The 141,948-nt window shown below is 43.9% G+C and overlaps 9 protein-coding genes, 1 long non-coding RNA gene, 2 other non-coding genes and 3 pseudogenes across 20 annotated transcripts; 9 read left to right on the top strand and 6 right to left on the bottom strand.

Moving 5' to 3' along the window:
- Positions 1-15,000: 15,000 nt before the first annotated feature.
- Positions 15,001-16,507, bottom strand: LOC112896260. 5 transcript variants are annotated; one of them, XM_025964182.1, is made up of 3 exons: positions 16,280-16,507; positions 15,695-16,177; positions 15,001-15,613 (listed from the first exon to the last, which is right to left on the bottom strand). In XM_025964182.1, exons 1-3 carry the CDS (start codon positions 16,342-16,344, stop codon positions 15,157-15,159), a joined length of 1,005 nt encoding a protein of 334 aa, XP_025819967.1. In that variant the 5' UTR covers positions 16,345-16,507; the 3' UTR covers positions 15,001-15,156. The 5 variants fall into 5 exon arrangements, with proteins under 5 accessions (XP_025819967.1, XP_025819965.1, XP_025819966.1 ...); XM_025964180.1 differs by having other exon boundaries at positions 15,001-15,909; positions 16,037-16,177; XM_025964181.1 differs by having other exon boundaries at positions 15,001-15,909; positions 16,037-16,153.
- Positions 16,508-21,358: 4,851 nt separating this feature from the next.
- TRNAS-GGA lies at positions 21,359-21,445 on the top strand. The gene has a single exon. It is a non-coding gene; the product is annotated as a tRNA-Ser (tRNA).
- Positions 21,446-22,649: 1,204 nt separating this feature from the next.
- Positions 22,650-22,722, bottom strand: TRNAT-UGU. Its single transcript has one exon. It is a non-coding gene; the product is annotated as a tRNA-Thr (tRNA).
- Positions 22,723-32,427: 9,705 nt separating this feature from the next.
- On the bottom strand, positions 32,428-37,184 carry LOC112897673. Of its 3 annotated transcripts, none has more exons than XM_025966026.1 (6): positions 36,784-37,184; positions 35,523-35,636; positions 34,305-34,421; positions 33,764-33,868; positions 32,863-33,598; positions 32,428-32,777 (listed from the first exon to the last, which is right to left on the bottom strand). In XM_025966026.1, the coding sequence occupies exons 1-5, from the start codon at positions 37,006-37,008 to the stop codon at positions 32,882-32,884; spliced, it is 1,278 nt and encodes a 425-aa protein (XP_025821811.1). In that variant the 5' UTR covers positions 37,009-37,184; the 3' UTR covers positions 32,428-32,777; positions 32,863-32,881. The 3 variants fall into 3 exon arrangements, with proteins under 3 accessions (XP_025821811.1, XP_025821810.1, XP_025821809.1); XM_025966025.1 differs by having other exon boundaries at positions 33,764-33,874; positions 35,523-35,630; positions 36,784-37,183; XM_025966024.1 differs by having other exon boundaries at positions 32,562-32,777; positions 33,764-33,874; positions 36,784-37,180.
- A 7,070-nt stretch (positions 37,185-44,254) lies between these two features.
- LOC112898045 (F-box protein At5g03100-like) lies at positions 44,255-45,302 on the top strand. The gene is made up of 3 exons (XM_025966460.1): positions 44,255-44,695; positions 45,029-45,161; positions 45,241-45,302. Exons 1-3 carry the CDS (start codon positions 44,255-44,257, stop codon positions 45,300-45,302), a joined length of 636 nt encoding a protein of 211 aa, XP_025822245.1.
- Positions 45,303-45,310: 8 nt separating this feature from the next.
- Positions 45,311-47,389, top strand: LOC112896923. Its single transcript, XM_025965044.1, has 3 exons — positions 45,311-45,727; positions 46,728-46,883; positions 46,976-47,389. The coding sequence occupies exons 1-3, from the start codon at positions 45,311-45,313 to the stop codon at positions 47,243-47,245; spliced, it is 843 nt and encodes a 280-aa protein (XP_025820829.1). The 3' UTR covers positions 47,246-47,389.
- A 3,279-nt stretch (positions 47,390-50,668) lies between these two features.
- LOC112896922 lies at positions 50,669-55,177 on the top strand (annotated as a pseudogene).
- Positions 55,178-59,374: 4,197 nt separating this feature from the next.
- LOC112896921 lies at positions 59,375-65,227 on the top strand (annotated as a pseudogene).
- A 1,867-nt stretch (positions 65,228-67,094) lies between these two features.
- LOC112897778 (putative F-box/LRR-repeat protein At3g59170) lies at positions 67,095-68,711 on the top strand. The gene is given in 3 exon segments (XM_025966175.1): positions 67,095-67,322; positions 67,511-67,889; positions 67,891-68,711. Coding segments are annotated over 2 exon segments (1,059 nt in total). The 5' UTR covers positions 67,095-67,322; positions 67,511-67,587; the 3' UTR covers positions 68,648-68,711.
- Positions 68,712-74,416: 5,705 nt separating this feature from the next.
- On the bottom strand, positions 74,417-78,993 carry LOC112898523. Of its 2 annotated transcripts, XR_003229845.1 has the most exons (5): positions 78,510-78,993; positions 77,013-77,112; positions 75,027-75,484; positions 74,805-74,884; positions 74,417-74,666 (listed from the first exon to the last, which is right to left on the bottom strand). It is a non-coding gene; the product is annotated as an uncharacterized LOC112898523 (long non-coding RNA). The 2 variants fall into 2 exon arrangements; XR_003229844.1 differs by having other exon boundaries at positions 74,417-74,884; positions 78,510-78,992.
- Positions 78,994-91,566: 12,573 nt separating this feature from the next.
- Positions 91,567-94,955, top strand: LOC112896920. The gene is made up of 5 exons (XM_025965043.1): positions 91,567-91,611; positions 92,960-93,092; positions 93,201-93,304; positions 93,386-93,662; positions 93,832-94,955. The coding sequence occupies exons 1-5, from the start codon at positions 91,567-91,569 to the stop codon at positions 94,953-94,955; spliced, it is 1,683 nt and encodes a 560-aa protein (XP_025820828.1).
- A 619-nt stretch (positions 94,956-95,574) lies between these two features.
- On the top strand, positions 95,575-100,436 carry LOC112896195 (putative disease resistance protein RGA3). The gene is made up of 4 exons (XM_025964114.1): positions 95,575-96,000; positions 96,553-97,710; positions 98,259-99,715; positions 99,882-100,436. Exons 1-3 carry the CDS (start codon positions 95,713-95,715, stop codon positions 99,027-99,029), a joined length of 2,217 nt encoding a protein of 738 aa, XP_025819899.1. The 5' UTR covers positions 95,575-95,712; the 3' UTR covers positions 99,030-99,715; positions 99,882-100,436.
- Positions 100,437-114,719: 14,283 nt separating this feature from the next.
- On the bottom strand, positions 114,720-120,721 carry LOC112896919 (annotated as a pseudogene).
- A 5,747-nt stretch (positions 120,722-126,468) lies between these two features.
- On the top strand, positions 126,469-132,714 carry LOC112897188 (obg-like ATPase 1). Its single transcript, XM_025965431.1, has 12 exons — positions 126,469-126,683; positions 127,998-128,165; positions 128,283-128,406; positions 128,923-129,014; positions 129,102-129,200; positions 129,317-129,430; positions 130,046-130,110; positions 130,604-130,720; positions 131,241-131,316; positions 131,563-131,655; positions 132,149-132,199; positions 132,288-132,714. The coding sequence occupies exons 1-12, from the start codon at positions 126,600-126,602 to the stop codon at positions 132,384-132,386; spliced, it is 1,182 nt and encodes a 393-aa protein (XP_025821216.1). The 5' UTR covers positions 126,469-126,599; the 3' UTR covers positions 132,387-132,714.
- A 5,619-nt stretch (positions 132,715-138,333) lies between these two features.
- On the bottom strand, positions 138,334-140,140 carry LOC112897448 (acyl-[acyl-carrier-protein] desaturase 7, chloroplastic-like). Of its 2 annotated transcripts, none has more exons than XM_025965739.1 (2): positions 139,921-140,140; positions 138,334-139,737 (listed from the first exon to the last, which is right to left on the bottom strand). In XM_025965739.1, exons 1-2 carry the CDS (start codon positions 140,079-140,081, stop codon positions 138,606-138,608), a joined length of 1,293 nt encoding a protein of 430 aa, XP_025821524.1. In that variant the 5' UTR covers positions 140,082-140,140; the 3' UTR covers positions 138,334-138,605. The 2 variants fall into 2 exon arrangements, with proteins under 2 accessions (XP_025821524.1, XP_025821525.1); XM_025965740.1 differs by having other exon boundaries at positions 138,334-139,728.
- Between the last annotated feature and the right edge of the window lie 1,808 nt (positions 140,141-141,948).

Below are 141,948 nucleotides of genomic sequence, written 5' to 3'. Positions count from 1 at the left end.
CACCATCATCCCAGGGTGCAGGCACCAGCAGCAATTTCATCAACTTTGCCACGCGGCCGTCCTCGAATTCCGAGCTCGCCCCACTTCCGGAAAGCCTGCTAGCACCTCTGCTGCCGGAGAAGCAGAGTCCAATTGATGCCACAGGCGCACGCCATGATCCTGACTTCAAATCTTTCATCGACAATGATGGGTATGAGCTAGATCAGGACGACCCAACTGCCAGGGACATGAGCTGGGAGACCGCATTGAAGCCATCGGAGGATACCAGGATCACCAGGAGCAAACCTTTTCACCATGGAAGCTCGTCCATGGGCATCGAAAATTCCCGGTCTACGCCAAAGGTGTTGCAGTCGCTGCCACCGTCATCACTAAGGGCAGTTGCTAGCCGCAGCCGCAGCCCTGTCACAAGGGTCATTTACACTGATGCTGAGAAGGAGATCATCAGGAAGGACAAGAACTTGCAGGAGCTTGTGAACACAGACCCCAAGAGGGTGAAGAGGTAATTGGATTTTCAAACTTCTATTACTATATGCGGTTTCCAGAGAGAAGGTCATTAACCACAACTTGGCTGGGACTAATCGATCTGATTTCCTGTAAAAAACATTTTGCAGGTTGCTATCAAACCGGATATCTGCAGCAAAGAGAAAGGCGATCAATGATATCCACACCCTTGAGCTTGAACTGAAGGTTGAGGCACTACAGAGCAAGTACAACACTTCGTTTGCAGAATCGCAATTGCTGCAGGTTTGTTCTGCACTTTGCACAAGTCCCAACTGCAGGGGTGCATAATGAGCATTTCATTTTCTCAAGTGACAATGCCAGTAACTGTTTTTGTGTATATATTCGTATGACTGCAGGAGCAATGTGCTGAGCTCGATACACAGAACAAAGAGATGAGCATGGTGATCCAGGAGCTGAAGCGCCAGGCCATGCTCAAAGATGGTATGTTCAGTAGCTTTATGCCAGCATTAGTTTGTGCTTGGTTCTTGAAGGTGGTAATAGAAATTTATGGTGATGCATGATGCAATGTTAGGAAATAATGTTTGACATTTGTAATGCCATATATATATAGTGTAATAATGTTTGATGGTAAGGTGCAGCATGCAAACTGACTTTGCTTGATGAAAATAGTAAAAAATCTGTGAACATCAAGTTCACTTAGTATTGTTGGATAATGAAAATATGTGATGAATCTGCCATCCACATTGAATTCCTATATCAATAGATCAGGCTTTTCAATTTATTTATCATATTACATCATTAGATTGTTTTTACTTTGATTCATAGCAAGTTGTGCCAATGTATTTCTAACAATTGACTTGCCATGTGTACAGACAAATAAATGTTGACAATATGGCTTTAGCCTTTATCTCATGGACTTACAGGCTCTAATAAGATCCTAATATGGTGAATATTCTTTTATGAAATTAACGCTGAATATGTTGACTTGATGCCCTGTTTCATCCATGAGTGCAGTTACAATTTCTCTCCTTTATTGTCCTATCCGTGACTACTTTAACTTGAATCTCATTGTTTTACATGCAGCTGTGACTGAAACACTGCAAGCCAAGATCCAGGCCCTGAACGTTATGAAGCTCAATGCAGCGCAAATGAGATCCAAAAAGAACAAATGTCCGGGGTGCTCATGTTTGACCCCAACAAAATAGGACACAAATAACTCATGTGAGTGGCTCACACATGAATGCTCTACACCGACAGATGAGCCCAGATATTGTTCAATTGCAGCAGTTACAAATAAAAGAGCAGCCATCAACATCAGCAAGTCCCAGCACAACAGCTTCATTGGTGAACAACCGCACCCAGACTTCTGGATTTGTTTCTCAAACATTAGACCTCAGAAAATAAACACCATGTCGTGATTGAATTATGGATATTTACTTCCAATGTTATCTTGTTAAATGTTGCTACATATACTTTCATAGAGTTTTAAATTTCATTCGATGCTTGTTTCTACTACAACGGCAATTATTATGGTACATCTGTATTTGCTTTAAGTTGATATCCCTTATTTCATTTTATTGTTTTTGCACCAGTTTTTTTTTTTGCAATCATCTGATTCCCCTAGATTTTTGTTGCAATGCCTAGATTTAAATAAGTTACCTTGATATATTTTTTTCCAAAATTAAGAAGTACTTCTCAGTTGTATTGCCCGTTTAAATTTCCAACCACAACTTGCCGAGCTACTTCCTCACTACACAAGGCCAACATCCATCCTTACGTTCGTCCACCTTGTTCATCAAGCCCCATGCAGGCCAATTCTATCTTCACTTTGCCCAAAACTCACCTAACAATTGTGCTCTCAACTTTAAAATGTGTGGCGTCTCCCTATGTGTCTCTGGCTCACCAGTACTTTTCAAAAAGTACCTTGCAGCGCAAGAGAGGAAGGCGTGACATGGGTTAACTTATACAATGTTATGTATCGAGAATGAAACTTTTCTAAGTAAAGAGAGATGCGAGATCACAAATCATATTACAAGTGTTATGGTACATATCAGGCAAAATAGCTGAATTCATCCCTGGAAAACATCCAATTCAGTCCCTGAACTATTCAAATTAGCCCAACTTCATCCATTTGCTGACGTGGCACGCCATGTTTGCTGAACTATCCAAATTCAGATGCTGCTGGTCTGTTCAAAACGAGGACAGAGGTAAAATGGTCATTTCAATACGAGTTGAAATCCTAAGCTGGCTGGACAGTGACGAGGCGAGCCAACGTGGCATGCCACTTCAGCAAATAGACGAAGTTGGGCTAATTTGGATAGTTCAGGGATTGAATTGGACGTTTTCATAGTTGAGGGATGAAATTGAGCCAAGCACGATAGTTCAGGGATGAATTCGGCTATTTTGCCTATATATCACTGTAAAAGATGGAATTACTAATATTTTTATTGGAGGAGAACCCACCAAACATATAGTATCCCCACTTGCTAGGGTGTTTTTTATGTTAGCAGATGAAACCAAAGCTTATGGACTTGTCAATATTAGGGTACGGAATGATTGATTGACGGGCACTATGATATTTATTCAGTGTGGTTTCCGTAAATGTTTAAGGATTGGTAGTGGCTCAATTTCTTGTAAATTTAATTGAAACCTGAATCGTGTTTTATGTTATTCTATAGAAAGTAAAAATACTTCATGATAATGAATCTTCAGATTAAGATTGATCGAACCAATCCATTTTCTCTATATGCATAGGACATAAGGATAAACCGTGCCCCCAGCTCTTAAAAGAAATCAATGAAATGATGTACCAACCTAGTATCTCGTTGACCACATACAGCTTATATCCTCCTTGAACGTGATTATGTTGTGATCCACCCCCGATAAAAAGGAAACACATTGCTTTGAACTTAGTATAGCTAACTGATCATCCAGGATGACCAAAGACACATCTCCACCAGGACCCATCTTTGATTTTTTTTCTGAACGACAATAAGAGATGTGCCAAAGAAATTTTATTAGAAGAAGAGAAAGCAAATACAAATATAACAAAAAAAAAGATTCAATAACTTGGCGCAAAACTAACACCATGGCTCCAACTATATGGGCCCACAAAATAAAAATAGACCCATCAGCCAACACCAATTAGGGAAACAAGCGCTGAAAGGAAACCAAAGAAACAGCCAAAAAGAGGCCCTAAACCAACTAGAGACAGCAAAGGAATAAAAGAACAACTAAAAAGAGGCTTCCGTGGCAAGCTGGTATTGCATGCAAGACATCATCTCAGATTAGGTGGACGACTTCAGGTGGGGTCTTCTCCACATTTTGGATCCATCTGAGATTAGTCAGCCTATTTCTCGATGCTAGTACTTACTACAACAAAGTATTCATCTTTCACCCGATCTTCCACCTTGCAAACATCATCTTTTTGGCCGACATACTGAAATGCTTGGACTTAGAGACACGATCAGATCGATCGGAGACTCAAACCAGCTAGGCAGCAATGCAAGCTGCCTAGTACTCTAGTAGACCGATGATCGATCTAGCCGCACATAGGGATCCGCGCGACGAGACCAGCGGCGTCGATGAAGACGCGGACGCGCTCGAGGTTCAGCTCCGGCATGAGCGGCGCGCCGGGCGGGAGGACCTCCACAGCGACGTCGGGCCTGTCCTGCTGTATCTTCGTCACCGCCGCCGTCGCCGGGGTGCGCAGAAGCTCCGGCCACCACCACTTCATCGACCTCTGCTCGATCTATTGGTTGAGCTGTCGTGCTTAATTAGTTGACCTGCGAGTGCTCGAGCTCGTAGTAATAAGCTCTGATTAAGGGCAAAGCATTTGTAGGAGGCGCCCACCGCCCAGGTAAGCCATGACGCTGGCCATTGTTACTATCGTTGATTAATGTTTTCTTGTATTGTATACCGATAGATCCTGCCAGCAGGCTACTATAGTTTAATGGTTTTACTCTCATCTCCTTTGTGTGTGCTCCAGAAAATGGGCATAGCGAGTAACCATCACGTATAGGCATTAGCCAACGGATATGCGCACGTAAGCGACTGTATGTAAACGTCTATCTTGCTGTATTATGTTGCCTGAGCAAGGTGAAACATTTGTTGTTGCTAAACTTTTGGACGTATTCACAACTGTGCATGTTGATAGGTTGAATTCATTAGCTCGGTCAGTCCCCTTGTTTTTTCCGACAAATCCCAATAGCGGTGATGATGGAGCTCACATAAAGATTTTCGATTAATTCAACTAATAAAGGCAATCGTTTACTGTTAATAGGCATCCGAGTTTGTGAAGTACTAGCACGACCACGCATGTGTTGTATGAACGATGTAGGTAATCATAGGGACAGGGCTATGGTTATAAGTAAATTATAGTTTTCTACGCATGTCTGCTGTATTTTTTAATAGAAACGAAGCTGGCAAGTTAACTGCGTGTCTATGTACTGACGGAAAAAGGAGTAAAATAGAAAACAAACAAACAACTATACGGAAAACAGCCACAAACCTGGCAATAACCAACACGGCTACGGTCACAAAAACCCCAACAAAACCACGCCCAGCAACAGAAACCTGAGAAACTCAATGCCCTACAACAAGCCACACCAATAGGGGTACACCAAAGCGAAGCCTCCAGTGAGGGAAGTGACATCCACGGATGCCAACACAAATCGGAAAACCAGTATTGTACAAGGTTTTTCAATAGGAGAAATTAAAACTTAGGAGGCTGGACAAAGGCCTCACGATAATGACTCTTGCTGGGAAATAGACCTATGAAGAGGTCCATTTTAGAAATTTCAAATCAAAAGTGCATGACATTCAATAGTCCCATACTAGAAACCCTCGGGTGGTGTGTTGCCGCGCCCAGCAGCTTGATTGGAGACACTTTACTTTGACATCTATTTGGATAGCATGAAAGCCTACAACCCGCTGTGCTGAGTTGCAAAGAGAACTTTTGCAAAAGAGTTTGCCCTTATACATCACGGAAAAACCAATTATCTCCCCGACGTTTCTTCATGGCTAGAGAGATTTATGTATTAGTCTTAATTTTCTTTATTTCCTTTTTTTATTGATTGTACTCTTTTGTCTAGACATCTTTTCCTATTTTTAATATAAATATATGAACAGTAGGAGGCAAACCCCTCCGGAATCATAAAGAATACATGTATTATCGTTTGCAGACACTTTATTTAGCCTCCTAGTTTGAAGTTACGTAATACCAATTGTCTAATACATTTGACATGCATATCTGTCGACGAGTTTTACATGTTAGTCTATCTGTGTGTTGAGGAAATTTGAAAGGAAACGGAAGACTAATAAAAGGGGTAGTTAACCTGGACTGGTGACCGATCTCTCTATTCTCCATTGAACTCTGTTCTTTGTTTTGTCACGCTTATCTGCATACCGAATAATTGTTCTTTGTTTTGTCACGCTTATCTGCATGCTGAATAGTTCTTGACAGCGCCGCGTGGTCAGCAGCTGGCACCGAGCTCCACTCGTTATCTTTCTCTCTCTTACTCCCCACATGTACCTCCATTCATCTCTGTTGTTTATTCTCTTATTCTCCATCAATGTAGCAGCTGTTTTACACCGCATGATGATCTGCTTTTTGAGAGCCTACATTGGTCTATTGATCCAAAATTAGTGAGGTGTTATTTGCTGCACCAATCCGGAATGCATGGAAAACGCGAGTAGCGTATGAGCTTTACCTTTTTTGAGCCTGGGTGCTTTTCCCGGTTGAGGCTAGTTTTTTCTCTCTTAGTTAGTCGTTTCCTCCTTTTGTATAGTTTTTTGGCCTGTCATGGCTCTTCCTCTACTCAATATAACGGGCAGTCCTTCTGCCGGTTTGTTTCGAAAATAAAAAATCCGGAATGGAAAAGGAGGCAAGCCTGAGGGAGCCGAATAAATTGGAGCCCGAAGTCACTGGTATAATTTCAGACTCTGAAAGGAGAACATAACTAAAATATGATGAGGTCAGAGAGTTGTTAGGAGAGCAACAACCCTTACTGTATTTTGACAGTCTGTAGCAGGATATGAACACAAGAAAATTGTAACTGAACAATTTGTAAGCTTAAGAAATTTTTTTCTTTCTTTTTGCATGAATGTTTGACAAAAAAAATTATCCGTACAAAGGCTCAAGGGGTAATCTCCAGGCTGAAGAAGGTAGAGATATATGATTTTGATGTGTTTGATGTTCACAATCAAGATAAAAAGTATTTGGCAAACACTTTACTTGGCTCTGTACATGATCAATCAATAATTATATATGGTGTGTATGTTCATTTATATTACGGTATTACCTCGCCAAATTGATAATTACTGCAGCACCACAGACCAATGAGTACGAGGCCGCTGATTATCAATTTAAGCAGCTGCCTGGATCAAATTGTGGTTCTGGCGTGCTGCAGTAATTATCGGCCACCGACCAATCTGTGTAAGCGGCAGCCATGGAGCTCTGCGAATCCTTGCTTCAGAGGAGGCTTTGGCTTGCTTCAGAGGAGGAGGCTTTGGCTCTGCTTCCCGTTTGAGCCTGAGTCAGACCGAGGAGATCAGCGAAGTAGCTAGACTTCTCTTTGTTTCTTGCCTCTCAGAGAGTAGTCTTGCTCACGGGCCTCGCCGCCCTCCAGTGGAGCACCCCCGCGGCAGTACCACCGTCGGTCCATCGCCATCCAAGGCATTCACGTTGGCGACGTTAATGACATCTCCCACACTGGAGCGCTTCCTCGGCGTTCGGCACGCCGGAGGGAGGTGGGGCCGTGTCGGTATTTTCTCCTCGCCGAGCTCTTCCTTGATGTTGATGTTGATGTCGCGTGGATCTGCAGCTTTCTGCCAGCTGCGGACGAGCAGCAGCTCCGTTTCATGTGCGAGATGAGGCTGGCCGCTGGCATGATGGAGGCAGCCGCGGCGGCAGTGATGGAGTTGCTCTGAAGAATAGTCTGGACTCTTGGACGGACGACCCGATTGAACTAAACATGCTAACGAGCGGACAAGATTTGTCCATGACGTGGTTCAATAAGATTTCGAGGATGGCCCGAACCCAGGGTCAGGTTTTGTCTATTAGAGATTGCTTCTTTGAGTTGGTGCTAGCCAACTTAAATAGGAGAGCTCACTCCCATGGTTAAATACACAGCAAAGGAAAGAATGGGACTGGTTTACACAACGCACGTGCGTGTATATGCGCATATATTTTCGCGTGATGAACTGCGGGCAGCCAAGTCAACTTGGTGTAAACTGAGTTATTTGGGCGGTTAATGAGCGCCTCGTACTCAGCCACATTATTTGAAGTAGGAAAATGGACACGGACAACATACCTCATGCGCACGCTGAGGGAGAGACAAAAACGAAACCCAAGCCGGCTCCTTCCTTCATCAACGATCCGACAAAGTACATTGTCCAGTATTCTTCATTGACAGTTGCCAGGGGCATTTGAGTCTCGGTCCACTCTGCGATGAAATCAGCAAGCACTTGGGACTTGACGACTGTTCGGGGGGGGGGGGGGGGGGGCGTATGAGATCCCCTGACCCATCAACTCGAGGGCCTATTTCGCAATCATTCCGGTGGTGTCCGGGTTGCGAACAACCTCTCTGAGAGGGAAAGACGTGACCACCGTCACTGGATGCAACTCGAAGTAGTGGCGCAACTTCCTTTCGGCGATCAGGATGGCGTACTGGAGTTTTTGGACCTGGGGGTAGCGAGTCTTGGCATCGGCCAATATTTCGCTTACAAAGTATATGGGGCGTTGCACCTTGAGGGCGTGCCCCTCCTCCTCCTGCTCCATAACCAGAGCGGCGCTGACCACTTGCATTGTCGCCACAATGTAGAGTAGGACTGGATCCCCATCGGTCGGCGGGACCAAGATCGGGGCTTTCGTCAGGAGGGCTTTAAGCTTGTCGAGCGCCTCCTGAGCCTCGACGGTCCACGCAAAATGGTCGGTCTTCCTCAGAAGCCGGTAAAGGGGGAGGCCTCATTCGCCAAGACGCGAGATGAAATGACTAAGTGCCACGAGGCACTCCGTGACACGCTGAACCCCTTTGAGGTTCTAAATTGGGCCCATCTTTGTGATGACCGCAATCTTCTCCGGGTTGGCCTTGATGCCACGCTCGGAAACGAAGAAACCGAGCAGCATTCCCCTTGGAACCCCAAAAACATATTTCTTGGGGTTGAGCCTAACGTCGTTCACCCGGAGTCTAGCGAAGGTTTGTTCTAGATCAGCCACCAACTGGTCGGCCTGTTTGGACTTGACTACGATGTCGTCCACATTAGCCTCGACGGTTCACCTGATGAGGTCCCCAAAACATCGGAGCATGCATCGTTGGTACGTGGCCCTTGCGTTCTTCAGGCCGAATGGCATGCTGACGTAGCAGTACGACCCGAAGGGGTGATGAAAGAAGTCGCGAGCTGGTCAAACTCCTTCATTGCGATCTGATGGTACCCGGAGTACGCATCAAGGAAGCCAAGGGTTTCGCACCCCGAGGTCGAGTCGACTACTTGGTCTATGTGAGGCAAATGAAATGGATCCTTTGGGCACGCCTTGTTGAGACTCGTGTAGTCAACACATCTTCTCCATTTTCCACTTTTTTCATACAAGAACAGGATTGGCTAACCGCTCGGGGTGATACACTTTCTTGATGAATCCGGCTGCCAAAAGTCTTGCAATCTCCTTACTGATGGCCCTGTGCTTCTCCTCGTCGAAGCGGCGCAGGCGTTGCTTGACCGGTCTGGAGCCTGGCCTGATCTTCAAGGCATGCTCGGCGACTTCTCTCGGTATGCCCGGCATATCTAAGGGTTTCCACGTAAAGATATCCTTATTGGCGTGGAGGAAGCCAACGAGTGCGCTTTCCTATTTGGAGGAGAGCGTAGTGCCGATTCGCACCTTCTTATCCGCAAAGTTCTCAGGCTCGATGAGAACCTCCTTCATGCCCTCCGCGGGCTCAAAGGATCCGGTAGCCCGATTGGAGTCAGGTGCCTCCTCCACGGTTTCCTCCCTAATGGCCGCAAGTTCCTTGGAGGTGATGGCAGCCGAGGCGAGCTTGCAGCTCTCCACCTCGCACTGGTAGGCGCGCTGGAAGGAGGAGCCGACGGTGATGACCCCGTGCGGACCCACCATCTTGAGCTTTAGATAAGTATAATTGGGGATGGCCATGAACTTTGCGTAGCATGGTCACCCCAAGATGGCATGGTAGGATCCGTGAAACCTGACCACTTCGAAGGTGAGGATCTCCATCCTATAGTTGGTCGGATCCCTGAACGGTACGGGCAGGTCGATTTGCCAGAGCGGTATCACCTGCTTTCTCGACACGATGCCGTGGAACGGCGCCTCGGACGGCCGAATGGGTGACCGTCGATGCACATGGCATCCAGGGTCTCCATGTACATGATGTGGAGGCCACTGCCCCCGTCCATCAATACCTTGGTGAGGCGGGCACCTCCCTGGTTGCGGGACGCTGCTTGGATGGTTTGATTGGTCGAAGGTGATGGCTAACTCCAACCACCGGAGAAACGCAGGCATCGCTGGTTCGGTTGCATAGACCTCCCGACATGTGAGCTTCTGGCGGCGCCTGGACTCGTAGGCGGCTGGGCCTCCGAAAAATCATGAGGCAGCCATTGGTATCAAGGAAGCCGTCGTCCTTCCCCTCGGCGTCGCCATCACTCGCGTCGGGCTTCTTCTTCTGCTCCCCCTTCCTGGAACCTCCTAACAGGTACTTCTTCAGGAGGGTGCAGTCCTTGTACAAGTGCTTGATGGGAAGGCGTGGTTTGGGCATGGCTTCTCGAGCATCTTCTCGAAGTGGTCGGGGGTTTCCCCAGCAGCCGCCTTGCCTCCCTTGCGGTCTGCAGTGGCCACGAGCGAGTCCCCCGTTGTTCTTCTTGTTCTTCTTCTTCCCTAGGCGGTTTGAGCCATCCTTGCCGGTGCTCTCATCACGCTTCGCCTTGCCCTTGGCACGGTCAAAGATCACCCCGACCACCTCCTCACCTGAGCGTGGTTCATCATGATGTCAAGGAGCTCCTTGGTGGTTCGCGGGCTCTTGCACCCCAGTTTGTGAACCAGGGACTCGCAGGTGGTCCCGGTTAGGAATGCCCCAATCACATCGGTGTTAGAGACATTGGGCAGCGCATTGCGCTCCTTGGAGAAGTGCGGATGTACTCGTGGAGAGTCTCCCCCGGCTTCTGCCGGCAGTTCTTGAGATCCCATGGGTTCTCGGGGTGTTCTTAAGTGCCCTGAAAGTTTCCCACGAAGATTTCCCTCAGGTCCGAAGTGAATTCGGTCGACAGGCAGGTGCTCGAGCCATGTCCGTGCCGAGTCGGCCATGGACAAGGGAAAGTTGCAGATGATGAAGTCATCATTGACCGCTCCTCCTCACCGGCAAACGAGATGGTAGTCCTCGAGCCACAAGGCGGGGTTCGTCTCCCCTGCGTACCTTGTGATGTTTGCCGGAGGGTGGTACCGTGGCGGGAACAGCGTGCTGCGGATGCACGCACAGAAGACCTTGAGACTCGGCGGGGCGTCCACCGCGATGAGGGTGATACCCTCGTCTCGCCGCCGCTTTCTCGTCCTCGTGCCCGCGCTTGCAGGAGTTGAGGGTGAGGCGCGCATCGCGATCGGCGCTGAGGCGTCCTCGAACGGGGGCGTTCGTGGGATCCTCTCCCTCGCATGAGGCTTGGTGGATGGACACGTCCTTGACACCCAGCCTCACAGGGGGGTGCTGGCTGGCGTTGCGTTCGTGTCGCTGAGACATCGAGCTCTCTGCCTATTGTCGTGTCGCGCGCTCAAAGAGCGTGCGCAGCTTGTGGTGGGTGCGACGCGCCTCAAGCGCCGTGGGTTCAGGGAGTCCCTCGAGCAGAGCCGCTACGGCAGCGATGTTTTGACTCGCCCGAGCGAAGAGTGGGGGACCCTCGTCGTCTTCAAGGATCCTCCGGTTTACGTCGCGGGCATTGGCACGTGCGTGCCCGCCGCCTTCGTGACGTCCGATCTCACGCTCAAGTTTGGCATGTTCTTGCTCTAGCTGGAGGCGTGCCTCCTTGAGCTCCTTTTGCCATTCCTATAGCTGCTCCAACCACATGCGCAATGGGGCTTGGTTTCTCTCCCGAGCTCCGCTTTCAACTCACCCTTTAGGAGAGTTCGCCATGAACATTGCATGGAGGGGTTATGGCTTCCCCTGCTACAATCAGAGTCAGAGATCGTCTCTGACTCCCCGGCGAGGAGGTCGTGGAAGGACTCCGAAACGTAGTCTGTCATTCCCATGAATTTGTCATCGGTGGGGGGCGAACCAGGGTGTAACGCCATGTGACGACGCACATCCTCAGCTGCATTGTGTAAACCGTAGGTAAACGTCGTTGAGGCATTCCCAGCCATGATTTTCGGGGAGAGTGATTCTCCTCCGGAGAGCTGTGCTGTGATGTTGGTGAGCGAAAAGAGAACCTGGCACAAATCCTCTTGGGTTGGTCGGGGACCTAGGAAGGCGCGGAGCTTGTGCCTCAGCCTCCTGCTATTGAAATCGAGGAGCCAGTCGCCCTCGGAGGCGCGACCCCCCAGGGTGTGGAGCCGCAGCCCTTCAAAACCTTCGACAACGGGGTCAAGGTTGGCGGTGCGGGTGGGGCGGACCAGAACATGAATCTGCTTGAGTCCCCCTCCCGTGGTGACGATGAAGTCCAAGCTCCCGAAATGCACGAGCTTAACATTGGGCTGTCGGCGCCCCCCTTCCCCTAGTGCGCCGTTTACAGCCATTTGACGGCCCAGCTAGCCCAAGCCGTGTACTTCGGGGGAGCTAATCTGTGATCAGCTTCCTAAAGAACATTCTTTAGAGAATCCGTGGTATTTTCCCCCGACAACATCTCTACTGACAATCTCTACGGTAGCCTAGATCTGGGGGCAGCTCCCCTAAGCCTGCAGTGTGGAGGGCTAGTTGCCGGCGGCGCTTGCAACATCTACGGCCACCTCCAATTCTAGGATGGACAGCCCGAACTCTCCATCTTCACCACCATGGACATCCTGCACACGACCAAGCACTACTACATAACGCTTCAATATATAGTCCCGGTTGGAAAATCTTAGTTGTCCCGATTTCCCAACCGGAACCGCGAACCTGAGAGTAGGGGTGCCATATTTGGAATCGCTTGAGTAAATGGCCGCATGATGCTCCACTCCACCTCCATCCATCAAGGCATATCAATGGGTTGTGGATGGCGGACGGGGACAGAACCGAGGGGAAAAGATCATACCACCACCTTCATTGCCGCCGTGCGGACCTCCACCCATGAGGGAGGTGGTTGGGGGGGGGGGGGAGTAGTCCCGTGGTCACCAGAATGATGTGGGTGCGGTTTTTTTTCAAATTTCAGAAATGGGCCGTGTACATGTCGCTCTACTTATATATGAATTAAACTGAAATGGGGCTGCAAGATTATTTTCAGGCGAGAATTTCTATCGTTATTTTATTTTTGGCAAAAAAATAAAATGATGAATGGGTAGAAAACTAAAATGGGGCTGCAAGATTATTTTCAGGCGAGAATTTCTACCCCGCATTTTTGGCAAAATCTTTCATAGAGCAAAGAGAAAGTGCTTCCCCTAAATTGATGAATGGGTAGAAAACTCTGTGTAATCCTTTTGTTTTTCTATGTTTCTTCCTTTGTTTCTTGATGTACTTCCCCCAAACTTAGAACTGTATGCATGGAAAAACTAAAGCAAGAAAAAAGAAGCGGCATCATAATTAACCAGCCTCATGAGTATGGCCATGTCTGTGACTCTGACAGTGCAGGCAGCGCCCGCCATCTTTTAGCTGAGGAGATCCAATGCAACTCCATTATTCGATAAGCATCGTCGTGTAGTCGTGTGACAATGTAGGTTCTAGACACAACACAACAAACTGCACACAGATACAGACAGGCTGAGAGGGGTGTAGCAGTGAGCTAGCCGATGATGGGCCCATCCTCGTGTCGATGAAGACGCGGACGCGCTTGCGGTTGAACCCCGGCGGGAGCACCTCCACGGCGACATCCGGCCGGTCCTGCAGTATCTTCATGACCGCCGGGGTCGCCGGGACGCCCACCAGCTCCGGCCACAGCACCTTGTCAGGATTCGGTCCGCCGCCGCCGCCGCTCATCGGACTTTCCGGCCGACCAGAGTCTAATTGGTCTTGCTTAATCGGTAGTGTTCCGTGGACAATGAACTAAATCCAAGTTGGCGACGATCATCATTCAGGTTGGCACAGTAGGTTCTTTTGTCGAATTTATAGGGAGCTGCTAGAAAATAAACATGCATACGGCATTCAGCTAGCGATGACGGCCCGCGTGACGCACGCCGGCCAGGCATTGCTAGTACTTTCCAGGTTGACCTACCTTTGGCAAGCATATACCCTCGCTCTGCTTGAGCACTTAGTTCACCGATAGCCAGGTCGAGCCATCGGGCTAGCTAATCCGAATATTGGTTCGACCTCATAGTTTTCGCACGACAGATGCTCCGTCTTAGGGTTGATCTAAAGATTCGGGACAGCTCGATTGGCTTCGTGTGCATTAGGCAACGTACACGCAGACGTCAGAAGTTGTCAGATCCATTGCATGCAAATATGTGATGATTTGGGAATATACTTTTTTTGAAAACTATGTTTGGGAATATACTTACATGTAGGTAGTGGAAGGTTGAGGCAAGAGGTATTGCCTTCAATTCAAAGCCTACGCACTGCATGCACTCATATTTCGTTCAAAAAATTGCCTTACCGGTTTCAAATATTTTCTTGATTTTTCTAAGCGTCTTTCTCTTTAGTTTAGTATGGTACTATAAAGGGTGTTTTTAGTACTAGGTAGGTTATATGTAACTAGTATTGATGACCGAAACTTTTAGACTCGGATTCGCGATACCAACGGTCAAGAATCCGGTACTACTGAGAGTTTGGAAGCTGATACTAAAAGCATATTTTTTTCAGTAGTAAGATTATTTATTAATTAGAAATTTTCTCCCTAAAATCGATTTGACGACCATGCACAGGAAGGTGGGGACCGCAACATTTGAGACGATGTGATGGAACGGGCAAAGAGACAGCACACTATTGACATCGATCCGTAGAAAACACAAAACAGACTTTGTTCGTAGTGGCAATGGTAGCTGGGTATGGCAGAGCAACATGCAAAATATCTTGGGTAAAATACTTCATCTTCCTCCTATGACAAGCGTAAGTCCATTTGTCTAAGTTCGATTATATCTTAAATAGTTATTTTATGTTATAGAAAATATTTTTACAAAGAATATACTAATATCATTTTTATTTCTTCAATCTATGTAAAGAACCACAACAAAATATCACAGTTACACCCAACCATAGAAAATTAACTATTCGGTGACCGCAGTGATTTCAATTTTAGGATGTACAGCCGCTCAGGGATAAAGTTCTTCGATAAACAGCATAGGAACATGGCAGGTCAAGAAACACATCAGACAGAAACACAGGTCAAGAACAGATTATTAACGCCCACACAGCACATACACGGTACACCCAATAGCAGATATCTGAGACCTTGTTCTTACTCCAGAAGTTGTAATATATGATACACGTAGTACTCCTCGTTTCAATTTTTCTAGGTAAATAATATTTATTGTACATCTAGATATACGCTATGTCTAGATAAATATATAGAAAAATAAAACGACCAATAATTTGGAAGGGTGGAGTAATAATTATGATAATCGATTGAAAAACTATTACTTTAAACATGTGAATCATTCCTTGAAAGCCATACTCCATGGATCAAGGTTGCGATAAGCGTGCAGACAAGCAAAATGTTCAGCAAGCAGGTGAGGTGCCCTACATAGGGAGTTAGCGCCACATTTTTTACAGTCGTTACCATCATCAGGTAAAGCCCCAGCACAACTGTGAAGAAGAACAAGAACCCGATGACGCTTGCTTCCTTGAGGTGGTTCGGCCCTACCATGTACATGTAGTGCCCCAAGATCATGCTGATGAGGCCGCCACAGTTGACGATACCTGCCGACCAATCAAAGATGTTCTCGAGATCTTGATCGGCGTCGTCATCCGTGTCAAGATCTTGATCACCGGAGTCGCTGGTGGTGTTTTGCTGCGTTACACTGGGGCGTAGTTTGCATTGAAGGAGAGCTGCCGCGAGGACCAGGAGAGGCACGAGGATGATGGCGTAGCAGTAGTCCCTGTGGAACGAGACGAGCAGGAGGTATGACAGCAGCACCAGAAGGAACCACGAGAGGTAGACCAAGCAGGCGCAGCCCCACTTTGGCGTCCTCGTTGCGGAGATGAGGTCAATGGAGATCGCGATGAAGAAGGCCGCCATGGCGATCCTGAAGGCCGTGTTTCCGGTGGAAGACGACGCTGATGATGAAGAACCAAGGTACGCCACGAACGTGGTGATCGCGAACAGGAGAGCTTTCTGCGAGTACTTGGAGCAACGTTTCTGCTGCTGCTTATCTTGTGGGGTCCCCTGAACGACCTGTATGTGCTTACTCCGGATCAGACAACAAATTAAACATAAGCAAAGCGGAGAACAAAGTAATAATAAAGGAAGATTATTAGGTAAAATAAGCTGAGTCTTATATATCTGAAGAGGAAGATCCCACCGCACGAAGTAGTTGGGGTAGGTGCTTGATCTGGTTGACAAGAACGCTTCTGGACAGCAAACGAGCAAGATCTTTTGGGGAAGGCTTGGCCGGACAGTTTTCTTCGAGATCTCTCTCCTGATCAGCACCCGTTTGATCAGACTTTGCAAAGAAGAACAACAAGAGCAAACTTCAGTTACGGTGAGATAAACGATAACTGAAGTCTTCGTGTTGGGGAAGGGAAGTGTGGTAATCCGTGCTCACATGAACCAGGCGATGGTCGACATTGGGCACTCCGGACCAAGGATATCTGAAGCGCCGGCCAGCATTCACAACAAAGGCGGTCTGGCGCCATCGCCTGAGAAGCTGTTGAGGCCTGCTGTTCGATGGCGGCTCGTCCATTTGCACGGCCAGGCAGACGCAGCAGCCCCTTGATCCTTCACTTTAGGAGCTTGGGCTAATGCCTAATGGTGGACTCGAGAGTCAACTCTTTAGCTGCACACGCGGACTTAGTCTATAGATGCCCACTTGCAACCAACTGGGATGGTCCCTATGATCGCAACATCTGAATGAAAAGGAGGTAGGACCAATGTTTTCAGAAATTTCTCCATCACTGCTGGTGCCTAAACTGCCAGATTTTCTTTTGCGAAGACTAAACAAACTGCCATATGCAGTCGTGTGGAGAGCAGGTAGCTGTGTCTTCGAAAAGATCAGTTCTACAGTTTTTTGGAATAGTCAACAGTTTTCCTACAAAAGCGACACATCGTCTCTCCAAAACCATTTCCTCTACTCTTGGTTTTAGAACTCCCTGGACCATATAGTTCTCCTGCAGCTACAGTAGTTACCTTGCTTCCCCTTAGTAGTAAACATTGTAAACACTCCAGGAGCACCAAAGAAATGCCACAAATAATTGCCGCATAACTACTGTAAACATTGTTAATGATCTGGGGATAGATACTGGCTCTGTTTCAGGCGACAGTTTAGGTTGCATGCAGTCCATATAACAAACCAGCCATCAGCCTATCTGCATACCCAGCTTGTCTCCTTTCAGAGATCATTCCAGTGCTACAGTATCGCATCCAGTTTTAGAAAGAAACCGAATTCCTTTTATATGTGCGTCAAGATCAAGTTCACACACATATGATAAACGATACAAGTGTATACCCGAAACTGTCACACCCGGTTTTGGAAATAAAACCGAATGCATATCATATGTGCGCCAGGATCAAGGTTATATATACATATACATATATATATATATATATATATATGAATATATGATAGATGATACAACCGTATACCCGAAAAAATATCATAACAAAAGATAGTATTAAAGTACTTTATTATATGACCGAAAATTTTAATCTTAAGCAAACATACAAACGTCTTTAACTAGTACCGAAACTTCATCTTCATAGGCAGATGATTGGGGGACATACGCCTAAAACTCCACGAACTCTTCAGGGAAATCTGGACAATTATTTTGTTCTGAGCAGCATTTATTTTAAAAAATCAAGCGTGAGTACACTAATATTTGGTACTCAGTAAGTGGAGTAAATTATATGACATGCAAGGCCAATTCCAAGGAATAACTGACATGGTTTGATTGCGTTAAATCAAATTTTATTTAGCAAGCATTAACTAAGTGTAAGTATATACCATTAACCCTTAAGTAAGTAAAAGAGATAAGTATCAACAACATAAATAAAGAACATCAATTTAGATCATCTTCAAGTTCAATAATCATGTGAGGGTCCAAGCCGCTATTAATCGTGAGCACGGCTAATATATCAGTTTAAACTCTGCACAGGTTGTACACTTTACCCACAACTCATGTTTCCCTTGATGTCCGGATTTGCAAAGCTCTTAAACACTTCCGAGGTGAGTGGCAAGGATTAACTACGAGACCTTTACAAAGATTCCCTAACTTATGACAATCCACTAAGGTTTCAAGTCAAACTGATCATAACTCTCCCTAATGAGGAAGACACTTTAATTAGGATCATATCATAACCTCAAGAGGACCGAGCTATACCCCGACGATGCAACTGTCGGTGTTTTACCGGCTGCCCACCGAGGGATATACCCAAGGTGGTAAGTTTTGGCTGAGGAGACAACAATTTTAACTTCTGGTTCCGGCGAACGAATAATCATTAAGTCCTCCTCTTTCCGGACAAGACATACAAAGAGACCCGCCAACTGTCTTTTTATTGAATCTTTGAAAGATAGATATTATGATTAGTCCTTTTCTTTACTATCTACCGTCCTTCTATTTTTTTTTAGTTATTCACTGGAGCAATTATATATTGAAGTCAATCCGAGGCAAGTGTTTGGATCTATTATGACATAAGGATTAGGTGCCTAACGGACATTGGTTCTTCTGGAAAATTATTTCCCGACGTAACAAAAAAATATTTTTCTTTACGTTTTAATTTAAGAAGCTACTGTATTTTTTTGAGGGTATAAGCCCCTATTTACATCTACTTTCCTTGAGTGAGCATAATATAGATTTTTTTATGCGATTCCAAATTCCAAGATAACTCATTAGAATTATTAATAAGACCGTCCTTATATATTAGGTAGGAATATTTAAATTGCCGCCTTTTATGTGCTTTATTACTTTTGTTCCAGAGCCTATCCCTCTTATTTATCCTTATGAAATATGATATAAAATCGAAGGCAGAAGAAAGGGATATAATGAAATTCTTGATTTGATCTTCTTACCTAAATTATTTGATTAATGGATCAACAACCAAACCACCCATTTTATGGAAATGGAGAGTGGTCTTATTCAAATTCAAAGCGCTTCGTAATCTTCAACCAGTTCTGTGCTTCAATATAATTTCCCGGAGTAAGCGCTATAGCTTGTTTCCAATACTCAGCAGCTTGATCAAACCAAGCTTCCGCAATTTCCGAATCGCCCTGTAAAATGGCCTGTTCTCCTCGGTCGGAATAGGCAGTTCCTTCCCCTAGAACCGTACTTGAGAGTTTCCTACCTCATACGGCTCAGAAATTGCTATCTGAATTTCCCCTATATTAACTGAATTCGATTTCTCAAAAATCAATCCAATTTCTTCTTGGGTTAAGCAGAAGAAGTTAATTACCTAAGTTTCAAACCCTAATTTTGATCAATAATCAGTTTGATCTTTTCTCCCACCTTCAGAAGAATGAAGCATAGATAGACCTATATCCTTCGTTCCAATTTTCTGAAAGGTAACTATCTCGGTTTCGTTTCTTTCATATATGAAATTTCTATAGAATCCTCGAAAAAGACTTTTTCCCATAGAAAAGAAAAAAGAACTTACTATCTTTGGGATCTGATACTACACCGCTGCTTAATCCCTTAGTGGATCGGCTTTATTACATAAGCGGATTCCTAAATTTTGTCCCATATCGTGGTATAATGAAGCAGTTTTTTTTAGTTGTATCGACCCAGTTGCTCACTAATTGATCTTTACGGTGTTTTCTCTATCAATTTCAGCTTTATCCATAGAGTAGTATAGGCTCTACTTTCTTCCTATTTTGATTCTCATGAAGTGTCCTTCCTTCCTACAGCTGATAGGGTAAAATCGTTGTTTTGACGATCCCTATGTAGAAAGCCCTTTTTTCTAGTATTTACTAGAAAATTTCCTCCTTTCTTTTTTTTCTTCTTTCTATAGTGGAGATAGTCGCACGTAATGACAGATCACGGCCATATTATTAAAAGCTTGCGGTAAGAAGGGGTTTCGTTCTAGCGCCCGGAAGTAATATTCCAAAGCCTTTGTATGCTCTCCATTGCTTGTGTGTATAAGGCCTATGTTATATAGTATATAACTTCGATCATAGGGATCAATTTCTAGTCGCGTAGCTTCATAATAATTCTGCAAAGCTTCCGCATAATTTCCTTCGGATTGAGCCAACATCCGTTACGGTCGTTCATTCTATTCAATTCAAAAAATCTCCGTTCCAAAACCGTACATGAGGTTTTCATCTCATACGGCTTCTCCCTTCTGTACATAGTACTAAGCGAAAAATCTATAGAATAAAAATAGAATTAGTCCCATCTCATTATGGACCGAAGGGGGCTGGTATTTTTCCAAGAAATCTCTAGCCAACCTTCCCCCAAGAGGTTTTTCTTAATACCAATGAATTCTATTAATGCTAGAGGAAAGCTCCAAGAATTTCTTTGTTCTCAACGCCTCCTATTTAGAGGAATTAGCCACTTCAACGACCTTTGATGGTTCTAAGGGTATCCAAAGTACAAACCTGATGGTTGTTTGCTATCCTAACCATTCTTCCCAACCCTGATACCAATCAGGAAAGGGCTAATTTCTAACAAAGTTTTTCTCTTGTTGATTCCTATTTCGAGGTGTAGTGCTTTTCTCCCCTATGCTGCCTATTGGTACTAGTAGAGTCAGATTGGCCTGTAATACAGAACCTATCCTGTAGGTGTAACCTTTCGCTCAATACTCCAATCTACAATTGAAGCATCTGAGGCCACATCAATCGAGGATACACGACGGAAGGAATTGTTAGTTCACCTCACCTTCCCCAAGCGTGGGTTTCCTTTACAAATTTTCTTCTCTCTATGCGAACCCCCTCTCTTTCTCGTAAGAATGAGATGTAGGTAGGGCTAAAAAAAAGAAAAAAAAGAGTCAAATCGCACCATCTCTATAATAAGTAAATGCCCTTTTTTCCCCGGAGGTTGTCGGAATTATTTGCAATAAAATATTGGCTACAATCGAGGAGGTCTTATCAATGAAATTTCCATTTATACGGGATCTAGGCATAATTCCCAACCATTCTATATAGAATTCTTTTCATTCTATCACAAAATAACATAAAAACAAAACATTCGATTCTTATAAATCGACATATGCTCTAAATGGATAAGAGAGGTATGGGTTTTCCGCTCCGCTCAAATTGTCTTCTTTTCCTTCTGTTTGGACAAGAAGAGATATGAAATATTTGACTAAGACTAGATTTCATTCCACTTTCCTATTTCTCAACAACAACTTCTCTCATCAGCTATTTTGCGTTTTCAAAGTCATTAATTGCCCCATACCCTTTTTTATATTTAGATTGTATGGCGTAACGTACCTTATGCAAATAGAATTCTAGGGTTCCTTTATTTTCTTATGGAATAAGAAGAATTCTTCCATTCTCTTTTTATTTTTGTTTTCCCCAAAGAAAAACTTTTCGAGGGAGCAGAATTCCTAGTAAAAAAAAATACTGGATCCTTCCACTTAGATGAAAAGGAATTTTTCCCATAGAGCCGTGGAATCCCCGAGCCGTTGTGGCTGTACTGCAGGAATACGAAAACTCGCTATTCACTCAGTTTATTTTCCATAATAAGATTATGGAGGAGAGATGGCCGAGCGGTTCAAGGCGTAGCATTGGAACTGCTATGTAGACTTTTGTTTACCGAGGGTTCGAATCCCTCTCTTTCCGTTTCTCTTAATTCATCAATGTTAGCAATCACAATGTATCAAATTAAATAACAATTTATTCCAGCAATAATACCTTTATTTAATAGAAATTCTCTATAGCAAATTACTGTGGTATGTAAAATAAACATCGAGGAAATAACAAAAAAGAAAAAAGGATCCTAGGTTTAATCTATTTCTGCTAGGTGAACAGGAAAATACGAATTAAGAGCCTTAGGTCAATTTAGTTCGGGGAAAGGGGAAGGGGAAAAAAATTCTATGAACCTTTCCTTTTTTTCGTTAAGTTCAAGTCTGGCGAGAGTAATATTCTACAACTAACAACTCATTTACTTTGAGACCGACCCACTTCCTATCTAGAATTTTTTTTACTAGTCCTTTATATTGCAATGTGTCAACCGTCAAATGCTTTGGCAATTTGCCCGGATCGGATGAAGCAATAGAATTTTGAACCAGACGTTTTGATCGTTGGTTATCCTTCGTAGTAATAATATCTCGGGGTTTGCAACGAAAACTTGGTATATCAACTATACGACCATTAACTAAAATATGTCTATGGTTAACTAATTGCCGGGCCCCAGGAATGGTTGAAGCCATACCCAATCGAAAAAGTATATTATCCAAACGCATTTCAAGTAATTGTAGTAAAACCTGACCTGTGGATCTTTTTGCTTTTCCAGCGATATGTACATATCTAAGTAATTGGCGTTCTGTCAGACCATAATGAAAACACAATTTCTGTTTTTCTTGAAGACGAATACGATATTGCTCTTTTTTCCCAGAATGGAATTTCTTTTTCTGATTACTTCCGGATTTAGGCGTTTTTCTAGTGAGTCCTGGTAAAGCTCCCAGACGGCGTATTTTTTTTAAACGAGGCCCTCGATAACGGGACATGAAGACTCCTTTTTTTTATTGAAATTTCATTTTACACAATAAATTTCATTCTATTTACATTACAAAATACATCGAAATTCAAACTGAATTAAACTAAAGGATAAGCAGAGTAAAATCTACTAAAAGTACCACAAAAAATGAAGTACCACAAAAAATGGAATTTCATCAACATCCGGATTTTTTGTATATATATTATTTATTTTTATGCTTTGTATCTAGCAAAATTGTAAGGTAGAACGACATAAAAGACCCTGGCTTCCCCATTTAATTTAGAGAAAAAGAAAAATTCTTGTTCATGGAACATCGATAGAGAAAAAAGCCGACTACCGGATTTGAACCGATGACCCTCGCATTACAAATGCGATGCTCTAACCTCTGAGCTAAGTGGGCTTACATAACAGAAATAGTGTAACAAATAGAAATATATATAGGGAATCTGTAAAATGTCAGATCTTAATTATTAATCTTAGTTATTAACTAGTTCGAAATTGGAAGTCCTACTTAGAATTAGTAAAAGAATTAGTAAAAAAAATACTAGAATTTCATAAAGAGAAAATTAGCTTGATATGCTTAACTAAATGATATTCTTAAATAGGATTCTAGAATTTATTGAACTTTCTTTTTATTTCTCTAATTCGCAAATGGATTTTTCTATTCTAATAGAATCTATTCCAAATTCTATATTGAATTTGATTTCAGATATTTTCAATTTGATATGGCTCGGACGAATAATCTAATACATATAAAAGAAGAATATATATGAATATTATAATAAAGAGAAAATGCCAAGAGATTAGCATTTTCATTCGATCATTATATACATTTTTGATTTGAGATATTTTGTTTTTTTATTTGTTAATAATTTAAGGATAAATAGTTCACTAAGGAGAAGATAGAATCATAACAAATGAAATTTCTAATTCAGATTAGAAAACAAAGAATGAATATCAAGCGTTATAGTATGATTTTGAATACTCTAAAAAAGGAAGGAGGAAGGCGGGAGAGAGAAAAACTTTTGGATATATTCATTCCGATTGAATTGCAAATATATCAACGATAGAATCAATTCAATTCTGAATTGCAATAAGCGAGCGGGCTCTCTCAAATAGAGATGAGCTGCTAGACTACGTCGAATAATCAATTCAATGATTCAAAAAAAACTAAGAGATGGATGAAATTATACAAGGAATCCTGGTTTCAAAGAAAAGGAAAATGGGGATATGGCGAAATCGGTAGACGCTACGGACTTGATTGTATTGAGCCTTGGTATGGAAACCTGCTAAGTGGTAACTTCCAAATTCAGAGAAACCCTGGAATGAAAAATGGGCAATCCTGAGCCAAATCCCTTTTTTGAAAAAACAAGTGGTTCTCAAACTAGAACCCAAAGGAAAAGGAACATAAAGCTTAGACAGGTTCGGGCCGCAAAGTGCGTAATACCCTACATCCTGTATGGTGGTTTGTATTGCCTTTGGTGTAGAATGATCTGGAGACCTTCTGTTTTGAGAGGGGTCCCTATCCTCCCTTATATATCCGAGAGACCAGGGTTACAAAAATACTAATCAACACCAGCTAAGGAACCGTACCAGAACATATCTCGAGTAGATTTCTTTTATATCGGTTAGCCTTATCTCCTATTTAAACGGGATAAATAAGAGATAAATAAGATAAATAAGAGATAAGACGGACTTAATCTCCTAAACCTCTTTAAACTACGTTATGCGCCCAGTCCCGTGGTTCCAGGTCTGACAAGCCCCCGAGCTCTTTGTAGCTGAGTACTGCAGACTTATTGAGTACTTTCGAAGCAGTCTTCGGCTTCTTTGAAGCTCCGTCTTGAAGTCCTTCTTCGAGTACCTGCTTGGCTGCATCGAAGCTATGAGGTGCTCATGCCCGAATTATATTTTTAATATGGTGTGCGATTGAAAAATCGCACTCCATATGGAGTAGCCCCCGAGCCTTAGGTTGAATCGAAGAATCAGGCTGAGGGTCAATTCAGACTTGAATCTTCCTTACTCACTCTTCAAATAAATTCGAAAATAAGTAGTCGATGCCATGTACCCCATAGCCCCCGAGTCTTGAATCCAAATCTCCCAGGTTTGAGAAAAAGGATCCAAGAATCGTGGCATTGGTGTTACTCTGAAATCCCAAGAAGAATTCTTCGCCTTCTGCATAGTGAAATTAAGCCTCCCGCTGGTTTATTTAACCGCGCAGTGACTTAGAGTTTCTTCTAAACTCTCAGTCTTCATATAAGTCGTCTTCGAGTAGTTTTGCGGTGTCCAGCCCCCGAGCTTACGAGCTAGGAGAGCCAAGGAGCCATGTCGAGTAGTGTGCATCGCCCAGCCCCCGAGCCTGGGAACTAGCGGTACTGTGATGGCACGCCGTGTTGCCTGGAGGGTTGTTGCTGAAGCTTGATCTGAAAAAAGATAATGCATACATTATGTAGCATAATACGAAGATACCGAGTAGTACTCAGTAATAATATGAAGGAACCAAAATTTATTCGGTGTAAAAATTTCGCGTCTTGCTCTTGCTAGGCCATGTAATTTCCCCGGGCAGTTAGCCTGTTATGTTTAAGCACCTGATCCCTGATGGCCGTAGACCATAGCGTAGGGAGCTTAGCCGCATGCATGCGTAGGAGCATAGGCTTACAGAAGAGTCGAGGTTTCACGAATTAAGGCGTGTGCTACCCGAGTACTTTAGCAACCGTTAAGAGAAGACAAAAAAAGTCATCATGTGACAAAGAGGATGTGCGGTGCGCATAAAGTAGTCGGCGATGTGTAGCTCTGGAGGGTTTCGTACCCATCGAGAGATGTACACGCATAAGTAGTCGGCGAGAGCGTGTGTGGCAACACGCAAAGATCTATACTTCCATAGGGTGTAGTCTCATGAAACCTCTAGCACTCAGAACACAACCTTGTGGCGTAGGCTCCATAGTCAGTGTCCTAAGACCATGGCAAAGCCGCCAGCACTCGGTGCATTAAGTCTGTGGCAGAGCCTCCAGTACTCGGTGCACCAAAACTGTGGCTGTCGGTCTAGCATCCCAGGAGTAGTCGATCACGGCGTAGCCCCCGAGGGTTTCATGCCCGTCGAGAGGCGTACCCAAAAAGGTAGCCAATCCTGTGAAGACAAGTCGGAAAATGTAAATCACTTAGCTTGATTCATGGACGAATATCGACGAAGCCGTGGAGCTCGTTGATGGAGCTGTGACGGTTTGTTGATGAAGCTCGACTAGTCGGAGTCGATTTCGACTAGTTTTCAAGTCGAGGAGAGTAGTTGATGTAGTCGTCGGCAGGCCGCCGATCATCCTCGCGAAGTTGAAGTAGTCGGACTCATCACTGCTGCGCGCGGATATTGCGGCACAAGCTGAAGTTGAACCGGGTCGTCGAGGTCGACAGCCGCGGTGCATCGACGTTGCAGCGCGAGGTGAAGTCGAGCCGAGTAGTTGAGGTCGATGTAGCCATTCGCTGAAGGATCCGATCTCGAACTCGATGAATTGATCCGCCGATGCTCATGCATGAAGGTAGCAATCCGCCACCTGGTGAACTAGAAAGATGCCATCGAGTTCGCCAGTAGATCTTCGATGCGCTCCCCTACCTGGCGCGCCAGCTGCCGGTGTTTTGGGTGAGGAGGCGCCGAGATCAGTAACTCGAAGGTGCAAGGAACAAAAAGTTTAGACAGGTTCGGGCCGCAAAGTGCGTAATACCCTACGTCCTGTATGGTGGTTTGTATTGCCTTTGGTGTAGAATGATCTGGAGACCTTCTGTTTTGAGAGGGGTCCCTGTCTTCCCTTATATATCCGAGAGATCAGGGTTACAAAAATACTAATCAACACCAGCTAAGGAACCGTACCAGAACATATCTCGAGTAGATTCCTTCTATATCGGTTAGCCTTATCTCCTATTTAAAAGCGATAAATAAGAGATAAATAAGATAAATAAGAGATAAGACGGACTTAATCTCCTAAATCTCTTTAAACTACGTTATGCGTCCAGTCCCGTGGCCCCGGGTCTGACAGCAACCCCTCTTGCCCTTTCGGTAAGATTATCATAAGCTAAATTTTCTAATTAATTAGCCAAGATCAGAGCCATGTAGTATTGTGGTTGCACTATTAGGTGGTTCTCCATGTTCCAATTAAAGCATATGATCTTATAGTTATCACCATAAAGTATTTCAGAACATGAAGTAAACAAGTATTGCATTTTTTTCAAGTTAGCCAACCATAGCCTAAGTGGATAAGCAACTAGCATAGCTACAACTAAAAGTAAACAATCCAGGTTTAATCAAGTAAGTACAGAAGAAAACTAGGCATGTCCTTAGTTTTGGGATCCATCATGTTATAGACACATGCATGCATATAAAGTAAATGTGTGTATATCAAAATTTATTAGGACCGCAATATGGCATTTGCCTTCCACAAAGACTGCTGCTGCTCAGGGGCATCTTCAAAGCCTTGGTCTTGCGGATCCTTGAACTGCCGCGCACCATCTATCGCATCACACACGTACATACAAGCAAGAAAGTACAATAAATAAGAAATAGTACACCGATAATGTAAATAGAATAAAAGACAAAGCTACTGTACGTGTCGCAAGGATCGCGTGAGCGCAAGAATCAATGACAACGGAGTTAAAACGGAGAAATTATGGATAAAAGATGGTTCCAGGGGCTTATTTTTAAAAGATTTGAAACTAAAAGAGCTCAGATGAAGAAACTGAGGGCTAAAACATAAATAAATCTAAAATCTAGGGTTTAGATTTGAAAAACAAAGAGATTTGAACAACGGATTAGATTTTAGAAAAGTCCAGTGGTCAAAATAGAAGAAAAAGGATCGTTTTGCAAATAATTTTGGACTAGCATGGACTGCGGGTTGATCTTCGTAAAACCAAGGGGCTCTGTTGCAAAAACTTCTAGGGTTGGTTGGTACTGGGCTGTTTGACCCCGGTCTAGATCTAATCTAGACTGTGGGATCTAGATCCGACAGCTGGTGGCGTGCAGGGCGGCTCGGGCTGTGGCGCAGGGCTGTCGGCGGTGGGTTTCGCGCCGGCATGCAACGGCAAGGTCGCCGGACTTGGCCGAAAATGGCTGCCCAGGGCTCGTTTCGAGCACGGATTGGACGGGAAGGACCAGGGGGGTGAGGGGGAACCCGATGGGGAGGTCGAGAGGGCGGTGTGGCGGCCGGGGAAGGGCGCACGGCGGCAGCGGTTGGCACTATTGTTCCAGCGAGCAATTGCCGTGGCGAGGGAGGGGAAAGAAGAGGGGAAAGAGGCCGATGAGGATCCTTACCCGAAGGCAAACCTCCGGCGGCAGCTCGCGGTGACAAAGGAGCGGCGAGGTGGTGGGTTCGAAGGCGCGGCCAAGCTCGAGCGGAGGTGGCAGCACTGCTTGGGCTTAGAGGCGAAAGGCGGCGGCTGCGGATCGATGGGGTCAAGGGCGCGGGGGCGATGCCTTAAATAGGGGCAACGGCCGGGGCCCTTTGCGTGCGCGCCCAGGTGGTGCGGGGAGGCGTGCCTCGGCCAGACTCGGGCTCAAGTCTTAGCGCGGCGCGAGGTGGGGAATGGGCCCGACGGCAGGTCCTACCTGGCGGCGAGAGAGGAAGGGGAGGAAAGGGGGCGTTGTCACACCCGATTTTAAGGATAAAACCAAATGCATAACTATATGTATATCAGGATCAAGTTCCATACATATAGAGACTTTATCAGTGAATAATCAGCAATAGTATCACGAAAAGAGAATTAAAAGACTATAAAAATTATCAGAGTTATATAGCTTATCCTGGAAACAAATACTCCAAACTTCACAGGCAATCGACCGGGGGTTGCGCAAGCCTAGAACTCAGCATCATGTTCAAAAGACTTCACATCACTTTCTACTCTGAGCAGCAATTATAACAAGTGTGAGTACACTTATGGTTGGTACTCAGCAAGTGTTGGAAATTATATGACATGAAGCCCAAAATCAAGGAAAGGCTAACTTGCTTACTGCGATAAGCAATTTTAGTTGGTCAAATTTTATTAGCACCTGATTACTAAGATATAAGTTCATACCAAAACATACATTAAAGAGATAGGAGAGATATAGTATAACCAACCATAACCATAAACATGGTCCACGATTTAATTCATCTTCAAATTCAATTATCATGTGATGGTCCAAGCCGCTCGTAACCGTGAGCACGGCTGATATATTAGTTTTCACTCTGCAGAGATTGTACACTTTACCCACAATTCGTGTCTCCCAATTTGCTCGAGGTTGCTAGCCTCTTAAACACTTCCGAGGTGAGTGGCAAGGGATTCACTACGAGGTATTTACAAAGATTCCCTAACTTATGACAATCCGCTAAGATTTCATGCCGCAGTGGTCATAACCCTCCCTAATAAGGTGGTACCTTAGCCAAGGACCATAAACAAAGCCTCCAAGAGGACCGGGCTATACCCCATCAGCGCACTCTCCTCTTGCCCTTTCGGTAAGATCATCACAAGCTAGAGTATCTAATTAATCAGCCAAGACCAGAGCTATATAGGATTATGGTTGCACTATTTTCCTGGGTGGTTCTCCATGTTCCGATTAAAATATATGATCTTGTGATTAACAGCACAAAGAGTATGAACATGGATAAAACAGGTGTAACTTCATCATTGCTGTCATCATGGTCATATATTATTCACAAACCAGAACCAGATATAGCAACTAAGTAATAGCTACCCAACATAAAGGTAAAACACAGGTTGACAAGGAATGATCATAAAGACTAGGCATATCCTTAATTAGGATTCATCAAAATTAGGACACATGCATGCATATAAAGAAAAAGTTATATTTATTGTGATTATTAGGATAAAAGCATGATCAAGGAAATACTTGCCTTTCTTTTAGAGAATACCTGCTCAGAGTCTTCAACTCTTGTTCTTGAAACTCTAAATCTTCAAAGCTCTTGGATCACGCTCCTTCTAACGTCACACAAGCATCGGGCCGAAATCATACAAGCAAATCATACAAGCAAGCAAACAAACAAGAACAACTAAGAACGGGTACACCAAACAAAAGGGAAGCTTTAAAAGAGCGTACTAAAGGATAGGGCTTGCTGCGACAATCATGAGAATGAAAGGAACGCTGAAAACGGAGCTAGAATTGAAAAGAAACAGCTATCGGAAGATTTATGTTAATAAAAAAAATAAAAGAACTATAGGCTTTCATTTATTTTAATTTAGAAAGCTAATATAAAAGATATAAAAGAGAAATATCCCTAATCATAATTAACTTATATTATATTTGCATTTATAAAAATGAAGTACAACTTGATCAAATTTTATATATAATTGTTAATGTACAAATCATCCTATTTAAACAATTAATTATAAAGGAAACTAGTGAGAGCATATAAACGCATAACTTCATATGATTTGTGTTGAACTAACAAATAAAATTACAAATATATTTAAGTTGATATTAATCAAAATAACATTAATTATGAAAACCGGAGTAAAGACTTAATTGGATTTTATTTCGGAAAACTAGATGAGAGGATATTATTCAAATTAAATTGATATCTAATTTTAAAAATAGGAATTACGGTACAACAACACTACTAAACGATAGCTTAGGGTTTTAGAAGACTAACGCAAAAGGAACGGATCGAAACGGATCTAAAACGCGGAAAGTATGAAACAATGCTGCAGGGACCTATATGTAATTAACTATAGACTTCGGGGGTTAGCAGGAAAGAATTACAAGACACAGGAAATAGTGCTTGCAAATTAGGAAAAGTTCAGGGTTAGATCTGAAAAATTCCATGGTGGGGCTGGATTGAGAAGATGTAATAGATCCAGGGGGTTTTCTGCAAATTTCGCAAGACGTAGAAAATTAAACGATAATTACAGAATTCTTCAAGGACTAAATTGCAAAAAGCTTGAAACAGGCAACAATGGTGACTGGCGGACACCGTTGTTCAAATTCCCGTCGTTCTAAGGTATGAGAGGTCGCAAGGAGCGGAGCAAATGAAAGAGGACGACGAAGGGATTCGATTCCATACCTTACTTACCGCGAGGATACATCGTGGTGGTCAAATTTCGTCGAAGAAGTGGGCGGCGGCGGTCTGTCCACGGTGGTTCTTGGGCAGCGGCTCTGGTCTCTGCTCCGGGCAACGGCGCTGGGCAGGGGGTGGCACAGGGGGCGAGCGCGGCTCACAGGGAAGGGCAAGGCGCGCACAGGGCAGGGGCGGCGACGTCCTGTGGTGCATGGGCTCGGGCCCGCAGGAGCTCGGACAGGGTGTTGGCGCACAGGGGGACGCAGGGCGCGACGCTGGGGAGGTTCTGGTGCGGCTGTATGGCAGAGACGGCTTGCTGGCTGCGTAGGGACGACGCGAGCAGGAGGAAGGCCAGGGGCGGCGGTAGGCAGGGGCTCAGGCAGAGGAGGGGCAGGAGGGGCACACGGCGTGCAGGAGGAGGAAGAGCACGCGTAGGGGGGTGACACGGGGAAGAAGGGCAGCGCACGGGGGGCTAGCGCTGGCGTCGTGGGCAGCAGGGACGCCATGCAGAGGCTACGGGGAAGGAAAGGTGCAGGCTACGTTTAAATAGGCCTGGACATATCCTGCTGGGCTCCAACTCGGACGAGGATAAGGACGCGGCGGCGCATCGGGTTGGGACTCGTTCTTGAGTCCGGATTGCCCACGGAAGACGAGATTGGGCTGACCAGCGGGTCCCACAATTTAACGAGCAAAGAGAGGATAGAAGAGGTAACGGAAAGAGGAAACGAGAATGGCCGAGTGAGTTCGGTTATGAGCCGAAACAGGTTCGAGTGAGGGCCCAATATGAAAACGAGCTGACAGTGCTGGTTGAACACGAACAGTTTATTCAGGAGCGCGAAAACAGAAGGAAAGGATCAGGCCGAATTATTGGGGCTAACGGTGATCGAACATCGTCGGAAAAACACTGAAGACGAGCCACGAGGCGTCGTTTTCAAGCGTGACTTGATCAGGGAGGAATGTTAGAGAATCAGGAGCTCGATGGGGCATCTTAAGAATTCGGAGAGGACAAGGTTAAAAGGATGTACAACAAGATACGGCTCGGTCCGACTACGATAAAAATCAAAATAGAAATATTTTCCAGAACATATTTTTAAGCTTAAAATAAATCTAGAAAAGTCCAGATAAATAGTTTAAACCACGAAAAATATATCCAGAAGAATCCTAAAAATTTTTGAGGAAACTCAGGAGGTAATTTGGGACACGAGGATTCCAAATAAAATATTTAGGACTCATGAAAAAGAATTTTAGAGCTTTTCAAATAAAAAAATGGATCTAGCTCTAGAATAAATGAGAATAATTGCTAGAAAATTCTGGGAAAACCCTAATTATAGATGAACACATTTTAAAAGATACTCACATCTTAAAATTAAATATTTTAGGGTGTGACAGGCGGGGCAGGCCGGAAGAGAGGGGGTTGGGCTGAGGGTTTGGGCCGTGCGGGAGACGGGAGAGAAGGGGAAAGGAAGGGAAGGGCAGAGCAGGCTGGATTGGGAGCGGCTGGGCCGGTTGGGCTGGGCCACGTGGGAGGAAAATTGAGAGGGTGAAAGAGAGAAAGAGCTGTGTCGCTGGGCCAAAAGAAGGAAGGGAGAGAGAGGTATTGGGCTGCTCGGCTTGGGAAGGAAAAGAGGGAAAAGAGAGAGGAGAAAGAGAAACGATTTTTGAAATAAGAAGATACAAGCAAAATTTATTTGAATTTAAATTTAAAAATTTAAATTCAATTGAACTCAAACAAATAAAATAATGCAATGCAGCATGAGAATATGAGAATGCACAATACTTGTTTTCGTTATAATTTTTTATGGCTATGTAAATTATTTTTAATTCGTGGTGAATGTTCTAAAATCAAAAGAACTTGGATAAATCCAAACCTTATGGTTCCTACGAAATCTAGCAAAAAGTTATTTAGACTCCTAAATTGACAATTAGGGTGTTACATAAGGTTCAATTCACTTCTTTGATTCTTCGGATTTGCATACACTTGGCAGAGTTTTGTGGAGATATGCTTCCAAAATACCACGAGGCCACACATGCATGGGAGCACGCAAACAGACATGTACACTCTGGAAGCCGATCAATACGGAACACAGTAGTTTTATTTGCAATGATTTATATCAAATAGGTAAAGGGGTCAGTGCCTCAGGGGCTATTGAATGAGATGAGTTTCATCAGCAGGTTAGCGAGCATTACTTCACGTTAGCGCCAACCACTCTTTGCAATGATTTATGTCGTCATATAGGGAAGGGGTCAGGGGCTATTTCTTTCCCTAGCACATGAGTGGGAGGTGCAACACATCAATATGCAGTAGCAAGGCACCAACAAATTGTTCATCACCATAGTACATGTACAATCTATGCACACCAAGTGGAATTTGTTTCCAAGACACCTCGACCTGGCTGCATAGGACTTTTTCATCCGGCTTCGGCCACTGTCAATAAAGAAAACATGAAATATAATCACACCAATAGTTGAGACTGAACAATAAAATAATAGAGATAAAGAGCGAGGCTCACCAGAATTTGATGCTCACTACTATTTCTTTTTAATAAACGTGATCAAGGCGGTGATTAGAGTGCTCACGAGCAAGCAGATAAGCAGGACATCGAGGTACTTCGCACGGAGATTTAGTGCCGCAGTTCTCACTGTTGTGATCAACATCAGATAGAGCCCTAGAATGATAGTGAGGAAGAACAAGAGCCCTACAGCGCTGAATGATATGTATTGGTTTTGCCCAGAAGGAATCAAGTCCCTGAATATGGCCATGATTGCGCTGATAAAGGTGCTCCAGTTGAGGATAAGAGCAGACAAGTCGAACATGCTGTCTAGGTCTTTACTGACTTTTTCATCGGTGCTTTGTCGATGCCCTTCAGGCCATATCTTTTGTTGGAGGAGGGAGGCACCAGCCACTAGAGGAAGGAAGATGATGGCGTAGGCGTAGTCCATGTTGAATGAGATGAATATGAGGTATATCATCAGCATCAGATGGAATGATGAGAGGTAGACCAAGACATTGCCCTGCTTCGCCTTCGTCTTCAACGAGAAGAGGTCAGTGCAGATGGCAACGAAGAAGGGTGCAATGGCGAGTTTGAAAGTCGCGTTGTCCTTCTTGCCATCGTTGCCGCCATTGCTGCTGGGTGATAGTGATACAGCACTTGCGTATCCGATGAGCGTGCAGATGGCAAACCCAAGGGCCTTCTGTGAGTATTTGAGGCAACGCCCCTGTTGCTCCTTTTTCATCTTATCAACCACCTGCTTATTCCAGAGGATAATAAATTAAATTAAGGTTAGCTGCGGAATGACGATAAAAAATTGCAAATATAAAGCACATGGAGAACAAAGACCAGAGCTAGCCATGTGATCCGTTCCATCTCTACTGGATAAAGAAGTAAGAACGTCGCAGGTTAGGAAACCAACCTGAGATGTTTCTGTTGGTCGTGGAAGGTTCGATGTAACATCTACTACAACCTCAGGGACTGAATTATTGGGAGATTTTGCAGCGTGCCGCGGAGATAGCCAAGACTGTACCTGCCATGAAAAGGGGCATCAAATGTCTAGTTAAACTTGTGATGATGTCCATTAAGTCGTTCCATGCAAGAAAAGTGTTATTGCATTGTAATCATAATTGTGCGCGACAAATCCCTCTCCAATCATGAATTTCCAACTCTATCATCTATTAGATGCTAAAGTTTGGATTCTCCGTGCATGCTCATTCGACAAAGCCGTATTTAATTTGCAATTTTAATCGGTTTGTAGACTGCATTGCTGCAGCTGTACAACATTGGTGAACAATTTTTTAATCGTACACTACAGCACAGCCCCAAAATGGCGATGAGCCAACTACCTACCCCAAAAATTTGCGAATAAAGCACTTGGAAAACAAGACTGGAGTTAGCCGTGTGATGCATTCGTCCACTGGATAATGGAAGTTTACAACGTTACGGGTCAGGAAACCAACCTGAGCTGTTTCTGTTGATCGTGGAAGGTTTGGTTCAACATCCATTATTACAACCTCCGGGACTGGATTATTGCTTCTTAACTTAGTCGTGTGTCGTGGAGATTGCAAATCTTGTACCTGCAATGAAAAGGCACACCAAATGTTTAGATAAATGTACATTTATTGCAATAATGTCCATTAAGTTGTTCCATACATGAAAAGTGTCATTGTAACCATAAGTGTATTCGACAATCGTGAAGTTCCCGCATAACAGCAACTACGGTCAACTAGTTGCTAAACTTTGGATTCGCAGCATATGTTCTTTCTATATGTAAAGCTTTATTTAGTCTGCAGTATTAATTAGTTCAAAGATTTTTAGGCCTAACTTTATTGCTACAACTTTACAACATTGGTGAACAAACTTGTAAACATATTTTTAGGCTAACCAATGTATTAATTACTTCTTTCAATCTAACATGGAACTCTAAACCAAAGCCATTCGAATAATTGAATTAACACATTCATTTCGATAAAAATGTTATAATCGGATTCCGTGTTGGATTATTGATGCTTATACATACCCTAACATCTAAAATACTTTATTTGATATAACCTGGTAGATAGATAAATATTTTCCTTTTTTCTCTGATTAATGGTGATTGTTTTAGAGGCAATATTAAAAAAAGCTAAGGTGAATGTGTGAGCAGAAGGTGCAAATATACGGCTCTAACAGTTAGAAGTAAAACTGAGGGGGTTGTATAGGACAAACGTAGATATTTCCTCTCCCTCCATACTTAATATTTTTTATCCTAGGATCTATGATCAATAGCTTGGATCTCTTGCCTTATTATTATCCCACCCCATCTCTATACCCTTCACGCCGACTGCTCCCCACGCACCGCCACCCTCTTCCATTGGGTTGCCAGCATGGCCCGCCCTCCATCCACCACCCCTCCCTACTCCGTTCAAGGAAAAATTCACGAGGAAATTTAGGCACAGGTGTGGTATATAAATTCTGATTCTAATACCCATAATTTATAATGCTTTCATGGGTTTTATTATAGTTATTTAATGTAGATGCAATTGTTGATGTTTGATTGTGGCGAGAGGGTATGTCTAAGTGGGTCTTTCCTATTGAAAAAATATATTGGTTTAATGTTTGCAAGAAAAAACACAGGCAGAAAGATCAAAACTATACAGGCTATGCTTGATCAAGAAACAACTGGACACGAAACTAACCTGAGCAGTCGTCGTTGGTTGTGGACGGTTCACCCCAAGATCTGTCTTAGCTGCCGCCAGTAAATGATCAGTCTGAGACTCCGTGGGCTGATGTGAAGGCTCTATTTGCTGCGACTAGAACACAGATGTAGACGCTTACATATATGTATGCACACTCACTTACAAACAGTTACATGCATATATCCTACCCTTATTAAATGCTGAAAATGTGTAGTTAAACATAGCAAATGCTCCAAGTACTAATACAGAAACCATTGAAGCATGAGATGTTGTAGTATTTAAATGCATCTTTTCCTTAGCTTTCTCTTATGTAAGTTTTTTTTTTGCAAATTCAGGTGGCACAGACCAAAATTTGTGTATAGAATGAACTTGATGATATAATATTGACAATTAAATTACTTTAAAGGTTTGATGATCAGTATCACAATGATGTTACTAAGTCTCCAAAAAATGATTTAGATAAATTATCAATAAAATTTGTTGTATACTAGATATATTGGTATATGGGAGAAATACAATGAACTACCACCAGCTATTGGATCTTCCTACTTATTAGATTCGCCACCCTTCCAACCATAATACAAAAATTGACTCATTCAACTCCCTGGACCTATTCCACTGTGCTGGGGGACCGATTTTGTCCAATTACTAGGTGGGAATTTCCTGCCGACCATTCTGTCCCTTTACACTAATTGGTAAATTCTAAATTATGAGTTGGCTTACATTTTAAACATCTGCCTAGTAGGATTGTTTTGAAATAAATTTATTAATACTTCATATTGTTGACACGAAATTCATATTTGAAAAATTGTTACTCATGTGGAATGGAAGTTAACAAAACTTTTTATGCATGTGAGGAACAAAACGTGTGTACACCTAGCCTACTTCACAAGAATTATTCAACTGGCATAGAAAAAACTAGTTCAAGGGTAACCAAACTATATATTTGGGGAACAAAGTTGCAAGATATAATCAAATTTTAATACGAAAGCACTCACAATAAGTATCGAAATATTTTTCTAACATAGTTTTGAAGTCATGTTTAATCCCACAAAATTGAGCTTAAAACCCTACTAATATGTGGGGGAAAAACACAAAAGTCAAATTCTATTATGGGCCGGGTGAGTTGGTCGAATTAGAATAGTTTGGGAGAAACAAGGCAAAAGGTTGTAATGAAGGAAGAAGTCAGTGGACAGATGACAGAAATGGAGCAAACCGATTAAAAAAAAAAGATGTGCGAAGGTGAAGGGACGTATCTTACCATCTTGTACGCCGGCCGGCCACTGAACACCACCATGGACACGGCTTTCAGCCACCGCCACCGCTTCACCAGAGACTCCCTTCTTTCCATAAGCAGGTCGTCACCTGCATCATGCTCCACCCGATCGTCCCATGTATCAGTTCTCTCTATCAAGAACTCGTTGCTCTCCGCCGCTCGCCGGAGTCGCTCCCAGCGCTGTGTAGAGCGCTGCTGATCCGTTTCCATAGACCCTATCTCCGTGAAGCTCAACCAACGATCTCTCTTCTCTATCCGGATCGGACGAGGACGAAGAAGATGGAGGAGAAAGAGATCGATCAGCTCGACGGAGGTGTTTCCTACCAAACGGGAGAATCCGGTGGTTATATTTTGAGATGGGGCCCCGGGTGGATCACCTACCTCTTTTATTTCTGAAAACGCCCGGCCGGGCCCGTAGCTAGCATTACTTGGTCTTAGCCACTACCGAGCACAGAAGAAGTTGGAACCACGTGCGCCATGGCTGCTCTCACTGATGACTCACTCCGCCTGGGCTATTACGTACGTCTCCCGAGTCGAACTCATCACGATGCCGACATGCAAGTTGTTCGATCATTTGTACGATCACAAGCAAATTAATATCTGGCCGACTGATGTCCCAGAGCCATTGCTCGATCTGCTAGTAATAAAATATATGCTCAGGCACGTTTAAAAACTTACAAGGAATCAGTCGATGCTGACTCATGCCGCAACTAGGGGAAATGAAAAATGATGTGCAAAGAGGACATATGGCCGATCGGCCTTGCTATGAGTCGGATGAACGTGGCGTTACTCCTGCCATCCGTCAGACCAACGCTGGGCTGGTGGGGCTAGGTATAACCACCGTGATAGTACGTGTAGATTAGAAAACCATAGATTTAGGCATCAAGAAAAGGACTCTTTCCGAAGCCGGCATATAAAAGTAGACAAGAAAAAGGACTCTTTCTGAACGAAGCCGATGCCGACCGTCGTCCTTTCTGGAAGACGGGAGTCACTACATATTATAAAGGACGAATTAATGTAGTAGCTACTAGCTTCAGAACCGTAAAGGGTAAATTAACATGGAGTTTACAAGAGACAAACTTATTGGAAACGGTGTGCACGTTTGGTTTCATCTAGATGAAACACCTTGCATTGCTCTGTTCAAAGTTCTTGCCATGTCATCACGACATTGCATTCTATTTAATGAAAATAGAACTCACACTTGAAGTGGCCTTACATATAAGAAGAGAGTATTAATGGCGCCCTAAGTCGAGTCTTTGTAGCACAAATTTCTACTATGAGAAAGCACAAAGAATACACAAGAAGGAAGACGATATACCAATTGGGAAGACACATGAAAGTTTTGGGGCACCAATGGCAGAAAGCCATCCTTTGGCGCGGATGAAGTACCTTCTGACTCACCCTGCTTCCTTCATTGTTTTTAACCTGACAAGAAGACCTTTTATATATGTATGTATATGTATGTATATATATATATGTATTTGATTACGAGATGGGTGGTGCCGACTGCCCGGCCGCGAGCTACCGCAAGGGTAAAATCGTAAAAACTGAAAAGCGCAGTGCATGTCTGCTGACGAGGGCATGTATCTGGTCTCGGCATGACAGATTGACAGGTACATGCAAATCATTCGAGAGTCTTGTGGCCAAACTAAATGCTCGCACATAGGATAAGATCCGGTCGATCGGCATCGAGTTCATGAAGATTGAAATGGATACGAACAAAGTTGATAATTATTTACTTCCGAGAGGCCTATACTACTCCATCTACAAGATTATTTTATTTGTTAGTTAGGATAAACGTTTGGCTAACGATTAATCTATTGGTCTATGATTTTTATGACACGAAATTGATGGTATTAGACTTATTAAAAATTATTCATTTTTTGTTATACTTTTACTCCCTCCGTCCTGTAATATAAGGCATTCTAGTAATTTTAAGATAAATTAAGCGAGAGAACAAAAGATGTATGTGCCCTCCAAGAGCTTTTCGTTTACCATATCATAATTAAAGTTGTTCCTATGATTGAACAGGGGAGGAAGGAATAGAAAAGGTAAGTATACAGCTAAGAGTCAAAAAAATTAAATGATTTTCTTTAATACTTATCCAAAAGTCCTAAGATGCTTTATATTTGGGCGTAAATTTTGAAACCTTCAATACCTTATATTTTAGAACCAAGAGTGTATGTTGTATAAATGTTGTATTGATAGAATAATTGTTGGTCAAAGTTTTGCCCTCGTATGTCTTATAACTTAGAGTAAATTGCACTTATAATACAATAAGTTGTGTGGTTGTATCACTTTAGTCCAATAAATTGCAAAATATGCAAACAGATTAATAAACTCATCGAATGTGTGCATGTACGGTCACATTTGCGCTCTTGAGGATATTTATGTTGCAAGGAAGGTGTTGTAGCATTGGACTTTTTTCAGATCCTCTATTAACCTTTTATGTACAAAATGTTATGCGGTGATAAATAAAACCCTCCTTTCTAGAAAGGAAAAGCTTGTTTATAAATTCCAAAGTGGCATTGTTTGTGCCTTTGAGAAGAAAACAAATTGTCAACTCTATTAATGACGTTAGTTGATCTAGAGCTTTCGTAGGGGTGTGACGACTGGGTGTTGGGAGGCTGTGGGCCTGTTTAGCCGCATGACCAATCTGCGTGTATGCAGGCACGGTAGCTGCGGCCTGGAGGGCTGAATTATTGAAGCCAGAAAACAACACCTACATTGAAGCTGCTTGCCAAGAAGCTGATGATAAGATGGTGAAGCTCTCTCAACATAACTCAAGACGCTCATCAAGATGCAAGACAAATAAATCTGCTAACAATGCAATGCAAGATCTATCTGTGGTAGACCGCATCGTTAGGTTCGACTTGTCGGCTGGCGTCGTCCAAGTCCACCTATATGCATGGACTATAAATATTGTGGCACTCTCGGCCCAAGACATGGTCTTCGCCGCGTTGGATGAGTCGATCAGTTCGCAAGTTAGGTCGGCTATGTCGATTCGGATGTGGCCACTCAAATTCAAGTTTCAAAATTTGATATGCTTTTGTATTGATTGATCGAGGAAATTATTTCGAACTCTAAGTGACTTTAACGGGGCTTTGCTCTTTAGTCCTTAATTAGTTAACCTACATTTATAGATCTGCAGATGGTTATTAGGTTCTTTGTTATAATTAGGCAGCCCAAACTTAATCTTTATTTGTACTGGTTATTTGCCATTATAATTTCTAAACAGCTGCTCTGATACTAGATAGCTAGAGTGAACCCAAATTTAACAAAAGCCAATAAAGTTTTATCGTGAACGTAGATTACATTTTTTTTCTAAACGCTTCAACATCTATCACAACATTTATCTAACTCAATCGAATTGATTGTATTAATTTGGAAAAAAAATTCAAATAAAACATAGAATGATGCATGGGCCTATTTCAACCAGTCGGCCGATTCCCATTTTGACCCTTCGATCGGCCCATTATTTTGACCTGTTCACTCTTTCTTAGTTGACCCCAACATCATCAGACTGATACGACAAAGGACTTAATTGACTGCCCAAACTTGATGAACTGATCAATTTGTTTTTGCTGAGCACAGCATGTAGAGGGATTTTTCTTCCTCCAAACAAACAGAGAGAAGAAGGGAGAAAGAGGGATGGAGGCTAAAAATGAGCCAGAGCAAGTAAAATAACAGTGATCAAGTAAGTCTCCTCCTCGTACCTCATAATTTATAGAGAAGGGAGGAGTGTGGTAATTTGCTCCTAAAACCCTTGTGGGTATTAATATTTGGAAAAAAAATCCCCAATACAATGCAGGTAGAGCTTTGTTCTATGACAAGATAAGATAATATGCGGGACCAACACATGAACTAGAAACAATGGTCTCCAACAAGTTATTCGTCACCATATATATATATATATATATGCAACAAGTTGCATTCTCTGTACAAAATACACTCATCTTGCAGTTGCAACTGGACGCAAACCAATTGCAAATCAGACCGAGCCGGTTGCACCTGGACGCGAACCAGTTGCAACTCAGACCGATCCGGTTGCAACTGGATGTGAACCAGTTGCAACTTAAACCGACCCGGTTGGAACTGAACACGAACCGGTTGCAACTGAGAGGGTGGATGCATTCCCTATACAAAACGCACCCAGGTGCATTATAACAAAATAATATATATATATATATATATAACAATGAACTGAGACATCATGACTTCTTGTAATTGATGATTAAAAACAGCAATTAATCTGGCTAGTATAACTATTTTTGATGAAGCACCGCAGTTCTCACCGTTGTGATGACCATCATCAGATATGCGCATACTATATGAAACATGGCTTTTGTGATTTTAGTGATTGTATAACAATATAATCAATGGAACTAACGAGTTTGTGAGCTTAAATTTGTAAAATTTCTAGATCCCATGCATGGAGTCCAATCCATATACAAGATACTTTAATTCGCTGTCAAGGTATCCAAATTGGAGTGACAGTGCAGAGATAGAATATATTTGAGGGGTCCAAATGACCACAGATAATTTGGACAAAGTTTAGAATAAATATATGCGACGGTTAAACTGACGGTCTAAGAATATAATGTGTCGGTGCATTGGTAGTTGCAATGATGCTCAAGTGAGGAAGAAGTCGGTTGCACCGGTTGAACCGACGGTGCATAAAGGGAGGTGTCAGTGCAATATGAAGAAAACATGGATATCAAGTGAAGAAATGCGAGAGGCACCGTTGAACTGATGCTATGGTACATAGCGTCGGTACAGTGGTTGTTTATTTGCCTGAGAGATTTTTTTGAAGTTGAATAGCAAAAAGTCTTCAGCACCGGTTGAACCGACGGTGCATCGGTGCAATAATGCAAGCAAGCTCAGGCATGGCAGGGAGACGTTCAACGGCTAGTATGCAGTTTCAGAGTGACCGGTTAAACCGACAGCTGTAACCGGTTTAACCGACGCTTTAAACTTTTTGGCAGAAAAGCAACTAACGGCTATAAGTGGATCTCTAGCCTATATAAGGCCTCACCCCAAGTCATCTGAGGCGGCTGGAGTTCGTGTGAAGCACCCATACTCTGAAGAAGTTCTCCAAGCCAACCAAAGAGCTCATTGATCGCATCCTTAGGTTTAGCACAAGCTTTGTAAGTGAGAGTGCTACCCTAGCTCTAGTTAGAATGAGATCGCAAGGTGTAGCTGCGTTGTGTACTGGTTCTTGAGTGAACCAAAGCTTGTATCTCTGTGTGCCGGCCCCTTGGAGTCTTGGTGGCTCGCTGGCAAGTCATCAACGCTCCGGCTTGGTGTGGAGCGGCGACGACAGCTTTGTGCATGGATATGGAGATCCCCTTCCTTCATGGAGAAGCTCTTTAGTGGAGACGGATCGAGGTGACCGGGGACTTGACGAGAGCCTTCGTGGCTAAGACTTGGTGGCGAGTCAAGAGAGTTCCGGAAGAGATTCGGTAACTGGGAAGCGATACTCTTAGCGAGTGCTTCAACAACGTGGACTAGGGGTGTGGCTTTGTGCCTACCAATACCACGGAATAAATCTTTGTGTCAAGAGTTTGCTTCCTCTCATCCCGTTGTTTTAAGCTTCCGCATTTCTTATTATAACTTGTCTACCTTTATATTCTTAGTGTAGTATCTTGCTAGGATTGACTATAGGTTGCAAAACTCTTTAGGATGAGATCTTCATACTAGTTGAACCCTAGTTGCACATCTAGATAATATGTTTTGCTCATATTTTGTGCTAACTAGTATGAGCCATAGGTTAAAGTTTTTAAAATTGCCTAATTCATCATCTCCCCCAGTTAGGCTATGAGCACCGATTTCTTTCACATGAAGCCCAAGCACAATTATGAAGAATTACAGGAACTCGACTGCGTTGACTGCTATGAATTACAAGATCGAATTTGATTGTGTTGGTGAAGTCAATGAGTTGGGCAGCTTGTTGCTGTCCCACTGTGTCAGTGAGTTGTTTAGCTTAGATTGTAAGTATTCTCAACGAAAGATAGTGGCAAAATTTGTGAGGCATTTTCCTATGGTGAGGTTTCAATTCAGTGTAGGTATGAGTCTGCAAGTGTTCATTGGTTGTATTGAAAGGGCCGACTGAAATTCAGAACGTACATTCACTTGGAACAAAAGTTTCAGATGTCCTCTGCTGAGGAGCAATGCTTACTGAATAAATCTGGTGACAGAATTTGACCTGAGTCTTCTTCATCCTTTTCATGACTGTAGCTGATTCTGTGTGACTATGAATGGTGAGTAAGGCTACAGGCAAAGGAATGAGTTTTCTTCATCCATTCCTCTCTCTCTCTCTCTCTCTCTCTCTCTCTCTCCACTGCTAAGAATTCTATTCTTTTTAGGAATGTATTCAGAATTTCTGATGCAATCCCAAAAGGGAAAATAAATTCTTGGGTGAGGATTTTGTACTGTGGCATTGTTATTTACCCTTTTGCACTCAAGAACACTAAATTCTTAGACTTGCAGAACTGTATCAACAATTGTGTGGCTAAATTTTACAATAAATATGGTGGCATTTCTAGAAGAGAAAAAAGGGGGATACGTTTGATGTACAACTTTAAAACTATTGAGTATCATCTAAACGCCACCTGAAAATATCCAATTTAATTTTTTGGTTATATTATGACCCTTCAAAAATAATTGTAATAAACCTTTTTTTAACAATTTAACATAATTTCTCGGGTCCCTTCCCCTTCTGACTCTAGCTGGAAGTGCCGGCAATTTAGAGGCAAAAAGGAGCTTCTACAATCTACAGTGTTTTAGTCGGTGTAGAAACCGTTGGCCTTTGGCCTTAATTTAACCAATCTTTCTAATTGGGAAAGAAAAAACGGCGCATAAATGAATAGTTGTTCCTGATCTTGGCTTGAACGGCCTGAGAAGACTCCAAACTGCATCAAATTTTCCCCTCTTTGCTAGCTTCCAATGGAAAAGAGGGTGGAATAGTTAAATTTAAACAAATTGTTGCTCTCTCAAAAATTATGTGGAAATTTTATTCAAATAAAAAGTTTTGCGGATCCCTGCCGCCTGCCGGCCTGCCCTTGTCATTGTACATATAAGGCCCACCGCTTACCGGCCCAGGCAACCACCCGTCCTCCCATTTTTGGGGATTAATTTCCCTTCCCTCCCTTCCCCAACGTAAACAGAGCAGAAGCTCTGCTCCGCTCGAGGCAGCAAGAACCCGCTCCGCTCCTCGAACCCATCGACCTCTCGGTTAGTTCTTCCTTCTTCCGCTCGACCGCTGCATCGCCTGCGAGATTCTCTTGCGGCCTCTTCTTCGTGTTCTTGGATGCGAATCTGCTTCGAGCCTTCGACCCAATGCCACGAGCCGCTCGCCTTTCTTGGTTTCTTGCCCGCTCTGCAGTTCTTGTTTCTTGTTGATCCCTTAGGTGTTCATCCCCGCCGCCGTGTCTGTGCAGGTAACCCGTTCGACGGAATGCCCCCGGAAGGCGCAGCAGCGCATGGGGCGCCCGGAGGCGGCGACCGCCTCAGCGGCCTCCCCGACCGGGTCCTCCTCCGGGTCCTGTCGCACCTCAAGGCGTGGGAGGCGGTGCGCACGTGCGTGCTCTCCAGGCGGTGGCGCAACCTGTGGGCTTCCGCGAGCGGCCTCGACATCCGCCAGCCGTGCGGCTGCCACGGCGCCGCAGCCGACGACATGCTCCAGCCGGAGGCGTTCGCCACGTTCGTCAAGAACCTGCTGCTCCGGCGGCGGCCTTTTGCACCGCTGGACTCGCTCCGCCTTTGCTGGAGCCACGAGGACCCCGACGGCGACGCCAACTTCTGGATCGCCTACGCCGTCAGGCACGGCGCGGAGGAGATCGAGCTCTCCGGGGAGCATCACCACGTGAACCCGACGCCGGAGTACACGAGCTTCATTGTTGACGGCGATGAATTCGTCAAGACTCGCCTCAAGATCTTGAAGCTTATCCATGTCCGGCTGGATGGCACCACCCTCACGCAGCTCTGCTCTAGGTGCGCTTGTTTGAAAGAACTGGAGCTCAAGAATTGTCTCATATCGCACGAGACGAGGATTCAGCCGATCTTGCTGGAGCGTTTGACCATGATCAGGTGCCAAGTCATCAAACACCTCTCTGTTTATGCTCCGAACCTTGTCGCGCTGGAGTTCAGCAGAAATTTTGGATTTGTTCCGTGGATCCAAAACTTGGGATTGCTAGCAGCATCCAATATCAAGCAACTGGCACCACGTAAGTACCCTGAGTGCTCCGGCCTTGGTTATTGCAACCTTAGGATCTTGAAGCTCTCGCGTGTCAAGATGGATGACACCACCCTCAGACAGCTCTGTTCTAGGTGCACTTCTTTGGAAGAGCTAGAGCTTAATGATTGTTCGGTAGAGGGCATGATTGGGTCCACCTCGCTGAAGTATCTGACTATGATCAGCTGCAAATTCGCTATTGGATTCAGGGTTCATGCTCCGAACTTGGTCTTGCTGCGCTGCATCGAACCTTTTCAGCATTTTCCTCTGATCCAGAAAATGGAGTTCCTAGTCACAGCGACCATTGTTCTTTATGACTATTGCTTGATTCCAGATTGCCAATGGCTACAGGAGAAAGATGACTCAGATGATAACAGCAGTGATAATTCTGCTAATGACTCTGGTGATAACAAACACAACGAATCTGATGATAGTAGTAGCTTCTATGATTCTGATCGGTCTGCACCTAGTCATGAGGAGGAGGATGACCGTATTGTGGGCTATGGTGAGATTTCAAGGGAGCATATACGTACAGCATACAAGTATTTGATTTATGGTCATAAATCCCGTGCGGGTGAACCTGTGGAAAGTTATGGAAATTATGGGAGCAATGTTTCTGGTAATTTTGGTGGTGTTGGTATGCTTTTGAGCCTCTCACATGTTAAAACAATGCAGCTGTTAGCTCATCCAGGAGAGGTACAGTTCACTCACCATGCTGATACTACTGCTCTTAATCTTTATGTGCTTTTGTGCCCTGTGGATGTTTATTTTCTCAACATTTAGTGATGGCTATGCATGGGAAGTATCTAAGAGAGTAATTAGATCATTCTCTTGTGATAAATTTATTTACAATAAAATTTGGATGTTTAAGTCGGTGACTAAATGATTAAATAAATATGCCTCAGTTCAGAAGTTTGGAACAATGGTAACCTTGCAGGTCTAAAATAATGTATTGGTCTCCAATCAATCAGAATCCTTTCAGTAAGTACCTATTGTAGTTTTATAATGGAAATGTTATGAAGTTCCCTACTGATAATTCAGTGGGCTATTGGATCTGTGCAGTTCATGTGAATACATCTAGCTACATCAACAAGTTTCTTCTCTTCTCTAATGCCTTCTACTCGTTTCAGTATCACCCATCGTATTTCCTATGTTTCCTATCCTACTGAAAAATCTAATAATGCACCTGTTCAATGTCAGGAAAATTTTTCAATCATTACAGTTACTGAACTTTGATCCTAACTTACAGTTTGATGTCCTAAAATATAAGCCCCACAGATTTTTTGTTGCGGCCAGAAGATGCTTTTTTTCATTTTCGTGATATAGCATCAGGCTAGCACAATTGTTACTTCAGCAGTGTAAAGGCAAAATCTCTTAAACATTGCAAAATTCACTTGAGGTAAAATAAAAGGATAACAACTTAACTATCTTTCATATCAAGAGAATTATATGTTGCCATTATGGAATGTTAGTTGTTATGTGTGAACTGAGTGTAAAGGGTTTGTAACTATCCATCCAGCAATTTGGTATCTGTGATGATTGCAATGCTGTGCCTTTTTAATTATCCTACGTTGAAGTACTGTCGTATAAAGTGTAATGTTGTAATTCATTTAGCTGGTGGTTGTCGTAGGAAAATCACATTGGATGATTGAATATTTATAATACAATGGACAATGCAATTGTGTACAATGTGCAGGTGCTGCTGACGAGGGAGTCGAAATCATGCACTGACTTCAAAAACCTGAAGACTCTGACTCTTGGTGAATGGTGTATAACTCCTGGATTTGATGTTTTAGCAGCCATGCTAGGGCACTCGCCAAACTTAGAGAACCTTTTTCTCCAGCTTGACATGGTATGTAAAAATTTGCATACCCAACGAATTCTGGAGTGTTTTCAGCACATGATCAATGCCTAAAGCAAGTTCATTATTTTTCTTTGCATTAGGCCTATAACAGCAGAGTGGGTTTCAATCCAAGGGCAAGTTCATTCAAGTGCACCAACCTTAAGATGGTGCACATCACCTGCTGTAAGCATGATCTAATGGTCCACAAATTGGCAGAATTCTTCAGTGAGAATAGCATACCCAATAACAAGATTTTTGTCCGTCGGTCTGCCTGCTCTGGATGTGTTGGAGGCACAAGCTCTCAGGCGAAGCGCAAGGTGCAAAGCGAAGCTTACACAATAGAATCAAAGCGGATGAAAGCAGGAAACTGAGGAAGACCCAGCTGATGAGGGTACGCTGATGTCATACAGCAATTGTGTTGAAGAAGACGTCAAGACGATTAGTTGAGGCAACTTTTTGTTATCTCACTGTCTCTGTGAATCGCTTACTTTGTATTGTATTCTGAGCAAAAAAGGTGGCAGAACTTGGATGCATGTTCTTTGGTGCATCAGCATTTCAGTATAGGTATAACTGTACATGTGTCCATTTGGTTGTATGGAAATGGTTGATAAAAAAATTCAGAATGTATAGTGATTTAGAACAAAAGCTTCAGATGTCCTCTGCTGAGGACCGAGGATATATACAAATCTGGGCTTGAAATTCCACCTGAGTTTTCTGCATAGTGCATACTGTTCATGATTCTAGCTGTATCTGTGTGATGAGTTGGGCTTTGATGCACATGAGCACAGTATGTTGTTTTCCATTTTCTACTCGACAGTTTCTCATTATTCTTGTTCTCTCTTTCCCCTTGGTAAAGATTTATGTTCTTTTTCAGGAATGTATTTTGACGCAATCTGAAAAAAGAAAAATGAATATTTCCATGAGTTCAATGCACTGCAAAAATTTATTTATACTTTCTAAAACCTGAAGATTTGCATCAACAAAGGTGCTAAATTTTACAGAAAGTACAGAACCATTTTAAGAGGAAAAAAGTTTTTTTTTTATCTGGCGTGCAGCTATAGTACCAACTACTGAGTATGCGTTTTGTAATTGTGAACTTAACTATAATGATTGTGACACCCTTAAGTGTCATCTAGAAAAACACCTGTAGTATCTAAATTATTCCATGGAGACATTAATGATGTTAAGATCAGCTAACTGGGCATGCCCACGTCGCGTTATAAACTCTTTTTCAGTACCTTGTAGAGCTATTTCAGCTTTAGCTGTAAATTGCAACATCATTTATGCAAGTTACGTGTAAGGCATCTGGCTGACAAAACAGCGTGATTTTGTCGCACAAAACTGTTGCCGACCTCTATCAAGGTGTCTCGTCAGTTCAATATCATTTAAGGAAAAGAACTCGGATTCAAGTACCTTGGGTAAATAAAATGTGGTTCAGTACCTTTTGTTAATCGTCAACACTGTTTTCTGCTCAACACTTCGTCGCTCAAGTTGGACTGTAATGGGCATCGATGTTGCATCTTTGCACGACGATGGACCTTACGGAGCAACTGAAGGCCGTGATGCTGGAATCTTTGCTCCCAAGTGCCAGGCTTCAAAGAACGGCTTGTTCTTGTTCCTATTCCTGTTCTTCTCATGAACTAGCTTTTTTGAACAACAACACTCGACGAGTGCATTTCTATTAATATAGCGGAAAAAATACAAGATTATATCTCTAGGAGGACATAACTAGGCAACAAAAAGTAAAAAAAAACACATGAAAAATAACACCGACGGGTTGGATTGGGGCATCAACGCGCGTCAAAAAGGACTCAACGCAAACCACACAGGCTGGTCGAATTGGGACATCGACGCAAGCCGCACAACGCATCTCCACGAGACAACTCTGCACGGTTGGATTAGGACATTGACACGGACCTCAACCACTCCGCCCCGTCGGACGCGGCACCCACCAACATTCACGCTCACGTAATCGCCAAAGCCGGCAGCGTAACCTTGCGTTGACAGGAGACCAACAGAAGCAGACTGCACCAAACCAAGAAGGCCACCGCTATGCGTGATCCTCCACCATAGTGCCACTGCAACACCACACTCCACCTGACAGAGTGAGACCACCAAAATACGAACCTCTCGCAGGCTGCTTTGCAGTCGCTACCACGAGAACACAACGCGCGGGGGCCTCGTCACATTCGCCGTTGGACCCCACCTCTCATCGACTCGAAGAATAACCGCATGCCGGGGCCTCACCACGCCCGCCTCAGCACTCCATGTCACGGATCAGTTTCAAAAGTCACCGTCAGGATGATGAGCAATGTTGCCCCCCTTCCCCAAAACTCCATCAATCAGCCAAGCCACCGTCACAAGGTCGACCTCACCTCCTTGCTTCACCCGCGCACAAAACCTCGCTGCCATGTCAGTGAACCAGAGTAGTCGCTTGCACCATCTTCCGACGATGTACTGCACCGAATAGCCCAACCCAGCTGAGCAACCCGCCACGGTCTGCTGCAAGCAGCCACAACCAACAAACATGCGACAATCTCCGGCCGCTACCATAACCACGAACGCCTCCCCGTGGGCTCAGCAACACCCATCTAGCTTGCCACGCGGCGGACTTGCCGTCGCTGGTTGTTGTTGTCCATGACCGAAGGACCAGCAATGCCAAAGCCGAGTTGGTTCTCTAGAAATGATGCCTCCACGAAGCGCGCGACGCCAAAGGTGCCGCCGTCACTCGTTCAAGAACTGGACAAGATTTTCATCCAGAGAACCCCGTGCAGCAGGGTTGTATCTCCGAAATAACACCCCCAATGCGGAAACGACGCCCTAGGGCACCGCCGTCATATCCACTGGAAAGAATGCCGGCGAGGGCTTTCGCACGGAGCATCCAACCCCCTGCACGCTCACGGCTCAGCACTCCCGGGCCACAGCCACAGTAGCCCCCTACGCAGCCGCCACCACGCCTCCACTCGCCACGCCGCCCAACATCAGAGCGGCCGCGACCGCTCCGAGGCCTCCACGACCCGCGCCGAGAATGCCGCCGCACTCGCCATCTGTCGGCACTGGACGCACCGCCGCACCTCACCATCCCACCGCGCCGCCGACACTTCGCGACATGCCAGGGGGGGGTCCGGATCCGGTTGTGCGAAGGCCGGATCCGTGCTGACCAAGCTCCGACACGCCACCCGGGCATGGCCCCCTTGTGCCGTCCAGCCCCAGCGCCCGAGCACCCCACCGACCGATTCGCCCCGTCGTCACCTTTCTCGCCGGCCGCCGGGCTTCCAGAGACCTGCTCGGGCGACGGCGAGGGAGGGAGTGACTGGGGGAGTTATAGATGTGAACATCGGCTCCATGAAAGTGGGTCATTGTTACTTGTAAGTGCTAGGATATACATGCCATGTTTATTTCTGGGCACTGCTTGTGAACCGATGGAATGTTCCAACTGGACAAACGCCAAGAGTCCATGTGTTGGCGCGCTTGTTTAGGTCTAATGCTAACTAACGAGGAAAATTAAAAAAATAATTGGGCCCATTCGCCATGGCCCAACTCGCTACGGTAGTAATATCGTGGCCCAATCCCAAGGCAGCAGCAGAATGAACAAAGGCCCATCTGAATCCAAAACGGCAAGCGCCCGCTCGCCTCCGCCTCTCCGCCGCCTCATTTGAATTTTGAACTCCCGAATCCCGAAGAGGCACCTATTATTCGATGAGCAAAGGGGAAAGGAAAAAATCTCGGCACCATTTCGACTCCCCTCGTGTCTGGCGACAAGGGGGTCGCAGGCAGGCCACCTGCTCGACACAATGCGCCAGTCACCGCCGCGCCGCCGCGGCCGCCGAGCGGGCGAGGAGGGGGCGCCGGACCGCCTCAGCGCGCTCCTGCACCGCGTCCTGTCACCCCTCAGGGCGTGGGAGGTGGTGCGCACCAGCGTGCTCGCGCGGCGGTGGCGCCACCTCTGGGCGTCCGCGCCCTGCGTCGACCTCTGCCTCTGCCCCAGCCGTGATGACGGCGCGCCCGAGGAGTTTCCCGCTTCGTGCGCCGCCTCCTCCGCGGCCGCGACGCGTCGGCGGCCGTGGACACGCTCCGCCTGCGGTCGAGCGACGCCGACGGCGCCTTCGACGAGGACGACGCCAGGTCATGGATCCGTACCGCGATCAAGCGCAAGGCTCGAGTCGTGCATCTGATCGGGCATCACAACGGCCTCGCGGCGCTGGAGCACGCGGCCTTCGTCTCCAGGCACCTCAAGATCTTGAAGCTTTCCTACGCCCAGCTTGACGACAACATCCTCAGGCAGCTTTCTTCTCGGTGCCCGTCTTTTGAAGAAATGGATCTCAAGGATTGCTTGATTTCGGGCAATGAGATTTCATCCTCCTCGTTGAAGACCTTGGCAATGGTCAATTGCAATATGTTCTGGGGCCTCTCTATCACTGCTCCGAACCTCTTGCTGCGCTGCGTTAAGCCAATCGGCCAAGCTCCATCTTTTAAGAATTTGGGGTCGCTTGTTGCAGGCACCATTATACTTGATGACTACTGTTTTAGTGATGATTTTGAGGACTTCAGCAAGGACGAATTAGATGAAACCACTGATGATGATGAATCAGATGATACCAGGGATGACAAGGTTGGTTATCACAAGAACAGGAAGCGCAAGATGAAACCTATGGTTATGTCTGATGATGATGACCTAGATAGTGATACTGATGACGATGAAGTTGATGAAACCAGTGATGATGACAGCGGTAATGGTAAGAAAAGGAAGCGCAAGGCTGGAGCTGGATATGGATTTGGTTTACCTCAGAAAAGACATATGCCTGGTGGTTACAAGGGTGCTAATGATTATGGCAGTGATATCGAACGCAATGATAACACCTTTGAATATAGTGACATTGCAAATGATTGTAATGAGTCTGTGTATGATGGTGCTGGCTAGAGTTCGGGGAAAGATGGTAGCCGCAAGGTCTATGGTGAAAATTCTGGACACAGTGACAGTAAAGTTTTAGGTGGTCATAATGTTCTTCACAGCCTTTCAAATGCTAAAAGTTTGGAGCTGCTAGCTGATGCTGGAGAGATTTTGCCACCATCACCCCTTTTTTATGTCTGTATCTACTGCAGTATTTTTTTTATTTTCATCAACATGTCAAAATATAATTTCAGGATAAATCTCTTTTTCTTGTTTATTTACAAAGAAAGCTGTATCTAAGTTTCATCAGATCACAGTATGTCCCATGCACACATTTTCTACATTTTGTCCTAAAGTAGCATCAACTGGTTTCATACTCATAGCTGATCTATGAAAGAGTTCGGATAGAGAGTAATTCTATGTTTTCCATCATCAAATGTAGCTGGGAAATAGATCGGCTACCAAAATGATGGTGTTACAAGAGCTTTGTTCGTCATTTCTTACTTTTAGAACAGCGTGGCTCTTTAAAAAATTTCTATCTATGTATTAGTACATAATTAGTTTATAGAAATATTGAGCGTGTTTGGATGAGAACCCTGAGTGGCCAGGCAAAATATTGGCCGTTGACCATGGGCAAGCTCACCATTTGGATGGCAACCAAATTTTGGCCGGCCCTTGATCCGATGCACGCGTGCAGTTTGTTGGTTCGGATGAGCCGAAACCAGATAGATTGAGAGAAAGGGAACTCAAGCTCAACTAAACAACCTTAGAATGATCAATGTTCAAAAAGGCGGTTCTAGGCAGCTGCCTAGGCGCAACTAAGCGTCACGCGAGGGGGTTCCGCCTAGCCTAGGATGGTCAGAATTCCACCCTGGTGGCCGCCGCGCAGATCTGCCAGGCAGGGGCGCGTGGGGGAGGCGGGGACACCATGGGTTGGTGAGGGAGGAAGGGACATCAAGCGGAAGCGGCGGTGGAGGAGGTGAGAGCATGAGAGGAGGCGGTGGCGGCGTGATTATGCGCTGGGCGGTGGCGGAGGAGGCTGAGGCAAAGCAGGTGGTGGAGGAGGAGGAGGCATGGGCAAGCGGGCAGGTGACGTCATCCTGGGTAGCGGAGGAGGAAGCAGGGGTGGGAGGGTGGCGGCGGCCTGGGCAGCAGAGGAGATGGGTGGAGGAGGAGGAAGGGTGGGGAACCGATAAGGTTGAGGCCAGGGATAAGGTGGGGTTGAGTATTGAGACTCGGTTGGGTTGTTTGGATGGGCCTTCTATCTAACTTTAGGCCCACTATTCTCTGGTTTTCCTTTCTTTTAGAGTTAGTTGATGTGTATGACAAGAAATGTCTACATATACAGCACCGCCTAGAAAATCGCCTTGAAATGCTTAGGTTCTAGGTGGTGGGTCACCGCCTAGCGCCTTTTTGAACATTGAGAGTGATATAGTGAGATAGAGAGCAAGCCAAGTGAGCAAGTGAGCAAATGGGCAAAAAATCCTCTCTTCCAAGCCCTAGGGCTCTATTTATAGAGAGGAGGAGGCAGTTGTTTATATTTATTCTATTGGTGGAGTCAAATATTAAAAGAAGGTCTCTAAGATTAACAAAGGAATCCTAGGAACTTACAAACAAGTCCCTGAACGCCGCAACTAAGTTCCTGGACCTCATAAACAAGCCCTTAGACCCCCCCTAATTTAGCCTCTTTTATACAAGGGGGTCCCTAGCCTTAGGTGATGGCCTAAGGCGCACCCCCACCACAGTTCATTTTTTCAGCTCCGCTCCGGCCACCAAAATTTGGCCGGGCCACGATTTGGCAGGGCAGAGAGCGGCCAGCAACCAAATGTGCCCATTGTGTCTTGACATCAGTCTTGGGACAATTCCCATTTACACATTTATATTTATACTAAAAAATGTCCCATGGCAATATATCATTGTGTTATTATTTTGTACATTTTGCTCTTTAGTAGCATCACCTGATTACTTAGCTGACGCAGGAAAGAAATCAGCCAAAGAAAACTATTTTCTTTCCCTGATTTCTTACATAGATTAATCGATTTCCTACCAAAAGTATTTTTCTACAAGAGAGCATTATTTGTCATTTGTTGTTACTGCTACTGCAACGGTGTATATCTGAAAATAATTGTCACCTACATATTAGAGCATAGCTAGTCCTTAAAAAAAATCTTTGCACATTCATACTAGTAAATGAAGATGCATTGCATTTTGAAGACGTAACCTTGGCCATATATCACTATGTCAGTATTCTTCTTATCTGCTTATTGTATTATTGGTTTCACCAACAATGTGAATGTTAATTCAATTCCAGTTGTTCTTTGCTGAAAGGCTGAAACCTCAATTTTGTGTATATGAAGGTGATTCTGACTAGAGAACTGAAAAGTTGCCCAAGCTTTAGCAACCTGAAGACCTTGTCCCTTGGTGAGTGGTGTATGGCTGCTGACTTTGATGCATTAGTCTTCTTTCTGCAGCATTCACCTAATTTGGAGAGGCTTTTTCTTGAACTTAAACTGGTATGAACATTTACGTATCTTGTGTATGTTACTTAAATGATGGGTACATCTGTAATAACAACCATGTTGTTCTGCAAAAGAACTTCAACCTCAGGAAGCCATTGGAAATTGGTGTCAAACCTAAGCGAAGATCTTTTGCTTGCAAACATCTTCAAATGGTGAAGATCAGGATGATGCAAAAATCCATAAGCTGGCATTTTTGTTCAGAGCCAATAGTGTACCAGTGGAGAAGATTTTTGTACGTCGAATTGGAAGTACATGTGAGTCATACCTTCTCTTTGTTAGTATCAAAACTCTTACTCTCATCGAGAAGATGACACTGGGAGCTGAGGCAATTTTCTGGTTTACTTCTCACACAAATACCATACCAACCTGAGGGGTTAGGGATACATATTTATAGCTGGCCAAGATAGCCAAATATGCCAAGATGCTAGTCAAAAATCTAGTGATGCTTAGTCTAAGATGCTGTCCTGGATGCTGTTCTAAAATCTAGTCTAAGATGCTAAATGCTGTCCTGATAGATGCTGTCCTGGTTGGAGCAGCAAGACCACCATGCCGAGAACCACAAAGGCCAACTGTACAAAGACTTGTCCCATCACTCTTCACATATCTGATTTCATAGTTATTTACAATGCTGTGCTATATTAATACTTTATTTTTCAGTCCTTCAAATGCTAGACGCTATGATTCAATCGAAGTACAGCTACATCATATAGGATCTTCTTTTACCATTTGACGAGCAAGCCATACTGTTCAGTTTTTACTCAAGCTTTCTTCTTCTGTGCTGGATTCTAATCTATGTAAACATCCACTATGTGATATTTCTACCAGATCTTCGTGGCAAGAAGATGATGAAGGATCTTGCTAGGCATGAACTGGAGTTCTGGGGCGACGACTGATGCCCAATTATCCAGCTTAATATTGTATCCGATGTTAAGGAATGAGTTAACCAGTTTTTATTTGTCAGTAAACATGTGATTTGCATGTCATCATGGATTTCAGGATGCACTGATCTTGCTTGCGAAACTGTAGCGCAGCTTCTGATGCACCATTTGGGTAACATGTAAGATGGATAGCTCACGCGTGTTTACCCATATTGGAACGTTCTTCTCTTCTCTGGGGAGTTAAGAAATACATAATGCCTTCAATTAACTTTGTTTTCAATCATTAACAAGTAAATCTGCTATTTGCTTGGGTGTTTCAATGCTTCAGTCTTTCTCTTTCATATTGAATCCTGTGGTTGCCACAATGACCATCCTTTTTGTTGAACAGAGTTTCCAAGCTTATTTAAGTTAAAAAATAATGTACCTTTCCTGCCTTAGTGATGAGGACAATAACTTTTGCTCTAATTTCCGTAACAATTGTTCGATTGGCTGGTTATACATTCTGGGATATAGGCATAGTAATCCAGATTTCAACAGTTCTAGCTTTTCAAGTGCTGTCTATACGCATCTAAAGCTAAAATTACTGGTGCTTGAAAGTGAATCTTCTGTATTTACCATTGCAATTTGTTTGCCCTTTGTGCTGCTGCTGTGAGCTCCGTTTGTTTTCTCTATAAAAGATTATTAAAAATCCCTAACTGCCATTGTCTTCTGCCATCTCTCTTGCTCTCGTTGCCTGTTGCCTCTTCTACTACTCCATTTTTTATCATCTTCCTGTATGCTGGGCTGGCAGATGAGTCATCCAACGGTACGAGTAATCAACTAAGATTTACTGAAAATATTAGTTACAGCAATGGGAATTATTTTAAAATACGAACTCTTTAACCACATTGCTTGCCTTCATTTTGAACCCATTGCAACGAGTGTGCTTCAAAGGTTTCCTGGCTATTTATTTATTTTTTCTTGGCCAAGCAAAGTTCACCCATTATTGAGATACGAGAACAATGACAATTTTACTTTTATCCAGACTGGTTTCCTGCTTAACTCCTAGATTTAAACGCACAGGCACATCTAATTTACAAAAACCAAACAAATTCTCCTCCAGACTCCAGCCCATGGAAAATTTGCTTTTCAGGTGTTCCTGACTTCGCGGCAGGGTTCCCATGTTGTGGTGCAAATTAATAACACATGTTTAATTATTTACATGTTCGCCCATCACATTTTCCTTTAATTGCTAAACGGCACACTGAGAAATAGACTAATGGTATAAGGTTCTCTGTATCAAAAGTTCAACCAACCACATCTCAAAACCACCTTTCAAGTGATTACGTGGTGTTGTATGTCTGGTTGAAGAAGGAACATTGGACTTGGCTAGAAGTTCAAGAAAATTCAAAGAATTTTATAGTAAAAATAAAAAATGGGATGTCCCAACCTGCTACCCTTGGAAACAAAAGGTCTATTTCTAAAATAAAATTATCTTTTCTTAATATTTTTAAAAATAAAGACTTTATTGGTAAAATTGATAAAATAGAATCCCCACACTACCGGAAAAAAAGATCTTTGCCGAGTGTCAAGTGTATTGCCGAGTGTTTCCTTTCGGGCACTCGGCAAAGAGCGTCTTTGCCGAGTGTCGTTTTCGGCACTCGGCAAAGACATCTTTGCCAAGTGCCTTTTTTAGACACTCGGCAAAGAGTCCCTTTGCCGAGTGTTTTTTTAGAACACTAGGTAAAGATAATTTTCAAATCATATTTTGAAGTAGTAAATTAATTTAAATAAAAATATTTTCATCTACAAAGTTGTGTAACTCATCAAGATACACAATTCTTGTTTTGGATATTTCTTCATTTGATAAAATAAATGTAAATTTGTTTATAAAACACATATATCTTTCTCGTAGTTTATGAAACTATAAAAGAGATATATAAGATTTGTGAATAATATTAGAATTATCATGTCAGATGAAGAAATAACAAAACAACCAAAATAAACTTTGTAGATCTTGAGAAGTTATAAGATTTTACAGTTGGCAACATTTTAATTTGAAGTCATCTTGTCAACAAAAACTACATCTGAATATAGAAAATTTAAAATTTGAATTTTGCAAATGACCTCGAATGGAAAAACCATCAAAACTAAAGTTGTAGATCTCAAAAGTTTATGAAAGTTTGTAGTTGATAACTTTTTGATTTGAAATCATTGTGTCATATTAAAATACGTTTGAAGTTTTCAAATTTGAAATTCAAATTTTGTAAACGATCTCGGATGAAGAAACTACCAAAATAAAAGTTGGAAATCCCGAAAAGTTATGCCACTTTGTAATTAACAACTTTTTCATTTGAATTTATTTACTATCTCAAACAAATAATTTATACTCTGTTAATTATAATACGTGGAGAATAAAAACGTAATGTTGACACATTTGGTCTAATGGTGCAGTGGTAGAGGAATTTGTTTGTGTGCAGGAGGTTGTGAGTTCGAAAGCTATTATCGACAACTTATGGAAAATTGCTGAAAAAAATGTGCAACCCGTTAGATGGGTCACTGGCTAGCTGTGCATGCCTCCCCTAATAATTTTTTTCCTTTTTTTTTGGATTTTTTCCGATTTACATTTTGCCGAGTGCTTCTCTTTGCCGAGTGTTACACTCGACAAAGCCTTTGCCGAGTGTAATCGGGGCTTGGCCGAGTGTCCCAGACACTCGGCAAAGGGCCTGAATCCGGTAGTGCTAACACTGGGTGACAAAGGTCCTACGGCTCGACCATATGACAATTATGCAAGAAAATGCGCATTTATATGTTAAATTCACAAAAGAGTGATTGAAAATTTATTAAAGGAAATTGTGGTGCATACAATGCTATTTTAAACTACTCTGTGTACTTCCAGCTCAAATGTTGACTTGTATAATGAGAAAAAATATACAGTTGCACAATTACTACTTTGAGCTAAAACTTCGTGCACGTAGATAGAATCCCCTACGCTGCCAAATGTTTTGTGAAATTTCATGACTATACGATCTTTTCCAATGGCTGAGATAAATAAAGGTAAACCAAATGTTTCCATGTATTTTGCTTATTCATCATGCTGCGGCCAAAAGAAGAATCTCACAGGCCAAAATCGGTTTGATCACATTTATGTTTTCATTATCGGTGATAAATTTTGGAAGCCTAGAAAAATACCTGTCGACATATCCACATTAATGAACGCGGGCAATATCGATTGAACGTAGGCACACTAAGATAGTAGGACTGCAGGCTCTGAACCAGGGAGAGGAGAGAGAAAACCGGCTCTGATGAACAGTGTTTTGCCATGGAGCCGGCTGGACGCCTTCCAGACGGGCTCTAATTTTGCTTGCATGTCTTTTGCACGTTTTGGTGGGCGTTTTCACGCTGGAACTTGTTGTAATAAGTAGCTAAATCTGAACCCTGGTACTCTGGAACCTTTGTAATTTCGTTATGAGAAGTAATGAAATCAGGGCTATACCCGTGGTGAAAAAAAATTCCTTTCCTTTTCTTTTCTTAAAAAAATAGTTTTCCTTACTTTCAAATCGGGAATCACGCGAGTGGACCAATATCCCTCCCGACGGCCCAATGGAGCGGAATGCCCCCGAAGCCCGCCCATTCGCTCGGCAACAAATGGCATGAACTACCCTAGCCGCCTTCCTCTCTCATCTGCTTGATTTTGGACTTCCGAAGCGGGACTGCGGGAGGCTAATACTCAATACCACCATTCCTTCAAGATCTCAGAAGAAATTCCGCTCTTCCTGTAAGTTCGATCCATTCCTCCCCCTTAGTTGATCTCCTGTGCATCAGTTCTTCCGTCGATGCAGTTTTATCCCCCATATATTTTTTTCCAGCAAAATTTTGATATGATCGGCTGAAAAATTATTTTCCAAGACTCCAATTTGCACCCAATCAGTCTTGCCATAGGCTTACGCTCCACTTTCTATCTGAATGTTTCTTGCAGGGATTCCGGTGGAGAACCTCTGGTCTCTGGTTAGTGTTCCTCACCGTCGTGGCCGTGCAGGCTACCTGCTCGACGTAGTGCCCCCGAAGGTCACCAAGCGCTGGGTGCCGGTCAACCGGGCGGAGGGAGCGTCCCGCGAGCGTGTGGGAGTGGGTGGCAACCCTACCGCCGACCACCACCACAGTGTGCTCCCGGCCCCACCCCTGCACCACCGGTTGGTGCCGCCCAAGAGCGCCGCACCATCGAAGAGCACCATGCGTTAGGTGCCGGTCAACCGTGCTGGGGAAGTGCCGGCGTCACGCGGGCTCAAGGGAAGCGACCCTGACACCGACCGCCTCAGCGCGCTCCCGGACGCGCTACTGCACCACATCATGTCGTTCCTCAAGGCGTGGGAGGTGGTGCGGACCTGCACGCTGTCGTGGTGATGGCGCCACATCTGGGCATCCTCGCCCTGCATCGACCTCTGCATCCGTGGCAACGACTATGGCGAGACGCCAGAGGACTTCCCTGACTTTGTGCGACACCTTTTCCGCCGCCGCGAGGCGTCGGCAAAGCTGGACACGCTCCATCTGCGCTCGAGTGATGTTGATGGTGCACATGATAAAGACGATGCCAGGTTGTGGATCCGTACTGCGATCAAGCAGGGGGCTCAAGTTATCCATCTTGTCGGGCACCGCAAGGAGGATTGGCTTTGTGGCAGCAGGCTCGCTGTTCTTGAGCATGCATCATTTGTCTCTTGCCACCTCAAGATCTTGAAGCTGTCCTATGCACTGATTGATAACATCCTCAGGCAGCTTTCGTCTCATTGCCCGTCTTTGGAGGAACTGGATCTTAAAGATTGCTTGATCACAGGCCATGAGATTTCATCTGCGCCTCTGAAGATTTTGACCTTGTTCAAGTGCCAGATCAATGTGAACCTTTCTATTGCTGCTCCGAACCTTGTACTGCTACGCTGCATCTCTCCAATCACCCAAGCTCCATCATTTAAGAGCATGGGGTTGCTTGTCACAGGTACTATCATACTTGATGATTTTGCCTTTAGTGATGATTTTGAAGACTTCAGCAAGGATGAATTTGATGAAAGCACAGACGGAGATGATGATTGTAATGGAAACAATTGGAAGTGCAAGACTCGATATGGATTTGGTGTCCCTCTAGAAGGATATGGGCTTGGTTACAAGAATGATTATGGTTATGGTAGTGACATTGAAAGTGATGACAACTCCTTTGAATATAGTGAGATTGCAATCGATTCTGATGAGTATGGCATTAATGGTGATGACTGCGATTCTAGTATGGATGGTAACCATCAGATCGTTGGTGAAAACTCTGGTTGCAATGATAACAAAATTAAAGGTGGCCATAATGTTCTCCAGAGCCTTTCAAATGCTTCAAGTTTGGAGCTGTTGGCCGATGCTGGAGAGGTATAGCTTTCTGCTGTTTCCATGTCTGGTTTTTATTGTATATTTTTATTTTCCTGAATATTTTTCGAAGCGAGGCTCACCCCAATCCTATTTTGAGAAACGGAATTACAGTGTTTCACGACGGAACAGAGCACAGAGGCACAGAACAGAAGAGGGGGGGGGGGGGGGGGGGGGCGGACCTAAAACTCTAACCTGACTTTCAAGCTAGAGACAAAAGAGCAAGTTTTATTTTCCTGAATATAGTCAAACTGATTTTGTTGGAACAGTCTATACCTTACTTCTGTCAGTGAAAGCCTGTTTAGGTTTTACCAGATCACAGAATGTCCAATCCACAGATTTTTGCACATTTACTCTTTAGTGGGGTGGGTCACACCATAAACCTGATTTCCTACTCACAGCTGAGTAGCTGACTCAGGAAACAGTCCAGGTAAAGAGGATAATTATTTTCCATCAGTGTAGCGCTTACTTGATTGCCTATTGAAAGTATGTCTCTCTGAGAGAGAACTGTTCATTGTTTGGTATTAATATTATTGCATGTTTGCAAAAGTGTGCCTACTAAAATAGATGCTATTATGTATTAGCACAGAATAGGTCCTATGGATCTTGTGCCTTGACACTAGTCTACTGGACAATTCCCATTTGCACACTCATACTAGAAAATAAGTATGCGTCCAACTTTGTTTATGGCAACACTTCCTTGGCAATATCACTGTATTTTCTTTTCTTTTCTTTTCAATGCGTTTCCTAATTTGGTTGTAGATTGTTATGAAGGTTTATTTGATTACTTTTATTGTTTACTGATATCTCGCCTTTTCGGTATGCAGGTGATTCTGACTAGAGAACTAAAAAGGTGTCCAAGTTTTAGCAACCTGAAGACATTATCCCTTGGTGAATGGTCTATGAATCCTGGCTTCGATGCATTAGTATTCTTGATGCAGCATTCACCTAATCTGGAGAGGCTTTTTCTTGAACTTAAATTGGTATGAACTTACATAATCTTGGTTGTGCTTTGTACATGAGTTTTTGTCACACCGGTTTTGAAAAGGACCCAAATGCATTTCATATGTGCGCCAATATCAAGTTCCACCCATATGATAGACGATACAAGTGTATACTTGAAATAATATCGTAACGAAAGAGAATATTATACTACTTTGTTACATGAACGAAAGTCAAGGCAGATCACTGGGAGACATACGCCTAGAACTCCTCAAAATCTTCAGGAAATTCCGAACAATTATCTTATTCTGAGCAGCATTGGTTTTAATAAAGCAAGCGTCAGTACATTTATGGTTTACTTAACAAGTGGAGTAAATTATATGACATACAAGGCTATAAACAAGAAATAACTGATATAGTTTGACTGCAGTAAGCATTTTTAGTTGATCAAGTTTTATTTAGCAAGCATTAACTAAGTGTAGCTATATACCAACCTTTAAATAAATAATAGAGATAAATAAAAATAATATAAATAAAGAACATCAATTCAGATCATCTTTAAGTTCAATTATCATGTGAGGGTTCAGGCCGCTCTTAACAGTAAGCACGGTTGATATATCAGTTTTCACTCTGCAGAGGTCGTACACTTTACCCACAACTGGTGTTTCTCTTAACATCCGGAATTGCAAGGCCCTTAAACACTTCCGAAGTGAATGGCAGAGATTCACTACGAGACGTTTATAAAGATTCCCTACCTTAAGACAATCCGCTAAGGTTTTAAGTTAAAGTGATTGTAACCCTCCCTAATGAGGAAGTGCCTTAACAAAAGACCACATATCATAAAGCCTCAAGAGGACCGAGCTATACCCCGACGATGCAATCCCTCTTATCCTTTCGGTAAGATTATCATGAGCTAAAGTTTTTAATTAATTAGTCAAGACCAGAGCCATATAGTATCGTGGTTGCACTGTTTTTCTGGATGGTTTTTCATGTTCCAATTAATGCAATGATCTTAAAGTTATTACCAATAAAGTATTCCAAAACATGAAGTAAAACAAGTGTAATGTAAATTTCAGGTTATCCAACCAAAGTCTAAGTAAAAGCAACTAGCGTAGCAACAATATAAATATAACAATCCAGATTTAATCAAGAAATTTCAAGAGAAACTAGGTATATCCTTAGGTTAGGATCCATCATATTATAGACATATGCATGCATATAAAGTAAATTTGTATATTTAGAAGTTATTAGGATCGGAATATGATCAAGGATCAGTTGCCTTCTTCAAAGTACTGCTGCTGCTCAGGGGCGTCTTCAAAGTCTTGCTCTTGCGGACCCTCGAACTGCGCGCCGTCTATCGCAACACATAGGTACATACAAACAAACAAGTACAATAAATAAGAACAGTACACCCCAAACAATGTAAATAGAGCAAAACAACGTTATAAAGCTACTGTATACGTCGCAAGGGTCGCATGAGCGCGAGAATCAATGAAAACGGAGTTAAAATGGAGAAGTTATGGCTAAAATATGATTCCAGGGACTTATTTGTAAAAGATTTAAAACTAGAAGGGCTCTGGACAAAGAAACTAAGGGCTAAAATATAATTAAACCTTAAATCTAGGGTTTAGATTGAAAAACAGAGGGGCTAGGGACGGCGGGTTCTATTTTAGAAGAAGGCAGGGGTTTAAACAGAAGAAAAGGATCTATTCGTGAATACTTTTAAACTGCCGTGGACTGCGGGTTGATTTTGATAGAACTCAGGGGCTAAAGTGCAAAAGATCCTAGGGTTGACCGATACGGGGTTATTTGACCCCGGTCTAGATTAGATCTAGACCATGGGATCTCGATCGGACGGTCGGAAACGGCTGGCGACTCGGGGTGGCGGCGCTGGACGCCGGCGGCGGACTCGCCAGACTTGGCCGTAAACGGCCGTCCGGGCTCGGTTTTGAGCGCGGGCTGCACGGGGAGAACACGGGTGCCACGGGGATCGCATCTAAGGGCTTTGGACGGGGAGCCGGGGCCGGAGAAGGGCGGACGGCGGTGGCGCGTGGTCGCGGAGCTCCAGCGAGGAATCGGGCGCGCGGGAAGGCGGGGAAGAGGGGGAAAATAGGCCGGCGAGGACCCTTACCCCACGGCGGAACTCCGGCGGCGGCTCGCGGCGATAGAGGAGCGGCGAGGCGGCGACGGCTTCGGGCGGCCGAGGTGCAGCGACGATAGGCTTGCGCGGCTAGGGTTTACGAGGCGAGGGCGCGCGGCTGCGGGTTGACGGAAACGAGGGCGCGGGGCGGCGGCTTTATAGGGGCGGCTGCGGGGCCTTGACGAGCGTGTCGTGCGGGCGGAGGCGGCGCCGCGCCGCGGCCGGACTCGGGGTCGAGCCCGAGTCTGGCTCGAGGTCGGGGACGGACCCGATGGGTGGGGCCCGCTTGGCGGTGGGGGAGAGGGAGAGGAGAGCGCCGCTGAGTTGGGCTGGGAGAGAGGTGGCGACGCAGTTGGGCCGTGCGGGGGAGGAAAAAGAAAAGGGTGGATGGGCTGCGGGGAGAAGAAAAGGAAAGGGGGAGGGAGAGAAGAAAAATGGGCCGGGCCAAAAGAGAAAAAGGGGGAGAAAAAGAAAATCATCCAAAAGCATTTGAATTTGAATTTGAATTTAAAATTTAAATTCAAATTGAAGACAAGCAATAAAACAATGCAATGCGGCATGAAATACACAAGACCTATATTTTCTTATATTTCTTTTTATGATTAAGTAGATTATTATTAATTCACGGTAAATGTTCTAAAATCCAAAATAATTGGAAGAAAACCTTATGGATCCTGAAGATAATCTAGCAAAGTTTATTTAGGTTCCTAATTTAAAAATTAGGGTGTTACAGCTTTGAGTGTCTGTGCTCATGTTTAATATCAATCGTGTTGTCTTCTGCAAAAAGAACTTCAACACCAGGAACTCATTGGTTAGCGGTGTGAAACTAAAGGAGAAATCGTTTGCTTGCAAGCACCTTCAAATGGTGAAGATTAAATGCTCCAAGGATGATGTAAGAATCCATAAGCTGGCACATTTGTTCAGGGCTAATGGTATACCAGTTGATAAGATTTTTGTTCGTCGGACTGGAAGCGCCCGTAAGTCATACCTTCTCCTTGTATATCTATTACAGTGCCAATGTCTTTTTGGTTCAAGAAATAAGGTAATTTAGTAGCCTGTAGCCTTTCCATGAAAGGTTAAATATGATAGTTGGTCGCTTGATGCTTTTCTCCAGACTGTTTTTATATGAACTATACTATACAGATGAGCTATTCTGTGAACTCAAACTTTGTTTTTTGCGCTTGATCTTAATCTATGTACTCATCCACTCTGATATTTGTAACAGATCTCCGTGGTGAGAAGATAATGAAGGATCTTGCCAGGCACGAACTGGAGTTCTGGGGGATGTAACGCCCCATTGTCCTGTTTCATTGGCATTAGGTCGTATGTAATGAGTTTGCAACACATCATGGATCAGGACGCACTGATCATGCCTGTGAAACTGCGGTGCAACTTGGATGCCTCTTTTGGGTAACATGGAGGATGAACCTTATGCATGGTCGTCCAAATCTTGGAACCTTCTTGTCTTCTCTAGTGGATGAGTCAAGAGTTAAGACCTTCTGGATAATGCCTTTAACTCAGCGTTCAATCGTAATGAGTAAAACCAGTACTTGCTTTAGTGTTTCAATGGGTTGCAGGCTTTGCATGCTCAATGCTTGTTTTCAGTATTTTGAATCCTGTGGTTGCCTTGATGAGATATTCTAAAGACCATATATGCAGCTTTGCTGCATTGCAAACCGTGATCAAGGATTACCTTTGCTCTAATTTCCGTGGCAGTGACCAATGGACTGGTAGCAGATAGCCATAGGAATTCAAATTCAGCTGCGGACTGCGATGGCTTCACACACTGTCTTGGACGCATCCAAGCTCAAGCTAATGGTGCTTGGATGTTGACTTTTTATAAATCGATTGCTGGGAAGGGAAAGTACATGAGTGCATCTTTAGAGCACAGCTGACATAAATAACCTGAAATCTGTTTAGATCCTTGCATAAACAGGGTGGAATTGGATGTGACTAGAGAGAACTGACCAATACATACAGGTTGTGTCACACAAAAAAGGTTCTCAAAAAGGAGCAAACGCCACTTTAAACAAAACCAGTGTCCAGCTCCAGCACAGCTGCACAACTAACTGTTGCACGGGTAAACATGCTGTGAAATTCATTCAGGACTTGGTTAGAAAGACACATCACCATCACATTCGGTTTGCTCAGTCAGAACACAGCTAGACGCAGAATCAATCGAAATTAACGGTGCAGGGAATGGGTGTCGTAGCATTGCTTGGTGGTGTTGGTTTGAAGAAACAGGGCGAGTGGCGTGTATGGGAAAACACGATGGCGAACGGTCCTGGCAGTCGACAGATCGACCAACCATCGGTGGCAAGCGTTTGACGAACTTGGGGCGGGTGAGGCCGTCGGTGGCAGGGGATTGTTTGGTGCACCGTGGCCGATGGGGCCAGCGACCGAGGAGGGGCTGGCGATGCGTCCCAGACGACCATGAAAATATGCATGTCAGGTATCGAGTCCTTTTGCAGTACTGTAGAAGAACCATTTTCGAAAGTATGGAACTCTAGGACAGAGGATATTGAATAGATCCACAGGCAGTGAGGCAAATGGTTAGAGTTTTTTTTCATAAAAAGAAATGGTTAGAGGTTTTCTTTAAAAGAATGATGCAAAGTTCATTATTTTTGACGAAAGATCACATTTTATCCCACAAACAGAGCACTTTTAGCATATAGGGAGGCCTATCCATTTAAACCAATGCAGCACTTATATTTGCATGGTACTCCCTTCACCATCTTTGATTTGCAGATTTAAACAAACAAAAAAACGTATGGAGAAGCGAATGGAGCCAAATGATTGATTGATGCTACTTTTCTTGTTCCAATATGTATACATTTTTTCAGTATCCAGACAACCCAATCAACGGTGCGGCTTTCGATTACAACTACTATGAGTAATTAGGGGCAGCGAGCTCATTTCACACGATTACTAATATGTCTAAAACTTATTAGAAATGCACTTATATTGGATATAAAGAATAATGGTTTGTGGATTAACTATGAACGTTTGCAACTTACTGTTGTTTATTGTCTAATTTCTTTTCTTTATTTCTCTTTGCACAAATTTTTGGTCAAGCTTAAATTTTGCATACACCTAACTAACTTATCGTGTGATGAAGGCATTGGTAGGTTCATAGGAGGATGGGCTAAGGTGAGTGGGACTACATGTCGCTTCCTATTGTATCTCCTAACTTCCTAAGAGCCTCGTCATTTTGCAGCTGGTTGTCTCTCTTTTGCAAAACAGCCTCAACTGCAAAATTATAGCATTTTGAAATATTTTTATCTTCCCTCCCAACATTCAAAACATCAGCTTGAATATGAAAGTTGAATTTCAGATATAAGTAAAAATTTTCCCTTGTCATTGTACAAATGGTGGTTTCCCTTTGGGGAATAAAATATACCCTGATGTCAAATTTGCAAAGAAGCCATCCTTTCGATGTTAGTAATAAATAAATTAATATATGATTTATTTCAAAAATCGGAAATCAGAAGCGGCATGATGGATATGGCCCAGCGAGAAGGAAAGCCCGAAAGCCCAATAGCCCATTCGCTCGGTTTCCAAATGGTATGAACCAGTCGCGGCGCCTGCCTCCGCTACCTGATTTTGGAACTTCCGGAGCGGGACAGCGGGAGCCGAGTACTCATCACTCATCACTCATCACCTTTCCTTGAAGATCTCAGAAGAAATTCTTCTCTTCCTGTAAGTTTGATCTGTTCCTTCCCCTGTTGATCTCGTTCAGTCGTCCTCTTTTTTGATCCACGTTTTCTTCTGTATATTTTCTCGCAAAATTTTGACATCATCGGTTGAAAAATAATCTTGGAAGAATCCAATTTGCACCCAATCAAATTTGCCTTAGCTTTACCTCTTCCGGTGGATGTTTCTTGCAGGAATCCCAGCTTAAAATCTCTGATCTTTGGTTGGTGCCCCTGGCCGTTGTGGCCGTGCAGGCCACCTGCTCGACGCAATGCTCCCGAAGGACACCAAGCGCTGGGTGCCTGTCAACCAGGCGGAAGGAGCGTCGTGTCGGCGCGGGAGCGGAGACCCTGCTGCCGACCGCCGTAGCGCGCTCCTGGATGCGCCCCTGCACCAACACTTGGTGCCCCCAAAGAGCGCCACACCCCTGATGAGCAGCACCATGCAGTCGGTGCTAGTCAACCGTGCCAGCAGAGCACTGGGGTCACGCCGGCGTGAGGGAAGCGATCCTGACGGTGACCGCCTGAGCGCGCTCCCGGACGCGCTCCTGCATCACATCATGTCGTTCCTCAAAGATCCGCTCGCGGCGGTGGCGCCATCTCTGGGCGTCCGCACCCTGTGTTGACCTCCGGATCCGCAGCGATGCCTACGGTTACACACCGGAGGAGTTCCCTGACTTCGTGCACCACCTATTCCGCCGTCGTGGGGCGTCAGCGAAGCTGGACACACTTTGTCTGCGCTCGAGTGATGTTGATGATGCATTTGACGAAGATGACACAAAGTCATGGGTCCGTGCTGCTATCAAACGCGGGGTTCGGGTTATCCATCTTGTTGGGCATCACAATGGCCTAGCAATGTTGGAGCACATGGTGTTCGTCTCTAGCCACCTCAAGATCTTGAAGCTGTCCTATGCCCTGCTTGATAACAACGCCCTCAGGCAGCTTTCATCTCATTGCCCATCTTTAGAGGAACTGGATCTTAAAGATTGCTTGATGGCTGGCCATGAGATTTCATCTGCCTCTTTGAAAATTTTGGTCATGTTCAAGTGTCAGATCAATGTGAACCTGTCTATCGCTGCTCCAAACCTCGTACTGCTACGTTGTGTCTCACCAATAACCCAAGCTCCGTCATTTGAGAACATGGAGTCACTTGTCACAGGCGCAATAATACTTGATGATTATGCCTTTACTGATGATTTTGAAGACTTCAGCAAGGATGAATTGGATGAAACCACAGATGAAGATGACGATGACGATGGTAACGGCAATAATCAGAAGTACAAGACTGGATATGGATTTGGTGTCCCTCTAAAAGGATATGGGCTTGGTTAGTTGGTTACAAGGATAGTTATGATTATGGTAGCGACATTGAGAGTGATAGTGACGCATTTGAATATGGTGAGATTGCAAATGACTGTGATGAGCATGGTTTCAATGATGATGGCTACAGTTCCCATACAGATGGTAAACCGTCATGTCTATGGTTGAAACTCTGGATGCAATCTCTAAACTCCATTCCTGGACCCAAACCGAGGCTTGTATAATTCTCGACCGTTAGATCTTGCATGGATGGCTAAGATCGTTGAAGGCTTGGGCCATGGCGCCGGCTTCGCGAAACGTCGACCAGCGGCGCTTCTGAATTCTCTCCCGCTGTTCCTCCTGTCCTTCCTCCACCGCTACTGCCGGGACGCCTTCAATTCAGGCAGCTGCCCCGGTGGAGGGCTGAACGCGGAGCTTGCGGAGAGGCCTCACCGGAGACCTCCACCCACATGGGGCCGCTGCCGTGAGGTGGGGAGGTCGGCATCCACGGCGCGGCGGCGCTTGCATGCCTACCTCGCCGTCGGCCCGGCCCCGAAGACGAGCACAGATCCCGTGCCGCCGGCGACCTCAGCCCACGGGGGCTGCGGATGCGAGTTTGGGAGGTCGGCCTCCACCGCTGGAGACGAGCACGGCTCCCACAGCGACCGCGACCTCGACTCACGTGGGGCCGCGGCTGCACGGGAGGTCGGCCTCCACCGCTCGTCCGCGTTTGCCTACCTCAGCACCGGCTTGGCCGCAGAGACAAGCGAGGCTCCCGCGGCGACGGCTGCCGGCGATACGTGTGGTCAGCGCGGGGAACAACAGGGACCGAGCCGCGGCGCTTTATCCCCGCGGCACCATAAGCACACCATCGTGGTGCACCCGTCCGCCGGTGGAGTCGATGCACACCCTGCTGCCCGGTGCAATTTGCCCATGCGACGCGAGCGATGGTGGCCCTGGCGCAACTCTTGGGCGCCGAGCAGCCATCACCTCGATTGCAGGAGGGCTCTCTGTCCGCTGCTGTGGCCTCCCATCGTGCTGACCGTGTGCTTCCCAGTGCCCCCAACATGTTTGACGAAATGCATACTGCATATTGACAAGATATTGTGCATAGAGCACCAGCAGAGTGCTACCTGTATTCACTTGTGACATGCTTTTGTCAAGGATGAAAGCAGGGCCCTTCACAGCGGCAAGCCGGCAACACATGCTCGATCTGCACTTGCAGCTTGCTTGCTTCATATGTGCCTCTTGTCGACTATGGGGGCACAGAACACAACCTCAAGCCTTCGTTCTGCTCCCAGCATCCATGATGATCAACTTTTCCGACATCCAGGTTACTCCTCCTCTTGCTCCTAACACCTAGCTCTTAAGTTTAGCATATACTGCATATTTACCGAATTAGAATTTGAGATATGCATGATTTATATATTTAGCAATGCTTTCATACTAAGCTTGACAAATAAATATTTTGTGTTGTATATATCAACAATCCATTTCAAATGAAGGATCCTTGAAGTAGGTCAACAAAGGAAATTTTCACAATTCCACTGTTTCCATTCTGTATATTGAACGCACACATATTAATGGGACAAAATATTAGTTAACAGAAGCTCATTTCTAAAACAACCATTGATATACCTTTTATCAATAGGTAATATAAATTTACTACCACCTCATCATTGTCCTACTGATGGTAGTTCTGCCAGCACATTTATCACCCATTCATGTATACCTCTAGACTGCAACCACCAGATGCTCAGCTTTCTGCAGCCGTTTGCTCTGTTTCGGTTCTTCTCAAGAAATAGATAGCAGCCATTTGAGCAGTGGCAAGCACCGCAGCCTTGGCTAGACAGCAAGCAAGCAACGCAGCAGATGACGGGATCACAGCACCAATGTATAGCAATATAGTTGATCCCCAAAGAGAACGGCTAGTCAAGCTAATTCAATCATGCAGAGCAAAGACAGTAAAACCTTTAGGCTCAAAACTAGAAAGAGAATGTAACGCCACGGGGTATCCTGCTTATCTGGCAGAGTGTTGGAGCTGAGTTAGTTCGCCCGTGTGAAGAGAATCTCTATCTCCTCCCAGCTATGCATCCTATTCTAGATTTATGCTGCTGGAGCTGTTTAATGATTTAAACTAATGAAATAAACGTTTACATTGCATGATATATAAATATATATTGTCTATTTAGCTTACAGTGTATTGAATACTATTCAACGCACCGGACGGAGCGCCGCCCGTGGGCTGGCCAGCCGGCCGAAATTCCTTACCCACTACGAGACCGTAAAATCCTCTTAGTATTTACTCTTAGCCATACCACTCTCCGAGGTGGTTCCAGGCGATTCCAATCCAAAACGATGGATCAGCAGTCCGGATCAACGATGGGTCTAATGATGGTTCCGACCCATCTCACTGGCCCGTCCCTGGGCGTCCCTCCGCCGGCAATCGGCAGGTTAGCCCCCACCTGTACCCCACTCCGATTTCCAATTTGCATGCACACAGATTGTTAGAGAAATTCATGGTTTTCCAGTTAGCTTCTATCGCCCGATTTGCATGCATGACGCGGTGATCCTCGGTGGCTGGAGCAAGATGGTTCCATCACCGTCCTCGTCGAGCCAAGGCAGTCAACGGGTCCAATGGCGGCGCGGCCTGGTGGACCGGTGAGGCGGCCTCCTCGCGCCTCGCGGAGCCGGCCATGGTCCGGAAGTTGACTTCTGGCTGCTCATTGGCACGCTCACCCGCGCGGACCTGTGCGAGCGCCGCCACCTGCTGTGCATGGTGTACGGGCTCTAGCTCGTGCTGGGGGTACCGCTTCGTCTTCCGCCGGCTGTAGAAGGACGACCAGCGCGAGATGGTGCTGCTCGGATCCTCACCACAACGACGTGATCATCCTCGACGGGTTCGAGGAGAACCTCAACGGCGGCAAGATGTACTCGTTCCTTTCGATGGTGGCGGGCCAACGAGTTGTACGACTACGTCATGAAGGCCGCCGCCGATATCTTCTTCCGGTTCAGTCTGTTGCTTCATCTTCTGCATACATTTCAATGACTTTGCCATTGGTTTTGTAAGGATTCAGTCCGTTTCAATCATTATGCACCCAAATTGAACAGTGGGTTAACCGATCCCCTTTTTAGGAGTGCAATACAATACAATCATTATGGCTTTGGAATATGTGTTGAAACAAACATCACTCGCATTGAGAGTAATACTGCTGGATCCTACAGCTCAATTCATATTTGCTACTAACTAGTTTACATGTTATTTTACTAGAATGGAGAATTTGATGGTATCCCATTTGGTTTTTGTTGGGAATAACTTTTCAAAATTGTGTCAAAATAGGCAAGCGTAGTAATTACCCTACACACAAGGAATAATCTTCTAAGACTAATGGAGTAATTTTGTAAGGAATAATTTCTATTGTGTTTATATAGACGAATGGATTAATTGGCCACGTAAGGAATAATCTTTTAGAGACTAAAGGGGTAATGTTGTAGACCAAGGAACAATTGGCTATATACACAAGAAAAAAAATTTGAGACCAAAGGAGTAATCTTGTAGAATAAGGAATAATTTTCAAAACTTACATTTATATAGACGAACAGAGTAATTCGCCATATACACAAGGACTGATCTGATTCAACAAGGATTTTGTTTTCATATTTGTGATTTGTACTAAAGACTGCTAATCCAATATTATCGCGAGACTAATTCCGCTTTCAAGAGGCTGGGCGCCTAACTGTGATTCCATGTTGAAGAATTTATTTTCAAAGCTAATGAAGTAATTTTACAATGACTTAAACGAAGTAACTTTCATAACTAGAGTAATAGCTAGATCAATACCGTATTTTTTTGAGCTTAAAAACTAATATTCAAAACTACTTTTTTATTCAAAAAGAGATTGTGTGCAGTCATCGCATACCAATAGATATATATATGCACATGCAAGCAAAGGATGTAAACTAATAATCCCCTAATTCTTCGTTGTTTGCCTTATTGACGTAGCCATCCATTTGCATGTAGACATGCAGAGCAGAAGGGCCGACCATGTTTTGCTGGGTGATGCGCGCATCTGCTGCGTTTGAAGCATAAGGGTGTCCACGACGTGTTATGATTTACTGGTGACCATGTCGTGCTAAAATTACTTCCATACAAGCAAAGAGAAATTCTACAGGACACTAATATTCACATGATCTGAAATTACTCCTAGAACTAACGCGGCCGTGAGTGTAACCAAATGAATAGAGTATACTACCAGGCACGTATACAAAGGCATCTGTGTTTTCTGTGGGTGTCATGTAGTTTGTATTGCACCCTATAATCACGTTCTGAATGTTGCATCCATGCAAGGATCTCTCTCTCCAAAACACAAATGCATGCCAATATTGCTGTCCCAAAACTCGCTCAAGCTAGCTGTACGTCGTGCATGCATGTTTTAACGGCCTCCAAAATTCCCTCGTGCTGCAATTTTAAGATAACTGCAGATTTAATGCATTCTTTGAACACAAAAGGCATGCGTATACAGTTTGAAGTTAACTTCAATGGAATGATTCCTTGCATGCCGTATGAACAGCATGCTCAAAAGATTTTGTATGAAGACGCATGCACTCCATGGACGAGACGGTTTTTTTTTACCTTCAGCTCACGTGCAGTTGATTTTTATGGCTGCAGCACAAAATAGATGGATTTTACACCAAAATCGTATCAAGGATGTTTTGCGATTTTTACTACTCGCGATGAAAATGAAGTAAAAAGTTGTCTAGAGGGCTCATCGGAGCTCCGGCCAAAAGTGGCAGCGCATGCTGAATATTGCTCGTGGGAACTCATTTTTACAGTTGTGGAATGGATTTGCTGACGAATTACGGTCGTCGGAGCTCTAGGAGCCACCCTCTGTTAGTTTCCACGGCTGAGGCACAAAACAGGTGATTTTTTGGGTCGTGGAGGCTTGCCGGACCTCCGGTTATGAGCGCTGCCGGAGCGCTGAATATTATTCAGCTCACAGCGAGCTAAATAGACCAGTCCTATATATACATATATATATATATATACATATATATATGTGTGTGTGTGAGAGAGAGAGAGAGAAAGAGAATTTAACTTTCCAAAAAACAATTTAGAGAGTGATGGAACTCTTGATTTTCGTTGACGGGGCTGCAACTCTTATGTGAGCAATTTGGTGTACGCGTAACGATTCAGTTTTTTTAAGAAAAAACAACTCACCTATTTTATGCAGCCGGTTTTAAAAAGAGCGTATTGGCTGCAATTTTGATCCCTGATGCGATTTAAAGGGAGACTGTTTTTGGTAAGGAAGGTGCTAGAAATAGTGGCCTTGGATATATTTGCTAAGAATGGATGGAGAACCAATAATAGACTTTGCTTTTGAATTATTCTTGTCGTTCTCTTACTCTTTACCTATTATTTGGGATCATCCTGTGGGCTGAGAATACTGTAAAAACTTGGATATGTGTGGTGGCGAAGAAACCTTACGACTGCTGATTGGCACCCACAGCTCTCAAGCACGCATGTTCCCGGTTTTGTTTCTAACATCATCAATGGGAATTCTCGATGCCTCTTATCCCGGCCCGTTTGACAATACTAGCTAGAAAAACAGATCAACTATGTCATTTGCCATTCCCGTCTCACTCTCTTCTCCATTTGAAAGTTGTAATCTCAAAGTAATTTCAAAGTGTTGGACTCACTCACTGTGTGTGTGCCAGTTAGCTACCATGATCGTACCAAGTAATTTCAAAGTGATGGACTCGTACCACTAGTACTAGTCCTATGCATGATGTATGTGCTGTATATAGTTTTGATAATGCTACATGCATGCCTCTAATAATTGTAGCATTATTAGTACATAGTACATTTCCTAGAATGGCTGTATGAACACATGTACAATAAGTATTACTTCCTGATAATGGCTCGGTGCGGTCAAGTTCTTCGACTACTTGTCTCCTCACCAACATGGGCTGAAATACAGTATCTGACTGGGAATGAATGTTTCTTCAGATGGCGGCTGAATGTAATGGCAACCGGATCACCGCGCAACCACATCTGTGACGGCGATGACATTGCTACTGCTGAGTGCAACATAGTTGCCCGCTAATCGCAGCATCGGATCATCAGGTCGTCTCGCTGATGCCACTTGCCACGAGGGGCAGGAAAGATGTGTCCAAGTGTCGGAGAGCAAACCTTGGTTTGAAAATGGTAGCAGCTGCTGTGCTTTCTGTTCTCGATTTGGGCTGCTGGATCCCTACTGTCTCCGGCAAGCGCTGTTTAATTAATGTTTTGCAATATTGAGAGAGCATTCCATGATTTGATGGAGAATTTAACTTAACCTTGAAACTCTGTTCTACATATGGCTGCAAAAAAGGTAGCATTTAAGATGCTACAACAATTCATCTTGGAAATTACCTTTCATAGTGGGTGTCATGGCAGGGCAGCAGCTTGCCTCTCTTTTGCGTGTCTCCATCTATATCCCCGCACACGTGGAAGCAATCCGCTATGGGCTGGGCCCTCTGTTTTTTTTCCCGTACGCCGAGAAAACGGAGACGTCATTCCGTTCGTGCTCCCATACGGCACGCTTTTCCTTTTTTTAGCGCCACACAGCAGTTACGGAAATTAATGGAGGGAAAAAACTGCATATCCTGAAAAGTGGCGTCAATTACAACAGATATATAGATCACCAGTTTGGCATCTTCCTCAATCCTCAACAACACCAATGGCTTCTCAACCAAATCTCCCTACGCCTCCCCAGAATAACTACATGGATGTGCCAATACCATTACTTCCACAAGTATAAAGTATCATCACGCCACCTGCTACTTACGCCGCCACATCCTCATCAGATTTCTTCAGGATCAATGGTCAGTCTGGTGACACAGAAAGGATAGAGTTAGATATAGTAAGTCATGCCCCAATATCATTCATAGTGTGAATTTTTTATCTATACTTTATGTCTAACTTATTGTACATGGCACCCTCTACAAATCCAACCAGGATTCTAGAAAAAATAATTCTGGCCAAGTAGAAAATTCTCTCTGGAAGACAACATACCAAAGGTTGGTATGAAATTCTGTGCTGAGCAAGAAGCATATGACTTCTACAATTCATATGCTCAAGTCAAGAGATCCAGCATTCGAAGGAGTAGTTCACAAAATGTGAAAAATACTATAACAATACAGAATAGAACTTTTTGTTGTTCTCATGCAGGTACAAAATTAATTAGCTAATATTACTTTTATTCATGATCAGGGATGAAACATCATTTTGATCAAATTATTTATTTGTCAATAGGTATTCGAGATCCTGATAAGAGAGAGGAGTCTTCCAAGTAGAGTAGACCAGAAACCCGATGTATGTGTCGAGCTCGCATGAAGATCAGTCTTAAAGATGGGTTCTACTACATCTATGAATTTGAGCCTGAGCACAACCATATTCTTGCTACTGCTAACCAAGCCCATCATTTAAGATCTCAAAGGACAATAACAAAGGACAACAACAGAACCACAACTTGCAAGTGTTGAAGCCGCTAAAGCTGTCGGCATTTCAAATAAAGCTACATTTGACACCATGGCAAAAGAAGCAGGTGAAATTGAGAATCTTGGAATCACACGTTAAGATATGAAAAATAAATTGTATTCAAAGGGAATGTTGAAGATAAACCAAGGAGATACTGGAGGAGTATTGGAATATCTAGAGAAGAAAACATCGGAAGAAGAGAAGTTCTTCTATTCCATTCAGGTTGATGAGGATGACTTGATAACAAATATTCTGAACCGATTCAAAAATGGTTGCAGATTATGAAGTTTATGGTGATGTTGCTTGCTTTGACACAACATATAGAAAACTTAATGATGGGCGTCTATTTGGTTTGCTAGTTGGAGTGAACAACTACAAGAAAACTATCATCTTTGGTGCTGCACTTTTGTATGATGAAACTGCTAAAAGTTTTGTTTGGCATTTCAACACCTTTTTAGCTGCTGTGTCAGGCAAGAAGCCACGAACCATTTTGACCGATGAAGATGCAGCAATGACAAAAGCAATCAAGATTGTACTACCAGAGAGTCATCACAGGATTTGTGTTTGGCATATGAACCAGAATGCATGCAAGCACCTCTCTGGAGTTGTGGAGGAATACAAGAAGTTCAATACAGATTTTCAGAGATGTATTTATGATCAGGAGGAGGAGGAGGATTTTATAAATGCATGGAACAATTTGCTAGAGAAATATAACCTGCAAAAAAATCAGTAGCTCGAAAGATTATTTCATAAAAAGGAGAAATGCGCCTTAGTATATGGACGAAATATATTTTCTGCTGATATGGTTAGCACTCAAAGAAGTGAAAGCATGAATAATGAGTTGAAGGGATATATTAGTGTAAAATATGATATGCTTACCTTTTTTGAGCACTTTGACCGGTTGGTGGCAGATAAATGATATGAGGAGGTCAGATGGGATTTCAAGGCAACACAAAGTACCCCATCTTTGAAATCGGACCTGAGAATATTAAGGCATGCATCAAAAATTTACACTCCAGCAGTGTTTAAAGTATTCCAAGAACAAGTGATGCAAACACTGAACTGCGATCTATTCTATTGTGGTGATATTGATGCTGAAAAGGTGTACAAAATAAAGGTTGGTGGTAAGAAAAATGAACTTGTCGTAAAGTTTTCTACATTGGAAGGTCAAGTGAAGTGTAGCTGCAAAAAGTTTGAATTTGTTGGAATTTTATGCTGTCATGCGTTGAAGATACTTGATATTAACAATATCAAAAAAATTCATGAATAATACATACTAAAAAGATGGACGATTGATGCGAAAGTACTTCATATCAAGAGCAATTCCGAGACACACGAAGATCCCGAAACAAAGTTATCACAACACAGAAAAGAGTTATCTAGAACGTTTCTTAAATTAGCTGCCCGAGCTGCAGAATCTGATGAAACATACTTTATGGCTGTAAGCAATGCAGAGCAGTTAGCAAAAGATGTGGAGAAAAGTCTAGGAAAAAGATTTAATCCAGATTTGGATAGTTCAACTTATACACAAGGTTTGCAGTGTGCTATAACCTGAACCTGAATGATACTTGTGTTAACACCACACAGCTGCATGATCAAATTGTTATTTAATTTTTATAAACAATCAACTTTTTGTAGGAACACAACAGCAAGACGAGGCTATAAAACCAAGAGGTATCAAGGTCAAGGATAAGGAAGTTCGTGGATTTGAGAGACCAATTGGTGGTTTTGAGAAGGCAACACAATAGAGAAAAAAGACCAAGAATGACCCAAAGGCATCTGATTCTGTAATGACAAAAAATACTAGTTCTGCATCTGGTTTCGAGAAGCCAACATGAAAGAGGAAAAAAACTATGGGTGACCCAAAGACATCTAATTTTCCAATAAAAGCAGTAACACATTCATATCATATAACACTGTCTTGGTATAAGTATTTATCATTGTAGAGATTTATATGCAGTACTGATATTAGTATTCATTTTTGTTGGTATGCAGGGCCATTTAGAGACTATTACACACCAACATCACATACAAATACCAGACTACTATCCAGAGGCTACTATCCAGTTGGAAATGCTTTCATCCCTTCATCGTTTGGTCCTTTCTTTGGGACTCCTGACCATGGTCAAGGCACACAACCAGGGAATGCTACTCAGTCATTTGATGCAAATCCCAATAATATATTCTTTGGGACTCATGATCATTGAATCCTATGTACGCAACAATTTATTTTACAAAGGAACTAGACTATCTATGTTTTATTTTAATTATTCAGTAAGTTGGATTTCAATCAGGCTGCATATATAAAAGTACAATCTAAAGTAGAAAAGTGCTTATTCCTATAAAAAAGGATAAGCATATAGGAAAAGTGCATACCTCACAGTCATTTAGAAGGCCACACACGCTGATGTGAGAACAGGTCCTAGAAGTCTCCCAGCTCGATGCCCCGCCGCGGTAATCTCGACTCGACGCAACCGAAGAGGAAGCACCAGAATCGAGATCCCCCAGCATGAATCGAGTTCCTGATCACCCAAATCAAAATTAAGAAGTAAGAATAAAGATCCTGACTACCCAAAATCGAGATCAAACAGTTAGAAACCAGGATTCCCCCATCATAATCAGCTCGCCGCCACCGAGCTCGAGCTTGCTGCTGCCACCTCTTGTCAGAATATGAAGTTTGCCTCTACCCAAATCATTTGCCTCAACTTAAATCGATCTTCTTGCCGCACATATTAAACTTTCCCCCGCTATATTGAGCTCCTCATGCTCTATCTTCCTGTACGCTAGACGAGTACCTTTCAGCGGAGAAGGGGAAAGAATAGAACGGAGCAGTAACGGGGGCGGAGACGGCTCCGTTTTCTCGGCGCGGGACTTGACGGGAGAAAAATAGAAGGTCCAGCCACTGGTAGGAGCCAATAGATGACTTCCACGAGTTGGGGGATACGGATGGGGATAGGAAAAGGGAGCAGGCAAGCTGAAGCCGTACACTCTTCAGCTACCATGAGCAAGTCCATGACAAAGTTTTTTATCTCACATAGTTCATCGTAGGGACGCCGGCTGTGGCTGCACGGCAGGTATGGCCGACCGAGGAGGATGGCATGGCTAGGTAGGGTTTACACCCTGCATCTTCATATAGGAAATCATGTGATGGCTCTCCTGAAGAGATGACGGCTAAAATTTACTGCATGGGCGAGAAATTTGGAATTTTGACACTTCAAACAGGTGGCTTCGCACATTTGACGCTATGAAAGTGGTTTTCGTAAATGTGCCATCCACATCATTATTGGCACATTGATTTTCTTGCCATTTTTCTTTCTTTACTGATGTTATTTTCTTTTTTCATTTAACAGGTACCTAAAGTGACAAATCTGCCCTTGGCCTCTAAATTTTATATATATATATATATATATATATATATATATATATATATATATATATATATATATATATATATATATATATATATATATATATATAATCGATTGGTTGGGCCAAACTGCCCAGTCGAAGCCGCCGCGAGGCAAGGCGCTCGGGCCGCCGTCGACCGCCCGCCAGCCCATCTTCCCTGCCGCTATGCTAGTGCATGATACCATTTAATTAGTTCTTGCCGCTGCCTCGCATAACCAAGGAAAGCTGCAAGCTAATGAAAATGGTGATGAGAAACACCATCCAGAAGAACGTTAACCCATTGGATCGGGTTACATTCCGCTCACCTTTATCATCTGAATTCGATCCTTGAAAAAACAATCAAAACCGCGAACCATGATCAATAGCCCCAGCCCCTGCAGTACAGTTTCGAGAAAGATGAGGAATCTGAACTGGTCTCCTGACGATCGGATCGATACGGAGAGAAGAGGGAGTGGGCGGAGGACCAGAGGACGGCGGCGTGTCGACCTGGACATCGGCGGAGGGGCACTCCGGCGATGAACGGCCGGACGCGGCAGCTTGCAATCATGTGAGGCGTTCTGGGCGGCCGGAGCACGCAGGTCTCGCAGCAGTTTCATCCAACCAGAGGTACGTACGCATAAAGTCCATGGGCAGTACGTCTTGCCATTTTACAAGCTAGTAAATGGGGGAAAAATCGATAAAAGAGTCAAAATGGCAAGAAAATCAATGTGCCAATGACGTGGATGGTAAATTTGCGAAGCCCGCGTTCATAGTATCAAATGTGTGAAGTCATATGCTTGGAGTGTCAAAAAATCGAAATTTCTCTGCATGAGCGATGATGCTGCGACTACGACCGAGTGCAGAAATGATAGTTGTCCACAAGTCTCAGCAGCGTGTCATCTCAACGATAGTTCGCCAGTGCCTGCGCAGCTTCCCTCATCACGGTGACACAGAAACTATTTGTGGGGACACATGTAACTTTTTACAGGGCTCATACATTAGACTTTGACACCGGCCAGCCCTGAAAATAGCCAGGTTGGCCCCATCCAACTTTGACACCGGGCAGCCCTGAAAATAGCCAGGTTTTCTAGCGTAGTGAGAATCATGAGTGGGGAGCGGTGTCTCTGGCAAATTTTAGGTTTCCAGATCATGATCGTTGTCTAGATCCTACCCCACCATCAAGCTACATTTTGTAATTTAGCTTGCCTTTGGCATTTTCCTTGTTTGCTGCAGGTGCGGAGAGAACACGTGCAGTAACAAGGCAAACAACCTCATGATTGGACAAAAATAAAGCAAAAGTAGCTTGGACAGCCATTAGCACAGCTGCATTCCCACTCTCTGGCAATGCCTCCCATGCATTCCCATGAGGTCGCTCACTAAATCAATCACTAATGGCACATTCCAAATTTGGCTCCCTATATTTTTGGTCTCTTACTTTGTGAAAGAGATGAGAGACTAGCTGTTAGACTGCTGCTCAGTCAGTGGGCACGACACCCTGGTCTTTGTTTTCACCCTCCATCCTTATAAGGGCCTGTGTGTTGCAGTACTATCTCTAACAATGTATGTATACTATCACCAAACATCTGAAAGTTTTCAAGTTCAGGTAGTAAAGTCATCGATATTAATTTCTAAGTCCGAGCAAAATGGCAGATTCTTGAAATTAGAGAGAATTAATGGGCGTGTACGGTCATTTTGTGACCTTGGTCACTGTAATAACTCCTGACCAACATAATGGAAACAGTGATATATCACATTGTTTATAGCATCATGTATAGTTTACATTATTTAAGACCAGTGAAAATATAATCTGTACCGTTGTTGAATTTTTCCTGACCATATTGCTCTGCTGAACACCAGTTTGTTGAAACCTGTCCCCTGTGCTAGCCATTTCGCTTGCAGGGCGATCAGAAATCTTTGAGCAGAAATCAAAGGAGAAACATGCAAGGTCCAATCCAAGAAGGCCACCGTTAATTGGCTTGGCTCGATGCCCTCTAGGGGTCACGGCCGGTGTATATATATTGCTCATGTATGAGGTTACAGGAGAGTTGGAGATGTACACGGTTGGAATTGTAATCCACAACCAACACGCCGTGAATCACGGCAGAGAGGCACAGCTCTCTCTAAACAAGGAAGAGTCCGTAACAAACTATATTTCCATCTAATACCCCACCCCTCAATCTGGACGCCATGGAAATAAGTTCAGATTGTTCCTGAAATGCTTGAATGCCGGAGTAGGAAGGGCCTTTGTCATGATGTCAGCCAATTGATCCTTCGACGATATGGAGCGAACTTCAAGCTGTTTCATGGCAACACGCTCACGGACAAAGTGATAATCAACCTCCACATGACGATGAAAAACTGGATTTGCCGTGAGATATGTAGCGCCTATGTTATCACACCATAAGCTCGGCGGACGTGGGAGAGAAATTCCAAGTTCGCGAATAAGAACCTGAAGCCAGATGATCTCTGCTGTGGCATCAGCGATGGCTTTATATCCAGCTTCAGTGCTCAACCTGGACACTGTAGCTTGCTTGCGAGAACTCCAGGAAATAAGGTTGCCCCCAAGAAAGATGGCGTAGCCACCGGCACTACGCCGGTCATCCAAATTACCAGCTCAATCTGCATCTGAAAAGGCGCTAAGTAGCAATGATCCAGTCTTGATAAAACGCAGGCCGTAATCAATTGTGTCTTGGAGATAACGAAGAATGCGTTTAACTGCAGACCAATGCACTGAAGTAGGGGCAGCCATATATTGACAAACACGATTGACCGAAAATGAGATATCCGGTCGAGTCAATGATAGATACTGAAGTGCTCCCACAACACTCCTATACCGAGTGGAGTTCTCTGGTGACAAAGGTTCCCCATCTGTTAGAGTAATCTTTTCAGCGGGGGCCATCGGTGTGACAGCAGCACTAGTAGCAAGCATATTAGTCCGGGAAAGAAGATCATGGATGTACTTGTGCTACGTTAAGGTGAGATCCTCAGTATGATGATGTACTGCAACTCCCAAAAAATTACTCAGGGGTCCAAGGTCTTTTAGCGTGACATCATCTCGTAGTTGCCCAAGCAAGCGATCAATTGCCATTGAAGACGAACTAATGATGAGTATATCGTCAACATATATAAAAAAATAGATCTTGATGCCACCTTTGTTAAAAAGAAACAGAGAGATATATGCTTTGGAGGCCGAAAAAGCTAGGGCAAGTAACTTGGTGCTTAGGCGAGAGAACCATGCATAGGGTGCTTGTTTGAGGCCATACAGTGACTTATCAAGCTTGCAAATATACTCCAGACGAGAGGAATCCTCAAAACCTGGTGGTTGCTTCATATAGACGTCTTCATCAAGAAAACCATGAAGGAAGGCATTTTGAATATCGATTTGCTGAATAAGCCAGCCACAAGAGATAGCCAATGATAGAAGAAGTCGAATTGTAGTGGGTTTCACAACCGGACTGAAGGTGTCATCATAATCCACACCGTATTGCTGTTTGAATCCTTTAGCAACTAGTCGAGCCTTATAGCGATCAACCGAGCTATCAGATTTCTGCTTTATTTTGAAGACCCACTTGCAATCAATCACATTCAAGCCAGGTCGAGGAGGAACAAGGTGCCAAGTAGCATTTTTTATGAGAGCACAGTACTCATCATCCATAGCCTGTCTCCAAAGAGGATTATTAAGAGCAACAATGTGAGAAGTAGGAGCTGAATCAGAGGACCATACCGCAGAGTATGTAACAGTGCCATCTGTGCGTTGTTTGGGCTTGCAAATGTTGTGCTGAAGTCTGGTGCCGTATGGGTGTGCAGCAGGGTGAGACACCGGTTCCAGTATTGCATGCTCCTCAGAACCAGAAGCAGGGACCAAATCTGTTGATACAGCATCCTGGGTGGCCCTAGTAGTGTTGGAGCCACCAGGTGGTGCCGCTGCATGGGGAGTAGAGGCGGGCCCGCCAGGGGATACGGAAGCAGCCCCAGGCAAGGTGCAGGTAGGTGGATGCGTGCCCACTGAGGCCGGACAGGGCGCAGGGCGATCAGCCGCTGTCAGCGCAGAAACCCAAGAAGGATTCACCGGCAGAGGTGGAGTAGGCGCAGTGGTGCCCATCATTGGCACTGATTCCTGAGGCTCCTGCGGCTGAGCGGGAGGTGGTGCAGGCACCGAAGTGGATTGCGCCGGATTTTCTACATCCAAAGAAACAACAGGCAAACGAACATGCATAGGATCATAGCTCAACAAAATACAGCGATCGTCCAATTGTTTGTCACGTAATGGAGGGTTAGGAGACATGGACAAACGCTGGAAGGGAAAAACATTTTCATCAAAAACGACGTCTCGTGAAATATAAATGCGGCCAGAATCGGGATCAAGACATTTATACCCCTTATGCAGTGAGCTATAGCCCAAGAACACGCACTCCTTAGATCGGAAGGATAGCTTATGCTTGTTGTAGGGCCGAAGATGGGGCCAACATGCACATCCAAAAACACGCAGCATAGAATAATTTGGAGTAGTGTGAAAAAGACGCTCTGAAGGGCTAGTATTATCGATGACACGAGTAGGCATGCTGTGACAGTTCGTGCACTTGCAATACTAGATATATTTTGTTAGTGTGAAATATATGTTTGTTTTTATAAAGCTCATGTGTGTTTGTGTGAAGCTTTTGAAAATTTAAAGTGCAAGTAAAAAGGGTATTTTTGTAATTACAGAAAAACCTAAGGTTGTTTTTGCAAAATATATTTGGATGGGAGGTGATCTCAAAATGAGTAAAGGGTAGTTTTCCAAATATGTTTTTCTTACTTTATTCACTGTAAAAAAATATATATTTATCCAAAAGTTGCATTAGAAATGCAAGTGTTGAATTGTGTAAAAATTTTGGGTAAAGTGATAAAAATAAGGGTATTTATGTGATTTTATAAAAGTACAAGTCCTTTTATGCAAATGTTTGATTTACAAAAGTAACTTTCAAACTTACTTAGGGCTAAAGTGTAAAAGTGCAAGTCATCATGACATGTCTATCCAATCATTATGACGAGTCTATCCCGTCATTATGACGTGTCATAAATGCTTGCATTTAGCTCCTAAATTTTATAAAGTTACGCTCTTTAGGACAAAAACAATTCAAATCCGACTTTTGTTCAAAACTTCACGCGTAAAAATATAAATTTTGAGTTTTTGAACTTGAGCCCTAAAGCAATGTTGTAGAGCTTGAAAAACTCTCCAACTTTCGTTTTGGGCATTTCTTCATTTGGGTTTTAAATCAACGGGAAATTTTGTTTTACAGAAAGGCCCTTATAGTTTTCTGTAATTACGTATAAGTTCTTAGAGAATTCCATCTCCTCTTCTCCTCTGTTCTTCTGCTCCCTTATCCTGCCGATGCCATCTCCTTTTTCTGGTCACCACACCGGCCCTTCCTCGCTCCATCTCTCTTTCTCCCTTCTTTTTCCCCTTCCTCTCTCTCTTCTTTCCGCTGGTACAGAACGTCTGGGCCGGCACGGGATCCAGGCAGCACGTGGGTGCGCAGGCTGGCGGCACCAGCGGCCCAGGCGGCGGGCGCTTGGGGCCGGGCGAGCGGCGGCCGCAGCGGTGCGGGCTGGCGCGGCTTGGGCGGCCACGGCTTGGCGCGGTGGTGGAGCGGCGGCGCGCGCGAGTGGGAGCCCGAGGCGGCGGCGCGCGACGGCGTGCGTGGGAAAGGCGGCTCGGCGGGGGCTGGCGCGTGAGGCGCGGGGGCTGGCGCGTGGGCGGAGTGCGAGCGGCAGGCGCAGGGAACGGCGGCCAGGCGCGCTCGCGGGCACGCGACAGCAGGTCGTGCGGCGTGTGGAGCCGGAGCGACGGCGGCTCGGCCCAGGAGCAGGCGCGGCACACGGCGGGCCCAGGAGCGAGCGGAGGCAGGCGCTGGCGGCGCAAGTGGAGCAGGTACAGGCGCGGAGGTGAACGTGGTTCGGTCCAGGAGAAGACGCGCGCATGCCCAGCGAGCTGGCGGCGTGCGGCACAGCGCGGGAGTGAGCGGCAGCTCGGCACAGAGCAGATCCAAGTAGCAGCCGCAGCAGGCACCTGAGTGGGCGCAAGCAGAGGTGAACTGGCTGCGTGAAGCAAACGCGTGAGTGGCACGCGAACCAAGCGGCGCTGGGGCGAAGCTCGCGGCGTGGCGGCACGCGAGCAGAAGAGAACCGGTGTGGCAGCGTGCGGATGCGGCACGGATGCGCTGGATGCGAGCGGCCCCGAGCGAGCAATGGCGTGCAGGACGCGTGCGAGCGCAGCAGGTGCGAGACCCGGGCGGAGGCGAGCAGCCTGGAGTGAGCAGTGACGCGCGGAGTGGCCTAGGCGCGCGGGTGAGGCAGCAGGCGTGCGCGGCGGCAGCACAGGAGCGGTTCGTGGGCGGTGCCGAGCGGGTGGCGCAAGCATGCGCGTGGTGGCGCGTGGGAGTTGGCGGTATGGGCAGGTGTTGAGCGGCCGAAGCAGAACGAACCCATAGGCACGAGCAGATAGTGTTGGAGTGCGACGTGCCGAGCAACGACACGCGCAGGAGGAGTTGTGATGGAAGGCTTCTGCGCAAGATGCGGGAACACGGTGACATCGGCCCTAACTACGCTACGGAGATCTCTGGTGACGCAAGAGTGGCTGTATCGAGGACGCGAGCTCGCTCGCTCGTAAGATGCACGAGGGGCGGCGAGCCAGAAGGAAAGATGGCGAAGCAAAGGCGACGGTTATAGCGCGGCGAATTCGGAAGGAGTAGCCGTATAGCGGCAAGGTGATCAGGGCAGAAGTAACGCGGCGCGGGTTCGACGCGCAGCGTATGACCGGCGGCGGTGGTAAACCGGTCCTGAGAGCGTCACAGCGGATGGAGAGAACGGTGGAGTTACAGGATCCAGAGGTCTGAACGGGATTGAATCGGAGCGTTCGCGAGTGCGAGCGGAAGTATTATGTTAGTGGCCGGCTCGGCTCGATTCAGCAGGCGCGTGTGTGTACAAGACAACAGGCCATCTTCCACCCACGACAACCCTCCCCGACAAACTTCTTCGTCATCCTCGGGATCTCATCATCGTCGAGCTTTTCTCTTCGCCGATCCTGTTCGCCAAGGGAATTCACTTTTTACCCGTTCTTCCTCCACATCCGAAACTACCCCAAGGTTTGCCCTAATCCATTGAATCTTTCTAATGCCGGCGATTCCTTTGCCGGGATATCGTCGTTAACTTCTTGTTGTCTGTTTTCCCAGACCAAGGACTTAATTGCTTCATTTTAGAAAGTTCTAGGGTGTTTTCTGTAAATTTTCCAGAACTTTCTTTATGTCAAACCAATGAACTTCTACATTTCATGGATTTTCGTAAGAAGTTCATAAAAGTGTAAAATCAGTTTCGTTTGAAACCCTAAAGCAAAATCTACAAGTTTTATGTTGTGATCTTGAGTGAAAGTCTTTGATGTGAGGTTTAGGTCAAATGTTAGGGAATGAATGTTTTATTATGCTTTATATTGTATGCTTATGTTATAACTGAAAAGTAAACCATAGAATATAGATCTTAAATAAAAATATGTGATGTTCATTAAACCTTTCATATGAATGCTCATGTCCCTACCATCAAGACATTGTCCCCATCTCGATTGCTGTTTCTTTAGGTTCCTTGTCGTATAAGGATCCCCGTTAGTTCTTGTGTGTCTGCTGCTTAGTCAAAACATCTCTGCGGCTATGCTTCAACGTTGGCTATCAGTTCAGCTGCTAAGCATCCGCTTTCCTTGAGTCTAGGATGTTTCTGTATAACAGTTGTCAGTCGATACTCCTATCATCGACCGATTAGCTGATACGGTTGTTACCTTTCTAGTATCGGCTACTGCCGATACAATTCTTTTGTTCTGTCCTACATCGACTGCACAGAGTCGATGTATCGAAGAGACACCCACGATCTTAGGGTTCTTGCTATCGGCCAATCCAAACCGATTCTAGTTGTTTTCCGTATCGGTCAAATATGGCCGATCAATCCTTAGTTTCCCCATCCTTATCCACACACTTCTATCAGTCGATCTATCGACTAAGAGGTCGGCCTTATACTTATCGGTCATATACCCTTAACCACACTCCATTCGGCTATACGTCACTCAATTGCTGTGCTGACGTAATCGAGTCGATACAACCACACCTAGTTACCTAGAATAACACTTAAGCACATCTCAGTTAAGACAACTGCTTTAGGAATCATCCTTCTGCCAAAGTAATCGATGCTTCCATCGATCGTCTAGGAACCCGATGCACTCGTCAATCAGCTAAACCCTCATTGTTTCCAATCAGCTCTGTTGTAATCTTCAACGAGTAGCCGATTCTAATTAGTTGTTCCCCTATAGCTCTGTCTAGGTTTAGCTCAGATTTTTCTGGTTGATATATGAGTGGTATGTTAAATGAGTATTGAATTGCAACTTTGTGTGAAGTAAAATAGCTTTATGTGCACACATTTGAATGTAATGTTGCATTACATGTAGATACAACTACTTTCAGCAACGGTACCTGCGAGATCTCCCCAGAGTCTACAGAGGATGTTTCTGAAGACCAAATGAGCGTCACCAAGGAATATCGCAAGCCCCGAACCAAAGTTCGGAAGATGTTAACATTTCTGACTTTAACCCCACCAGTAAAGGCAAGCCCCGGACATAACCCACTATTTTAATTATACTGCAATCTATATCTATTTACATATTCTATGCATTAAGTTCTTAGGAATTGCTTGGAAACCCTAGTTGCATTTTCCTAGGAACCAAAGTATTGAATGTTAGCACTTGAGTCCGACTAGCTGCTATGCTAATAGGGCCGGTAGAAGTCGGGTGATTTGCTGTCACTCGCGCGATATAGGAGTTGTAATGTTTACATTCTTGTTATCACTATAAGGATGCCGGACGGGAGTTTTATGAGGTATCATGGTTGAGATGATACCCCGTCTGTGTTGTTGAATTTTGATAAGGTCGTGGTGTGTGCCGATCGGGGTTAAGCGTTTGAAAGTACTATCCACATGCCGCGAAATATGGTAAGCGGTAAGCCTAGTAACCAATCGGCCCGAGGAGTGGACATACCTCCCACCACTCGTCTTGCTTCTTCTGGTTACTTATGTTCGACGTGTGGGAATACGTGTTGCAAGGGCAACCAGGAATACGGGTTTTGTAGTCGCGCTACAGACGTATGTCCTGCACTTTGGAAGTACGTATGTTCCTGCAGTCGCTTGTGGTGGACCTGTCCACGAGTCGGAATGAAAGGCAAACGGTTGCTTCGGAACTATCGTTAGATGTTCCAAACGTGTGAGTTAGGTTTACCTTGCAAGGTTAAATTCGATTCAGAATCGTCCGCCTCTCACGATGATTGAGACTACTTAATCCCTTTATCACACAGAGTAACAAGAGCAATTATATGATAAGTAATACTGATGGTTGAGATAAAGAGCTCTACCTTGCTTGCTTAGTTATAAGTGCTTATCTAGAATGGATAATCACATAGAACTTGAAAGCTAAAAGTTGAAAATAAGGATCTACTCTTAGTTGCTTTTCAGCTGAAACTAAACCCAGAACTATTATAAGCCTTCATAAGTCTAGTTATGGGCTAAAGTATACCTAATCCCGGGTAAGCCTTGCTGAGTATTAGTATACTCAGCCTTGCTAGCTATATGTTTTGCAGGTAATGTCTTGAAGACCCTACTCTTCCCTTGCCTCGGCTCTGTGCTCTTTCAGAAGGTTGGTCCGCGGAATGGGATCCGTCCCTGACCAACATTGGTGATACCGAGTGATGTTGTGCCTGGGCTTAGCATGACATCCGTCTTGTCGACGTGCTGTAGATCATCGCGTATGTTTTCCGCTGCTAAAAATCATAGCTTTAATAGTTTGTAAAAAAACCATAGCTTTAACGGTTTGTAATCTTTTCTCTAGATTGAAACTTCATACTTCATTTGGAAACTCTTGGAATGTAATTCCTTGTGATGTAAAAATGTGATGGTGATTGTATCTCTGGACTCACCTTCGTGTGAGGTAACCTTATTGATCCTGTGTATCGGTGGTTTATCGGGACGTTACCCGACAGGCCAAGAGATTATACCGTTTGAAGCACGTTGGAGCCCTCGGGAGTGGACTCGCGTACTTGAGCCGGTATAATTCAGGTTGGTTCTGCCACACATGCGATTTATGAGATAGGTGGCGGTGAGAAAAGCGTCATCCCAAAATTTAATGGGAATATGTGCATGAGCTAAAAGAGCAAGCCCAGTCTCTACAATATGGTGATGTTTCCGTTCGGCGGAGCCGTTTTGCTGGTGGGTGTGAGGACACGAGACGCGATGGGTAATACCCAAGGGGCGAAAGAAGGTGTTGTGAATTTTTTGATATTCCCCACCCCAATCGAATTGAACACATTTGATCTTTCTGTCAATGAGACGCTCTACATGAGTCTTAAAACTCCATGAAGATACGAGGAGCATCAGTACGGGCATGCATTAAGTAAATCCAGCAAAATTTGCTAAAATCATCAATAAAACTGATGTAATAAGAAAAGCCACCAACAGAGCTAGGGTCCGGGCCCTAAACATCAGAGTGAATAATCTCCAAAGGAGAAGTAGAACGATGAATAGAATGTGTATAAGGCAACTGATGACTCTTAGCAAGCTGACACGCATCACAAACTGATGATGAATTATCTCTAGAACATGAGAGTTTATTTAAATGCAAAATAGACCGGACTACTTGGGGTGCAGGATGTCCAAGGCGTGCATGCCAATGAGAGTAGGTAGTAGATCTTGCTGCAAGGGCATGCTTGAGCGCAGGAAGATCGGTGGACTTGATTGGATAGAGGCCCGACTCACATCGACCGTCCAGTAGGCTTCTCCTCGACTGCCGGTCCTTAATGGAAAAATGCCAAGGATGGTATTCAAAGAAGACGTCATTATCTCGTGAAAATTTGTGAACCGAAAGGAGGTTTTTAGTGATGTTGGGAATATGAAGGATGTTACGTAATGCAAGAGGACGATCGGCAGTATTAAGAGAGGAATGACCAATATGCATAATTTGCAAACCTGATCCGTTGCCGACTTGGACTTGTTCATTGCCGTGGTAGCGTTCACGGACGGCAAGACGATCCAGATCGCTGGTGATGTGGTCGGTGGCACCGGTGTTGGTGTACCAATCGGTATCAACCTTCGAGGATGAGGTGGCGACGTTCACGGAAGGAGGCTTCTCGGAGTAGGAGTCATCCATGCGGTACCAACAGCGTATGGCTGTGTGACCTTCCTTGCCGCAAATCTGGCAGATAGGGCACGGAGTAGAGCTGGACGGGTGGCGGTCGTTGGGACGTGACGGTGCACCCCCACGAGAGCGCCCACCTCCACGGCCACGGGAGCGCCCACCACCACAGCCCTTGGACTGGCCACCTCGGCCAGCATAGTTGGTAGATGACCCCATCTGCAGCTGAAGATCTGCATGATGCCGTAGTTGACGCGCCTCAAAGGTGACGAGGTGGGTGTAGACATCGCCGAGGGAGACGGAGTCCTTGGTCGTTATAGATGTAACGAAGGGGTCATAGTCCGAGGGAAGCCCGGTGAGAAGATACGCCAGAACTTCATCATCATGAAGAGCGGCATCTGCAGCAGCCATCTCTGAAGCAAGGTTCTTGACTTTGCGAAAATGATCTGCCGCCGACTGATCACCTTTCTTGACGGTGGCGAGCTCGATGCGTAGCTGCACTGTGCGAGCACGGGTCGAGGAGGAAAATTTCATCCGGATGGAATCCCAGACTTCCTTTGACGTCGTGGCATCAATGACGTCACGAAGCACCTCTTCAGACATTGACAAGAGGAGCCCGCTCAGGAGCTGCTGGTCGGTATTATACCATTGCTCATAGGCAGGATTGGAACCAGCTCAGCGCCGGTCTCTGTGGACACCGCTATCTGTGGCGTCGGTGCAACGAGGGTACCGTCGAGATATCCGATCAGCCTGGAGTTCCGTAGGTATGGAAGAAGCTGCGCACACCATAGCAAGAAGTTGTTTTTGTTGAGCTTGATGTTGACAGCGTGGTGAAGGGGAACGGTGGTGGTCGACATGATGGACGGCGCAGCAGTTGAAGCGGCGGTAGGGGAGAAGGATGTAACAATGGACATAGATCGATTAAGCCCTTGGCTGTGATACCATGTTAATTGGCTTGGCTCGATGCCCTCTAGGTGTCACGACCGGTGTATATATATTGCTCATGTATGAGAGTTGGAGATGTACACGGTTGGGATTATAATCCACAACCATCACGCCGTGAATCACGGCAGAGAGGCGCAGCTCTCTCTAAACAAGGAAGAGTCTGTAACAAACTATATTTCCATCTAATAGCCACAACACATTCCCAATGGGCATTATGTAGATAAAAGCAGACCGCAGACGTTCCTGTAGTAGTCTCCTAACCAGATCTGCTAAAGTAACTATTGCCAAACTTTAGAGGTGTCGCTGATAGCTTTCTTTGATACCTTCAGTCCCTTTCAGTTGAAGAAGTCAGGAAGCCAGTGGGAGCCTCCAAACAGGGGCGGAGCTACGTGAAGCTCATGCTGTCCCTAGACAGCAATGACTTTTTCTTGGCCCGTTTACATCTATGCTACCAAACAGGCAGGATAGCAGCCCATATAACGAAGTGACCTCAATGGATGACCAGGCTTTCGGCTTGATTGGCCCAGAACAGAACACAAAAAGGCAAAAACGATCTGGCTCCGCTCCAAATCACAGCGGCCGCAGCAGCGGCATTTCGTTTCCTAGTCGAAGTCGAACCGTTCCTCTGGCGGCTGGCCGGCAGCATCCAAGAAAGCGATCGCGCCCAGGCCTGAAGCCTGATCGAGCCTGAACACGCCGCGCCGCCTGACGCCTTCTCTTCCAGTTTGGCGAGCAGTCTCTGTCTCTAGGAGAATCGTCCAGGCACAGGTTTGTTCAGCTGTCCGCCTATCCCTGCTATGCTGCTAATTTATTCTAGAATCGAGATTGATCATATTTTAGGCTCTCACATATGTCGATTGTCCTTGGCAGATTCTGCAGGAAGCTAGAAAGTATGGAATGGTTCTTGAAGAGAAAATCACCACCATCAGCTACTGATCAGGATGAAGGATCTTCACAGCGAAATAAAGGTGCATCGAACATCAGTGCTCCAACTCGTACTTCTTTGATACTATCACCAAAAGATGTTAATTTAGATGAACTTCCTTATGATCCGGCTGATAGAAAGAGAATAATAGAATATCCTAGCTTCAAATTACAAGAAGAGATCAGGAGGAGATATTTGATTAGAGGTCCTCATAGACCACAACCTGGTTTCAATTATCCTCAAACAATCATTGGAAAAAAGCCACGTCGATTTAACCCAGACTGGTTTGAATAATATGATTGGCTAGAATATAGTGAGAAGGTGGATAAAGCATTTTGTCTATACTGCTACCTGTTTAGAGATTGTATTGACGGTCAGGCCGGAAATGATGCATTTGTAACAAAAGGATTTTCTGGATGGAATAATAAACCAAGACTTGACACTCATGTGGGAGGGGTAACAAGCTATCACAATGCAGCTGTCAAAAGGTGTAACAATTTATTGAAGCCAAGTCAATCTATTGAGTTTGCTCTCAAGAAACAACAAGATGTTGCGAAAGAGGAGTACTTTATTCGATGAAGTACTTCGATAAATGCTGTTAGATACTTGTTGCATCAAGGATTAGCTTTTCGTAGCCATAATGAATCTGAAGATTCTGCTAACAGGGGAAATTTCCTTGAGTTAGTGAAGCTTTTGGCTGAGCAAAATGAAAAAATAAAGAGGGTTGTACTAAGAAACGCTCCAGAGAATCATCAGATGGTGTCTCCAGAAATTCAAAAGGACATTGCTAATTACTTTGCAGAGATCATAGTGAATTCTATCATTGAAGAAATTGGTGGTGATGTGTTTTGTTTGTTGGTTGATGAATCTGCCGATGTTTCTGATAAGGAACAAATGGCTGTGGTTTTGCGGTATGTTAATAACCGCGGAGAACTGAAAGAAAGACTTATTGGTGTTGTCCATGTCGCTGAGACAACATCAACCTGTCTCAAGTCTAATATTGATGCTTTATTTTCCAAGTACAAATTAAGTTGGAAACAAGTGAGAGGCCAAGGTTACGATGGAGCAAGCAATATGAGAGGTGAGTTCAATGGATTAAGAGCTTTGATTCTGAGAGAGAATGGGTCTGCACACTATGTTCACTGCTTTGCTCATCAACTTCAATTAGTCATAGTGGCAGTAGCAAAAAAGAATGATGATATTAGTGATTTTTTTTGATATGATATCTCTTCTCCTTAATGTGGCCGGAGCTTCTTGCAAAAGGAAAGACATGATACGACAAAGTCAACAAGAAAGAGTAAAAAGAGCAATAGGTAGTGGACAAATCAGTACCGGAACAGGATTAAATCAAGAGCAAACTCTAGAAAGACCTGGAGACACACGATGGTGCTCTCACTATAAGACCCTTAAGAGTCTTAACAGTTTGTTTCCTTATGTTATTGAAGTACTTCAATATGTGGAAAAGGATGGCCCAAATGACAAGAAACGACGCCAAGCACGTGGGCTGCTAGATTATCTCAAAGATTTTGATTTTGTGTTTCACTTACACATGATGTTGATGATCTTGGGACATGCAAATTCCCTGTCACTTTGTTTGCAAAGGAAAGATCAAGATATATTGGAGGCCATGTCAGAGGTAAAATTAACAAAGCAAAAATTTCAACAAATCAGAGATGATGGTTGGGAATCTTTATTGCAGACAATATATTCCTTTTGTGAAGAACATAGCATTCCTAAGTTGGACATGGAAGAAGAGTATATTGATCGCCACAAGCCAAGGAAAAAGTCAAATCGAACCAACTACCAGCATTATAGATGGAATTGTTTGAACTCAGTTATTGACTTGCTACTCATAGAGTTCAATGATCGCTTTGGTCAAACAAATTCTAGTTTGCTTACTTACATGGCTGCACTTCGTCCAAAGGATTCTTTTGGTGACTTCAAATTGGAGAGCATAATGGAATTGGCTAAGCTCTATCCAGATGATTTCGATCAAGAGCAGTTGAAGGATCTTGCTCATGAGCTTCCTATTTACATTGACAATATAAAAGCTGATGAAAGATTCTCTAACCTAAATAGTATTACTGCACTTGCAAAACTGATGGTGGACACAAACAAGCATCAAGCTTTTCCTTTGGTCTATAAGCTTCTAAAGCTAGTACTTGTTTTGCCAGTTGCTACAACATCTGTTGAGAGGTGCTTCTCGGCAATGAAAATTGTGAAGACAATATTACACAATCGCATCGGGAACACGTTTATGAATGATTGCATCATTTGCTTTGTTGAGCCAGCATTTGTCGCAACAATCTCAGATAATGTTGTAATTGATCGGTTTCAAAAGATGAAGAATCGTAACCGTAGGATGCTTCTATGAGAGGTAAAGACTTTTGTATTGTTATATTATATTTTGTTACGCATTGAACTGAAATTGAAACCTTTTCCTACACATTATTTGCGCTGTGACATCAATGGTCGTAAATTCTAGCTCCGCCCCTGCCTCCAAAACCGGTGGAAACTGAACCCTGGTCTGTCATTGAACAAGCTACCTTCGATAAACAGCTTAAGACGAAAGTGACCACCCCTGTTACCATTGCAGAGTTCATGGTGTGGTGGTAACATGAGTAGTGAGTAATTAATTGGGCTACAACAAGAACAACCTGCTGAGGATTCCAATTGCATATGACACAACCAGCCCGACATCGTTAAAGGATATCGGCTCCTTCCTTTGGTGCTGGATCACATCAAGTAGTCCAGAAACTTTTACTTTTACCGCTTGATGAGGAAATTCTTAGTGGTGAGATGAGAAGAGATGAGGGGAGAACTATTGAGTCAAGCGAAAGGAAGTCGACCCTGATCGTGTTCTCAGTTCTCACGCGCGTCACTTCCTTGGAGAGCGACCACCTGCCTAACGCGCATTGACCCCCTGCCTAAAGATGCCAATGCAAAAACCTCCAAGTAAATGCATAGGATGTGGTCCAGTTTCGTCCGCTCATTGCTCCAGCCGGGCATAGTTATTAGAATATCAAAATTCATGCCGTCTCGGTTGGTCAATTCAAAGAGCAAGGACCGGAAAAAAAAGATAAAACAAAGCGAGCAAGAGCAGCAGAGGTGGCTTAAGGGATCTCACAGCCATGGCGGCAGTCGGGGGCATGCTTGCCTCGCCCGTGCTCAACATGGTTGTCAAGCAGATTGGAGCAGTCATCGGAGGCCAGATCACACTGCAGAAGGACTTCACCAAGGACCTCAGGAAGATGAAGATGATGCTGGAATCTGTGGCGGCGGTGATGAAGGATGCCGAGAGGCAATCGATCGAAGAGAGGGAAGTGCAGCTGTGGCTGAAGCGGCTCAAGGACGCCATGTATGGCATCTCCGATATGCTTGACGAGTTTGAAGCAGACACCCAATCGGCTGCGCGAAAGGTACCTGTATGTACTTAGCTTCTTACTACTTACACGTTAGTTACTACTGCCTGCTATTAAGCTGGATGGATTTAAGAAATCCTGGTTTCGTTTTAAAACTAGATCCTTAGTGTCCATTGAATTCTTATGAAGTTATCACAGCTTTTTGTCCCTTTTCGAAACGTAGATTCTCACAATACACTCATCCAAATGAACAAACACAAACACAACCTAATACCATGCATAAGTACATCAGACAGGCTAAGCCAGCAAAGCACGGGATTGATGAAGTCCCATGAGCACCTTGTTGTCGACCGGCACATCGCCTATCAATTTAAAAAAATATTGCTTATTCCTAAAATAAAGGGCCTTGTTGAGTGAGTCTAGGAATTAGATCCAAGTGGGAAGGTGCACCACAAGAAATCTAAACAACCGAGTTATACGTAATCAATCTATATTTGTTGTTCTGGTAAGGAAATAAAAATCAGTGATATCCCTCCCACGAATTTTTACAGCACACAAAACGTACTCCACTTTGCATTGTGCTTATAAATCAAAATGAATATTTTACAGATATCTCTCAAAAAGGACCTGTTGCAGTTGGCATCTGCTTGTCTCTCTGTTTGTCCCAAAATTAAACTTGCCAATAGGATGAAGGAGATGAGAGAGGAGCTGAAGGTTATCACGGATCAACACAAGAATTTCATGTTGAAACCAGGCACTATCACCAATGAGCTGAAAATTACTGATACTCGTGCGACATCATCAGTCATGAAAGACGAAGAGCTCATAGTGGGGAGAACCAACGACAAACAAGACATAATGGCTTCTTTATCTGAGAGCAATACTGGAAGGATCACCATATTTCCCATCTATGGCATTGGTGGCATTGGAAAGACAATCCTTGCAAAAATGGTTTTCAATGATGCACAGTACAAAGACTACTCTCATGTATGGGTCTATGTGTCCCAAACATTTGATTTGAATAAAATTGGCAATTCTATAATATCGCAACTATCAAAAGAGGAGAGCCAACTAACTGAGAGGCAGATGATACATAATTCCCTTGTAGAGCTACTTGCTGGTAAAAATATTCTGATTGTTTTAGATGACCTGTGGGAGGATAATGCATCTCAGTTGGATGACTTGAAGGATATGCTTAAGGTTGGTGAGCAAAGTAGGATTGTTGTTATTGTAACCACACGCAATGAGGGTATTGCAAATAAGTTTCGAACCATTAAACCATACAAATTAGCACCCTTGTCTAATGACTCTTGCTGGATTATAATAAAGCAAAAGAGTAGTTTTGACTCCAGAGATGATAAACATGAAGTGGAACAGATTGGAAAGGACATCGCCGTGATGTGTGGAGGTGTGGCCCTAGCAGCTCGGTCACTTGGATACATGTTGAAAGAATTGACGTCTGATGAATGGGAGTCTGTGAGAAAGAGTAATATCTGGAACGTATCTGCTTCAGAATATACAGATTCGGTGCTTTCATCTTTGAGATTAACCTACAGCTATATGCCTTCACATTTGAAACTATGCTTTGCCTATTGTGCAATCTTTCCAAAAGGCCATAAGATGGTTAAGCATGATCTGATTCACCAATGGAATTCTCTGGGTTTCATAGAGGAAACAAACATATTCTCCACTGAGCAACTCGGTGAAAAATATATCAGCCAACTATTGGGGCTGTCATTCCTTGAACATTCAAGGTTACATAATTCAGTAAGTTTAAAATTGAAAATATTTCCATCATGTTCTTCAAATTTGTGTACATAATATGCAATTTATAATCATCCCAAAAACACGTACATAAAACTAAATATTTGTATTTATATATACTATTGCCATAGAGTTCCAGCTTTATTCTATTTTATCAAAAGATTTTTGAAAGTCCAGCTTCAACAACACAATTTCTCTCTATGTTTGATTATACTGATGTAAGTATTTGAAGGTCGCCCGTGCTGGAAAGTCATATATGGTTCTTCTTGTGGTAAAAAATATTGGTACGGATGGACCAGCGAGAGAGCCTGGAAAAGCACAAGGCTACAAATATATGGTTTCAATGTATAATTATAGATTGTACTTCATTGAAAGTACATGTACTAGAAGTGGACCCTTTGCAAGAATATACAAAAATAATTCACATTTAATTAAACCTATATATATATATAGATCGATATATGCTACCCACTATTAAGTTCTAGTGTTATATTACAAATGGAAAATGGCTAGAATCTAAATCCTCATGCTTTTAAGTGCCTCTTTTGCAGGCTACTGGAGTGCATCATGAAGATTTTACACACTTGACAATGCACGACCTAGTGCTCGACTTAGCACGATTGGTTCTGGTTGATGAATTTATTATGGCTGTTAGCGAACGGAGCAATTCTGAGAGAAGGAGCTGCCGCTGTGCACTGTTCAATGATTGCAGCAAGAAACTGGAATCATACACAGATTATCCTGCCAAGATAAGGGCGCTGCGTTTCCTTGACTGTGGCAGAATCGAACTTCACGAAGATGCATTCTCATCTGCCAAGTATCTGCGTGTCTTGGATTTAAGTGAGTGCTTTATACAGAGGTTACCCGATTCTATTGGTCAATTGAAGCAGCTGAGGTATCTAAATGCTCCAAGAGTCCAGCATCACATGATTCCCAATTGTATCACAAAGCTCTTCAAGTTGATTTACCTCAGCCTTTGTGGATCTTCTGCATTGATGGCACTGCCAGATTCAATTGGACATATGGAGGGCCTTATGTATCTTGATTTGTCAGGCTGCTCAGGACTGGAGAAACTACCAGAATCGTTCGGTAAACTGAAAGAGTTGGTGCAGCTGGATTTGTCAAACTGCTCCAATCTTACTATTGTCTCAGAATCCTTGCAGACCCTTACCAAGCTTGAATATTTGGACTTGTCATACTGCTGGAATATCAGAGAGATACCAGGTCATTTGGGTAGCTTTATGAAACTAAAACATCTAAACTTATCTGGTTGCGGAGAAATTGAAGATTTTTCACGATCATTTGGAAATCTAGAAAGTTAGATGCATCTTGATTTATCACACTGTGATCAGGTCAAAGGAATACCGGAAGCCTTGGGTAGCCTTACCAAGCTCCAATATCTGAATTTATCACACTGTGGCGGAATTATTGGCGGAAATGAAATGGCAGAAGCATTGGGCAATCTGACCACACTTCGGCATTTATATTTATCTGGGTTCCTGGATACGACCTGTGATGATGAATCAACTATTTCCATTTTCCTTGAGTGTATCAGCACCCTTTCAAATCTGGAACATCTGGACTTATCTTGTAATGAACTTTACCAGAGTGGTTGGGACACCTCACAGCTCTTCAGAAATTGACGTTGTACGGATTTGAGATGGACGCGTTGCAGGAGGTCGCCAAGCATCTCACTTTGCTTCAGTCACTTGAAGTCTGGTATTGTGAAAGAATGGCAGCACTGCCGCAGTGGGCGGGAGACCTCATCGCTCTCGAACAGTTGAGTATCTCATGGTGCGACAATCTTAACAATCTGCAGGAGATCATCGGATGCCGCACCTCCCTGAGGAAACTTTGTATCAGCAACTGCAAATGCATCGAGTCTTTGCCAGAGAGCATACAGCAACTAACCAAGCTTGAAGTAGTAGAAATTTCTGAGCGCCCTGCATTAGAGCGGTGGTGTGGATCACAGGAGAGCAAGATGAAGCTGGCCCACATAAAAGAAATGGTACGAGACCTCCCAAAGGCGAAGAAACAGTAAATTACAGACTTCGTTTTGTTCAGCACCAACTTTAATGAATCAGATCCTAACATAGCCATTACGTTCAGCACATATTTAGTCGTGTGATGGATTATTCATGCTAACCAAAGTATTGACCTTAATCATTTTGCAGAAAATTGTTTGTGACTGACACAACTACTCTGAAGAAGGATGTGAACCAGAAAACTACCATGCAGGCTTCGTGGGCATATTCACATTGTCAACTTACCGTGTGTTTGGTTGGGGAGCGGATCGGAACGGAGCCGCTCCACTCCCCTTTTTCGCGTGTTGGTTGTAACCGAGTATGAGCGGAATGGCTCCGGGAGCCCAAAGATACCAATATTCCTGTAAGATGCGGAACGAGACCGCTCGTCCAAATCGACCGGACGCGAGCGCTCCCGTTCCGTCCGCCCCCCCCTCCCCCCCCCCGCGCCGGCGGCCGGAATCCAGATTGAACGGAATGGTTCTCCAACCAAGCACGGGATGGAATGGTTCCACTCTACTGCACTCTCCAACCAAACAAAAAATGGAACGGCTCCGTTCTGCTTGCCAAACGTAGAACAGAGCGGCTCCATTTTTAGAAATTGAAATGAAGCCGTTCCATCCAAGTTGGCTCACCTTTAATTTAAGTCTGGAGCGAAACCATGTACTCGGTGTTATTTTGAGGAAAAAAATTATACTTGGCGTACCGGTTCGCGTCTTTTTTTTTCTTCTTTCCCCCTCCTCCCCTCGCAGGCTCGCTCCCGAGTCCCCACCTAGCGGCGTCGGCGCGCCGCCTCCCAACTCGCGACGGAGCGCCTGCAGCCCCGCTCCCGCCGGCTAGGGATGGCCACGCCGGCGGTCGGGAAGGAGCAGAGGAGGAGGCCTCACCTCCTCGCGCGAGCTCCAGGCAGGGGCGGCCGCGCGAGCTCCCGGCGGGCGCTCGCGCCCCTCGCCGGCTCCTCCTGCTGAGGAGGAGGCGACCGTGGAGGAGGCCCGCGCCGCGTTCGCAGCCTTCGACCGCGACGGCGACGGGTTCATCGACGCCGCGGAGCTCCGGGCCGTGCTCGGGTTCGGCGCCGCCGGCGCCGCGGAGCGCCAGCGCATGATCGATGCGTACGATGAGGACAGGGACGGCAAGATCGACTTCAGCGAGTTCGTCAAGCTCATGGAGACGAGCTCGTGAGTAAGGATAGGGACTAATTGGACAGCGGGGCCGGAGACCCGGATGATTCGTCGGAGAGATTCTTTGTTCGTTCGTTCTTTCTACGTTTTTCTTGGCCGGAATCGAGCCGAATGATTCAAACAGTTATGTGTATACTCAAAATCTATAGATGTGGATACATGATTTTTTGAATAGCCTTTTTACGTTTCTTCAAAAAATACAAGGATCATCTGGAAGTAGTTCAACTCTCAATTGCAAGAGAAAGAACACCAGGATTACGATTATAGAATGCAAAATATTGGCGACTGGCGATAGCAGAGCACATAGGATGCTAGATTGGGACCATATGTTAATGGTGGACGCAAAATTTAAATAAAATAAATTTTTCTTTCTAAAATAGTTATTTATATGTCAATCTATCAACAATACAAATCCACGTTTGCATTTTTCACAGCTCGCAGCTCGCAACAATTTTTTTCACAGCTCGCGGCTAACAGCACCTTTTTCCACAGCCAAAGCCCAACCAAACAAACCCTAAGAGTACATGCATAGTACATACCAAAGTATAGTATAGTATATTGTATACATGACTTTCACCAACCATTGGAAAGATAAGCTTTGTTTGCCTCAAAGTACAGTTATTATGACAACGGAGCAACTTCGCTCCTTTAGGCTTTTGAGAAGTGGGAGAAAATGTTGGGCTTCGGTATATGAAAATGTACCGGGAGCTAGCCAAATTTCTTATTAGGGAATCGAATTACTTGACTTTGTCAATTGAGTTCAACTTCGAACTACTTTAAATGTTTAAGATGAGTACAGTACAACTGTTTTGATCTCCTCAAACTCAACGTAGCTCGCACGAATTTAAAGGCCAGTTGGTAAAGATGAGCAGCAGCACTTCTCTTGGAATGACATCTGGTTCAACTTCATTCAAAAGCTATCCTACCGAGAGCTACACTCATTTTCCACGAGCAACTACCACTCATGAACTCCCCAATTTCTTCCACCTGCATTTGTGAAATGAAGCTTTCAATCAATTTACGGTCTTGGGGAAAAAAATGGATGAGCTCGTCCTAATTGATATGAGATTTGGGCATACATATGGGGCAATGAACATGACTTTATTTTCTCGAATAGGCAGGAGAGCTGCATATCGTTGCATTAAGAAGAGGAAAAAGATCAAAATAGCCAAACAACACACACCACAACGCACTCAAAACACACACCACTGCCCCAGCCACTGGGGATTACAGGATTACAAACGCGCCAAACACAACTAGAACCACTACGACCAGCTGGGCTATCGCCTAACTTCCTATTCAGGGAGGGCGACAGCGACCAAAGCACCTAACCCTTTTGCACCTGCGAGCATCCAAAGTTCAGCTTCTTCCCGTGCAAGCAAAAGGGCTCTACCGATCCTAGGAGAGATCTCATTGAACACATCATCGTTTTTTGGCTTTCCAAATAGTCCAAGCCCCAAGTACGACTAGGGTGTTGAAACCACGCAGCGCACCTGAACTTATTCCGTCACCTGCTTGCTGCCACCACAAGAAGAAATCAGCGTCGTTTGGACAAGGCGTTATTGGAATAATGGGCTTGGCCCATTCATTCTATTGCAATTAAAAGAATTTAAAGCCTACTATTAATGCTAGGGAATCAATGCTTAATTCCGTACCGGGAATTGAGGAGGATCTCAACCGACTTAAAAGGTGAACTTCGTGTACACCGCTTGAGAAGCCGGTAAGAGGAGGACGGTGAACCACACGCGCGCGCGCTCGCTCGCCTCGCCGAGCCGGGCCGTGGCCGAGGCCGAGGCGAGAGGAAACCTGCTAAGTGGTAACTTCCAAATTCAGAGAAACCCTGGAATGAAAAATGGGCAATCCTCAGCCAAATCCCTTTTTTGAAAAAACAAGTGGTTCTCAAACTAGAACCCAAAGGAAAAGGATAGGTGCAGAGACTCAATGGAAGCTGTTCTAACGAATCGAAGTAATTACGTTGTGTTGGTAGTGGAACTCCTTCGAAATTATAGAAAGAAGGGCTTTATACATCTAATACACACGTATAGATACTGACATAGCAAACGATTAATCATAGAACCCATATCATAATATAGGTTCTTTATTTTTTTTTAATGAAATTAGGAATGATTATGAAATATCAAATTCTGAATTTTCTGATTTGATTCGTTCCCAATAGCCATGAGATGATCATCTTAGGGTGATCCTTTTGTCAACGGATGCTCCTATTACACGTAGTCTCTGAAGGATGAGAACCCACTATGTAGCATCTACATCGATAATTCAAGCATTGTATACGTCATTAGTCCGATTCTTTGTAGGAACTACCCGTAATAACGAGCTTGCAAAATGGATCTGTTTATCATAAAGAGATTCGTTGTTCCTGACCCTGCTTCACCTTAATTGTTATTTGAACAAAAAGATCACAATAAACTTTTGGTAAAAGTTTTGTCTTGGTCGGAGTGGGGATAGCATTTCTCTTCTGCATGTCTATGGAGTTTTGCAAAACCCAAACACCTCGGCGCGGCGCGGCGCGGTGCGGTGCGGTGCGGTGCGATGCGATGCGATGTGCTGAGATGAGAACGTTTTTGCAGTAAAGAGCATTAAAACAGAGGGTTAATGTCGATACTAATGATCTCGAGCCTATATAAGGCAGCACCCTCTCCTCCCATCCTCACTCATCTCAAGCTCTCATTCAGGTACTCCTCTTCAGGAGACCTCTCCCTTCTCCCTCAGCTGCTTTCTGCCTTCCCCATCGCTAGTACTGCGCGCACAGGTCTAGCGAGAGCAGGGCCTCCGGAACCTCTGCTCGCTGAAGGTCCTGCACGGGACGCGGGCAATTAGGTTTTTGGGGAGCGTCTTGACGCGACTGCTCGCTCCCTGAACGACTCCTTCGTCTACGCTCGTGCGAACGACTACTTCGTCTACTTCCCGGCGTAACCGCTCGTGCGAACGACTACTTCGTCTACTTCCCGGCGTGACCGTTCGTGGGACTGCACTGCGAACATCTTCCTGCAACGACGTAGTTCGGCTACTTCAAGCAAGGCCAGTCGAATAGCATGTCTATTCCAGCTGGTAACGGCGCAACCGGTGCCTCCGGCACTGGTCCCGCCTTGGGGTACTTACTAAACCTACTCTGGTTTAATTCTTTGTTCATGCTTATTAGTGAGAATAACATGAACACGTGCACATATATTGTACACACCTTATCACTCATTTATATCATGAAATTGATATTAATATTTGGAATTAAAATATACCGAAAATTGCCTAGATTTCTAACAATCCAAAAACCTAATTTTGTTAATAGGCTTTCGGTATCTAGCTTTGCTGCATCAATCAAACCACCACCATTTGATGGTTCAAATTACAAACGTTGGCAAGAGCGGCTTATACTATGGTTAACACTATCGAGAGTGATCCATGTGAAAGAGGGTAAGCCTGAACAATTCTCTCCAGAGGAAGAGAGTGCGTTCAATGAGTCTGATATCCTCTTTCGAGGCTTGATCATTAGTGTTCTCGGTGATAACCTGGTGGATTTTTATATCCGGCTGCCAACTGGCAAAGCATTGTGGGATGCTCTTGAGGCTCAATATGGAGTATCTGATGCTGGGAGTGAGTTGTATATCATGGAGCAGTTCCTTGAGTACAGGATGGTCGAAGACCGTTCTGTAGTGGAACAGGCTCATGAAATACATACTCTGGCAAAAGATCTCAAAAATTGCAGCAAAGAGTCCCCATGTGTGTTACCCAATAAGTTTGTGGCCGGAGGTATAATCTCTAAGCTGCCACCTTCTTGGAGGGACTTTGCTACTTCTCTAAAACACAAGAGACAGGAGTTCACAATAGATGGACTCATAGGGATTCTTGATGTTGAGGAGAAGGCGAGAGCAAAGGACATACGTGGGAAAGGAGTTGTTGGTGCTTCAAGTGCCAATCTTGTTCAGAAGAACAACTCCCACAAGAACAAGAAAAAGCCACCGCAGAACCAACCAAAGACTAAGAAGACAACCACTTTTAAGAAGAAGAAGAAGACGGGAGCTTGCTATGTGTGCGCTAGTACGGATCACTTTGCTGCAAAGTGTCCGAACCGCAAAGGCAACAACTCCGCCAACATGGTTATTAGCGAGCCTGGAGGAACATCGGGGTACGGTAATTTATTACCTACTGTTCTTTCAGTCTTTGGTTCACCCGATTGGTGGGTTGACACTGGTGCTAATATTCATGTTTGTGCTGATGCTTCTTTGTTTTCTTCTTACCAGACCGGCGGGACTTCCTCCTTGCTGATGGGGAACGGATCGCATGCGCGTGTTCTTGGTGTTGGTACGGTAAATCTGAAGTTTACTTCGGGGAAGACCGTGCAGCTGAAGAACGTGCAGCATGTCCCCACCATCAAGAAGAATCTAGTCAGCGGCTCTCTACTGTGTAGAGATGGTTTCAAATTAGTCTTTGAGTCCAACAAATGTATCTTGTCTAAGTTTGGTACTTTTGTTGGAAAAGGTTATGAAAGCGGAGGCTTGTTCCGTCTTTCTTTGTCAGATGTTTGTAATAAAGTTGCATACAATGTTATTAATGTTGATGAAACAAATGTTTGGCATTCGAGGCTTTGTCACGTTAATTTTGGTTGTATGATGCGCTTAGCTAATTTGAGCTTAATTCCAAAGTTTACTTTTGTCAAAAATTCTAAGTGCCATGTATGTGTTGAATCAAAACAAACTCGTAAGCCTCATAAGACCGCGGAGGCAAGGAGCTTGGCACCCTTAGAATTAATTCATTCCGATTTGTGCGAAATGAATGGAGTGTTGACAAAAGGTGGTAAAAAATATTTCATGACTTTGATTGATGATTGTACTAGATTTTGTTACATCTATTTGTTGAAGTCAAAAGATGAAGCTTTACACTACTTTAAAATCTATAAAGCTGAAGTAGAAAACCAACTTGAGAGAAAGATCAAAAGAGTTAGGTCAGATCGTGGTGGCGAGTATTTCTCAAATTTATTTACTTTATTCTGCGAGAAATATGGTATTATTCATGAGAGGACGCCTCCCTATTCACCTCAGTCAAATGGGGTTGCCGAAAGAAAGAACCGCACTCTAACGGATTTGGTTAACGCCATGTTAGATACAGCGGGACTTTCCAAGGAATGGTGGGGTGAGGCTATATTGACTGCATGTCATGTCCTAAACCGTGTTCCTACAAAGAATAAAGAGATAACTCTATTCGAGGAATGGGAGAAGAAAAGGCCAACACTATCATACTTACGTACATGGGGTTGTTTGGCAAAAGTGAGTGTGCCAATAACCAAGAAACATAAGCTTGGACCTAAAACTGTGGATTGTATCTTTCTAGGTTATGCTATTCACAGCGTTGGATATAGATTTTTAATAGTGAAATCTGGAGTACCTGACATGCATGTTGGTACTATAATGGAGTCCAGAGATGCTACATTTTTTGAAAACATTTTTCCCATGAGAGATTAAACAAGTTCATCTAGGCAAGAGTTCATCGAGGATGATGGCTCTGCTGAGCCGATAGAACACAATGAACATACACTTATAGAAAATCCTGAGGAGGATAACAATGATGCTCCGAGAAAGAGCAAGAGACAAAGGACTGTAAAGTCTTTTGGTGATGATTTCATTGTATACCTCATAGATGATACACCCAGAACCATTGAAGAGGCATATTCATCTCCTGATGCTGACTATTGGAAGGAAGCAGTAAGGAGTGAGATGGATTCTATTATGTCTAATGGAACCTGGGAGGTCGTTGAACGTCCTTATGGATGTAAACCGGTTGGATGCAAGTGGGTGTTTAAGAAAAAGCTTAGGCCAGATGGTACTATTGAAAAGTACAAGGCTAGGCTTGTGGCCAAGGGTTATACCCAAAAAGAAGGAGAAGATTTCTTTGACACTTATTCACCAGTTGCCCGATTGACCACAATTCGAGTGTTACTTTTCCTGGCAGCCTCTTATGGTCTTCTCGTTCATCAGATGGACGTTAAGACGGCTTTCCTTAATGGAGAGTTAGAAGAGGAGATCTATATGGATCAGCCGGATGGGTTTGTATCAAAGGGTCAAGAAGGAATGGTTTGTAAGTTGTTAAAATCTTTATATGGTCTCAAGCAAGCGCCTAAGCAGTGGCATGAAAAGTTTGATAGAACTTTGACCTCTGCCGGCTTTGTTGTGAACGAAGCTGACAAATGTGTGTACTATCGCTATGGTGGGGCTGAAGGAGTGATTTTGTGCTTGTATGTGGATGACATACTGATCTTTGGCACTAGCCTTAATGTGATTAAGGAAGTCAAAGAGTTTTTATCTCAAAATTTTGAGATGAAGGATCTGAGAGAAGCTGATGTTATCCTTAATATAAAACTGGTAAAAGAGATCAATGGTGGGGTGATTCTTACACAGTCTCACTATGTGGAGAAGGTGTTAAGTCGCTTTGGTTATAGCGACTATAAACCTGTCTCAACACCATATGATGCCAGTTTAATTCTTAGAAAGAACAAAAGGATAGTGCGAGATCAGCTGAGATATTCTCAGATCATTGGTTCATTAATGTATTTAGCGAGCGCTACAAGACCTGACATCTCGTTTGCTGTAAGCAAACTGAGCCGGTTTGTTTCAAACCCGGGAGATGATCATTGGAAGGCTCTTGAAAGAGTAATGCGCTATCTGAAGGGGACAATGAACTATGGAATTCACTACACCGGGTACCCAAGGGTACTAGAAGGGTATAGTGATTCAAATTGGATTTCTGATGCTGATGAGATAAAGGCCACAAGTGGATATGTGTTTACACTTGGTGGTGGAGCTGTTTCCTGGAAGTCTTGCAAGCAGACCATCTTAACGAGGTCAACTATGGAAGCAGAACTCACAGCATTAGATACCGCCACTGTTGAAGCTGAGTGGCTTCGTGAGCTCCTTATGGACTTGCCGATAGTTGAAAAACCGTTACCGGCAATCCTAATGAACTGTGACAATCAAACGGTAATTGTCAAGGTGAACAGTTCAAAGGATAACATGAAGTCATCTAGACATGTGAAAAGGCGGTTGAAATCTGTCAGAAAATTGAGAAACTCCGGAGTTATAGCCCTGAACTATGTTCAGACGGCTAAAAATCTGGCAGATCAGTTTACAAAGGGTCTTTCACGAAATGTGATAGATAATGCATCTATGGAATTGGGCTTGAGACCCACGTGAGTCGTTCTTTAGTGGAAACCTGTCCTATGTGATCGGAGATCCCGTGAATTAGGATGGTGAAACAAACTAAAGTCTGACTGTGAGAAGAGAACCTTTGTGAAAAGGGCTCATTCCGTGTATAAGGTGCATTTCTCTTCTAATCTGTATGGCAGGTTGGTCTATATCTTAATGTGTTCTAGGTGGTTTCTTTAAAACAAATGAGTTGTTTTCTTGAAATAAAGATGTTGTCCTACAGAACATCTGAAAGGAACACACCTATATGAGTTTGACTACTGGTCATGGTCTATGAGAACTGGGTATTCTCTAAAAACTCAAGAAGGGCCTGGAGTATGACTTATAAGCTCCAAACCGCGGGGATGCTCTTGCAGCCTAGTACCAGTGTAGGGCTCTGGTCAAACTTGTTTGCACAAAACTGGCAATTCAAGGCGTAGTCCATTGCACAGTTGTGAATAAGTGTAGCCTTTGTCCTAGATGGAAGTTCAACTTAACAGTCTCTGTCGGATACTGGTATATCAATGAGGGAATGAGGGCATTTCTAGTGCGGCTTGAATTTCTTGGTGGGGATTGTTGGAATAATGGGCTTGGCCCATTCATTCTATTGCAATTAAAAGAATTTAAAGCCTACTATTAATGCTAGGGAATCAATGCTTAATTCCGTACCGGGAATTGAGGAGGATCTCAACCGACTTAAAAGGTGAACTTCGTGTACACCGCTTGAGAAGCCGGTAAAAGGAGGACGGTGAACCACACGCGCGCGCGCGCTCGCTCGCCTCGCCGAGCCGGGCCGGGCCGGGCCGTGGCCGAGGCGAGGCGAGGCGAGGCGCGGCGCGGCGCGGGCGGGCGGGCGGGCGGTGCGGTGCGGTGCGCGTGCGCGGCCGGACGTGACGTGCGGTGCGGTGCGGTGCGCTGAGATGAGAACGTTTTTGCAGTAAAGAGCATTAAAACAGAGGGTTAATGTCGATACTAATGACCAGACATTGAAGGCTCTTTACGACGTTCAGGTTCGTTGAACCTGAGGCACATTAACTGCCATTCGTGACGTCCAGGTTCGTTGAATCTGAGGCACATTAAGGCATATTAACTGCCGCTCATCAAAGCCATTCGTGACGTCCAGGTTCGTTGAACCTGAGGCATCTCGAGCCTATATAAGCCAGCACCCTCTCCTCCCATCCTCACTCATCTCAAGCTCTCATTCAGGTACATTAAGGCACATTAACTGCCGCTCATCAAAGCCATTCGTGACGTCCAGGTTCGTTGAACCTGAGGCATCTCGAGCCTATATAAGCCAGCACCCTCTCCTCCCATCCTCACTCATCTCAAGCTCTCATTCAGGTACTCCTCTTCAGGAGACCTCACCCTTCTCCCTCAGCTGCTTTCTGCCTTCCCCATCGCTAGTACTGCGCGCACAGGTCTAGCGAGAGCAGCGCCTCCGGAACCTCTGCTCGCTGAAGGTCCTGCACGGGACGCGGGCAATTAGGTTTTTGGGGAGCGTCTTGACGCGACTGCTCGCTCCCTGAACGACTCCTTCGTCTACGCTCGTGCGAACGACTACTTCGTCTACTTCCCGGCGTAACCGCTCGTGCGAACGACTACTTCGTCTACTTCCCGACGTGACCGTTCGTGGGACTGCACTGCGAACATCTTCCTGCAACGACATAGTTCGGCTACTTCAAGCAAGGCCAGTCGAATAGCATGTCTATTCCAGCTGGTAACGGCGCAACCGGTGCCTCCGGCACTGGTCCCGCCTTAGCGTACTTACTAAACCTACTCTGGTTTAATTCTTTGTTCATGCTTATTAGTGAGAATAACATGAACACGTGCACATATATTGTACACACCTTATCACTCATTTATATCATGAAATTGATATTAATATTTGGAATTAAAATATACCGAAAATTGCCTAGATTTCTAACAGGCGTGACGTCTTGAAGCCCAAAGCAGCTCAAGAACCGGTGCCAAAACTGCCGGGCAAGCACGCACGCCGAGAGAAGATGGCTGATTGACTCCTCTTCTTGATCACAAAGGGGGCAGTGTTCTGGGTGGGGAAGACCCCGGTGTGCAAGTTTGTCCGCTGTCCAACAACGGTCGTGAGCAACTAGCCACAAGAAAAATTTACATTTTCTTGGAGCCCAGGTCCCCAATGAACACGACTCCTCATCCAGAGCTTACAAAGTTATGAAATGACATATGCCCACACATCGAGCGCACTCATGCCAGGCTGTGGAAATGGGAAACCATCTTACCAACTGAAACATAAGTTTCTTTTGGCTCCTCTTACATGATAGGCTAGACACAAGGGATCTTCTAAGGCGAAAGAACATGGACCTGTCTTGGTACCACTGTGCTCTATATGTACGTCAGGCATAAGCAGTGGCAGAGTCCCCGGTAGAGCAAGGTATGGCTGCCGCCATACCTCAAATTTTGCTAGAGATACATGCTTAAGATTAGTTTGAATTATTTTGGGAAGTATTTAAGCCTTTCAAGAATTAACACAATAGCTATACTGTAGCCTTTTGCTTCATCAGTCCAGCTGCGCCATACTTGAATTTTGATCTGTCCTCCGCCATTGGACATTAAAACGGTGGAACATCTTTTCTTGGACTACCCCTTTGCCAAAGAATGCTGGAGTATTGTTAGCTTGAGAGTATCAGATCAATCCCATTCAAGACAAGCTCATCAGGGCCTTGTTTTTTTATTGAAATCATAATCCTAACGAGAGGAAGCATCTGGAATACATGGCCTCACATTTCAGCAACAAACTGTTTTCTTTTTGAGTAACACAGTACAGACGCAGCAATAAAGTCTTAGGTGGCTGCATGTAAAGTACAATTCACGCACGGGTTATGTGATAAAGTACAGTTCCTGCAAAAAAAATAAATATCTCTGTAGATGACTTAATGGCTGAAAGTCTCTATTTCTTCTTTGTAATCTTGTTTTTGTTGTTCTTTTTCATAATACCATTTGGACCATTTCTTTAATATATGTTAACTAGTTGGTGCCTGCCGCCCTTCTGTTCTTATTCTGGCATCGGCTTGGGAAATTCAAAAAATAAAACAGAGAGGCCAAGGACTGCAGTGAGAGATATCTTTGCCCATGACAGGGAGGAGCTAGTTGTGTTTTGCTCCATGAAAAAAGACAAGAGAAACCATCTAAACTGTTGGAAATTCATGAATAATTTTATAGCATACTTGTTATAGACATCTTGTAAACACACTCAAGTAATAAACATCAAGCATTTATTTAAAAGATGATATGTTGGTAATCTTGTTCCTTTTCTCTTGGATCTTTCTTTTGCATGAATGGTCACCGCACCACATCTCAAAATCAGGCATTGGCTTGATGTCGTGAATGCCTCTGCTAGGACAGGAAGCAAGCCAGGTACACAGGAATCATGAGAGTAGCTATGTTGTTTGGAGCCAACATGGATTCCTGATGCCTCGCATTTCTATTCGACCTGAGTAGCCTAAATTACAAATTACGATAATTTCCATCTCTCACAGAATTTAGCAAATATGCGCTGGGCTCATCTTCACACTTCACAAACAAGATATACAATAGCATTTGCATCTTTCATCATCCTCTATATCCGTGTTTATCCCAAATTGTGGCCCCGCTTTATATCCCAAGTAATTTCGTCTCGTCGCTTTCACACACACTACTGGAAAAACTGACCTTTAGTACCGGTTCACAACTTCCAATAGTACTGGATTCGCAACCGGTACTGAAAATCCGAGATTTGGTCTTCAGTGCCTTGTCTCGGTCTTTTTGGTACAAGCGCTAATGAATGTAGCAGACTGAACATAACCACAAGCAATTTGCAGTGTAAAAATGATATCTGCATTACGGTTAGAATGATATGTAATTGTCACTGTGCAAGATCATTAAATAATATATGCATTGGGTGGAGATTATTATTCGCATACGTACTAGGAGCACGGGCACATCCGCTAGGCTCCACCATTAATGCAAGTGTGCCCTAGTATGGATATAATCTACCAGCCATGGTCATGGTTACGGATTCAAGGAGCGCAGACACAAAGCTTTCCTAGCCATACACTTCTTATTTGTTCTTCAAGTTTCAATAATTATAGTTGGTAGAACGTGTTTTGCAGAGCAGAGTATTTCATGCCTAAAAATAAATTTTGAACAATATCTACACAGAAAAGATCTTTAGTGCCAAATTAAGGATGCTGCAATCAAGAGAGCAAGCCGTCTCGCAGCTAATAATGTTTTCTATGGCGGATAGCATGCACTTGATCTGGCTCTCTTAGTCCACCATACATGACGATACCCCTTAGTCAATCAGATGCAAGGGGCTCTGTCGCTACGTGGATCACTGCTCTGATTTGATTGTCTATGAATCTTGATGCTTCCCTTTCCTATTGGGACTCGTTAAACTTGGAATTTGGAAAATAGTTCCTTCACAAAAAAAAACTTGGGAAACTATTCACGGTACATTCCATCCCCACCTCCCTCCATTTTTCCCACCAGAAAGCAGCATAGAATGCTAGGAAGGAGGCGAGTCTTTGTTTGTCGCCTTCTTTGAAGATCAATTGGGCATGACCATGTGTGCATTCTATGTAACGGCCGGTGTAGTGATGCGTACATACATTAGGACATATCGTTCGTGTGGCATGCCATCAACCATGATTGAAGTAGCCATTTTTCCATCGAACACCCTTGTTGGCTTGATAGACAGTTCTACTGCCTTTCGCAGCATTTCACCCAAGATTATACAGCTTCACAGTATGAGAAGGAACAAGGACTAGAACACCTGCCTGGAAATCATCAGATGAGCATGCAGGCATATGACTCATTTTTGCAATTCAATCATAGATGAATCGCCAGTAACTGAAGGAGAATCCACTTTACCACTTTATTACTCACAAATGAGAAATTCAGGTCTGAATCATGCATAGTCCATGGCCACAATCAGATTAACAGTCACCATATAGACATGCACACGGCGAACAGATGGAACAGACAGGACAGCAAACATCCAGAGTAACTGATGGCATCGCCTGGCGTGTCTTGTTTGAAATTTGGCATGCCAAGCCAACGAGATAGGTTCAGAACTCCTATGCCATGATCTAGTCCTCCTCCCCCTCGGAGAACTCCACCGCGGTCGTGATATATGCTGACCATGCAGAAGTACTCTATCAGCCAGACTACCATGAGGCTTCTAAATTGTGAAATTACATATGAATGTTCCTGGTTCAGTTAGGTGTATGGGAAGTTTTGCAATATCTCCACGCAATGATGCAGATATTATTTACTGATCTTCAAGATCCAATAATGAAGAAATAATCGTTCACAGAGCCATGTCATTTTACATAAGAGAATAATAATAACTTCCGGGACTTTAGTTGAGCACAGCTGTGCTTATTATCACCTAACCCAGTTGACTATTACCTGACATGAATCTTTTCTTCACTCGATAGAACTTGTTTGAACTATCTGGTAATACTTTTGCAGGAGAGTACATCGTAGGAACTAGGGACCTACGCAGCTACCGACAATAGGAAATGAGAAAGTATCTTGGAAAAGCTAGTGCTGCAAGTGGTAAGTTTTGAAATTCCCTATCCTTAACCGTGCGCGGTTCATTGGTATATATGTGAAAGGAACCATCTCAGTGCTAGAAGACTTCTTATAGTTCCGACTTGAATTCCTGATGACTCCCATTCTGATCTATTAGGACAGGTAGCTAAAATACTCAAGGCATTCTCCATACTACCCTTCAACTAGTTTTGCTCCTGCACTCCAAGTGAATGGGACGATTGTTTGGCCAACTCCTGATCTTCGGAACATTATAATGCTTGTATGCTGACAACAATTCATCATGGCTAACAGTATGACAAAAGAATTTAAAAGTCTATGGACACTAGAGAAATATGATATGTCACTGATTAACATCACCAGAGTTGGAATTGCTACCGTTGCTCGCAGGCTATATACTGGGTGGTCACGTGCAACCAATGGAACTTAATTATCCTTCCCACTAGAATAAATGCTACTCACTCGGTTCAAATTATAAGTCATTTTGACTTTTTTAGATATAGATACATATCAAATTCTATGTATGTATCTACAAAAATTAAAATGATCTATAATTTGGAACGGAAGGAGTACAATTTTTAGAAGATAGCAAGTAATGTGTTCATTAAATAAGGGACCTACTGCAGCAGTTTGATGCTGAAGAAATAACCCGACACAACTAGCTACATCAGTACATCCAGACTTAAATTGGAATCATCCTTGGATTAAGAAAGATCTCAAGATTCTCCGACTCACCTTTCAGGCTATCTTCTGACATTATAAACAAAAATATCAGATAAGTTTAGGTGCCATATCCTTTACTATGAACTAAGAGCCTACGGATGCATAAAAAAAAAAGAGTAAATCGGTTCCTTAGCTCAAAAAGGTTGAGCTTAGTTTCTTTGCCCCTTTTTGCATGAACTTGGTTATCTAGCCTCAAAACGAATTTCATTTGGGTTTTTGGCCCTTTGGTTAGTTTGACAAGGTAACGGTGTTAAAAGTAACACGAAATGACTTTTTTACTCCTGACACTATTCATAGTCGACCTACTCAACTCTCCCCCTCTCTCACTGACAGAAGCGGACCCCATAAGTCAGGATCTTTCTCTTCCTCTCGCTGCATCCAGGGAAGGGAGGACAGGAGCCTTCGGTGGCCGGCGACGGGGTCTTCATTGGGTGCGCCACCTCCCCCAACCTACTCCTGCTCCTCCTCCGCTGCCGCGGGGTACAGCTGCTGCTGCATGCCGTGCTGCAGGTATAGCTCACGAGCGCCACCGCGTGCACGCCACCCGCCTCCTCGTGCATGTACATCTTCTTCACCATGCCGCTCTCCGGCCCGTCCGCGTAATTCCACGCCAGCTGCCACCCGCCGCCGATGCCCATATCCTTTAAAGGATATCTTCTGATATTATAAACAAAAATGTCAGATAAGTTTAGGTGCCATATCCTTTACTATGGACTACTTTTTTATTCTTTTTGCTATACGTAAACATTTAAATAAATTTTCGAAATAAAATTAAAAAATAATTTTAGGTGCGGGTGGTGGCATCATCCACCCCTAGAAACGATTTATAGAGGCAAGTGATAGCGTCACCCGTCCGTACAAATCACTTTCAGAGTTAATATAAAAGAATAACATAGCTCATAGAATCACAAGTGACTGTGTAGTGTCGTGGAGAGAAAGATACGCGCGAGGCTTGAGGTATGCGGTTTTAATCCCGGGTGATACAAGTGTGTATATTTCATCAAAAAAAATTGTACTCGACAGTACAGGAGCTTGTGGTGGTAGCTGGTTCACTGCAATATGTTTTTATTTTATTATTTTTTATTTTTTGATTCTTTTATTTTCTGAAAATCGATTTGTAGGGGCGGGCCCCTACAAATCAATTTCTAGGGGCAAGTCACGCCGTGACCCGCTCCTAGAAAAGGCGGGCGCGTTACCCACCCCTAAAAGTCGCATTTTTAGCTGCGAGAAGTAGGGGTGGGTACCGCACCCGTACCTAAAAATACATTTTACCCGCCTCTACAAATCTTTTTTAGTAGTGTCACTCAGCACGGCAAATATGACAATACCAAAGCTTAATTTTTATTAATATAATGGTACTATTATTATTTGGCTAAAATAAAATTAGTGGATGAATTGGAGTGTGATAATGCACAATAGATAAATAACTCATAACATATTTAACAGCCATCTAGAAATTTTCAAAGCTTGTCAATGAGGTAACTCTAATTTTTGAAATTGCGCAAGGATGCCTAAGGGCGCGTTTGGTTTTCTGGATATGCCCAGGCCAGACTCGGCGCAGGTGCAGGTTACCTAGGTGAAGGCTAGAGCCTGTCCCACGACGTGCAAAATCAGGCAGCGAGCCTGGCTCGCTAGAAACGAGAATGAAACCCGTTTCTCCAGAGCCAGGCTCGTGGAATGCAGGTAGTAGCCAGTTAATGATGGTACTAGCAAATGATTAGTGCATTTTTAAGGTATATTAGTACATTACAAAGTAAAATAAGGCTTAATCAGGTACAGATAAGTAATTTGTAGTCAACTCAAACAAAATAAATATTATCTCAGTACTTATTCTTTCTTTTCAATTTCATGCAACATATGCTAGCTAGTGCAGCCAACCAAGTAAGGGATGTGCTCAACTTGAACAAATCGATTCAGATAACCACAAACATCAAGTTGTTGCATGACCTGAGCCTGTCCCAACTCAGCCTGGGCAGACTGGTGCGAGACATGCTCCCCGGTCAGCAAACCAATCACCCCGTAAATATTTTATACACCCCGGAGGTATAACACAACCTTTTGCGACATCTCACCTTGTTGCATGTTGCACGAATTTTTGGATGCTGACATCCACCAGCGTGTATGAAGCTTAAACATGAATTCCCGTTGCTTCCCTTTCCTATTGCGTATCGATAAGACCATTTGCATGCATGGCAATTTTCACCATCCTTCGGTTTCATCATAAGCTAGGTTGTTTTCTATTAGACACGTGCACAATTCAGATGGGAAAATGATGGTGCAATATGATTTATCTTAAAGTAGTTTGCACGTACGATCGATATGTAAGTGGTAGCATAAATGATCCAACACCTATTTATAATTCTTTTATCTCGAATATGCAGGAGAATGTATCATTGTATTAAGAAGAAGAAGAGCCGAACATTTACAAGACACCGCAGCCACTCCACACCGTAACCTATTACATTCACGCCAGGAAAAAAAGATTGAACACCCGCGGCCATAACAATACCAAACAAACCACCCATCTAGAAAATTCAAAGATTGTTATTGCCGTGACTAATTTTTGAAAGATCTGTGATGGTACTGTCCATTGACCACAGCCATGAAAGATCTGTACTATTTGCAGGAACCAGAACTGCCATTACCATGTGAGTACCTTATCTGATCTAACATGTACATCGACAACAAGAAATTATAAGTCCCTAAAAAGGGAGATTGTACAAAAAAAACAAAATCGATGTTCAAGAGTGGCATGGTACATGTGTTCAGAATTTAAGCACGCTACGTGCATATGCATTTTTCGTACCAATAATGAGTTAATTGGCTTAACATACTCCCTCCATTTCTAAACATCTCACGATTATGACAGACTAATTAGCTATTTTTACTAATTAGCTCATCTGAGTTAATATTTTTCACCAATTATTACATTTTTAACTAGAACGATGATGGCCACACTATCTGAGTTCAATCAGGCACTTGGCCAGCGACCAAGATTAACCCTATGTTGATATATATTTGCAGTTTGAGCCACAGATTAATCCAAAGCTACAGAACAGCCTAAGTAACGAGTCGCCCTTCATTTGTCAACCCTACCCTGCTTGCACTTTCATTTGTCTACTATGAGCCTCTGGCACATGGGTCCCGCAGCAGCAGCAGCGTCTTGTGCATTGGTGTGGCTGAGTGTTCTGCAGTCGCCACGGCCTTGCACTGGTGCAATGGGCGGCCCTGCCTGGCAACAACAGCCATGGTGACCATTGAACTTGAGCTTGTTCCTGTTGCTTCCCTTTCCTATTGGGTCATCATTTCCATTACATTCTTGCATCATATTGAAACAGTAAACGGGAAACAGGGTTGCTATTTATCTTGGAGGAAGTGATGTGCGTGTACAATACATAATAACTCATGACAAAAATGATCCAACAACCATCAGAAAGTTTTCAACAACTGTAATTTCTGAAACCATTGAAGGATGCTGAATTATTTGGTACACCTTCACGCACATGCAAATGTTCGCAATATCTCATATAAAGATCACTATTGTTGAGATAGAAAAAAAAACTCATTTGCTTACCATCGCCAGAGATTGCTTCTCAAGTTTTTAGGGTGCTGGAAAGGTACTTTAGTAGTTTAGTCATGTTCGACACTTTGGGAAATAGCGATCAATTGTTGATTAATAGGTGACAAGATATAAGAATTTCCTTTAATTATTTATGACCAGTGTAGTCAAATTTATGATATTTCCATTAGAGTGTATGATATTTAGAGTGCTAATGGAGGAGGATAGGACAATGAGGCTGTCAGTTACTACTCGCCTGCACGAAACTGCAGCAGTTATTACCCCAGCATTTCTGACTCAGCTTCCAAACTTTGGATGCTGGCATCCAGTAGTAGTGGTCTGACTTAAACTTGAATTCCTGTTGCTTCCCTTTCCTATTGGTATTTGATAAGACCATGGAAATCTGACCATCCTTATTCGGTGCCATAAGCTAGCTAGGTTGTTTTCGAGTTTCAACGACACACCTACTCACTGCATACTGCGAAACGACGGTGTGCATGCTATTTATCTTGATTCTTGAGAACTGGTTTGTATGTTTTTCAATGGATAAATAACTGGTGACATAAATGATCCAACAACTGTCTGCATATTCTCAAAGCTTGTTAGTAACTCTATAATAATTTTGAAATTGCAAAAGGATACACACACACTACCCACCACAGATGATATTCTATAATATTTATTTTAAGAGTATTTCTTAATTATTAAATGACGTTCATTCACCATTGCTGAAAATTAACCAAAAGGGGTCATTTTGTTACCTTTTGTTTGTGGAGTTTAGATGCGATGCATTGCTCCATAGCAGCACTACAACTAAAATAACATCCTCTGCTATATTTGATATAGGTACTTCTTATGGTAAAAAAGGACTTATTTTTCACAAACTTCGAAGTATAAGTATGGCTAGTGCTTTTATAGAATATGGGGGTGTTTGGTTGCCAGCCATCACCTGCCACGCCGCAGGTTAGGCGGCGCCAAACTTTAAGCGCTGGATTTTGGTGCCACAAAGCGTGGCGAGAATACTAATAGTTTTGCTTTGGAGTTCGTGTGGCGAGAATACCATAATAACCTACACTTATTCATACAGGTTACAGATCATGTCAACCCATAGAGTCCAGCAGTGATCCAATCACGAACAGTGCCAATATCATCACCGGCGGTAGCCCCTAACCAATCTAGTGCCGGCATGTAGGTTCTTCCATATACATTTAAAATGAATCGCATCTGAATCAAATATAAATGTACAGAATAAGCAAAAGCAAAGCTATCTGAAAATTCTATGCAGGAGCTTTTAGAGGAACAGGTGGAAGGAGTAATGGATGGAATCACCTAAGCAACTATTTTCTGTAATCTGAAAAGGAGTTTCATTCATTCAATCTTGTAGTGTAATCTGGGCAATGAAAGATGAGCCATTCTTAACTTTTACCAATATACAGGAAATAACAGCTATATTTTACCCCAACCACTTTCCACTTGGGTAGAAAAAAATTACCTTGAATTTTTTTTTATAGCCACCTCATCCTTCAAGGAGACCTACAGGTTGCCAAATAAATTACAATGTCATGTTCTAAACGAAGTTGAGGTATGCAGACAACATTTTGACAACTCATGTAATGAGTCAAGAGCAAAATAAGGGAGTACAAGGACACAAAATTACATGAATAAGGAGCTAGGCACATCAACATCTAGTTATGCGAAATAGAAATAAGAAGGTCCAACAAGGTCGCATTACAGATATTATGGCACACCATGTGGCCAAGGATACATTCCCCTCACACACTCCTTGCAGAAGGAATTGAAATTCTAAGTAAGCATGGTCTGCTATCACTTCTTCTTGACATTATCCCAAGTCCATCGGAGCCATGCAATTCGGCTCTTTGCAGCTTTAATGGACCTATGAGCTGCATGTCGCCCTGGTGACCTGAACAGCTCAGTAGCTATAAAATACAACTCGGACCCATTAGAGACACCATCCTCTTCTGCGAGTTGCAGCAATTCTGTCATCTCTTGCTCACGGGTGGTGGCACTTCTCTCATACCTATTCCTTTGAAGCATTCTCTCATATGTGCACTCGACATAATACTCCATACTCTTAGTTTTCTTGGGTGGTGGGCTATCAACTATGTGCTCCTTCCCTGACCTTTGAGCCACACGATCCACACAAGACCGTCCAACATTGTCCTCTGACAATGGAGCAAGGTTCTCCTCACTTCCACGACTTGGTGTTTTATCTCCAATACCACCGACGCACAACACTGTACCATCTTCGCTGACCATGGAGCCGAAAAGAATAGCTAGCTCATCCTCATATGGAATTCCATGCTCACGGAAATATTTGGCTTCATCATTCTCCTACAAGTCAGATATGGGAACCATATCAGTTTGAGAAAATTGAGCATCACCTCATGTGAAAATCAGTAATAGAGGAATATTGTACAGCTACAAAGTGTAGTTACCGCAATTCAGTCTTGCCGGCACTCCTCATTGGAACCAATGGTGCCAGTATTGTTGTTCCACCCGCCACCGCTCTTGTCCTTCAGTTGTATCCAATACTTGTATTGCCTCTTGAGGCTGTTAAACTTGTTCTGAAGTTGTTTGCTGTCATAAGTCCTGCCTGTTTGTTGTAGAAAATTGCGACACAAGTTACTCCAGCCTATCTTGGTCAGCCCCTTCTTGTTATAGTTTAACTTCTCCTTCTCTGCAACGCAAAGGTCCAGGGAATAATTTTGTAGTGTTCTCATCCTAGTTGGTGCGGCGTCCATCCATCCATGTTCAACTTTGCATTACATGCCTTCCTACTTATAAGAATTAACAGATCACACATGCAGTACTTTGTATTATATGGTAGGAAGCAAAGTTTTCTGATAATGTTAGCCTATATGAAGGAACCAGTGCTTGCCTTGAGGCGGTTGCTCCATGCAGGAGTTATATGCAGGTTGTATCGATGGGCTTCAGGCGGAGAGCATGACGATGTCGAGGAGCGGGCCAATGCTGCTGCCTTTCACTGGCGTCCTTTACATCACTGTTGAATAAAATCAGTAGGTTGATTCTAAGAAGTCTCATCTAATTCTGGGATGGAAGGTACAATTAAATTAGTCTTTGCAGCTCATGTGAGTCAGGCTCTTGTACACCAAGACCAATGTAGCTATCCATAACATGGGTGTCGATGTGAGGAAGATGCATAGCAATAAGAAGTGCAGACTCTTGTATACTAAAAAGATAGTAACTCTTTGCTTTGTTCTCATAGTAAACTTGCTGCGTAGTACTCGAATGGGTATTCAACTAATCTCTAATTCTCTAGAGCGTAAAACTGAAATTCCCTATGTATTGCAACAGTTCCATGTTAGGGACTCTACTAGGTTGCTGATTGGATTGGGCCATCGCATGGGCCATGAGCCATGGCAAGTCCGGGTTGGTCTGACTACAAGGAGCAGCACGCAAAAGGAAGGGGGCATCAATTATATCAGAACGAAAAACTGTTCATCTTTCTCCTCTACCGTTCTTCCTCTAGATTATCTGCTACTCCCTGATGTATCTCTCGTCCTTCTCCGATCCCTTGCTTTGCTGCCCTATCCCGAACTCTATTCCTCTCGTATTTGTATCCTGAACTTAGCTGCTCCTATATCAGTGTCATTCCTGTTGGAGTAAGGAAGAGGGTTGCTAACAATTGGTATCAGAGACAGTCGAATCCTTGGAGTATTTGGGTAGGAAGATGACTACGAAGATTTTTGCTAGCAGCTGGAGCATCCGGCAGTCGAATTGGTTCAAGGGCAGCACTCATGTGGAGGACACCTACCAAGTGTTTGATGAAATGCTTACAAGATATTTTGATGATCGGAGGCCACCAAATCGAATCCTCGAGGTTACTATCCACAAGGCTTGCTACCCCATCACTGAATCTCTACTTCGTCAAGTTTTTGGCTCATTTGGAGAGGTGGAGCATGTGCACGTGTTTGGGGGATTAGACCGTGTGTTTGCTCAGATTGTTTTTCAGTCCAAGTACGATGTTGTGGATGCTTTTGGGGATTCGCAACATATATGATGGTTGTTGTCAGCTTGATATCCATTACGGAGTGTCCCAGGAGCCTGATGTTCGCTTGGCTAGAAGCGATGGCGATATAATACCAAGTTCATTGTCGGTATTGTTCTGTTCTTCTATTGTTGCTCCATCCACCCTCGACGACGGCATCAGCTCTGAAATGCTACCGGTGGAGGCTGCTGCAAGTGGAACACACACAATGGCAAGTTTGTTGTCCATGCGGTTCACTTCTGCTATTACTGCTATGGGCACCCTTGACAAGCATGGCCCCGAGAAGCTTCCTATGGAGGCGGTGGAAAGTGGAGAACGCGCTGAGGCTACTGCTCTTGTGCCGGCAGTGTGCGACAACATCATTCCTATTCCACTCATCACCGTGTTAGATGTCATGGACTGTGATGATGATGACGAGCTTATGGTGCCAGCAATTGCAGCATCGACCATCACTAAGGAGCATGTTCAAGTCACGGTACATGATATTGTATTTGCACCTACCATTGACACTGAACCCAATGACATCAACATAGAAGTGTCTCCCAATGACTTGATGAGGTTTCCTGACTCCGACATCAGAATATTTGTGCCTGCGGATGGTCCAGACACTGTTCTGATTCCAACAAAGCTTGGCAGACCCGCCCTGAAGCTCTTGCTGCCAAGTTTGTCAGTGTTACTGCATGCAAATCAGAGTGCGCACCATGTGTCCAATGAAACTGCACTGTCAATACAGTGGGTTGAGAAGCAAACATGGCCACCACCTACACAACTGGAACCTACAAGTATGGATGCTAGTATCCGGCCAATGCCATGGCCATCTTTCCTTGCAACTGCACAAATTGATGAGCTACGAATTGAGGGAAAACTTTCTGAAGCTATACATATTGATATGAGTATTTGGCTCAAAGGCAACTTGATATCGTGCACAATTCCTATTCTGCTCACCTGTCAGCTTGATATTAGTTCATTTCTGAATGATACTTGTCAAGATAGGCACCTCTGGTATCTTTATCTATTGTGTTCCATGGATGATCAGCTAGTTGTCTTTGCTGAAAAAGAATGCAATGACCCTAAAGGACATGCACTGCCTGAGGATAATTTTATCAAGTCAAATATCATCTACCGCTTGAAAGGTCCTTTTGAGATGCTACCTAATTGCTTGGCAATTGTTGGTGAGAAACAATCTGTTCAAGACTCCACTTAATTGGTGCAGTTATAGTACTACTGTGTTTTTCGCGGCTGATAGAAGGCAATGCATAAGATTAATACTGTTAACTACTATGGTATGGCCGGTAGGTTGTTTGGAGTGGGAGGACCAGTACGCAGATCAATATTCAGATATGCCGGGGGTCAAAGATTTTGTTGATTTTGATCACAGCTTGAAAAGGATACTAGAAATTCTTCTGTACTATATTGAACATGAATGCTTGCTAAGCGGGAAGTGTGGAGGAGAAAAGAGCTTTGGTAGAACGTCCAATGTTGCAGTTGTTCAATTACCACATTTTCTTATGTCTGTGCAACAGAAGCATAGTGATGGCTTATCAGCGAGTACAGTTCAATTGCAATGGTTGCTTGCAGTTGGTTGCCTAATGTTCAGATATGCAGTGCTTCCAGGAAAACAAAGGTGCAAAATTTTGGAGTTGGCAACTATACATGGGAATCCTTGTTGTTTTGGGTCAATACTGAAGAATTTTCTGTTGAAAGTATCAATGATGATCCACTGTTGTTTGAAGTGGCTAGAAGTTGGAAGGATAAAAATTTCTGTTATTCATTTCAGCAAGTGCAGCTTGCAAGGGATAATAGAATTGAAGCTTTTGTTTCCTGTCATACTTAAACCTTCAAGCTGAGCAACTCTGTCATTTTTGTTTACATCAAGCCAAAGACAATTGCATGGTGGTCAAAGCGATATGAGGAGAGGTCATTTGATGCAAATTCATTTATTGCCTCTCATATTGTGTTCTGCTTACGAACATGGGATCCCGGTGGCACCAATACATCGGCTTCGGGGCAAGCCGATTTTCAAGGAGGAGGGAATGTTAGGGACTCTACTATGTTGCTGATTGGATTGGGCCATCGCATGGGCCATGGGCCATGGCAGGTCTGGGTTGGTCTGACTACGAGAAGGAGCAGCACGCAAAGGGAAAGGGGCATCAATTATATCAGAACAAAAACTTGTTCATCTTCCTCCTCAAGTCTCTCCCTCCTCTACTGTTCTTCCTCTAGATTATCTGCTACTTACTGATGTATCTCTCGTCCTTCTCCGATCCCTTGCTTTGCTGCCCTATCCCGAACTCTATTCCTCTCATATTTTGTATCCTGAACTTAGCTGCTCCTATATCAGTGTCATTCCGGTTGGAGTAAGGAAGGGGGCTGCTAACATTCCAAATCCAAAGGGGCAGGAGATTGGAGAGGATTCAGACCTTGACACGGCAGATCGAACTTCACATGGAAGGAAGGAGTGGGGGAGTTCGGGGTTACGAGCCGACGATGGCAGCAGCTGAGCTGAGCAGGGGCCGACGAGGTGTGGCTGTGCGGGGCCTCCGTCGGCATCGAGGAGCGGATGCCGGAGGTGAGGTGGGGAACGGATCAGGGAGGCCACGTTGTCTCGATTCCGACCACTCCTAGCTCCGGCGGCGTGGCCGGATGGCGGAGACGGCCTGCACCCAAACCCTGAGAAATGGAGTCTTGGATCCTCCACTGCTGCGTTCGTGACTCGCGTCGTGGAGGAGGAGGAGCGGTCCTTTTTTTTTAACGGAGGAAGAGAAAGAGGAGGTGGAAGTTATCAGTTCAAGCGCGCGCGCGCGTATATATATATTATTAGCTGCAGTCTATGGGCTCTTTAAAACATGTGGGCTTTGAAGCGAACAGGCCCATAAACAACAGTACTAGCCACTTGCTTCTCCAATGCAAATACGGGACCATATTAAGGTAATCTTTTTCTTTTAATATAAAAAGAAAACTTGCATGATCTCTAATGCTGGCGCCTGTGTTAGAATTTGTTTGGGCTTTATCAAAATCTCTATCTACATCCATCTCTACTTTTCTACTATTTCTAAAGCAAGCAATGACTCCTTAGTTCATCAGTCGGAATCCTAATTGGAACCCGGATAAATCAATCGGAATTCTCATCAGAATTCGGACAAATCAATCGGAATCCCAATCGAAACCTAGAAAATCAATACCTCACGCGGTCACGGCACGGTCTGTACACGGAGTGAAAAAGCAAAAAGTTGATGATCTCATGTAGGTCCGGATAAAATTTATATTATTCGTAGCAACGTACGAGGACTGTACTATTGTAATCAAAATACATATATTAGGACTCATCATATACTCTTTAGAAAATTAACTCACAACAATCTATGTAAGGATTTTATTTTTTACAGTTAAATTTTATTTACTTATTTTATTTTATGAGGAATATTTATTTGTTGTGGATTGTGAACAAGGACTATTTTGCCCGCGAATGATAGGTTCACACGTGCTACTGTGAGTAGACGCGTCGCAAAAGGCCCACCGACGATCCACCGTCGGTCTGGAGGAGCTTCTGCCACCCATCGCGCCGCCGGGTTAGAGTTTTGGATTGCGGGGTTAGGGTACCGGGGTTGTCGGGATCCTAAGTAGCCGGATCTATAGATGATCGGACAGACAGTGGGTCGGTCGAGACGGCGGGGTGGCGGGGGCGCCGCTCACTGGGGTGGTGGAGGATGGCGAGCGGGGAGGGATGGTGGCAGGGAAGGTTGCTGAAGTTGGAGGAGGAGGAGCTTGCGCAGCAGTGTCGAAGGGTGGCGGAGAAGGTACGGGGATAGCACCGGAGCCAGCAGGCGGTAGTGGAGGTGAATGAGCTTGGTCGGTGTTAAAGATGAGGATCGAGATTAACATTGGCGGTGGAGGCATGAGGACAGCGCCGAAGCTAGCCGGCGGCGGGGAGCGACGTCCGGCCGATATAGGACCCACGACGGTGGAGGCAGGGCAACCTTGTAAGAGGCTTCTTGTGTGCGATTGATAAGGCTATCTCCAATCGTCGTTCTCTATATCCTTCATTTACAGAATTCTCTACAAGATTCTCTCCTTTATATCTCATTTCTTTCCAACAACGTTCTCTAAATCTCGTTCTCTATACATTAAACCCTATATTAGAAATGTATTTTGTTTCAAATTTTTATACGTATGTATTTATCATAACTCAAATGCTATGGACATATTTTATTTTTATTTAATTCAGTGTTTAAAACGTAAAGAAAAAATAGAGAAGAGGAGAGAGAATCTCTATATATAGAGGAAACCTGTAGCGTTCTCTATTTTAGAGGAACATTTAGAGAACGCTGCTGGAGCAATAGAGAACGAAATTTTCTCTATATATAGGATACAGAACGGTTTAGAAGATACCGTTGGAGACGGCCTAATAGCCCCCCATTTTGCCTGATCTCAGTCCACAGCATCTACGACTTAGGGGGCCCACAGCACCCGAGTCCATCGCTCATCTCGCAGCCCAGCCGCCGCCGAACCCTCTTCTTCTCCCACTCACTCGAGCCGCAACCGGCGCCGCCCCTCCGCTTCCCACCAAAAACCCTAGCCATCCCCGGTCGCATCGCCGCCGCGCGCCCGCCGACGATGCCTCCCAAGGCGAAGAAGGACGCCGCGCCGGCCGAGCGCCCCATCCTCGGCCGCTTCTCCTCCCACCTCAAGATCGGGATCGTAAGCCCAATTCCGCCCCCTTTCCCCACTCCCCTACGCTCCCCTCCGCCCCCTTTCCCCACTCCCCTACGCTCCCCTCCGCCCCCTTTCCCCACTCCATCCTCGGCTCGTTAGTTCTAGCCGCTGCGGGTTGATGGATCTTGTGGCCGTGCGGCGGCGTCTCCGATTCGGCCGACCGGGCTCAGCGCTGCTGCAGCGGGTTTGGGGTTTACGGGCCCGTCTGCGGTCGACGCCGTCCGTGCTCGTCTGACGATCTGGGTGGTTTTTAGGGGCTCCGTGCTTGCGTCTTGTGAATAGGAGCGTTCGGTTGCGATTTTGTAGTGAGTTGATTCGAGGCGCGCGGTTCACGTGATGGTGGCGGTGGTGCACGGGTTCCAGGTTAGGGCGGAGGGATTTGGTTCGGATGCCTGGGTCCTGTTATTTTTGTTGTTCCATACGAGTCTGGCTAGTTAGTGATTTACCAGAATGAGAGAAAAGCTTGAAGTGCCGGATGATCTTCCACTGGATTTTGATAGTGATTTACTAGAGTTAAGAGGAACACAGAGGTGCCAGATGCTATTGGAATGTTATTGCTGGTTCCTCAGTTCATGTGCTTCTTGTTGTGATTTCTTACTTCAGCTGATGGGTTGTTGGGGATAGGACTCGTTAGGAAGACCTTGGTATGGTTGTAATGAAATTTGAGTGGGTCCCATCCCACGGTGGAATGGTGTAGCTAGATTAGTACATTTTGTTAACATATTGGGAGTGAATTGGCCAGAGACAGGTGTCAATGTTTTTGATGTATTAAAACATGCTCCATTCTTGGGTACTGCTGGAAGACTTATACATATCCTTCGTTTCTGTGGGATATAGGATTGCTCAAACTAGTAGGCTAGGAGTGGTGGCATAATAACACGCAATATATATTTTTTTCTGGGTGCGGGTAGCATATTATTACTCGTTACTAATTCTGTATGTTATTCTTGTTGCTATAGTGGTGTCTTATGCTTTAGAGGCATGTTAGAGGCCAAGGGCATTTGTCCTTGTCTCATATAGTATATTATAATAGCTTCACGAATCTCGATGTACTACCAGAACATTGTGCATTGTTTCTCTTTTATGTTACGAAATCTTTGATAATTTATTCTGTGCTGAGTGCTGACTATACATCCAATTTCATGCCGAATGTGGTTACCTCTGTGGCAGAATTGTATTTATATTTAGCTATAATCACATCTCTGGTCACTTGTTTCATTCCTGTTTGTCACTGATACGATGACAATGTAAGTCGCTAAGATGAGGCCTAATACACCTTCTGGATTGCTGTTTCTGCAGGTTGGGTTGCCAAATGTTGGCAAATCAACTTTCTTCAACATAGTAACAAAGCTCGCAATACCAGCTGAGAACTTCCCTTTCTGTACCATTGAACCAAATGAGGCACGTGTGAATGTTCCAGATGAGCGATTTGACTGGCTTTGCCAACTTTACAAGCCAAAGAGTGAGGTCTGTTTCTTTTCTTTGCTCATAAAGTAAGGACTAGCTTCTTAGGTTAAGTTTAGATGAGCAGTGACTGTTGAAATCATGTTTCAGCTGTATTGTGACCATGGAAATTCTATGCAGGTGCCTGCATATCTGGAAATAACTGACATAGCTGGGCTTATTAGAGGTGCTCATGCAGGGGATGGTCTGGGCAATGCGTTCCTGTCCCATATACGTGCTGTTGATGGAATCTTTCATGTCTTGAGTATGTTTCTGCTCTAGTTTTGTTAATATTTAGTATTCTAATTAATTGTGCCTCATTTTAGTCAACATTCACCACTATGCTGCAGATTATTCATTTGTTTTTTACAATACCTTCATTCACTGATAATTTGATTGATCTAATTCTTCTTTAGTCTGTAGTGCCATATAAAATTATAAACTGGAAGTTTTAATTCAACATTTAGTGATAATATGGTTACCATATTATTTCAGTGTGAGGCAAAAGAACATTTGCGATTAATGAGTGATTGGTTTCATTCTTTCCTTTTTTGTTTCTTCTTGTCTGCTGATGCCTCATAGTGTTTCTAGTAATTTTTTTGTTCCAGAATAAAAAATTATAAATAGTTTGTTGCTCTAACGTAGACCAAAATTAACAGATTAATTTCTCATGTCATTCCATTCAAGGAATATATGTTCTTTAGCAAGGTTTATTTTCTAATTTAACTAGACATTATTTGTTATACCTTTTAACTGATTGAGTGTTGCGCATGGTTTTCAGGGGCATTTGAAGACTCGGAAATTACTCATGTTGATGATACAGTAGATCCTGTTAGAGATTTGGAAACTATTAGTGAAGAGCTCAGACTAAAGGTTAATAGGATTTCTGTTTATTGGCGCATCACCTTGTACAACATTTGAAGCTTCTTTTGACAGTGATCTATTGTATTTTCTGTGCAGGATATAGATTTCATGAATAAGAAAATTGAGGACCTTGAGAAGTCAATGAAGAGGAGCAATGATAAGCAGCTCAAAATTGAACATGAATTATGTGAGAGGGTGGGGCATCAATTACTTCTTCAATTTTGCCTCATAGCCATGTATCTGTTAGCGACCTTAAATATAACTGAAAATGAATTTTTCTGTATTGTTAACTTGGGTTTATCTCTCAACAGGTCATAAAACATCTCCAGGATGGGAAAGATGTCCGCTTAGGTGATTGGAAAGCTGCTGACATTGAGATCTTGAATACCTTCCAGCTACTTACCGCAAAGCCAGTTGTCTACTTGGTATGGGTTCTTGCTCATCTGCATGCCCATTCTATTTGTCAATAGTCTACTACGAGAAACTTGATGTTTTTGTTTTCATGATTTTTTAAAGTGTCACATGGTTCTTAATTCAGATTCTCAGTTAATTGGGGTATCATATGGGTTTCTAAGGAAAAAAAGGCAGACAACTATATAATTTTATTCTTTTTATGAACGCCTTTCTAGGTGGAAGTGTCTAACATGTGCTTGTTACGACATAGCTTCTTTCTGCAATGCTCTCTGCTCTGTTTCCTTGTATCTATTTCTCTGCTTCCTGTTATCAACATTTATTTGGAGCCATTACACATTGTTATATGAAAGGCAACTAGTACTAGGTCAGTTGTTTGCCTTAAAGGGTCCTAAAATAATTATCCGTGTATGATGTATTATGATATCGATTATTTATGCATGTGTACTTGTGTAGTAGCAGAAGAAAATGCATTTTTTATGTATGGAAGCAGCCAACATTCAGCTGAATCTGGTCATAAATTAACCATTTGACTGGTTTTTTTTTCAAAACTGCTTCAGTCTTTTGATGTGACCCTTTATTAATAATTGAAATGCATAGGCTGCAAAACCAATCTGTTATTTGTGCAGGTGAATATGAGTGAGAAGGACTTCCAGAGGAAAAAGAACAAGTTTCTACCCAAGATACACGCTTGGTATTATTTCTTTAAGATTATATTTCCCAAAGTGCTAGGTTTTGTGGTCCAAGTGACAGAAAACCCTAGATCTTATCACGTGTCGCACATCCAAATAACAGGGTTTAAAATTTTGATCGCACTTGCCAGCAGATGTTAATTCACGTTGGCAAGTTGGCCCCTCATTAGCTTCTAGTGTAGAGCCACATCATCTGTAAATGGAATCTAGATAAGAAAGCTTGTTATTTGGTTCATGGTGGAACTTTGTGATGTAATTGGATAAGTGGACCACAATATGTTGGTTAAGTGACGTGTGCCAAAGAACTATAATTTTACATTTGAACAGAAAACCTGGGTTTTTGTGAAAGACTCTTCTATAGATGTTACACAGATGTTATATCTGGTTGTAGCCACTTTACTGATAAAAAAATATAATCTTTTTCCTTTGGTAGTGTATGTTCTGTAAATGTCAGCATTATAAGCACAAATGGGCTGATATAAATATTTTTTTCAGGGTGCAGGAACATGGTGGTGAAACCATACTTCCTTTCAGCTGTGCTTTTGAACAGAAACTAGTGGATATGCCAGAAGATGAAGCTGCTAAATATTGTGCTGAAAACCAGTTAACAAGGCAAGTTAACTCGCCGTGATATTTGAGTTGGTTAGCTTGGTCATGCTAAATGCTTGTAGTGATGCAATATTGGACCTATCTCATGAGGTTGCAGTTTCAACTAGGACAAACTAACATCTTAACACACAGATTTTATTTCTTACTCATGGAATTCGAACAATTTACATTTAAATTCTAAAACTTTAGAAGCCAGAATATTCACCCCTAAGGCAAATATTAAGTTGAAGTAATTCTTTTATACGGACATCCCCAGCCTTAAAATAATTGCCAACTTTTGACCAATCACACATGGTTAAGCAATAATCTTTTTTGTTTAAAATGTGGCAAAATGCCCCTTAATATCATCTCAAGCAGAAATAAAGAGGGGCATTTTGAGAGTATAGGCCTGAAGGCTAGGGAAGTGCCAAGTGTTTGTAAAATAAAAAACATTTACCTAAAAGTGTCAGTTGTTTGACAACTTTCTGAGTTCTCTCATTGGTTCTCAATTTCAACTAAAATGTTTCTCTATTATGTCCTGCAGCATGATCCCAAAAATTATCAAGACTGGTTTTGCAGCAATTCATCTGATATACTTTTTCACTGCTGGTCCTGATGAGGTACTTGTTCTTTTCACTGCAGCATAATCTATCTTCTGTTATGTGTTGCTAAAATGTAACAGTAGGACAAAGGTGCCTGGTACAAAATTAGTCTGCAGGTAGTTGTGTTTTGTTGTAAGAAACGTCAAGACCGGAGGGGATACCAATTAATGTGCTTTTTGTTGAACTTTAATAGTGTTCAGTTTTCCATTAGGAGTATGAATCTGAATTAGCTGGTTCAGTGACACCTATGAATTCTTTCTTCAGGTCAAGTGTTGGCAGATCAGACGTCAAACCAAGGCCCCTCAAGCTGCTGGTGCAATTCACACCGATTTCGAAAGGGGCTTCATATGTGCTGAGGTAACCCTCTGCTATTTTATGTAGCTGATATATTTGTTAATTATTGTGATCTGCAGCAGCTGCAGTTACATATAACCTGATTTTACATAGTTGTCCTACTTGAACATTTTGATTGTCTGAATCTAGATGCTTCTGAAGTAACTTGTTTTCACCTCTTGATGTTTTTGTGTCGATGATTTTCATTGATTAACAGCACTCCTGAGTTCTTTATTTGATGTTTCATACTTCTGCACATGTTTATTAAGGAAAAACACAAGATAATATGCCCTTTTAAAGCCTGAACAGTGTGATTTGAATCTTGTAGAACTTAGGTCAGTCATTTACTAGAGCTCTATTCATGTTTGAACCAAGGTAGTTACTCCCTCCAGTCAAAATTTGTTGTCGTTTCAGACAACCAAATTGTCCTGCACTTGGTTATATTTTGCTGTGATAAACATCAACTACTCCTGACTTGAAGGAGTATATGATTGTTACATCTACTTTTGTGGGTCAGGTAATGAAGTTTGATGATCTGAAAGAATTGGGCAGTGAACCTGCTGTCAAGGTATGTGTGCCTCCCCCGAACAACCGTTCTTGTTCAAGTGCTTGTGTTGAGTTCCGGCCTTAGAAATCCAATTCCATGTGTACCGTAGGCTGCTGGAAAATACAAGCAGGAGGGGAAGACTTACGTGGTGCAGGACGGGGACATTATCTTCTTCAAGTTCAACGTGTCTGGTGGCGGGAAGAAGTGAAAACGTCGGGCGTTTGATAGTGCGTTACATCTTACCCTGGATTCCTACATTTTTGAGGCCACTAGCCAGTAGCCAGGTACCACAGTGCAAGTTTAAGATTGTACAACGAGGCTTTAAACAGTTGGAAAGATTGTATTCAAATAACATGTACGGTTGTATATCATGAGGAGCTCGCTGTTACCGAGTCGTCTGCATGCCAGGAAACTTGGAAACAGTGGAGTTGTGTTAACACTTTGCATCGAGTAACCTGGCATGCTGCAAATGATTTGTTTGTTGTAGAGGGAAGTTATTTGAAGTAGTCAGGGCAGAATGTGCTCTTGTGTGGGCATCTTACTGGGTCTGGCTCTTGGCCGCACTCGTGGGCCGCAAAAGGGTAGAACGCTAAGATGGTTGGGTGTGGATCCATTTTCGTTCAAAGAATTATCTGAAGGTTTGCATTTTTCAAGGACCAGCATAGAAATGGTAGGCCCTTGGTCCGTCCACGCAACGCATCCTTGAATAAAAATTTGTCCTGGGTGCTGACCGTAAGCCTTGAATAATCTCCCTCGGTTTATTAGTTGTACACGTGGCACGTCTACTAGAAGCCCTTGAATGTTTTTTTATGGAACTGGTGTGGACCAATCCGATGATGATCTCCAACCCTCCAAGCTTTTATATTCATATCAAGCTACGTGCACCAACCAATTTATTTACAATCACTTTAGAAGTTAGCATGGACAATTCTCTGGGCCATGGACCAAAGATGGTTGGATGATGTGCTGCTACATGCAACACAGCCATGAGCCCATGAAGTGGATTTGCTTGGAAATTAAGTAAGGGATTCTGTATGGAGAAATATGTACGGAATTTGGATTTTCCTCCATAGGTATTTGGCTAGTAGGCATAGTTATTTTTTTATTAAAAAAACCAAATCAACTTATGCCTCAGTTCGCCGCTTCGAAGAAGGCATTAATACCAAGCTTTATTCGATGGAAGGAATCTGCTTTAAATCTGAAAACGTTTTGGTGTTCGGTAGAGGGCTGGCCGATCGAGATCACTTCAGTTCGGCACCAGTTTGAATGGAGAAGGTCAAGCCCCTTTTATGTGAAAACAATGAGAGTACTTTTTTTTTAATTTCCACTAAGAGAAGCTTTACTAACTTTTGGAACGTTGCATCGAGAACACACTAATAAGTTGAAACACTCATAATCTCTGCATAACCAAGATAACTACAAAAAGAATTGACAAAAGTTCAGACATACTAATTAATAGCACGTGCTCAATCCATAGACTAGATGGCCACCCACGTGCCCAAATAAAAAGAAAATATATTAATTAGGTGGTGTTCGGTTTTCTAGGCTTATTTTAAGTCCCGTCACACCCGATGTTTGATGCTAATTAGGAGTATTAAATATAGATTAATGATAAAATAAATTCCATAACCCCTACGCTTATTCGCGAGACGAATCTATTAAACCTAATTAGTCCGTGATTAGCCCATGTGATGCTACAATAAATATATGCTAATCATGGATTAATTAGGTTTAATAGATTCGTCTTGTGAATAAGCATTAGGCTTATGCAGTTAGTTTTATAATTAATTTATATTTAATCTTTCTAATTGGTATTGAAACATTTGACGTGGCAGGATTTAAAATAAACCTCAGGAACCACGTGCGCCAACCGTTGAGATGCTGCTGCAGCGAAACAAGTCTGTCTTTTTCTTCCCAAATAAGACGGTACTATATTTCATGTCGCTCATAAACATTTCCAACCTAGATCTCCGTCCTTCAAGTCCTCTTCGCTACAGACTGCTAAGTTGTTCTGGGCTCGTATCCCTATGCAGTCCTAAAGTTGCTACTTTTACAGTTTGCCCCATGCCCTAGTCTTATATTAGCCGTATTGTTGCCATGTTGTCGCCACGGAAACCTAACCAGTACATGCCATTACTTATTTTCCCAAGGGTGAGCAGGCCACGAGATAGCCTGTTTCTTTACACCCCAGGTTACATAATTCAGCTTATTTAGCTTTATGATCCAACTTATACAAGCTCATCTGGTCAGCAAGAACCCCCAACTTATAAGCCAACTTATATCATATGTGTCCCTCTATTTTAGGTTATTTATTTTAACTTTTTACTTCAGTACCTATAAGCCGGGGTAAACAAACAAACAAACCCTTCACAATATCGATATTGTTCATAGATCACCAATTGATTGCATATGTACGGCACACCATCTCATTCTAGGTCGATGGATTCCATCTCGCGTGTCGTCAGGCGCAATGAATCCGCACTGGCCACCAGAGCAGAGTGGGCCTTGTTTGTATTTGGAACAACCATGAATCCTTTTATGGAACGGGAGGACCACGCCTAATTTTGTATCAATTAAACATTATATATTAGAAACTATTTTCAATGTATGTGAAAAAAATGAAAATATTATACTTCATGATTTCCCCATTCTCTACGATTATCGAGAAATATTTTTTCTTTATTCTGAGGATAACCATCGCAGGTTCATGCTTAAATGTTGCTTTGCAAGCTTCGATAGATATTGGCCGGTGTTTAAAAAATAAAACCATTTTCTTGTTGTCTGGATGCATGCTCCGCGACATTAAGTCTGCAACGACTATTCATTGGACACCTTCCAGATCGCCTGCTACAGAATTAACGCTACATTACTATATATGAGCACTGCTGCTACGGTTCCAGTGACCGGGTTACCTTATTGGTGCAAAGAACTGTACCTGCTGTCCTCTGCGTTGGTCGGCGATTAATGCAGATCATGATCTGACTAACCCCGTCCAACATATCACGTACTCCCTCCCTCCGTCCCAAAATAAATAAATATTGTTTTAGAAAATTTCGGACCAGGCATCCTAAGAAATAATCTTGTTACCTCTAATTACTTCTAACACTTGTGATTTAAAATCATATTGTTTATTTGATTTTTTGGATCCTCGATGAATGCATAGCAGTGTAACTAGAAAAATAACATCTACTAAGTATTTGATTGACTCTATGCGTTTTTCTATATAATATTTTCTTGTAATTGGTATTACTTTAATTAGATGATCTCACTACAAGCTAAAACAACACTCTTTGTGGGATAAAATTTGAATGCTAAAATAACACTTATTTTAGGTCCTGAATTTTTCTTCAATTCTGCCCAAAACATGAAGTCTCGTCGGCCCGCGCATGCCAAGTTTATTATACTTTTTTTCAAACTTGTTCTTTTAATAACCATTGTGATTGCAGTTAATATAGAAATAAAAAGCTACAATTTTAAGATTTGAAAATTACTAGATAGAGCGTGAGCCTGTACAAGATACACAAGAGGAGTTAAAAAGGGTGACCTCTCGGGCACCCGTATGTTAGTATTCTTCTGTTAACCAGTCATTATTGACTGTGCTCAATATGGGGTCAGGAAGGGTAGACCCTGTAGCACCTTCTGTTTACTGGAGCGGCTCGGCTGACTTTTTGCAATTGATTACGAATAAGTCTAAGAGGGTGTTTGGTTCTCTGGAGGCTTATTTTAAGCCCCATCATATCAGATGTTTGGATGCTAATTAGGAGTATTAAATATAGACTAATGATAAAACAAATTTCATAACTCCTAAGCTTATTCGCGAGACGAGTATATTAAACCTAATTAGTCGTGATTGGCCCCTGTGATGCTACAGTAAACATATGCTAATCATGAATTAATTAGGCTTAATAGATTCATCTCGTGAATAAGCTCTAGGCTTATGCAGTTAGCTTATATTTAGTCTTTCTAATTGGTATTAAAATATTCAATATGACAGGGCTTAAAATAAACCTCAGGAAACCAAGCACCCCCCTAAAGCATAGTGTTTTATTAATCTACCTTTGTCTTGCTTCTCTATAGTGTACGATGATGGTACTTGATACCATTGTTCGTCTACCGGCTGTTTAGCCCGTTTATACGCCGTGTAAACATTGCACAACATGTGATTTGAAGCACCACCCGTGTCCTACCCAACAAGACGTACATAGCAGGCTCCTGAACGTTATACAGAAGACCAATCTTGGAATCTCATCATTTTCTTATAGGATAACAAGAATTCGATGGAGGGACTAGTAACAAGATTGTGCAAGGCAGCTTCACTTGCTAAGGGCATTGCTTAATCCTTTTGTTGCTTCTGCAGGGATAAGAGTAAACTATGCCAAGTCTATCATGGCGGCGATTAATATTCCTAAGGACAAGATGATTATTCTTGCAAGCACTTTTTGTTGTGTTATTGGAACCTTGCCTTTCACTTGCCTAGTTACCAACCTTCTCTCCCAAGGACTGTTTGTTAAGATGTTTTGATTTGATGCCGTGTGTTCGATTCCGATTCAGATCTGGATTCGAATAAATGCTAAAACTTTTAAAGATGCTAGAAATCAATCTAGTTGGAAGCTATTTTTCTAGATAAAATTCTAAAAATCTGTCCTGTAATTGGAACTGGAATTATGATCTAGCTTCTAGTTCATGAATTATTTTCTAGAAATCCGCCTGTTTTCATTTAAAAACCCTGTTTTTTTCATGGGCAAAGTACTACTCGTGGATGTTGCCTGTTTGTTGGGATTATTGGGACTGTTTGATCGTTCACCTTTCGGATTTAAACTGAATTAATGCATTGGAAAATTTGCAATAATACACAAAGTTGGCTTTTGTAAAAGAAATGGTACTGACCAATGGTGTAAATAAAATTACTTTGTGATTCATTTATTAGAAACAAAAACGTGAAATTACTAAAGCGAAAAATATTGGATGGGCCTTAATTCATGCTTACCAATCATAAATGGCTGGATGAGGCGTGGGTCCGGGACATGCGAGAATAGATGCTTGAGTACGGCAAACCATTAGTTGGCACATGGCCGGAGGTGCCGCACTTAATTTGGTGGGGCTCATGTCTGAAATTTTCGCAGCGCACCTGTTGTGTTCCCGTGTGTTTTCGATGTAAGGATTAATATAAGTTTAGTTAATCATGGAATAGACATGTTAATTAGCGGATTAAGGCAAATATTGATCTTAGCTCGCATCGGTGGGGGTACTCTCTCCGTTTCAAAAGGTAGGTCGTTTTGGTTTTTCTAAATTCATAGTGTTTGCTATGTACTTCTATAGTTTTTGCTATAAATCTAGAAAAATTAAAACATGCTATATTTTGTAACGGAGGGAGTAGATTGTTGCTTTCCGCTAGTCCCGTTTGGACCTTTCAATCACAATACTTGTCGTTCAATCTTTTGTACAAAATTCAATTAAGGAATGAAAAGCAAGACTGTTGTAAAAGTGTCGCTCATATCCCTTTCTGACCAGGACAGGTTTGCTGCAAGTTTCACTAACTTACCTACTAAGAGACGGACCAGCAATTAGCAATATGATTGAGACAACTATAGACACAAGAGACTATAGGACTATAGGAGAAGGAAGGATCTACCAGCTGCCAATAGTAATTGGCAAATTCGAGCTCTATTTGGCTGAGCTCTGAGAGCAGGTTCTAGGTTGAATTCAGGCTTCGCTAGCTTCACTCATAGCGAAGATGGGCAGAAGAACAGCGATGGATTTTGTCAGAACTCAAAAGTTAGTTTAGTACTCCCTCCATTCCAAAATATATATAGGTTATTTTGGATCTTTTAGATTCACAGTATTTGCTATATACCTAGATATAATGTATATCTAAATGTGTAGCAAAATTTATAAATTTAGAAAAATCAAAACGACTTACATTTTAAAATGGATGGAATATGTTCTGTCCTGTTTGTTGCTAATTGGTTGATGGACGCTGGAGTTTCCCCTTGTTTGGACCAAGTTCTTTTAGCCACGGGAGATCTTTTGGCTGAACCGGGACACACTGAGCTCACCGGCTCTATCTAGCATCTTCTTTTCTTTTATGCATTCTTGGAACGAAAAAGGAAAAGGAGTTCCGATCTGTTTCAAACATAGTAACCACATACAAAAAGTTTCGATTATTGCTCACCATATAATGTATATCCTCATCAAGAGATCCCTTATTATCACCAGCAGTACTACATGATACATGTAGGAGCACAACTTTTCTTTCCGTTTTACAATGACAACACACATGCACACTACACTCACACACTCAAGAACACGGCTCCTATCACATGCTAAAATGCTGAAAGTAAACAGCAGCATAGCTTAGCTTGACAACCCCTTTTGGAGTAAATAAACTTTTGCAGAACTTTATTTGTAGAAGAGGAGGAGGAATGAATCATGGCAGCACGACACTGACGGGCCTGTCGAAGATCCAGCTGAACGGGATAGGCGTGGGCTTCTTTCGAGCCTGGGCCGCCCTGTCGTGGGCCTTCTCCTCCATCCTCCGGATCTTCTGCGGCAGCCCGCACACGTAGTCCCGCGCGCGCCGCCCCTCGCCGGAGAGCCCCGCCGCGAGCTCCTCCACGCCCCACTGCCGTATCATGTGCTCCAGGATGCCTCGGTAGTCGGAGGCCGTGTACACGCCGGTCTGCTGCGCGGCGGCGGCGTAGTGGGCGTAGAGGTCGTCGTCGCGGCCGTCGGTCATGAGCGCGGCGGGCATGGTGATCCGGCGGCGCATCATGTACCCCAGCGCGCGCACGGCGGCGTCGGGGTCGGCCTCGAAGAGCTTTCCGACGATGCGGGTGTAGGCGGCCTCGTGGCGCTTCTCGTCGGCCATGATGGCGCCGCAGACGCGGGCGAGCACGTCGTCGCCGTGCGCGCCGACGTGGCGCGCCGTGTTGCCGTGCGAGACGGCGGTGGCGCGCTCCTGGAAGGCGACGTAGATGAAGCCGTGGTAGGGGCTCCGGGCGGCGTTCATGGCCATCCCGGAGGCGATGAGGCGGTGCACGGTGCGGTCCACCTGCCGCATGTCGACGCGGCCGGAGAGGTACATGTAGCGGCTGAGCACGTCGCCGTGGCGGTTCTCCTCGGCGGACCAGCCGCGGATCCAGCGCGCCCAGGCGGTGCCGTCGGCGCCGGTGAGGTCGCGCACGCCCTCGAAGCGGTTGGGCACGCTCTGGTACGTGGGCAGCGCCTCCTCCGTGATCATGTTGCCGACGAGGCACACCAGGTGGTCGTCGGGCACGCCGGCCGCCCGCGCGCGGAGCTCGCGGCACGCCGCGTGGAAGCCGTCGTCGCCCAGCGCCGCCGGGTCCGGGAGCAGGTCCGACGGCTGCCACGCCACCTCCGCCGGCCTCAGCAGCGGCAGCACGTGCGCCTCCGCCCACGGCTCCAGGTGATCCAGCACCTCCAGCTTCTCCGGAGCCAGGTGCCCCACCCATTCCTCCTCCAGCTCGTCCTTGTCGTCCCGCCTGACGACGACGCCCGCCATGGCCCCCATGCTCGCAGTACTACTGCTCCTGCACCTCCTGCATGCACGGTGCAAGTTAGCGGACATCATTGTTGAAATTTAACACGTGCGAGAAGGAAGGATCGATGGCCGGACCTAGCTATCATACGGCATTACAAATAAATAAAGCGGCAGCTAGAGACACACGGCTCGCAGATGGTTAATCAGTTCGCTCTAACGTATTTGTATCATATATATGTACCAGTTGATGATGATCCGTCGTCGGAAGAAGGCGGCAGAGTCGATTCGTGTTGCCGGTGATGGGAGTTTGGAGGAGGAGGAGCAGTTCTTGTTAGCATTATTTGGTCTGCATGGTACTCCATGTCCAGGCGTAGCAAGAACTGCTGGTGTTGATGATGCCATGGCCAAACTGGGTCGTAGCAAGAGCACCAGAGGGGAGAAGATGGCAGATGCCGGGGCTCTTTGAGATGATCGATGCGCCTGAGGACAGGCGGCCGGGTGAGGTGTATTTATAGGGCGCGCGAGCTAGCCATTCCCAATAGCTCCCTCTTATTTTGCAAGAAAAAAGGAGGCACAACAATTAATGGGTGGCATGTACATTTGAAGAAAATTCGACCATGATTGTCTCGATCGTTTCCACCTTTCATTTATTTTGTCATAAATTTCTTCAAATTGCTTCGCATTGTTTCAAATTTTTACCGTCCGACGCGCGCGTGCGCTGCCGCCGATCTTCCCGCTCGCCGCTTTTTTTTTCTTTCACCGTCCGCGCGGCCCACGTTGATTCCACGGCAGGCTGCGGTGGCCACGTTACCGGCTCCGCGCGCCCGTTGACGAAAATCACGTGACAAACCAAGAGTTGACGATCGGGGCGCGTGCGCAAAAAGGCAACCAAGCATTATACCCACAATTACTATTTGTGCCGTCCATGCTTGCGTGCAGTTAAAAAATGTAGAATTTACAATCCGAGTACACTTATCTTGAAACAAAACCGGCCGGTTCATCGCGTGGTTATCATCAGAGCTATCAGCTAGCTTTTCGCAGGTTGAATTTATTGATTTTTGTGATGAACAGGTCACGCAAAGTCATGGTCATAAAGTCAGATAATTAAAAAAAATTCAAGTATAGTGATTTTTCATTTATTTTGTCATAATTTTCTTTACATTGTTCTCGTAACGCGCCTCTAGATTTTGACACTGCCGTGTAGTAGCACGCAGCGCATCTTCTTTGTTGTTTGCTTGGTCTTCTTTATGTAACTTACCACCCCATATGTCATTTTGAGGTTGAGACTCACTCCATCCAGTAGGACATTTGGTTACTAAAAAACTACACATGTTAAGAAGATTCCTTCAGTTCTGCTTTTACTAATTAATTAATGTTATATTTCAGAATGGAGGGAGTAGTAGGTAGTGTCATGACTGCCGCCAAATTTAAAATTTTCATGTACTATGTAAAAATAGCATTATTAGCATAAGTAGCTAATTGACATAAGTAGCGAGCATATATATATACATATGTATATATGTATATGTATATATATATATGTATATATATATATATATATGACCGTTTCTGTATAGTAGTGACCAAACAATAAAAAGAAAGAAATCTATTTCTCATTACTAAGGTTAACATCGAAGTGAAAACGAAGTAATCTGGTGGAGATTTAGTATAGTAGAGCGACGCCGATGTAAGGTCCTCCAGCTGCTTTCGGAAGTACTGCTGATTTAAGCGAGGGCCGGGCCCACCCGATGTAACAGCTTCCACGCTGTTACAACTGCGCCTGCGTGATTGTGCGTGCGGCATCAGCACAGCCGTATAGCAGCCGGCCGGGCCCACTCTTTTGTTTGCTTGGTCAGCACAAGCGGAAACGTGTATCCAGCTGCATACGATGATGCTTCCTCTTCCTTAGACGTCAGCTTATATACGGACAAACAACTGTATGGGATGGCGTCTTGGATGCGGCTTTGAAGAACTGGCTCGAATCAGTGTGGTAGGATCTGATGGATTGCTACTACTGAAAATAAAAATGTTGGATCTCCCATCCTAGCTAGTGCATGCGCACTGGACTTATGTCATGTATACCTTCCTTTTGAAATCACTACATACACACTAGAAAATGCAGTGGGAATAAAAGACTGCCATAAGTTCATCTTTAATTAATAATACTTGAGAACACATACATCATACATACGATAGATTCATACGTTTACCTTTTAAAAAGAATGATAGATCCATACATTGATATGGAATAAATGCTTATACAAGAACT

The sequence above is a fragment of the Panicum hallii genome, chromosome 6 (assembly GCF_002211085.1).
Source record: "Panicum hallii strain FIL2 chromosome 6, PHallii_v3.1, whole genome shotgun sequence".
In the NCBI taxonomy this organism is placed as follows: Eukaryota; Viridiplantae; Streptophyta; class Magnoliopsida; order Poales; family Poaceae; genus Panicum; species Panicum hallii.
This window is presented reverse-complemented; position numbering and strand designations above follow the sequence as displayed.

Excerpts from the sequence above, each read along its gene's own strand:
- LOC112896260 (XM_025964178.1), bottom strand. The coding sequence starts at position 16,344 with ATGCTGGCCGGCGCTTCAGATATCCTTGGTCCGGAGTGCCCAATGTCG. Across the intron at positions 16,178-16,279 it reads TCGACCATCGCCTGGTTCAT|TCTGATCAAACGGGTGCTGA; the intron begins GTGAGCACGGAT and ends TTCTTTGCAAAG.
- LOC112897673 (XM_025966024.1), bottom strand. The coding sequence starts at position 37,008 with ATGGAAACGGATCAGCAGCGCTCTACACAGCGCTGGGAGCGACTCCGG. Across the intron at positions 33,875-34,304 it reads GATCAACAGAAACAGCTCAG|GTACAGTCTTGGCTATCTCC; the intron begins GTTGGTTTCCTG and ends TTTTCATGGCAG. Across the intron at positions 33,599-33,763 it reads GACCAACAGAAACATCTCAG|GTGGTTGATAAGATGAAAAA; the intron begins GTTGGTTTCCTA and ends TGGAATAAGCAG.
- LOC112898045 (XM_025966460.1), top strand. The coding sequence starts at position 44,255 with ATGCCCCCGGAAGGCGCAGCAGCGCATGGGGCGCCCGGAGGCGGCGAC. Across the intron at positions 44,696-45,028 it reads CGGAGTACACGAGCTTCATT|TACCCTGAGTGCTCCGGCCT; the intron begins GTTGACGGCGAT and ends GCACCACGTAAG. Across the intron at positions 45,162-45,240 it reads AGAGCTAGAGCTTAATGATT|GGTTCATGCTCCGAACTTGG; the intron begins GTTCGGTAGAGG and ends TATTGGATTCAG.
- LOC112896923 (XM_025965044.1), top strand. The coding sequence starts at position 45,311 with ATGGAGTTCCTAGTCACAGCGACCATTGTTCTTTATGACTATTGCTTG. Across the intron at positions 45,728-46,727 it reads TGTTAGCTCATCCAGGAGAG|GTGCTGCTGACGAGGGAGTC; the intron begins GTACAGTTCACT and ends TACAATGTGCAG. Across the intron at positions 46,884-46,975 it reads TTTTTCTCCAGCTTGACATG|GCCTATAACAGCAGAGTGGG; the intron begins GTATGTAAAAAT and ends TCTTTGCATTAG.
- LOC112896920 (XM_025965043.1), top strand. The coding sequence starts at position 91,567 with ATGATGGACGGCGCAGCAGTTGAAGCGGCGGTAGGGGAGAAGGAT. Across the intron at positions 91,612-92,959 it reads CGGCGGTAGGGGAGAAGGAT|GCCGGAAATGATGCATTTGT; the intron begins GTAACAATGGAC and ends ATTGACGGTCAG. Across the intron at positions 93,093-93,200 it reads TAACAATTTATTGAAGCCAA|GATTAGCTTTTCGTAGCCAT; the intron begins GTCAATCTATTG and ends TGTTGCATCAAG.
- LOC112896195 (XM_025964114.1), top strand. The coding sequence starts at position 95,713 with ATGGCGGCAGTCGGGGGCATGCTTGCCTCGCCCGTGCTCAACATGGTT. Across the intron at positions 96,001-96,552 it reads CCCAATCGGCTGCGCGAAAG|ATATCTCTCAAAAAGGACCT; the intron begins GTACCTGTATGT and ends AATATTTTACAG. Across the intron at positions 97,711-98,258 it reads ATTCAAGGTTACATAATTCA|GCTACTGGAGTGCATCATGA; the intron begins GTAAGTTTAAAA and ends CCTCTTTTGCAG.
- LOC112897188 (XM_025965431.1), top strand. The coding sequence starts at position 126,600 with ATGCCTCCCAAGGCGAAGAAGGACGCCGCGCCGGCCGAGCGCCCCATC. Across the intron at positions 129,201-129,316 it reads AACATGAATTATGTGAGAGG|GTCATAAAACATCTCCAGGA; the intron begins GTGGGGCATCAA and ends ATCTCTCAACAG. Across the intron at positions 131,656-132,148 it reads GGGGCTTCATATGTGCTGAG|GTAATGAAGTTTGATGATCT; the intron begins GTAACCCTCTGC and ends TTTGTGGGTCAG.
- LOC112897448 (XM_025965739.1), bottom strand. The coding sequence starts at position 140,081 with ATGGCATCATCAACACCAGCAGTTCTTGCTACGCCTGGACATGGAGTA. Across the intron at positions 139,738-139,920 it reads CGACGGATCATCATCAACTG|GAGGTGCAGGAGCAGTAGTA; the intron begins GTACATATATAT and ends CCGTGCATGCAG.